Source organism: Protopterus annectens, chromosome 13.part0, assembly GCF_019279795.1.
Source record: "Protopterus annectens isolate FY-2018-M chromosome 13.part0, PAN1.0, whole genome shotgun sequence".
In the NCBI taxonomy this organism is placed as follows: domain Eukaryota; kingdom Metazoa; phylum Chordata; order Ceratodontiformes; family Protopteridae; genus Protopterus; species Protopterus annectens.
The window spans coordinates 262,030,482-262,174,660 of record NC_056747.1 but is presented as its reverse complement, the minus strand read 5'-3'; the positions used below and the strand labels follow the sequence as shown (position 1 = coordinate 262,174,660).

Sequence of the window (144,179 nt, the reverse complement as noted above, 5' to 3'; positions counted from 1 at the left end):
ACAATTAACAAGAAGACTTCCTCCCATTTAAATACCAAAAAAAGGTACCACATTTAAAACATAGATTTAAAGAGCTACACCCTTTTTGGATACAAAGTTGAAAATCACACTAAACACACAGCAACTAATTCAAAGGATATATATACATTATAAAACATAAAAAATCTTAAATAATTGAATAAATGTTGAGAATACATATAAAAAGTTCTCAATAAAATATAAATGTGTAATATGTAATGAAAATAATATAGTCTAACATGATAATTATAGTTTTAAAAGCAATTACCACCCAAGAATCCTACGACAGGCAGTCAGACTTGATTTTCAAATCTGCTTTGATACATATTAAGTCATTTATACCCGGCGGAGCAGTTGCATTTAGTAATATTTGCCAATAAAATTCTCTTTTTATGACAAGTGTTTCCCAATCACCACCGCTTTCTGGGTTCTCAACTATCTCTAAAATAGTAAATCAAATTTTTTTAAATCTTTGCATACCAGAGAATGTTTGTAAAGGACATTGCAAGAATTTGTTCTGCCAGTTGCACAATTATGCTGTTAAATTCTTGCCTGCAGGGGGCTGATAGTCTTTCCAACATAAAATGCTGGACAAAATGAACAAAAAACAATGTACACAACCCCTTTGGTGTTGCAATCAAACCTGTCCTTAACCATAATTAAGCTGGGAAAACCTTGCACAGAAAAGCTGGTTCCTTCAAGAATAATTCTGAATTGTTTATATGCTCCACATCATTTCACGCACAAAACTTTGGTGGATAACCCTTCATGACTCTTTCCTAATTCTAAAATTTTTTCAAAGTTTTTGTTGTTCTTAAAAACAAATCTTGGTTGCGAACCTAATCGATTAGTTAATCCAAGACTTCTGAAAATGGTACTCCAATGGGTATTGATTGAGTTTTTTCAGAGAATGAATGTTCATGTTGTATTGCAGGACTAATACCTGTGAAGGATTTCCTGAACTTTTACCACTGTTTACACCCGTCACAGAATTAAAATGCTGTAATAGAAGGCCATATCTGATATTTCTGTGTTCTACAACAAATCCACTGGTGTTAGTCAACAATTCCTGTGGGTAACCTCTGTTTCTGAACAAGTTGCAAAGTTTAATGACCTCAACTTTAAACGTCATGTCATCAGATACTAATCTGCTGGGCCTGATCGAGTGTCCTCTGACCAAGTTCTTCTTGTGCCATGCAGGATGCTGGCTATCAAAATGCACATAAGCATCTGAAAAAGTACTCTTCCTAAAAATGTCGGATTCATATCTGTGATCCCGCAAGTTCTTGTATAGAGGAATGTCCATAAAATCTATTGACTGTTCCACTAATGGGTGAATTCAAGAAAATCAGTGGAAAGGTTTAAGAAGTCCATAAAGGACTTCAACTACTCTAAATTGCCCTTACACAGAATAAAGATGTCATCCAGGTACCTTAAATAAACTTCAAGAATGGAAGAGAAAGGTGAACTTAAAACAAGAAGAGAGAAATTTATTGGCAAATAGCATTGTCGCCTCACAGCAAGAGGTTCTCCGGTTCGATTCTCGGCTGGAGTGGCTTCTGTGCGGAGTCTGCATGTCTTCCCACAGTTGAATGAATGTTAAAGACATGCAGGAAGGTGCATGGGTGTGTGAGTGCTCCTTCTTTGAAGGTTGGGCATTGGGCTGGCAACTCGACACCGTAAAAATCCACTGTCAATCATTAGCTGACCGGTGATCCACTGTGGCAACTCCTAACCGGGAAAAGCCTTAAGACTAAATGCAACTGCTCCACCAGGTATAAATGACTTATATTTATCAAACTGGTTTTGAAAATCAAGTCCAACTGCCTGTCATAGAATCCTTTGGTGATTATTGTTTTTTAAACTATAATTATCACATTATTTGACTATATTGTTTTCATTACATATTAAGCATTTATATTTTACTGAACATTTTTCATTGAGCACTTTTTATATATTCTGAACATTTATTCAATTTAAGAGTTTTTACTGCTTTATGGTGTGTGTGTGTGTGTGTGTGTGTGTGTGTGTGTGTGTGTGTGTGTGTGCATGTATGTATGTATGTATGTATATATATATATATATATATATATATATATGTATGTATGTATATATATATATATATATATATATATATATATATATATATATATATATATATCTCTTTATATATATATATATATTTATATATATATATATATATATATATGTATGGATTAACTTTATAATTTCGAAATACTGAAATACCGAATTTCAATATTTCAAAATCATAAAGTTGAGCGTTCATAATGCCAAAAACACACGATCGTAAAACACACAATCAAGAACACATACACACCATATACCACAGAACACATACATCGTCCAACCCACACTACAACAAACAAAACACACACAAACACAAAAACACAAACAAACTTACACTACATGTAAGCAGGGGGGCAAGGACCCCTGCACCCCCATGTGAGGGGGGGGCTGCCCCCCCACACTTATATATCCTAACTCCAAGATCGCACAGACACAAAAAGGAGACACACACCCACACATTTCACAGTCCCTTGCACACACATCCAGCACACATTTAGACACACTCAAACTCCCACACAAAACCCTTACAAAACACTCATTTACTTTCAATTGCACCTACATCCATACACAACACAAACCACGATAGACTCCCAATACCACACACCATGTACCGTAAGCCTTACCTGCAAATTTGAGATATTCAAATTCGCGATTATGCACTTTCGCGATTTTGAGTCTTCGACTTTATGATTTTGAAATACTGAAATTCGGTATTTCAGTATTTCGAAATTATAAAGTGAACCAATACATATATATCTTGAATTAGTTGCAGTATTTCTTTCAGTGTGTTTAGTGGGATTTTAACTTCATATGCTAAAAGGGTGTAGCTCTTTAAATCTATGTTTTAAACATAGGTTCATAGGTTCATAGGTTCATACTAGGCTATCTGCCCAAGGGCATTTATAAGCCTAGCCCATAGTTATGTGGCTTTCGCCACCCCTTTAGTTTGAATAAAAACTATGCCTATCATTTTTCTGTGCCTCTGTCAAGCAGTGACACTGAAGTAATCCCTGGGGTATATCTGCGATCTCCCATCCATTGGTCAAGATTCCTCTTGAACAAGGCCAGCGAGGTGCTCTGCCTCACATGTACCGGGATTTTGTTCCACAGCATAGGGAGTCTCTGGGTGATGAATCTGTCCCTCCAGCACGTTCTATTTATAACCGTGTCAAGGTTTAAGTCTCCCGCCCTTGTGGTTCTGAGGGATCTAGATTTTTTGAGGTGAAGCATATTCATCAAATCTGGGTTTGACATGGCCTTATATGTCAGGCACAGGTCACCTCTGAGCAAGCGGTATGAGACTGAATAAAGCTGGAGTTCTTTCAGTCGGGCAGCATAAGACATATTTTTGAGACCCTTTATCCTTTTGGTGAGGAACTTTTGGGGCCTTTCAAAGCTGCATCAGGTGTCTGGTCAGATACATTCCGAACGGGGCATTGTACTCAATCATAGGTCTAATGAGTGATGACCTCCCTTGATCTAGATGTGAATCCCTTCATGATCAGGTGGGCCTTTTTTAGTATTTAAATGGGAGGAAGTCTTCTTGTTAATTGATTCTGATGAAGTTGCTTTTAATGTGGAATGAAAGTGCTTAAACAAAGTTAAATTAAAGATTCTGGTTGGACATCCATGCAGCGTTTTTATTTTCTTGATGCTACTTCTGCAAACCTTCTGTCTACATGCTATAAGTAACGTTTTCAAAAGATGGTGACCAATGGAGTACAATAAGGACCAGTGTTCAATGACTTTATTAGTGATCTAACAGACAGCCAAAAAAGGGAACATTTGACTGTTGATTCACATTTATGCCACACGATTAGCACAAAAGAAAATTTAAAAGAGGTGCAAAAAACACTTGGCCAGAAAACTACAGCAGTTTAGTTCAACAAAAATTTAAAAAATAGTGCATTTGAAAAGAAGAAGATGGCTTGGAAAGTGGAATATGATTGAGTATAGGGAGCGGCACACCAACAAGAGAGGATAATGGCAGAACAGTGTCATATCAGATGACCTAAAAGACAAGGAAAACAAGCAGCAATGAAAGACAATGGAATACTGGAATCTATAGGAAGCTCTAGAACCAGCAGGAAAAAAGAGAATATTCTCCCGATACACAGAGAGGTTCTAAGATAGCATCTCATCTATAGTAATACATACACTCACTCGTAAAGAATTAATCAGAATACTGACAGAGACATAATAGAGACGGTTCAGAGATATCAACCAAGATCATGCATAATCTGTTTCACAAGTCATATAAAGAGATATTAAACAATTTTACCATTTATAATCTAGAAGAAAGAAGCTTAGGAGGCAAGACAGAAACATTTAAGCACCTTAAAAGGATCCATACCGACAAATTGTACTGCAGTTAAAAAAATCTCTAAGAGAAAAAGTGGAGAGATGCAAGGAAGAAGTGCTTCCCAGAAACTCCATGCATTGAACAGCCTTTCAGAAAAGACAATATTGTCAAAAGCACTGAAAGAATTTAAAAATGCATGGGAAAGGAATAAGGCTATCTCTTTGAAGACTTGAGGAGGAAGGGCAACATTTTAAATAAAAAGAATGGCCGTGTATTGAATGAATAATTAATGTAGACAAGGTGGATCACAGGACATATAATCCTTACCCACAAAATATATGCTTTTGTATTCCCTACTTCTGTAAAGTAGTAGAAAAAGTGAAAGAGAGAGTAACCTGTTTAGAAAACACTTCTATTTGAGTGTGGCCTAATGGTTAAGGGGTTTGCCTTACAAACACAAGGTGCAGTGTTTGAGTCTCACAAGGGATAATTGGCTAGGCTTAAAAAGACTTGCAAGGGCAATTAGCTTAGTACTAATCTATGAACAGGGAAGGTGGCACACAGATATGCATTTATATCCCAGACATTCTGCATTGCAGCATACCTTCATTTTACACCTATATGCGCACACCCTCTCTGCTATATGAAGTGATAGCATTTCACCTGGTTCAAATGATTAGTAAATGTCTGACAGCTATTTCCATTTTTTTAATGATCACTGCATTCTTTGGAAACAGAGCTGGGAAATTAGTTAAATAAGTAATTCAAGTTCACATTTTGGGATTGTAAAACATTTACAATTATGGCATTGATCAATAAGGCTGTAAAACATTTATAGCATTGATCATTTTCTTTATAAGTAAAAGGGAAAAACTGGGAACCATTGGGAAAAAAAATAAACAAAAAACTTAGTTAAAACCATATAGCAACATTTCAAATGTCCAGTCTTAATCAAAATGCAAAGGCAAATGTTAAGTTCCCATCTGATATACAATATCCTACATATGAAGTTCAGTTTATCAATTCTTAGTTAAATAATTGCTTCCCTTATTATTCTTTGATGACAAACATTATTTCAGATACTGATACATTATGAAATTTGTGTGTTCTGTCTTTTTATCAGTTTATAACGTTTGAGACTGGATGGCACCACTCCCCACACAGTCAGTCATGTGGTCAGGCTGCTGTAGTGTGTGTGTGTGTGTGTGGAAACACTCCATATAATTAAACCTTTGTAATCTCAAGTGTATTTAACACCAGCAGAAGTGATAAACTAATTTGATTACTTCTGCCCTTACAAGCCTAGCCAAGAATTTATCCCCAAAAAAGAAACCTCAGTTAGCACCTGTCACCCCTGTCAGTGACGGAAAAAGGTGGAACCCCTGGGATACATTTGTGATTTTCCATCCACTCATCAAGGTTGCACTTGACAAGGGTCAGCAAGGTACTCTGTTTGACATGTATGGGAAGTCTATTCCAGAGATGGGGCAGCCTCTGGGAGAGAAACCTGCCTCTCCAGCAGGTTTTGTTGATGTCACATATTAGATTTAGGCCTATCGAGCGGGTAATGCGCAAGGAGTTAGACTTACGGATATGGAGCATCTCTAGTAGGGCATCTCTAGTATCTGTATTGAATTATCACTTATGACATAGACAATCAATACATTTATATAAAAGAAAAAAATCCATACCGACATATTTTCAGTTCCAAACATAAGACGTCAGATATAATCTTCTATACAGCCATTGTCAATCAAACATTACAAAGCTCATTTACTTCTTGCCTCCCCCTTAAACCTCCTTCCTCCTCCAACACATTATTCTGCATGTTCATAGGTTCATAGATTAGTACTAGGCTAACTGCCCTTTTGGGCCATTTGAAGCCTAGCCATTTACCCCATGTGAGAATCAAACCCTGCACTTTGTGTCTTTAAGGTAAACACCTTAACCATTATGTCATCCTCCCACCCTTGTTGTCACAGTTTCTATGTAATTTGCTCCTACCCTTTACTAAAGATCCCATGTCCATTTCTTTTATCTCTGGTAATATATTCACTACCTCTAATATGGTTGCTTTAGACTTTGATTTCCATTTCCCAGTAATTGCCTTTTTGGCAGCCACCAAAAAGCTCAGCAAGACCTTACTGCATCTAGGCAATTCTGATGTTCCTTAGTTATACTAATTTGCTCACCCAGTATTTCTGATAGAGTAGTCTGCAGAAAACTTTTAAAGTCTGCCAGCTCATTACATTCCAAAAAGATATGTTCCCAATTTCCTCTTGCTTCTTCATCAGACTTCCAATATTTGCAATCGACCTGAGAAGGAAAAATTCTTTGCAGTCTGCTTGGGGTATAAAAATGCCTATGCAAACACTTCCAAGCAAAAATTCAAAACCTTCTAGAGCCATATATATATATATATATATATATATATATATATATATATATATATATATATATATATATATATATACACACTGTCATTGTTTCTTTGTGAATTGCTTATCCAATCTCTCTTCCCAGTCCTTTTCAACTTCCTCTGATTGCACCCTATAGTTATTATACAGCATTTTATATGCCTTGATTATCCCTTTTTTAGCAGTAGCTTCTCTTCCAGATTCAACAAAAAGAAATCTACTAGTGCTATTCTTTCACTTAGGATCTCCTCTATTCATTTCTCTTTGCCTGTACTCTGATAATAAATCCTTGATAGGGAAGGCAGTCTCTGGCCTGCAGTCCAAATGTATTTGTGGCCTCTTCCTATTCTATTACCTTTCCCTCTCTTATTATTTGCTCCCAATACATGGTTCCTTTGCCAGATTTCTCCAGTAAATTCCAGTCCCCATTTTCCTATTCTCTGTACCTTTAATGGTAGTCATCCCTATCAGAAGAATCTCTTTTCTCCATTCCCATGTTGGCTTAGTTTTTAGAATACCTACTACTTTATAAATAAAATAGTATGCATGGCTAGTTTATTCTCCGTAAGGATCTAAATCCAAAATCTCACCCTCTCCTTATTTCTTGACCCTCCTCCCCATTTCATCACCATGCTTTCTACTTTTAATTATAGCTTTCTGCTTGTGCTATGTATAGAAGTCTTAACAGTGTAGCTCTATGAAATATCCATTCAAATTAGATAATCCCAAACCACTTTGTTTTCTTGGAAGAATCAACTCATCCCACTTGAATCTTGCCCTCTTCCCCTCCAAGATAAAATCTTTCAGCTCTTTATTAATTGATATCCACAACTTCTCCTCTGGTTGATAAAAATATGCCTGACATATGTACAAAACTAAAGGGACTAAAAACATTTTCACTGTTGTGTCTTGCTATTCATCCCACAGAGTTTCCAGTTTCTCAGTTTTTGTATTAGCTTTTGTTTAGTCTCTTCTCACATATCCTTAGCTACCATAGCAGAATGCTTTTTTAACCTATACTCCTAAGTACTTCATGTTATCATGTCCCCATAAATATGGGTGTTGCTGAACCAATTTGTATATGCTGCTACATAGTTTACAGTTATTGTCTTTGTTATATCATTAACTTTGTATCCCAAAAATATTTCAAACTATCAAATAAGGTTCACAACACTGTAATGTTCTAGTCTGGTTTAATCAGGTGCACAATAATATCATCTGCAAATAAAGCCATCTTTTCTTGAATACCATACCAATTATATCCTTGATTTTCTGAGTCCCTTATTTTCTCTGCCAGTGGTTCTAAACATAATGCAGGTAAAGTGGAATGTCCACAATACTGCCTGGTTCCTCTGCTCAAAAAGAACTTATCAGAGGGAAAGTCCATAGTTTAATTTTCACCTTTGATCCTTCATATATCCTTCTAATTAATGTTATTATTCTATCAGGGTACTGAATTGCTTCCATTGCCCTACTCATATAACCCCAGTTCACTTGTTGATTGCTTTCTCTACATCAAGACCCGCCACCAACAGTGGTATTTTCTTACATTTTACTTCTCTGTGGATCATCATTGTTCTATTAATATTGCCAAATGTAATCCTCCCCTCCTCGAAATCACATTGACCCATATCTATCAGTTTTGGTCACACCTTAGCCATTATAGACATGAACACTTTATAATCATGGTTTAGTATTGAAATGGGCCTGTATGAAGCTGGATCTAATGAATCATTACCCTGTTTAGGTATTATAGCCACCACTGATTTCTTCCAGGATGTTGGTGCTTCTCCTCCTTTTAAAATACTATTAAACAAAACTTCCAGATCTTTATCACTTTCTTTCTTCCTAGCTTCCAAACTTCCACATGAATACCATCCACTCGTGGAGACCTTCCTGTAAATTGGTTATACATCACCATTTTTATGTCATTTCCTCCTGACAGTTAATAATTGAGGCTCATCTACCTCTAACCTTGGCATACTTAATTCTTCCTTAAATGTTTCCTTTTGTAGATTTTCCTTGACTTCTAAATTTCTGTGATTTATACAGATTTTCATAAACTTTCCAAAATATTTCTAATACTTCCACAGGATCTCTGGTTATTTTCCTTGTTATAGGCTCCCTAAGCTTGTCAACAACCCTTTCTAACCTTCTGTTGCCTGGGCTGTTGTGCTAAAAGTTCTGGAGTTATTATCCAAAAACATTGCTTAACAGCAATCTTTCTAAACTCATGCATATTATCCCAGTAGTCCCAGATTTTCACTTTTGCATTCTGCAGTTGCGACGCTTCTTGTTCTGTTAGATTCCCCTTATTTCTGCAATACTTTAATGTTTTTAAATCCCTCTAAATAATTCTTATTTCTTAACCACATCTCTTTTACCCATATTTTTAAAATCCACTTTCATTTTATCACACTTCCTAGCTATACTTTCTAAACAAATTTCTATCTTCCTTAGTAACTCCCAAATAATTTCCACTACTCATTCCTTAACTTCCTGGTGTGGAAGCTCCAGTGTCTCATTTTTTTTTCATTACTGCACATTTTCATTTTAGTTATTACTGGAGCATGATTTGAAATATTTATTGGATGCGTATCAAAACTTTCAATTAGATGTACATGTTTCTGTGAAATATAATTTCTGTCTAGCCTTTTCAAGTTTTTGTACTTTGAGGAATAATATGTAAATTCTCTCCAAGCTCCTACTAATGAATTCACATCTTCCATACCAAATATTTTTATAAGTCTCTCCAATTCATTATATTTTCCATATCTAGGCTCCCCAGATACATCCTCACTGTTGCAAATCAAATTCAGGTCCCACCTATAAGTAATATTCCCTGTTGAAAGCTGATTATTTCTCTCAGAAATTTCCTAAGCTTCATTATAACATTATTAGGTGGAATATCAGTACATGCCAGTGTAATCCTCCTCCCTTACCAGTAGTCGCTCACTACTACAAATCTATTATTATTATTATGTTTTTTGTTTTTCTGTTCTACCACTATTGGAACACTTATGACAATTAATATAAGTATTCCCCTTTTCCTTGTCCCAGATAGTCTGCAGAATAAGCATCATGAAATCCTTTCTTCATCAAATTCACATGCTCAGTTCTTTCCAAATGAGTCTCCTGTATCATAGCTATTTGCACACTGAATTTGCTAATATAATACATTACTCTTTCTTTTTTGCATACACCTGCAAGACCGATTAAAATTAAATGCAACAGAAAAAAAATGAAAGCTCATGTGACTAAATTTAACTTTTATTAAAAAAAAATAAAAACGTAACAACCTTTCAGAAATCACTTATTTCACTGAGCTCAAGTAGTTTATGGAGTCAAAAACTCCCTGCTTAAGGATTCCCAGGAGTAAATTCCAACATAGTGAAATGGATACACGTTTAGAGGAACAACTCACTTTTTTTCTACCTCAAAAAGTGCATAGTTAAATTGGGTACTTCATCTTGTAGTTTAATTTAAAAACGTGTGTGCAGCCCAGCATCCTTTTATAATGAAGAGAAATGTCATGATCAAAGGTAAAAGAAAAAAAAAAAAAAACAAGACATTCAAGGTAAGCGACATTTGCAAGTTCTGTTTGTTACTTAGCTTACTGGAAAGGATACAGCTGTTTACTAGATAACGGAATAGCTTTTAAAACAGGTTCATTTGAACAGGCACTTAAGGATATGAGCACACAACCAGTACAGACAGTTAATTTAGCATTTTCGTTCCAAATCGTATAGAACTTCATCAGAGTTACATGCAAACATCTGGATGTTCCTTAAATATTAAAACCACCACTTCCCATTACAAATCAGAGTCCCAGAATACTTGAAAATATAAAGTTAAAGATATATGTACAACACTAAAATAAAATACAATAGAAACAGATAAGTGTAGCAGTCGAGCAGGATATATATCTTGTCCCACTACAATAATCCAAGAAATTTAATTTATAAAATACAACTATTTGATAGCACTCCATTAAGACCTGGAGCCATACCTGCATTCAACCTAAGTTGCCAGAAGAGCTCCCAGACCTTCAAATATAGATAGTTTGCCCCACCTCTCTGATTATGGGCAGGTTTTTCTATCCCACAAAATAAAAAACACTGACCAGGAAATTCTTCAACATGTTTTAATGCATTATTCAAGTTACCTTTTGTTATACTATGCATATGTTCATAAATCCGTTTCTTAAAGGAACTGATGATTTTCCCGATGTAAAATCCAACGCATTGTTGACATAATGCAATGTACACCAGACCCTTTGTTTCACAGTTCACACATGCATTAGTCTTAATCAGAACTTTATTAATAACAATCCTATTTCCTCACAAATATATTTACAATAATTTTTAAGCATTCTGGGACTATGAAGTATAATGCTGAACCTCAGGCTTATGTATGCTTAGAGACAATGACAGATACATTTCCTGAAGTCCACAGACACCATCTGGGGGCACTGAGCATAAATCTGATTATGGTGAATGACCTTCATTTTTGATTCACCATCTTTCTTTACACCAAGCAGCTTATATCCCTTAAGGATAAGCATAAGGGTGTTTGAATCTAGCCCTATGTAGAATGCGGATAAAGTTAAAGGTACCACAAAACGTTTAAGGACACTTTTTAAACTACACTACACTGCAGCTCAGATAACATCATTCATAATTATGATTTACAATATAAATATCCAGGTTTATAAATATGCACATTCTATATAAATTGGCATATGTGCATATTTAAATACATCTCATACATATCCACACATACACACGCACACACACACACACACACACACACACACACACACACACACACACACACACACACACATATATATATATATATAAAAATATCTGCACAGGCATTTAGAAAACACCACTTCTTTCAGTCTTCCATGTGTGACAATAAATGATTAGACAACGGTCACAAACTAATAATTTCACAATGTCAGTTTCCATGATTTGTATGCCATTCACGTGAAGAAAAGCATGCATTATACATATGTTATTACAAATGATCATATATATATATAAAACGACATTCATTAATTAAGTTCTTTGTACAGAAAAATTAATTCACAGTCAGAGTTTTGCAGGGCAATGGGTTGAATTGCAATTATTAACGCACATTTCACTTTTAAAAATAAGCAGGCAAATGACCAGGGCTAACTATAAAGTCTGCCCCAAGATTCCAAAAACTCCATCATAATTGTTAACTTCATAAAGAGCCCATTTGATCCACCAGCACCTATATTTTATATGTTTACTGGCTACAACACATATAATTTACTAGCACTAAACACTCATTACGGCCTTCCTGATATGCCTGCTCCCTTTTCACTGGAGCATTCTCCTGTCCACCTGGTGAATCTGGGCATACTGGGGCAATGCAGCAATTGCCTCATGTACACAGACAACCCTTTCCTCCTACCACCCAACACTACAACCTGTGAGAGATGCACTTACATAGCCAAACTGGAAGCAAAGCTTTCTCCACCCAAGATTGTGCTAGACAGTCAAGAGGAGAAGGTTAACACCTGCACTGCACCTCAAGCAACACATAGCCCTTCTAAACTCACACCACTAACACCCACACATAGCAACACTAAATCAACATATGTAGAGGCCCTTAACTGTAACCTGCCCAAGCAACAAGGCCTCCGAAGCTGAAATGCAAACAAACACCAATCACAACCAAAGTGTCACATAGCTCACAACAACAGTGTGCCACCCAGCAACAGCCCCTAAGGCAAGACAACGTAGCTAACACTTTAGTCATAGGTGACTCTATAGTCAGACACACTGATGTCCCACTCACCAGGCTGAACAAGGAGAAAATTACAGTGAGCTGCCTGTCGGGTGCCAGGATCCACCACATAACTCATGCACTCAAGTCACTCCACAACAAGTACAAATATGACTCTGTCATTGTCCATGTTGGAGTGAATAACTTGAGATGTACCTCCCTGGACTACATGAAAAGAGACATGGAAGAGCTCTCAGATCATGTGGCCCAGGCAGGTATGACTCTAGCCCTGAGTAGCATCCTGCCTTCAACAAGAATGATACCACAATATAAGGACAAAATGATTGACTTCAACAATTGGCTAAGCTTCTGGTGTCATTCAAAGGGGATCCAGTATCTGTCTGCCTGGGACGACATGATCGACAGACCACGATGCTTTGCCAGAGATGGTCTGTACCTGTCGCCCCTAGGATTCAGGTTACTGGCAAAGGCTCTTGCCACCCCTATAGTGACTTTTTTAGGCAAAGTTCAAAGGACAAAACCACCACCGTAACAGGTACAAGCATGCAGAATCTGAAGGTAATGATACTCAATGCTAGAAGTCTAAACCTCAAAATGCACTCTCTCGAGGCACTCCTAAAAATGGAGAACATCGATATCCGTGCAATAACTAAGACCTGGTACAAGGCTCCAGAGACCACCACTGCAATACCAGGCTACAACTCTTACCACACTTTTGGCCACCAAACCAGGATCGAAACACTAAAGATGGAGGAGTGTCCATATTCACCAAGGATATTCAAACCACCAGGTTAGCTGCCCAACACAATGCGTCTGAAATTCTCTAGGTGCAACTAACACTAGGTAAGACTGCAATCCAAATTGTAGCTTGCTACAGATCCCCCACCATACCCTAAGATTCTCACTACACCTTTCTAAACATACTAGAAAATATTAATATACAACCAAACACCCTAATACTGGGTGATTTCAACTACCCTGCCATTAACTGGGAAAACTACTCGTGTACCAACACCTTTGCCCAACGGTTCTTGGAATTCATAAATTCTAATGCCCTGGATCAACTAATCCATAGTCCCACCAGGGGCTCCAATATCCTAGACCTGGTCATTACCAACATGGGAAATCAATGCTCCACACCTATGGTCACCCCCTTGTTGGTCAAATCAGACCATAAGCTAATCACCCTTAACATCCACATCCCACCCCCACCCCCCAAGTAAGGAAACCTCCATAAAAAAATTCTCCAAAGCCAACTTCATGCTACTCAAGTCAGAAGTTGCAAACTTCATGACACCAATGCAGACAGGAACTGAAAGTTCGACTGCTGAGTCCTACACTAAGGCACTGTACAAGCACATACACTCATGCATGAATTGTGCCATCCCAAATAGAACCAAGATGCTCTCCTCTAAAAAAAGGAAGCCAATCTGGTGGTCCCCTGCCATAAACAAACTTTACAACAAAAGAAAGAAACTGTTGCAGAAAAGAGGAAAATCCCAGAATGCAAAAAACTCCCTTACCAGCCGCAGTAAGAAGCTGAGATCCCTCATAAAATCCTCCAAAGCTAGTTACGAAAATAAAATTGCCAAAGATTCCAAAGACAACCACAAGGCATTCTATAATTATGTCAAGAATCTCAATGGCAATGCTCAGATCTGCTCTGAGCTACAACAGAATGGCATTAAATATACTGATCCTAAGGATATTGCTAATATCCTGGCAGATCAATTCATTGCCAACTTCACCCCACTCTCGCCCCCTAAATGGCCCAGCTCAATACCGGAAGATTGCCAAATTCCGGTAATAATGGCCACACAGGTAAAAAACACACTCTCCAAAGCTAAGAATACAGCATCCATGGGACCAGATGACATCCCGGGCTGTGTACTACATGAACTCCAAAATGAACTGGCACCTCACCTAAGTGTCATGTTTAATCATACCCTCACCTCAGGCTTCATGCCCACTGAGTGGCGCACAGCTACAGTTATCCCACTCCACAAGGGGGGGGGATCTACCTTGGATCCCGGGAACTACCGCCCCATCAGTCTGACGAGCCTGATCTGCAAGGCCATGGAACTTATTATCATGGAACTTATAAACAAAGACATTGGCAACCTTAAAACACTGGTCCTCACCCAGTTTGGGTTCGTGAAGGGACGATCTTGTCTCCTGAACCTGACTGACTTCTTCGAATCAGTCTTCAGAGCTGTGGATGAGGGTAAGGCAGTCCACGCAGCCTATCTGGACCTCGCCAAGGCCTTTGACACCATCCCCCACTCTGGAATCATAGATAAACTTACTAAGCTCTGCATTAATCCCTACGTCACTCGATGGGTTGCCAACTGGCTTATTGACAGAACCCACACTGTAAAAGTAGCTGACTCCAAATCCAGCTCCAGACAAGTGGAGTACCTCAGGGTTCAGTCCTGGGACCTCTCTTGTTTGGCATCTACTTCTCTGAAGTACAGGCCAACACTAAGGGGCTCTGGCTAACAAAGTTCGCAGATGACTGCAAAATGGGAGGCATTACTGAATCCCCAAATGATGTTGATACTCTACAAAAGGGCCTTACAGAAACAGATGCTTGGTGCCAGAGCTATAGGCTCAAGCTCAATGCCAAGAAATATATAGTTATCCCCTTTGGGAAAAAACATGTACCCGTGAATTACCACATAGGTGGCAGTACACTAAACACTGAAAGTGTGATAAGAGTCTTAGGGACACAGGTGGACAGTGGTCTCGCCTTCAATAACCAAATCACCACAAAAGTCAGGAAATCCTTCTATGTGGCACACCTCATCACTAAGGGCTTTTCATCCAGAAAAAAGAGGTCATTGTCCCACTGCATTCATCCTTCATTAGACCCATTATAGAATACAATGCCCCATTTGGTATGTACCTCTCAAGACATCTGCAACAACTGGAAAGGCCGCAGAAATACCTCACTAAAAGAATCACAGGCCTAAAGCAGATGCCCTATGCTGATCGCCTTAAAAAACTCCAGCTATACTCTGTCGCATATCGTCTACTCCGAGGCGATCTCTGCTTAACATACAAGGCCATGTCAAACCCAGAGCTGTTGGACATGCTACACTTAAAGAAATCCCAATCCCTCAAAGCTAAATGCTCCAGGGATCTAAACCTTGTCATCACAATGAACAAAACATGCTGGAGGGATAGGTTCCTAACTGAGAGACTCCCCAGACTCTGGAATATACTGCCCATACATGTCAAGCAGAGCACCTCATTGGCCATCTTCAAAAGGAACGTTGATGATTGGATGGGAGAAAGGAAATTCACCCCAGGGGATCACGTCAGTCGCCCTGCTAGACAGGGGTCCAGGGAAGTAAATAGTGTGGGAAGAAATAGCCAGGGAATTGTTTTGGCTAGGCTTGTATAGGCCCTAGGGCCGATGGCCTAGTACCAACCTGTGAACCTAAGCAGATGTAGGTATTATCTAACTTTTGTTCTGTTAATCTGCACACTTCAGTTTGTAAACAAGAGTCTTCATCCCCTTTATTCTTGTTTGCCTTTTGCTGATAAGTAGGAAACACTGATATAATTTACACTGCTGTATAAGAAAACTAGATGAGTCATCGTTTTGCTTTACAATAACTTAAAAAAAATGAATGCAGCAATATTTAGTCATAGAACCACTTTTATTCAGTTTGCTAATGTCACAAACTAGTCCTGCAAGTACAAACGAGAATCTTCATTTTGCCACAGTATGATGCAACCAAATGAACAGTATAATTTAAATCTTATATCAAACATCCAGAACATAAAACAAGACAGTGTCAGTTAAGACAAATTAAATTGCATAGTATCAAATAATATGTGAAGAAAGATGGAATGATCATAATATGTGTACCTCACAAAAGAGTAAACAAATTCCTGAGATCCTGCTTCTGTCTCTAGGGAAGTCTAAAACAAAGCACATGTGCGAGAACTACATGAAATGATTCTCAAGTACTAAGACATTATGCTTGCTGCCCACCCCAAGATTGTGCTGGAAGTACTGCATTCATATACAGAAGAGAAATAAGCATCCACTGTACTGCATGCATTGCTTCATTCCCTTATCTGTATTTCTGTGTGGAGAACAGATGTTCTGTTTTGTGTAATGCCTCAACCCTCATGTAGTGTAAGCCTTATAGATCACGTATAAGAGTGTCATTACCCATTATTGTCATATTCACCTACCACTTATACTATTCATTACCTGATAAACACACTTTTTAATCTCTCTCACAAAATGCCTTGTTGGATAGTCCCTGAGTCATACAAAGTAAATATTTCCAACTCCCTGGCATGCAGTCCCCAGCTCACCGATATTAAAGAATTCCCTGCGCCTTCAGATCAGTCTACATGATAACAGGTCCATAAGTCAGTGTCAGTGGCTCACTAGGCAGCACACTTGCCTTTGGTGTTAGACGTTCAGAAGGCTATGGGTTCTATTCTCGCATCAGGGGTGTGGATTAATCTTCCAGTACAGACATTCCAGTGCAGAATAAGGAGGTGCTCCACTTCTGAGTGTGACATCCTTCCAGTGAGATATTAAACAGAGGTCCCATCTGCCTAGGTTAGTTGTAGCTCTGGTGGATGTAAAAGATCCTATGCAACTTATTGAAAAAAAGAGTAGGGGAAGTTCCTGATGCCTCTGGCCAAATTTCCCCTAATCTGTATGAATACAGTCTCAGGTCACACCTGAAAAGTGGACACTTGCCTAGTGGGATTAACCCAGTCAACAAATAAATATATAAAATATACCCCTCTCACCTTCCACTTGCAATTTCCATTACACCAGGTATTTCAATAATATCCTTTTACCATTTCTGACCTTGCAGATTATTGCTTGAAACAAACTCACTGCAATAATTCCACACCCCTTGTACTTTTTAGACCATAACACAAAAACAGCATTTACACTCTCTCACCTTACAGTACCCCATTTATAGGCATAGCACAAAAGGCACCATGCTCATTCATTAAAGAGTAGTTTATGACTATTTTCTGACATACTTGCAATTTAAATATTGGAACCCGAGTACTATAGGATCGATTTTCACTATAAGTTGTGGATAACCCATCACCTGTCCTGTAATATTACCTAATTTGCAGAAATAACAGAGGTGCATTGCAGCTACCACACCATTTGCCTGGGGCATGACGGTTCCTGCCACATCATCTTATCATACTGACAGAGCTGCATACCTCTCCCGAGTGTGCCATCCTTTGGATGAGACATTAAATCACAGCCCCATCTACACAAGATGGTGGTATCCTAGATGGATCTAAAACATCCCACAACACCTATTGTGAAGAATGAGAAAGTTCCCCGATCTCCTGACCAAATGTCCAGTAGTAGTATAAATACTACCTTAGGTTTCCCCAGAAAGGTGGCCACTAGCCTCGGGGGATTAACACAATCAGTAAAAGATAAATAATTTAAAAAATAAATAAAACTGGTCATCCAGCATTGCAAAAGTTTGCGTTATAACTTCCTTTAGTAAGATATACCGAACAGTTCAAACTGATGCAGTAGTGACAGTTTCCTTAAAGAAGTAAGGACTCCTCATCCAAAAGAGCTAAAGTAAAAAAAAAAAAAAAGTTTATCCATTTACTGAGAGTCTATCATAAAATCTATTTCATTTCACCACAAAGTCCTGTGAAGCACTCTTGTCTTTCTTTCTATTATCCATTCAATGCCTTCATCACCCTTCCAGTTACATTTTAGGAGTCTGACATCTCCATCTCTGTCTCCTTCTGAAACTCCTACAGTTTTAACTTAGAGGGATTTAAAGTAAGTTTGATTTGCAATAATCAAAACATGTCATCTAATTAATCCATGTATTTTGACTAACTTTAATTTATAAACAGGCCTCCTTTCCTTTCTAGGCTTGTACTTTGTGTCCACTACAAAATCATTACATTTCGCAAATATCAAATAAGTATTTGTTTTTTGTCCTCCCCTAAACAGATTGAGATTAGTATTAATGAAGCTATTTATAATTTGGAATGATGGTAGCCTTTTCCTCATCTAGTAAAGTAATTAATCCTGAGGCAAGTACAGGATCCATATCTGCAGTGTCTTGCCATGCCTGGGAATGCTGATTGTCTTTTGCAGATGGCATTAAAGTTAATTTCTAGCTGAGGAAGTACATTTGTTTGGATTAATGAAATTTGTTATTGAGTAGCATTTGTTGTGAAACAACAATGATTACACAACCGCCCACTGTATACTATCTTCACATGTGCGTGTAACTTATGAAAGAAAAAATATCTGTTTCATCTCTAAAGCATCTGGATATAGCTTAGATAACAGGGTGCCCAGTGCATCATTTTAACACATTTAGCTGAATAAAATCTGGAATGTGTATCAATTCAAAACAGTGACCTTCTGACATTAGTAGTTTGCAATATTAAATGACAACCTTTTTGGTCATGATCCACAATTAATTTGTTCTGCAATACACCTCTCAGGGCACATTTTGTACCTGTTGAAACCACAAGAGCAACATTCATTCAAATAAAGCTATATTTGTCATTTTACTGCAAGGATGTTGTCAGTGCTGAGCCATTATATAATACCAGCTGCACCCCTTTATTTAATAGTCGCCTGAGTAGGATGTGACGTCTATTAATGTGCAATAGGTTTATTTCTGTAATAAATGCTAAAAAAGCACACACATGGCTATCTATTTAGCTATATCTATCTATATATTATATATGGTTTACTATCAAAATGTGGAACGGCACTTATGCGAAACTGGGATAGTCAAATGTGTGTTTTCCAATTTACGTGATGCTGATCTGGAAATGTTTGAATCTTCATTAGTGAATGGTTGTGATAACAGATTGCACTATAGTGGGGATCGGGAAAGTTACCCTTTTCCTCACTGTAGTGCAATCTTGGAGTTGGAATATATAATATGCAGAGAGTGAGGGGGCACAGCCCCCCAAAAGAGGGGTGCAGGGGGTGCTTGTCTCCCCTGCAAAAACAGAATTTCGACATTGGAACTTTATGTGTTTGAATGTCGATTCTGTGGTTATTTCCAACATTTTGATAATTCTATTTTGCCAAATTCGGACAATGAATTTGATCAAAAATTGGAAAATTATTTTGATTTTCCACATTTTGATAGTAAGCCTATACATACACACACAAATATATATATATATATATCTCAACACACACACACACACACACACACACACACACACACACACACACACACACACACACACACACACACACACACACACACATATGATTATATCATGGAGTTTTCATTCAGTTTTTACTGATTTGTTTTTCAGTGTGACCCTCTCACTCATTGTTTTAATGTGTGGTTGACATGTTCACTGATTGACCTACAAATATCAACAAAAACCTGTTGACCATTCATAATATCGACAACACATTATTGAAACTTAGTACATCAAAAAAGCGAACAAACTTCATTTTCTGATGTACTAAGCATAAAAGTCTTTTGGCTTTTCCCGCTTAGGGGTCACCACAGCAGAATTACAGTCCACTAATGATTGTCAGTGGATTTTACGGTGCTGAGTTGCCAGCCCGACGCCCAGCCTTCAAAGAAGGCACACCCATTCACATATGCACCTACCTGCATGTCTTTAAATGTCATACGACCATGGGGAGGACATGCAGACTCCACACAGAAGGCGCTCCACCCGAGAATCGAATGGGAGAACCTTTTGCCGTGAGGCGACAACGCTAACCGCTGCACCACCATGGCCCAGGTAAAAGGTGTCAACCGAGCCAGGCAGGAGTTGAACTTACAGTCTTCCGATCTGTAATCAGACGCGTTATCCATTGCTCCACTGGCCCCAGTGCATAACCCTACCAAAAGTCATCTCAAATTTGTCTGAATAGTGGTAGTGTTACAGAAACTTTTTTTGTGGGGGGGGGGGCAGGGCTAACAGTTAGTGCACATTACTAAAGTGGAGCAAATAAATACAAAAGTATGGTTGCAACCCAAAAGGTTGAATACTCATTTGATTGGAAAGTTTTTCTGGGTGTAAAAGGAGACAGAATGCACAAATGAGTGAATCACATATTGTTGGATTTAATTGTATATTGTGCAGGTAAGTAGTTGGGTAAAAAGGGCTCTGCTGAAAAATTAATGTTTTAATGAAAATATGATGGTCGAGAAGATGTGCAAAACTATGTTATAGCGGTTTGTGTGTATGTGCAAGTGTTTATGGGTAGGGTAAAAGTAAGGATTAATGAAGGGGGTGGATTTAGTATTGTGCATGTTTGGTGTTGTGTGTGCTCTGTCCTTTTGTCTTGTGTAGTGGTTCTTTTAAGGAAAGGGCTTTTTTTCACACAATGTGTAGAGTATGAGTTGGGGCAAGGAGAAAGATTAGGGCTCCTGGTAGGGTTAGTACACATAAGTAAGGTGATGCAGGGATGTGAAGTTGTGCAGAGATCTGATCTTGATACACATGGCTCATCTTCTGTCTCTCTTTTTCCTGCTATTACTGTACCTCTAGCTATTAGTCAGTGCAAGTCCCTGAACTAATTACCAGCTGTAAGACAGCATGTCTAGCTACACAGGCAATAGTCCATCTCAAACTGTTACCTTAACATCCCAGCTTTTAATATTAGTAACTACCTAAAACTTATCTTTGCTGCTATCTCACATTCTAACTGGAAGAATGCCCTCCCATCCCTTTTTACAGTGCAACAAATATTTGCTTCACTCTGATACTGCCCACACCTCGCTATTTAGTAACCATGTTGTTGGGTCACAGAAAATGTACTTTTCCCCAAAATGCAGCAATTTTCTAGTACATTTAAGTAGCAGAGGTGTGGGGGTGCCTGCAAAAAATCACTTGGGACAATAACAGTGAAGTATTGCTTTTCAGTTCTCAGTTTCACTGTCAGTTCAGATCTTAAAGACTGAACCTCTGCATGCTGATCACTGATGTACAGATGTTTAATTCACCCCCAGAAATATTCATTCACAAGTGGGAAGTATAGGAATAAAAATCATGGTAAGGGTATTTTAAACATCTGATGGGATAACATGGCTAGTCTTGAAATCGCCCTTTAGGGCAGTTATCCTAATATTCACCTATGAACTTATCAGCTATAATCTTTGAGCCCCTTCAGATGGGCTGAGCATCTGCACTACAACCTGTCTTTGAACTTGCTTAAACATTCCAACTTGACTCATATGACAAAAGCAAGTAACCGTAACCCTGTGATTCCCCCTGACTATGTACTTGCATGTTAATTTCTAGATAGAATCCCGTCACTCATGCCCAGTAATAGCCAGACTAGTACCATTCACAAAACACTCACAGACTGTTGCTAAATGACAAAAGTGAATTTTAGTTTCCCTTTTCTGTAGCTCCAATTTCTGCAAGTTTACTTCTCCTTTTGTGTGGCTTTGACAGTAAACACACATAGGCAGGGAACAACCACAAACGTCTACCTGTTCTCCCAACACCTGCCCATCCCATGGTTGATCACATGTTCATTTTCACCCAAAGTTGCACAACCACTTTCTTACATCCAGACTAACCAGCCATTTATTTTCTTTTCATTAACACATTCTCAAACACATACGTATTGTCTCAACAGTAGCGGGCTCACATTCATGAACAAGGTAAATATGATCCCAAACTAAATCACCATATGTCTGTTACTACTGTTATCCGTCTACATGGTCATTATCATCATGGCCTTATCTTGGGGCTTCACCATACTCAGCTACTGCATCCCTTCATTAACTACTGACCTAAAACTGTAGAACTTCATGTTTTACTACTAGGAAAATCATCTGTATAACCAGTATGTACTAGTAACCCTGCAAACTGAATTATCCCACTCTACATAATCAGTTATATTGACCCAAGTAAGCTTAAGGCAGCCATACTTATACTCATAACTATGCATGTGCAGTAACTAAAGTCTGCAAATAAAATCAAAATATCTGTTTTAGGCCTCCCCAGTCTTGACCACCCAATCTTCTCCTTCTCTCAATGACAATTTTGTTCATTAGATTTACATTATCTGAGAATCCTATATTCTCTAGGAAGTGGGGGACTCCTTTTCCATGGAATATCTGACACAATTAAGCCCTCATCCTTGTTGACCTGCAGTGGATCACAACTGGAAGCCTACAGGTCATTATTCATGGCTGGAAAATGTTACTTGCTTTGGCCATAGCTTCTGTACTCTCGGGAGGATAGCCAGCACACTACTGAGAAAGGGCATGCAGTACTGGGACATGGAAGCATGCAGTACTGGGACATGGAAGCATGCAGTACTGGGACATGGAAGCATGCAATGCTGGAGCATGGAAGGATGCAGTGCTGAGGCATGAAAGGATGCAGTGCTGGGGCATGGCAGCATGCAGTGCTGGGACATGACACCATGCAGTGCTGGGACATGGAAGCATGCAGTGTTGGGACATGGAAGCATGCAATGCTGGAGCATGGAAGGATGCAGTGCTGAGGCATGAAAGGATGCAGTGCTGGGGCATGGCAGCATGCAGTGCTGGGACATGACACCATGCAGTGCTGGGACATGGCACCGTGCAGTGCTGGAACACAGCAGGATGCTTCCATATGCACATCCCTGACTATATTGTTGTGTAATGCTTTGTAGGCTAAAGTGTTGTTGCTGGTGGTGGACTACTCTCAATTCAGTGACAGTCCCTCACTCAAGTGACATCTGAGCATCAGGAGCTGGTTATCTCCCTCCTCCTAAGTTGGGTTGATCCAGTGTCAGGCACTCAATTCCACACAGTCATGGCCCTCTACCTCAGTACCTAACCCATTAGCTAAACCTGAGTCATAGGGACTGCAGGTACAGCTTCATCTCTCTGTGCCACAAAGTCAGATAGAACCAAAATAAAATAACTTTAAGAATCAGATGCCTGGTTGGAGCTCTATACCCAAAGTGATGCCCTTCCAGAATTTCTACTGAACTTGTTTCTATATTCTTTCCAAGTGATGTAACTTGGGCAGAAAACAAAGAGTCAAAATACTTAACTGTAATGCCCAAAGTATTAACAATAGCATAGCAGAAATCCAATCCCTCATACCTTCTTACAGCTCAGATATGTGCTATATCAAACCCTGGTAAAAATCTAACAGTGTGTGCCAGGAGAGAAAATGGCCAGATATAAAATAATTAGAAGAAAAAAATGTAAAACTAAATGATGAGGTATTTTTATATGTAAAAACAAATTTCCCTGGATACCAGAGTCCTTCCTATTCAGTAAAGCTGTATCAACCATTTCCATATTATAGGAAGGTATTTTATTATGAAGTAAAATTTGGCAGTGGTGTGTAATTTTCCTTTCCTGCTGCTTTTAAGAGTAGGACATGTGCTGGCCTTAGTGAGAAGTAATTCCATGACTATTGGATTGTAATGCTAATGAGACGGTCTACTATATCCATGTTGTTTTTATGATGTCTGTGATTCTGTTTTATATAGGTTCATAGATAGGTACTAAGCTGTCGGCCCAAGGGCCTAAGTAAGCCTAGCCAACAAGGTTCCCTGGTTTACGCCACCCAAGAAAGTTAATTTCCTTTGCCCCTGTCGAGCAGAGCCACAGAAGTGATCCCTGGGGTGCATTTCCTATTTCCCATCTACTCATCAAGATTTTTCTTGAAGAGTGCTAATGAGGAACTTTGCTTGACATAGATGGGTAGCTTGTTTCAGAGTATAGGAAGTCTCTGGGACAGGAATCTATTCATCCAGCATGTCCTGTTTATTGTGGTGACAAGGTTTAGGTCCCTAGAGTGTGTAGCTCGGTTGGATTTGGATTTCTTTAGGTGTAGCATGTCCAACAGCTCTGGGTTTAACATAGCTTTATATGTTAGGCAGAGATCTCCATGGAGTATGCAATATGCTACAGAGTAAAGCTGGAGTTTTTTGAGACGGTCAGTGTAGGGCATCTGTTTGAGGCCAGTAATCCTCTTTGTGATGTACTTCTGTGGTCTTTCCAGCTGCTGCAGATGTCTTGAGGTACATTCCAAAAGGGGCATTGTACTCTGTAATGGGTCTAATGAGTGTCGAGTAGAGTGGAACAATGAACCTTTTTGTGATGAGGTGTGCCACATAGACGGATTTCCTGACTACTGTTGCTGTGCGCCATTCAGTGGGTACAAAGCCTGACGTGAGACTATGACTGAACATGGTGCTTAGGTGGGGAGCCAGTTCATTCTGAAGTTCATGTAAAACACAGCCTGGGATGTTGCCCAGTCCCATGGATGCTTTGGTTTTGGTTTTAGAGAGTGCAGCTTTTACCTGCATAGATGTGATTACAAGGACTCTGCATTCTTCCTGTATAGATATGGGCCCTTTAGGGGGTGAGGGGGTAAAGTTAGCACTGAACATATCTGCCAGGATGTTGGCAATATCAGTTGGCTCTGTAATTTTCATGCCATTGTGCTGTAGCTCAGAGCAGATTTGAGTATTGCCATTGAGATTCTTGACATAGCTATAGAATGCTTTCTGGTTGCCCTTAGAATCAGTGGCGATTTTGTTTTCGTAGCTAGCTTTGGAGGATCTTATAAGGGATCTCAGCTTCTTACTGAGGCTGACCAGGGAGCTCCTCCACTCATGGGATTTTACTCTGTTTTGCAACAGTTTCTTCCTTCTGTTGTAGAGTTTGTTTATGGCAGGGGACCACCAGATTGGCTTCCTTTTTTGGAGGATAGCTTCTTGGTTCTGTTTGAGATAGCAAGATCCATGCACTCATGTAAGTGCTTATAGAGTGCATTTGTGTAGGATTCCACAGTCGTAACTGTATTGTCCATCTGTATGGGTGTCATGAAGTTCACCACTTCTGTCTTAAGAAGCATGAAGTTGGCTTTGGAGAAATTTTTTACCGTAGTTTCCTTAATGGTGGGGTCAGGATGCAAATATCTAGGGTGATTAGCTTATGGTCTGACCTGACCAACGAGGAGTTGACTTCAGGTGTAGAACACTGGTCACTTATGTTGGTAAAGACTAGGTCTGGGATATTGTTGCCCCTGGTGGGGGTGTGAATAAGTTGATCCAGGGAATTGGAATTTATGAATTCCAGAAAGCGTTGAGTGAAGGAGTCGGCACATTAGTAGTTTTCCCAGTTAGTGGTGGGGTAGTTGAAATCGCCCATTATTAGGGTGTTTGGTTTAACCCTAATATTTTCCAGTATATCAAGAAGAAAAGTGGGAATTCTGGAGCATGATGGGGGATCTGTAGCAAGCTACAGTTTGGATTGCAGTTTTGCCCAGAGTTAGTTGCACTTGGATAATCTCGGATGTATTATGCTGAGCAACTAGCCTGGAGATGTGGATATCCTTAATGAATATGGACACACTTCTGTCTTTGGTGTTTTGGTTCAGGTTAGATGGCCGAAAAGTGTGGTATGAGTTATAGCCTGGTAATGCAGGGGTGCTCTCTAGAGCCTTGAACCAGGTCTCAGTCACTGCCCAGATATCGATGTTCTCCATTTTAAGGAGTGCCTCAAGTGAGTGCATTGTGAGATTTAGAGTTCTGGCAGTGAGTAGCATTACCCTCAATTTTTGCTTGTCTGTTCCTGTTACAGTGGTGAATGTGTCATTTGAACTTTGCCTAAGAAAGGTACTATAGGGGCAGCAAGACCCTTAGCCAGTATCCGGAAACTCAGGGGTGACAGGTGCAGGCCATCTCTGGCAAAGCAGCGTGGTCTGTCAACCATGTCGTCCCAGGCAGACTGATACTGGATCCCCTTAGAATGACACCAGAAGCTTAGCCAATTCCATATAGGCTTGGCTATGCCAGAGGGCATAGTGAATGAGTTAGATGTAACAAGGATATTACTATGGTGGGTTAGGGATATAAGGAAAAATATGGGAGGACTACAGTGCTAATCTGTAGTGCTTTACTATTTATGAGACAGTGTACACTGTTTTTTGTGGAGTGTTAAATGCAACTTTACAGTTGCACTACTAATAAGAACTGTGCATTTAAAAAAAAACATTAACATGGCATTCTTTGGAAGTTAGTGTATTTTCCAGGAGTAGGAGCTGTGTGTAATAAGAACCAAACTTTTCACATACCAGAGGATGCAAGAGTAGTATGCTTGGGGTATTTAATGAGGCCATTGTCATAATTTCATTAAGTACCTCTTCATGATACAATGCTGAGATATATGGTAAGAAAGGCGGGCTGCTTGGATGCCATTTTCAGATTATCACCAAATCATGAAAGCATTTTTCAGTGTTAGGTGTTCAGTGCACATGATAAGATGCATAGAATTGTAACCAATCTGGGAATAATAGGAAGGTGGAATGCTGCCGTAACTGATTCCCAACATGATATGACAGATTGTAAATCACTTCCCCAGCTTGTGTGCTCTCAATGAAATGTTTTGGGAGTACATAATATTTAGGTTGCATTTACTTGAAGTGATTTTCTTTGGGACATGCAGCAACTTGCTTTTGATGCCTGAAAGGTAATAAAAAATTACTGTTACCAGCCTTTGTTTCTTTTTATTTTATTTATTTTTGATACACAATAGACTGAAGAGAAATGTTATACACCAACGTCTTACCCCAAAAAATGCTCTCAAGTCTCAGTAGTTCTAAAAACAAATGTAGCACAGCTGTTATTTAATGTTGCTCTGTCCACCTCTACAGTAAATAATTTTACTCTTGGCAGATGATGCAATGAATTCATTGATAAATACGGTATAACATTTTGCATGTTGTGTTACTTAAAAGTTCTTCTCCTAGACCTGACATGTTGATGGCATGCCCTCCTATTGGCTACATAGGTACAGGTGACCACAGGCTTTCAATTACAATTAATTCAGTCAGATTCTGTTCTTTCCTTGAAAATCTATTTTAAACTCATCAACTCCATATTCTGTAGCTGTATAGTCTAGTCATTTCTTGACTTTTCATTTATTCTTTAACTTAGAAAATTTCTATTTATTCCTACCTACACAAATATTACGGAAGGTTGTAACTATTTTTTTCCAGTTTCATAGCACTCAAATAGGGTTGAATAATGTTTATTGATGTGCTTGCTGCTATATCAATGCCTCCTTATTTTTATAAATACAAACCACTTTTTTAATAAAGAACCCTGTTTTTCCCCTGCTAGCACTAATAGTTCATATCTAAAAGTAACGTTTTCAAAGTACAAGTACCTTGCAAGCATCCTTTTTACTTGTGGTCGCCTTCACCTTCACAGATCTGTTGCAAGCAGCATGGGCTACAAGTAATCCACTGGTGCACCTTGGGAACTTTTTCAAAATTTCAAACCATCTGTCTGGAAAAAGAAAGAATACTTTATTCTGTCTTCTGTCAAGACCTAGTTCTACATACAGCAGTCAACATGCTTTTAAGCTAAATAAGAATTTTCAAGTATCATTTATTTATTTTAGTTTGTTTAGCGGGGTGGTACACTGATCACTATTGACCATTTGCAGGCACAGCCTTGGTGAAGAAATTTAAAAAAAAAAAAAATAGAACAAATTCACAAACACAATGTAATCACAGAAGGTAGATAATCCCATAGACAATTGATGCAATAGGTTATCTATACACTGTACAGCTTTTTCAGCAGAAAGCTGCAGTGTGTATTTTCATTTACTTTTTTACCTTTTTAATGTTTGTGTTCCATGAACTCTCTCTCACAAGATGTCTCTGTTTTTGAGGTCTTTCAGTATTTTTAATGGCTATGATGAGATTAAGGCAGCACAGGGCATCATCATGTTTTGGCGCAGGGGTTGTTCAAAGAACACTGACTCAGTAAAATGAGCGTCAAAAACATTTCCCATCAAGGAGTCCAGCATAGAGTTTAAATTTGTAGCCATTCTAACAGTATGCGGTAGCCAGTTTCATAATCTTGGTACAATATGAGTAACATATTTAGTACACAAGGAACTTCTACAAAACTTAATTTGGAAATTAATATCTGCATGCTTGTGAGATAAAGAGTTATCATAATTTTCAATATGTAATAATACTTTAAGAAAGTTGTCTTTTTTTAATAACAGTCTTTCTAAAATAAAAGGCCTGACACTTGTTGGTACTGAATGTAAGTCCATTATTATTTGCCCACTTTAATAAATTATTTAGAAATTTATGCCACTGAAACATTTATCTGATGATATTATTAAGCCAATTTTGCAATCATCAACATATTTATCACATGAGTAAACGGTTCCCATTCAGAAGCCTGAAACATCATAAGCCTGAAAATCAAAATCCTGAAACCAAAAGCCTGAAAATTCAGAATCCTGAAAACTCAAAATCCTGAAAGCCCAAAATCCTGAAAGACCAAAATCCTGAAAACACAAATAATGCTAATATGTCACTATAAAGACACTAATATCTACCAACTGACCCTGACCCTAACCCTAACCCTAAGGTCCGTCACTATCGCACACTCACCTGACCAGCGCCCTAAACCTAACTCACTTAAACCGCCTAACCCCAATATTTGTCACTATTGCATACATGCCTAACCTGCGCCTAACCCTAACTCACTTAAACCGCCCCTAACCCTAAAATAAAACCAACCGCACACTTACCTGACCCCAACGCATGACCTAACACCACAGGGCTAACAATAGCAAAGCCACAATGACATCAGTATGTCTATTTTGTGTTTTCAGGATTTTGAGTTTCAGGATTTTGGTCTTTCAGGATTTTGGGCTTTCAGGATTTTGAGTTTTCAGGATTCTGAATTTTCAGGCTTTTGGTTTCAGGATTTTGATTTTCAGGCTTATGATGTTTCAGGCTTCTGAATGGGAACCGAGTAAACACTGCACACAAGTCTGATGGAAAATACCCAAATTAAAAAAAATGGAATTAAAACAGACCCCTGAGGTACCCCACACTTATAGGGAACAACTCAGATTATTTCCCCATAACAACACATTCTCTTCTTGCAGGTTACCAATTCATAATCCAGTTAGTCATATTAACGGTTGTACTCATATTCAACCAAGGCATTATATACTGCACAATTAAACAGAGTATCAAATGTCTTAGCAAGATCCAACAATACAACTCCCACAGATAAGCCCTCATCGATAGCTAGCATGATCTGATCATCAAATTATATTATGATTCATTAATATTGATCTACCAAGGATAAAACCATGTTGACCTAGATCAACAGTACTTTTTCTGCTTACAGGGTCAGAGAGAAGTTGAATGACATATATTTCAAAACTTAACTAATAAGGAGATTAAACTAATGGGTTTGCAGTTTTTAGCATTAAACTTATCTCCTTTCTTTAGAACAAGAGTCACAAAAGATATGTTCTATGATTCAGGAACTGTAACTTGTAATTACAGTCCATTAAAAAATGTATGCAATATATAAATAAATGTTTCTTGTAAATTTACTATTTAAACTCCTTGGATTTTATCAGTTCCTATCAATGTACTGGCCTCTCCCTTTACTTAATTAAAACTTGGTCTGTCAGAGTTATAGTTGGTCATATGCTTGTCAGTGGAATTACAAAAGTCTTATTATCCCATTCCCCCATAGTAGATGAAAACATAATGTCATTAAAACATTGACAGGATAATTTTGCAATTATTTTCCTTGGTGAACTACAGATGAAATAGGATTACAAGTGTTGGTATATTAATATATCTAAAATATAATGTCTTCTTATAAATATCACCTGCCAAATTCCTTTCATAACTAATATTTTCCTATTTTAAACTCAGCATAAATTGTTTACACATTTTATTGAGAAGAGCTATTATGTGTCATTGGATATCTTTTACAGTTTTTAAATGACTTTTTTCCTTTTATATTGTTTCACTAAGTGCTTGTTCCACCAAAAATGATAACATTGCATTTGCTTGTTATAAAGTCTCTCTTTTCTATCTAAATGTGCAATAATATTTTCAAATTTTAAATATTCCACATTGCTTGCATAGTAATCACATGTGGTCTGATCATACTTGGTCAGATTACTAATTATTCCTTCATGATTTGTACAGATGCTTGTGTTAAAAATGTACTTGTAAAGTTGCTTGTATTAAAAATGTATCAACTGTGGGTCCTGTTGGACAGAAAAGAAATATACATGTATGTCGACTGAATTGTTGTAACTGATAAAATGTATATACTTTAACAGAGGATACTGGAAAGGAAGGGGTTAAGCTCAGCTCAGCTAACCTTAACAAAAATAGCCTGAAATTAAATGACTTGGTTTAGACCATAACAATTTTATCTCACAGGTCTGAATGCTGCCACAGAATAGCTTGATAGTTTCTGCAGGAAGGGTGAAAGTGTTGGAATTGTTTCACAGTTTCCAGATGTTGCAACAAACCTTAGCTAAAGTTTGGTGTGTGTCCTGTGACACATCAGTGCATACCTCTCAACCTCTTATGCTATAAATCTGTACAAAGCATGAAAACATGGGAAGACACGGGGCCAAAAATAGGGACATATTTTAAATATTGCTGTTATAAACATAGAAAGTTGCTGGAATAACAGGATTTGTGTTAACATGCATTTTCTGAAGGATTTGAAGTCTGAAAATGAAATGTATGTCATCATTTAGTAACACCAATCCTCAGATCCTCACAGTGACTTACAGAAAATCACAAATTTTATGAGGAACAGTCCAAAATATGAGGCAAAAATATGAACATTCTGCAAAAATCTGGACAATTGAGAGGTATGCATCAGTGCCAGATCCTGATTCAGTTTCTAGTGAGGGGGTGGTGTCAGAAGAACAGAGTCAGGTGACCAGATATGATGTCATTCTGTAGCCAGCACTGAAATTGTATTTGAATATTAGTGAGAGATGTGAGGTGTGCACTCTGTTTTTGGACCTGACAAGACACTCATCTACGTTCATCTTGCATTGCTTTAGTAAGTAACTAGGGAACAGTAATTCTTCAGTCAGTTAGAAAAATATAGTGAAATTAGCTAAATGCAGTCTTTTTCTGCATCTGTCTGAGTCTTTCCATCTGTCTTGTTTTATTTATTTATTTTTATATATATATATTTCCTGTGATTGAATCTCTGGTGTTTATTGTAAATAAATATTCAGTATTTTCATGGGGTGTTTTTTATTATTTATTATTAAATATATCTAAACCTTTCATCATGGCTGGTCTTTTAGAAAATATTTAACATTTGAAAGTACTTGCATTTATTTAGTAGCATTGTGTCTTCACATTCCTGAACATCTTGCTACTTGGTTGAACACTACCATTTGTACAAGTATCAATTTTAATAAGCATAATTGGGTACCCTGGTAAGAGCCTTAAAGTAGCTCTCGTTGGGTGTTCTGGTGGCAGTACATCTACCTTATACTCTGGGTGGGGGTGGCAGAGTGGGTAAGCTGTGCCAGTCTCTCCAAGATATATGTGTGTGTGTGTGTGTGTGTGTGTGTGTGTGTGTGTGTGTGTGTGTGTGTGTGTGTGAAAATCAAATCTCAAAGAGAATGTGTGTGACAGCTACTTTGAACAGGGACACTGACAACACTGATTTCATAGAGAGGGTGGTGGAAGACTTGGCTTAGAACACCCAGCTAAGGACTCAGCTCTATAGTGGGCAGTCTTATTTGGGGCCTGGAGAGAAAGCCCAACCCCAGGACTGGAGTGTGCGTTCCCTGTGTGCTCTTAATGGAAACTCTACTTGGTGCAAAATGCTGCATCTGGAAATACTGTGTATGTCTATTTTTTTCATAGTGAACATTTCCCACTGGTGTCAGTGATGAGGATTGAGGCTTCTTGATCACTGGCCTAGAGGAGGAATGTCACAGCTCAATACAGAAATTATACCTTTTATAAGACACAGATTACTTAGTCCCTAAATACTAAACCTCAAAGATCAATGAGTAATGATGTGTTGTTCCAGGTGGCACAGAAATGTTATCATTATTAACCTTTTCAGGGCAATTAATGACAAGTATATGCTGCAATCCCTTGTTAGTATTCTTACTAAATGTGACAAACCATGACCTAGAATGATGCCTAAAATTCATAATCGGAAGCAAAGGTGCTAGTATAATTGACCCAATCTATCTTTGAGTAATTCAGGTCACCAATTAGAATCCTATTATTAAAGTCTAAATATTTCACTGTAAATAAATTTTGTGCGATATCTTGTCCAGCAATGGTTTCCTATACAAGACTATGAACCTGATATCTTCCCTATCTGTCCTACCTTTCAAACCTACAACCAATATTTCATTTGTAATTTCCTTTAACATTAAGTCAGTGGCCACAGTATTATCAACAGCAAGAACACCACCTCCACCATTCCTAGCTTCTTTGGGACATTCATCATTTGTATAACCTGGGAGAAATAATTTACAGCAATCCCATACTTCATCTATTGCATCAACACAGATTTTTTTCTACATTTACTATACTTTTTAATTAATGTGCTTTACTGTGAAGACATCTTGCTTTGCAGAAGTATACTTTTATAGAAGCATTAAGTCCATCAACGACTGATTTTGCTTTGCTTCTAAAAGCTTTATTTAGCCGCTATGATGACAAACCCTGCACCATGTGGACATAAGTGAAATTCATCTTTGTCAAACATTCTGCAATAATTTTTAGATTTCTCCAAAGAAGTTATTAACTATAGAAAATATATTGTACATAGTTGCCTGTGTCAAGTGTTAAATTGCAATGCTTTTGTAAATTAGTCATCATTCAATGAAGGTGATGATAAAATTTCACTTGGAGAGTATATTTGCATTGTAAGTTTGTCATTGCCATTATATAGAGTACCTGTCTTTTCATATACTTTTATAGACTTGTATAAGTCATTTACTCCAAAATGAACTAATACATGCTTTTGGGCTGGATTTTTTATTTTTTTTTTGCTTAGCTGACTTAGCATGTTCAAAATATCTCCATGTTTTAACTTAGATAATGCTGAAGATGTCATATTTATTTTATCCAAATCATTTAAAGTTTATCTTAAGCATATAAACATAGAGTCTGACAAAAATGAAATACAATTGCGCATGTCTTTAAGCTTAGGTAATTTATTATCATTTAGAGTATGTCTCTTGGATTCACAGTCTAATAAATTACTTCCAGTACAGCAGTTAAGTATGGAGGAGCTTGGAGCATAAGACAAGCCTCCAAACACCTTTCTTTTTAACTTTGAATTTTTTGTACTAGTTTCCCATTCTAACATTTCCTGATGATTAACAAAGATACTATTAATAATTCCAACTTCAGTATACAAAGTGAGTTTATTTCTGTATTAAACATACAGTTGGCTGTCTTATTAAGATCTTCACTCCTCACTTTAATAGTTAAAAAAACAATCTTTAGAGGTCCCCAAAGAATCACTGACATCTGATTCAACAACCTCTATAAGGCTATGTTTGTCTGACATAGTCTTTACTTTTAGTTGTCTTTGTTGTTTCATTCGGAAAACATCCTTTTACCAGCCTTAACTGTGGGTAATAAACACTTTGTTGTCACTTTCTTTTTCTATTTCTTCATGTTAATACACATGGTTTCTTTTCCCATTGCTTCCTTAGAGTCTCTTGAACCTTGGATCTGTATAAAATCTATATTATTGCATAAATCTATGTCTTCATGAACTATTTCTTGTTTATCTGCATTGCTATTAATATCACCGCCATATTAAGACTATTACTGTGAAAAACAGACAGGTCATCCTTACAAAATTACATAAGGTTAGCAATTGGTTGAAGTAATATGCTATTTCTGTATAGTCTGATTCATATTCAGAGACTTTGCAATATACAGTATTGTAGAATTGCTTGAAATTTATACTTTCATGACCCGTATTGGCTTTTTTCATAAAGATTTTACATAATTTACATTCTGTTAGAAACATGTAGCTGTTTAATGTATCAGTTGTGTATTAATTTAACTTAGATGTGATCTCAAAGGTAGCAATATAATAAAAATTTAGATAAGTCTGTAATAAAATAAATCCCAATACTATTTTTAAAAAAGAGTAAAATAAGTACTTTAATAAAATAATATCACCTTGTGTAAAAAATAACAGCTATTGATTATCATTCAGCCAAGTAATAAATCCACCATCTTTCTAATCTCTCTTCATTGCAGATTCTACCAACAGTATTCAGTGTTAAGATTCTCTCTTTCAAAAAGCTTTGCTGCCTGCAAGGGGTTTAATTAAATACTCTCCCTCCCTGAAAGAACACACCCTTTTCTTCCTCCTTATAACGTAGTGAACTTGTTTGTTAAGAAAATAAAGTAAAACAAGTATTTTAATAAAATAAGTACTACAGTCTGTTATAAAAGCAAGCAGTTATTGATAAGATAATATAGTAAATAAATGTGACAAGCAATGATAATCTCAATTTGGTTTGCAATTGACAGCATCCATTCCTTTGGCTAAATCCTAAACAAAGTTATTTAAACTACCTACTGTTTAATTGTAAATGTTGCCCACCCCACCAGCTGTAACTATATGCAATTGTTAACAAGTCTATAAACCTACACTAAATCTAAATAAAATGGGCTTAGAATCAGGTTTCATCTTTTCTGCAGTCCTATTTCTAGATGATGTAATGGCTGCCAAACAAAGGATTATGTATAATCCACAGTGAAAAAATAACTGCTTCTATTATGCAATTTCTGACGCCGTCAATAATTACAACTCTAATCTGTTTAAGGCTCCTCCTCTACATTAACCCATACAGCTATACCACAGATCATCACAAACTAAGCAGCATAATCGTCTTATCCATGATGAAAATAAGACTGACTTAGATTGTCATTATCTGTTAATTTCACCCTAAGAAAGTGAACAGATCAAGTAATAATATATATTAATAAATTATTACTGCTTCATACTTTACATTGTCTGTCTAGTATAACATCTACATCTCTATTCTCAACAGTAACCCAAGAAAAAAACAATATACAATAGTAACCGACTATATTTAATAGGAAGCATGTGGAGAAATGGAAAGGAAAAAGAAAAGTGTAATTTTACTAAGAAATCTAAGATTATATACATTCATTATATTACTTGTGAGAGACATCTAAATTATGCAGTGGCACTTGGATAAGCCTTTTTTTCTGGAAGAATGTGCCTCTTTGCCCCCTTTGGCCATAAGGTGCTATTAGTCCAGAGGATGCCTGAATGTACTTTGCTTTTGGAATGAGTTGCTAGATAAACAGAAATGAGAAATTGTATTTATTTATTTATCTATCATTTTTGTTCACAAACCTTATCCATGAAGAAACAACTGGCCTGGAATGTGTCAGGAAGGCTAAAGACTCCCTTCAGGTACCTTATTCGGTGGAGATAAAAGCTTTTTTCTAATCACAAATAAAGGTCACCATGGATGATTTTTGTATTTTAACTCCCTGTTTAGGATGATCACACAATACACATTTACACAAAATCTGCAAAAGGTCTGTCCTTGAAAAAGCCAGCATATGATTTCATTTAAATATAATCAATGTTTGATATCTTTTGCTTAGGAAATGGGAACGTACCATATATATTAAAGTGTCTGATGAGATGTGAGAAAACTGGCCTAAAATTAGCTGAGAAGCATGACCATGTACTCAGCCTGGGTAGGGGTTTTGCTAATGAGTACATCACAGAAAACAACACAAGCCTCACCTGGGTAATTTACTACATTCATTTTAACAGTGGTTCAAAAAGCATGATTAAAGACAGCTTCTAAAAGTCTAAAAGTCTAAAAGTATTTTGACCTTACTCAGGGGCTACCAGACAAGAACAACTTCATAACAGAACTGAGCTCATCACAAAAATGCTGATTTTTATCAAACCACTTTTGCCCTTTTTAACACATTCCAGGCCATTTGTTTCTTCACGGATAAGGTTTGTGAACATGAATACATTATTGATAAATTATTTCATAAAACAGATCATTTTATATTGTTCTGCCTTTTCATTCCCTGCCTTATGTGATTTCTTATACCATTTGGTCTCTCTCCCTTGCTGCACTGATGTTATTATATTCCAGATGTCTTATGTTAGCCTTCTCCACTGCAAAAGTTATTAACATTATGTTCTGCATGTAAGACTGATCCTTGACTTTAATCCTTTCAACATGAGGAGCTACTCCAGGTGTTTACCTAGAATTTACTGAGTGGACATCTATATGGCTGCTGTAATATGCTTAGTCATCCACCTGCTACCTAACGGTGTTAAACATTTAAATGGTCAGATCTGGAGCAGGCACCAAAAACACCAATTTAAAATTTAGAACATGCATCCCTTGTTTTATAGAATGTGATTTCCAATCACTTCATCCCTTTTTATAGAGATGACATATAGCAACAATTAAAAATCAGTGTATTGTTCACGTATGTCACAACTATTTTATAATAAGACAGCTTTTACAACTTACTTTGTTACATTTCCAACTGCAATAATTACTGGCTGACATTCAGAACTGATATAAATGCTTTACTGCAAAGATCTTATTTAATTTATTTATTGGCATCTGTTTACTGGGAAAGTCCAACTGGGCACATATGCCCATTTTCAGTGGAGGCCGGGAGAAAAATTCCAATTAACACATTTAATACAGCCAATACTTACAATAGCAAATTTTATAATGCAGTTTCAGTGAATACATAGCATAACATAGTATTCTATCCATCCACAACCTCTTTTTCACATTTCTGCACATGGGGTGGGGTGTCACTTCAACAGCGGCAATCATCTAGAGCCAAGTATAGTAAATGTAGCATAGTAATCAGTATAATAACATTTGCATTGATATTCACAAACGTTAATAAACAAGCATCATGTTGAGAATTTACAGATAGAAGAGTGGTATATGAGATAGGTAGGAGTAATTTAACCTATACATTAAAGCGGGGTATTAGAGGGGATAAGCAATTTAAGCATTGATAGAGAAGTACTGATGGAATGGAAATGTGGTTGTTGTAATTAGTAGTAGGTATAGTAGTTTAAGTACTACAATAAGCTGAAATATTAGAAGGGGATAAGCAGGTTCAATGATTTAGTGCTTTAAAGGGATATATAAAAAGGTGATGAAGGATGTAAGGAGAAGCTATGACCTGGATGAGGAGCAGGAACAAACCCAGGAGGCATACAGGAGATCTTTCAGTAATGGTTTGAAAAGATGAAGGTGTGAGATAGACCTGATGAGAGAGAACTTTTATTCTATGTTCTAGCTATATTATTGAAATAGAGACTGATCACTGTGATATTAGACTCTGGTTAAGTCAATATGAAAATGAAGTATATTTTCATATTTATAAATAAAGTAATATACAACCTATGGGATGTTATCAGCTTAGCTCTTTGCACAGTACTAAATTATAGCCTTTGATACCTGAAAACTTTAATTGGAGAGATACTAAGTCCTGAAAATTCTTAGACAAACCAATGTTTCTAAACTTTGCTGCAAATAAATATTAATATGTCACAAACTATATGTGGAACTGGAAAAGGTAAATTAGCTAAGCTATGGGAGTTTTTTCAGAATTCTACCATTATAGCTGAAAGTTAATCAAACTTTTGATTTTTTTGAAATGGGAATTGTCAGCTTGTTTGGTTAATTTTCATTTTGCACCATCAGTAGTTTTGCATAAGACTGGCAAACAGTAAGGTTAAAGAAATTTCTCCACTGTCCAGTAGTTATGCAATGTCAGAGATGGTATAGTTAGGCTGTAGGGAATGCAAAGGCACTGCCTCTTACATGGCGGGTTAGGAGAGGCTTGTCCCCTGTAAAAACACATTGGTGTGTTTATCTTGTTTTTTGACTAAACATTCTGAAACACTCCAAGTTTAGGTATTTTCTTAACTGTTTTCTGTATCATTTGTTTTCTACTTTACAACATTGACATTTCAGAATGCAGAACTTCATATGGTTGAGACCATATGACTGATGCTCTGAAACAATGAAAAATGCAGAAGTACCAAAAACTCTATTTGTGAAGAGGGCAAGCCTCCCTGAAGCACTCATACCCCCTGCTAGCAATATATACTACCGCCGATATCACACTACATTGGGGAAAATGATAAATCACCCGATCCCCAATTTACTGAAATTTCAGTACAAACAATTTGATGATTTGGAGCACCAGTCATATGGTTTTGACCATATTTAGTTCATTGTTTTGAAATAGTGATAAACTGAAGGGGACTCGTATATATGTATGAGTGTGTTACCTTTCGATAAATGCACAATTGGTTTAAATTACAAAACACTGAATAAAATTCAATGAACACGCATTTCTCTGACAATGCATTTCATAGCATCACACTTCATAGAAAATGCCAACTACAGGGCATACTCTTTCAAAACTTGATTTTTGCAGGGGCAAGCCCCCTTCAAGCTCCCTACAACCCCTTTTTTTAAATATACTAGCTCCAAGGTTGCATAACCACAAAGAAAATATAAATCAAAGTAAATCACTGCTGATGCACAGACTCAAATATGTGAATATGACATGATGGTGGGCATTTGCAATAAATAAATAATGCTCTGATTGACATTAACTTGTAACTCCAGCTGTCTCAAGATTGTAAACTGCTTTATTCAACCATATGAGATTCAACCAAATGCGTATTAGATAAAACAAATCGAAACACTATATTATTGTAAGGTCATATTATGTGCTTATTTATTTTTATGTGAGAGATAATATTCAAGTTTTTTTTCCTAACTGCAACTATAAGTCAGGCTGACACAGAACTGTTTTGTAATACGTTTAACATCCTTGAATAATTCTGATACTTAAATATGAAGACAAACCTGTCCACAAGAAGACAGTAGTAGCTAGTACAAGTGCTGAAAGATGAAATGCACAACAGTACATCTCAGTACATTCCTGAGATAATTTAATATGTTGCAATTACATCTTTCCTGGCAGCAGTAAATAAACAAGACCTCTTCCTTGTTATTATGGGCTAGCATGACCAAACTTCCCTGATTTGTTTTATAATATAAATATGTGTAAATGCATCATAAAGTAGGTTGAGTTTACAACAAAATTAAAAGGCACTGCAATCTTGCTTTTGAAATGAAGAACTATACCATCTAGTCTCCTGTAAAAGCTATGTAACAAAGTTCAACATGGAAAACATCTCATCTACAATAAACTAACAATGATCTGAAATTGAAGAATGTTGTCCTCACTTGTGTATCACTTAAGTCTTAATATCTAAGATTCTCTCTCTCTCTCTCTATATATATATATATACACACACACACACACACACACACACACACTTATGCACACACATGCATTTATATATTGTTAGCTCTCAGTCAGTAATCTTATCTGCTAGACCCACAGTATCAACAGTAAAATTGTTCAGCCAGTTGCACATTTTTCAGCTTTCCAAAGAAGCCCAGCAATTCACCTTTACACACGTTACTTTGAATATATTTACAGAAATACGGAACTTTTGTTTATGTATTTAATAATATTTGGAAATAATGCTCTGCATCTCTCAGACCTTAGCAGTCAGATGCCAATGATCTGATCTGTATCACTGTTTAACAATTACACCAACTCCTTAACATCAGTGGGGACACTCTGAGGAGGTCTATGAAGTACTGACCTGTATTACTGTCTAACAATTACATCACCTCCTTAACATCACTGGGACAATCCCTGGTAGGGCTTTTTAGTATAAGACTCCAGAGGGCTTTGAGCAAGTAAGCCTGCCTCTTTACTGTTTACCAAAGATCTTATTTACATTTCATTTTTAAGAGTTCCAGATGTATCCCAATTCCTTAACTCAACTCATCCAACTTTGCTGTAAACAGAAGGATACAAATGACTGTAGCTTCTATCTCTTTGTATAGACCTTGCCCAAATAGTTTTAACAAGGTCACTTTGTATCTTGTGAATTGAAAACTGTCTCTATCATCAAACTTAAGGTGATGTGATAAAGTTCATGCACTGCAAGTAAGTATCTCTAGTAATGAGTTGGCTCACTGATAACCTTCAATAATTTTAAACAGGCTATCCTGTCAAACACCCTGAATGAGTTACTACATCACAGTCTGAAATGTTACCACTTAAGTTTGATTTACATTTCATCAAGGTACAGAGCACCATGTAAGCTGGTAAGTTGGGTTTGTTCTGTTAATATGCACTTACCAGTGCCAATGTGTTAGCCTTTCGCACAGTCCTCTTGATTTCTTGAGTTACAAATTAATGGTAGAGTTATACAATTTAATCTAATGCAGAGTGGAGCAGTGGATGTGATTTCAGTGATCCCGACTATTCTTGTAAATAAAAGAAATGTCAATGTAATTACTTTAGCTTGTGGATGTGCTTTTTGGAGGGGGGTGGTTTTACTTTTGTTGTATTGGAGTTTCTTTCCATTCAGCTAACTGGAGTCAAAAGGACCAGGTATGGAGGTGAGGCTAGCTGTTTTGAGTTCATTGTCATTACTGGAATTATGGGATCTCTGTCTTATGTTAAGTGAGGTTTCATTGCCCTGCTAAGACTACATAGGCATCAATGTCTTATCATGCCATTTAATGCTAAGCATTTTCCATCAAACAGGCAAGTCAGGTAGACACCACATATTAGGTCTTTTACTTCTAAAAACCTGTAGTATATTACAATGATGTCTGAACTAATTATATCATTTTGGAGCCTGCCTGGGTGTACAGGTGACCTCTAATAAAACATTGTTTTGGCATTTACTTTATAATACAGATATGAATATACGTTTCATATAAGAAACACACACACACACACACACACACACACACACATATATATATATATATATATATATATATATATATATACTTTCTGGTTTTGTATTTACTGGAAAAAATGGAAACTACATATACATTTGTTTTGTGTAATTCAGCTAACAAATGCAATGTGTCTGTTTTAAATAAAAATATTTTAAATTTAAGACATTGTAAGTAAAGTATGACATGGAAGAGAGATTTGTTACCACTGAGTGTTCTAGTCCATTTTCGGTTCATCTTATTATGACAGTCTAAATGCATGTGCTATGTTTGTGTACAGCAAGCTCCTTTAGGAACTTTTTCAGATCTTATTTACATTCAATAATTGTTACTTCATTTTTAGGGGACCTGGATTCAACTTTGAGTTCACCTTTTTATAGCAGGAATTACTTATGCCTAGCAACATAAGAGATGCACAATTATTGCATAATTTTATGGAAACTCATGATCTTGTTGACTGTTAAAATAGTATATACTCCTCTGACAAAGATTTAATATTTTTTTTCTTTCAACACACTGATCTTGGTCAAGAATCTTTTTTTTCTTTCTGAGTATTTTAAAAAATCAATATTACATATAATTAAGAATTAGGGTCATTATCAAGCCACTTATTAATTCACAGAAATATAATTTCTTACCAAAGGCAGAACCCCAAGCTGAAGACTTAATCCATAACCTATCAAAAGCAAGGATATTGAAGAACAAGTGTTATCATTAATCCAGTCCCAGAACACACAGCTTCAAGACAGTAACATTCCATTCAACGTTAGCTGGGCTTCTCTTAAATCTGCAGTCGGAGGTATTCTTATCAGTAAAGCAACATACCTCAAAAATGCATGTGGGAAAAGTTCCACTCTTGAACATCATATCTGATAACATAATACTGAATTTTGACTTTTCTTTGACTCGGCTAAAATTAGTTGTCTAGTACCTATAGGACTAAATTGAAAATACTTGCTAAAATTGCAGAATGAGTAGCCATCCCATTGAAACTGCTATTTAACTTAGTCATAATTGAAACAATATGTCATCAATTACAGATACTGGCAGTGTCAGCTTTTCATAGTACTTATGGACTAATTCACATAATGACACCGTTGATATACCATCAGATCACGTTAGCACCGCATTAAATTCTGGCACGTCTCTTAGAGAAATTCAAGCTGCAATCTCAGGATTTATACCTGACAAAGCTCCAGGAATGGATGGCTACGAAGCTTCATTCTAGAAGTTTAAATGTCATCTACTCTAAGTTCTCCTAAATTTTTATGCAGGAAAACAGTGTTAGGGATACATACTTAAACCAGTCAAAACAGTTTTTATTCTGAAACCTAATCTGGATCCCCTTCTTAATTAATAATATTATCTAATTTTACTAGCAAATCTAGATATTAAAATATATTTTACTGTCTTAGCTAAATGAGCTTGTATAGTTGCTGACCAAGTTATTTGTTTTATAAACCAAAAAAAAGCATATTATTTAAATCTACTTTTAAATAATGTAGTCCTAATAGTCTTTTTGCTTACTGGTGTGATCGCTGAAGTACTTGTTTATATTTGTGGTAATAAGGCCTTCTGTACATTTGAAGAACAGTGAGCTTGCTCACAAGTCTTTCCTTTTACATTTAAGGAAATCAATCTCGCTCTCTTTCTCTCTCTCTCTCTCTCTCTTTTTTATGTCATTTTTAATCTTCTAGTAAGAGGTTTCAGCAAGAAGAAAAACGTATCTTCTGTATCTGGTATCTAAAATTAATTAGATGTGAACTGATTGCTTCTAAAAATACATGCACTTTTTGCTGTTCCTAAGTAAAAATAATTAAGTTGGTCATTCAACTGGAATTTACTACCAGATTACACTGAGGTACATGTAAGTTACGAAAAGCCTCCAAATTAGTTAAATACTTAAAATATACCTCTGCACAAATTAAAAAAGGTACTTAAAATATATTTCTATAAAAATAAAAATAATTAAAAGGGGAGACTATAATTCATAGATAAGGTTCGTAAGTGACAAGGGTACTGCATGTAGTGGAAGTTTATTTAAAAAATGAGAGAAGCGCTGTAAAATTAATCTATCATGTTACTGGAGATTTAGTTATTCTATATGGTATTTAAGGAACCATTTATTTTTGAAAGACACAGGAGATCAAGAAGGGTAGGGACTTTCATGGCACAAAAGAATTTTTTTTTTAAATTCTCTCCCTGCCCTGGTCGTTACTGTAGCATGTGTTCTCTGCTCGCTCTGGTCCTGATTGTGCCTCAGATCTCCTCTGTCTCCCATTTCTCAGCTCTACCCACATCATTCACCCTACGGGCTCACTCTGCTCCCCTACCCTGCCCCCAAAAGCCACCCGCCCCAGCACATCGACACTTATACCTTTCTGACCACTCCCACACTTACATTACCCTATTACAATCAACCCCACCCACCCACATCACTGTTTCTCCCTCCTCCATCTTATCCAATTACCTCCCCTCCCTCTGCTACACCCACCTCATCCCTCTCTAACATGACACACCCCCCTGTACTATCTGCTTTCCTTCTTTCATCTACCCCTCTCCCCATATATTCTCCCATACATCCCCCCATGTAATACATCTTAATTTCAAACATGCAAATAAAATCTTCACATGCTCTACCCTCTATATTCCAATCACTACTTCTCCTCTACCTACTTCACCTCACCACTCTCCCCCAATTCTCTTACTCACCCGTCTTCATGCAACCTCTATATATCTCAAAAAAGAATTAACCTCCACAACCTATATCTCTCCCCACCACTACTTCCATAATGATTCTCTGCTCTTTACCAGAAAACTCTTCCCTGTTATCTGTAATTCAGTTCCCATACCCATTAACCCAACTACTTCAAGCTCAGCTATCCCATCTCCTAACCCCAAAGAATACAAACACCCATCCATTTTCCTCTCTCAACTAATCTCCCTCCTCCTTTCTGGTGACATACACCCAAATCTTGGTCCCTCATATAATCACTCCTCCACCCCAAATGTGACTCATACAAACCATCCCCATAAATCTCTACTCTTTGCCACAATTAATGCCCCGAGCCTATGTAATAAAATCCCTGATTTCCATACCTGGATCTCCCATAACAACCCAGACATTCTGTCTATCTCAGAAACATGGCTGAAACCGCACATAAAAGACACAGAAATAACCCCACCCAACTATAGACTAAGAAATGATAGATCACAAAAGAAAGGAGGCAGAGTGGCCTTACTCTTCTCCTCTTCCTTAACAGTCACACCCTATACCAAACCCATACCCCAAGTTGCTTCTGCTGAGATAACTTTAGCCATCCCAAAAGTTAATAACCATAAAAGTTTATACATAGCTACCCTTTACTTACATCCAGTTAACAATATCCCTATTCTGGAGGACATCCTCTCATGGTTCACCACCAACATAAATAACAAAACAATAATCCTAGGTGACGTCAATATTAACTGGTATTCCATAAACTCACTTACACTCTCTTTGAGTATTAATCTATACAATTTCACCCAACTTATCAACACTCCCACTAGGTTAAACATGGATGGCACCATAGGCAGTATTCTGGATTGGATACTAGTCTCTCACCCTAACATTATTTCTGACAGTGGTACACTTCAAGACTCACTCAGTGATCATCTTCCTGCTTTTGTATACCGTTCTCCTTCTCCTCTCAACCTACAGCACAAATACATCTTAACCCGTACATTAAAATATTTCAACCCTCAAACCTTCTCTTACTCTTTAAAGCAGACTAACTGGACCCCTCTAAAAAACCTTCCCCTGGATGCTGCTGTCTCTTACTTCAACACAGTATTCACTAGTCTACTTAACTGCTTTGCCCCATCCAGAACTAAAAGAGTCAAATCCAAAACTGTCCCTTGGTTAACCAAAGAGACCAAAACCCTTATGCATCACTGAGACAAATCATGGAAACACTACTAAAAATTCAAATCGTCTGACTCCCAGACTGAATACACACACCTTCGTAATCAGGTAAAAAAAACAAATAGCTAATGACCGAAAATCCTACTATTACAAACTTCAAAATAACCATAAATCCTATCCCCAAAAATTCTAGAGTAGTATCTCCTCAGTCCTCTGCCCTGGCAAAAAAGATAACCTCTGCCCAGACCCTAACTCTCCTAACCATGTCCTAGTTACTCAATTCAATTTATTTTTCATTGACTCTATAGCCAAACTTACCTCATCTTTCCCAAACAATACCTCATCCAACTCTCTCAATCCTGCCCCCTCAAGTTCCAATAATACTCATCTCCCTCCTTTTACTCTCAAGCCCATTCCTTCACATACCATAAAAAACTCCTACTAAAATTAAAACCATGTTCTAATGCCCCTGACAACATTCCATCTAAGTTCCTCAAGCTTGCTGTCGATGGCATAGCCCTACCCACCTGCATCCTAATAAATCACTCCATTCAAGAGTCCTATGTACCCATCCTCTGGTAAAAAGCCTTCACCATTCCGCTCCACAAAGGGGGTAGCAATTTTGCAATCTCCAATTTTCAACCAATAGCTATCCTGTCCCCTACTCTAAAATTCTAGAAAAATGTATCCACCTACAACTTTTACCCTATCTGCTTGACAATCAACTACTGACCCCTACACAACATGATTTCAGACCTGAACACAGTACCACTACTGCCCTGCTCTCCTTTCTCAAAATCATTAACTCTGCTTGCTATTCTGACAATATAGTATGTACCCTCCTCGACTTATCTCAGGCCTTCGATACTGTATCCCACAATCTCCTCCTGTCCAAGCTCTCTCTTCATAACCTTTCCTCTTCTTCCATCAACTGGTTCACCAGCTACCTCTCTGACAGGGAACAATTCGTAAAGTGGGACAACTGTGTATATCTTCCTTCCTCCATATTCCAACAGGTGTTCCACAAGGCTCTATATTGGGCCCCTTACTATTCAACATTTTTATTAATGACTTCCATCAAAATATCCCTAATGCTAGACTCGTCCAATACGTTGACGGCTCCACCATTATCTGCTCCACCAAATCTCTTTCCAGACTTATTAACTTAACTCAAGAAGCTTTCTCCTGTCTTGGATGTTAGATAACCATCTAGCTCTCAATGCATCAAAATCAGAAATTATGATATTCACCCTATCTAGGCACACCAACATTGACAAAGCATCCTTCTCCATTTTCAGCCATAATAAGACCTCTAAAATAGTTCCCTATACAAAACTGCTGGGTGTCCTTATTGATGATCAGTTAAAATTTGACATACATCTACAAACTAATATTAAAAAAAAAATCAAAAGCTTGGAATGCTATACCGTCACAGCCGCTACCTTATTCCCTCTACCAAACAACTCCTATCTACCACTTATCTCATTCCCTCTCTCCTATATGGAGCCTGTCTCCTTACTAATCTTCAATCAACCCTCAAATCAAAACTATGTTCCTGCTATAATAAAATCTCCAAGTTTGCCACCAGCTCCAAATCCTCTACTCATCAATGTATCTCACTCCATTCCCTAAACTGGTTGGAACTCCCAAACTATCTGACTTACATTCAGCTGATAACAGCACATAAGCTCATTTTCAAACCATCTAACTGTCCTTCCCTCTCCTCCTCCCTAAATATGCATCAGCCTCATAGAATACTCAGATCCAATAATCAAAATCTCCAAAAACTATACAAACCCACAAACAGTCCCGGGCAACTCTTACCATCTTTCTCACTTGCCAGATCATAGAATTCACTTCCCTCACACATTAGAACTACCCATAATCTATCCACCTTTAAGACCTCACTCCACTCTTATCCCTCCTCTCTTTGGGAATGCTCCTGCTTTAACCCCACCTGATGGACAATATGTATCTCCACTTTAATTGCTCATTTATATGTCTTCATATATTGTGTATTACTTGACTTGTATTGTTACTTTTGATTATTATAAAAATTGAAAATTTTGTATTTTGGAACTTTATTGTAGATAATGAATATACTGTATTTTGGAGCTTTTCTCCCCGGTTCTCCATTGTAAATGGACTCATCTTGGCCAATGGACTTTCCCGGTTAACAAACTGCAAATAAATAAATAAAATAAAATGCAAGTAGCCACTAAGGAGTCTATAAGAGATATGATACAAGAAGAGGACTGACAGTCTATCAAGATGCCTGTGGGTCTTGACAGCAGTGATGTTTTTAAGGAATCACTGAGGTATCCTGAGTTGGGTAGTGTGTATAGTCAAATACATATCAAAGTGGGCATCATACTCAATGACAGGTCTAATGAGAGATGAGAACATAAAAAGTTTGATTTTGTTGGATCTATACGAGAAGCGTGTAGAAATTAGTGGGGCTGATGCCACTGCTTTAATAACCTTGTTTGATGAAGTTAACAAGGTTAAGAAGGCAGGACTTTCCAGTGACATGGACAAATTGTGAGGATCATTGGGCTAAGAGGTTTCAATGTCTAAAGTGATGAGATTAGAAAGGATATACAACACAGCTCTGTATTTAAGGTTAGTATGGCTAATTATGTAGTTACCACAGTCAGAGGTTGGGGCACATTTTTGTAGGGGCATTACAGTGGTTGCTTTTTGAGCTTCAGGAATGTAACCCATGGAAAGGCTTAGGCCAAAGAGCTTATGAAGGGGTATAGATGGTCCATAGTTGGAATTAATAGACAGGCATTCTGGTATGTCATTTGGTTCTATGTACATTATGTTATTAGCTTTACAGAGGGCTTAGATAACTTGTTCCATAATAATTATAGGCGGTGGCAGGGACTGAAGAATCCGCGGAAGTTTTAACTGTGCATTAAAACTGGCACTAAATTGTTTAGTTGGGTCAACAGTAGTTTTATAAGATTGTTTTTTGTAAAATCTCTTAACACACATGTATCAACAAGGGAATTGTAACTAATTTTAACGGAAAAGATTGCTGATTTATGAATTGCTTGACAAGGGGCAATGATGCAGAGGCAAGCATGTAGGAAGAGGCCATATTAATGAGGACTGAGGATCTTGCAGCTTATGATAGGAGATTACCTTTGTGTTCAATGAAGTTAGCATTTATAAATTCAAGGGAGCATTATGCATGGGTTCCCTTTGCAGTGCAGGTTAGCCAGTTTAGTAAAACAAATACCCGAAAAGGCTCCACGAAGGTTGAACGTTTTAATTGATACACAGCAACATGAAAACAAATGCACAAATAAATGTAAAATCACTTAGCGCTTTCACCCATTCACTATGTTGGGCATCATCAGAGTAAATATTACTCCTTATCACACGTAATTTATATTATTTAGAGACCACCCCCTATTACAAAGACCAATCAAAATGTTAAATCAATAGAATATGCAAATACAGAATGCATCTAATAAATATATGTGTACTCTAAAATTTGCTTAAAATATACTTGATAAAAACCCAAAGATACATTAAAATTGTAAAGATTATAAACATGTAAATGCAAATGTTAAAATATTTAAAATTTACTTATGAAAGGTAGTCAGATACAGTAAGATTTGTATTTTAATATACTAGAAAGTGAAATGTGTTCATGGAGCCTTTTCGGTTATTTGTTTTACTAGTTTGGTTGCTGGTTTTGATGTTCCTTAATTGGTTTATGTTTCTTTCCAATTGAGCTCTGAGTTTGTTCTCTGTTTTACTGATCTAGCATCATGGAGCAGTTAATAGTGCAATACATGGATATCACACAACGACTGTTGCGTTTTATGCAAGAAAAAGTTTCACCTGTTAACAAGGACAATGCTTCAATAACCAATACACAGGTTGAATTGTTAACTTTACATATACCCCCTGGAACAAGTAACAATGGGATGTTAGCCAGCAATAGTTCAAGGTCTGGTAACACTAAGAACACTGGAGATATCAATCAAACTGGTCCATCCAATCAGAAGCGTGGGAATTTCGATACGTGGTTAGCTCTTCCTACAATGAGCACCAGGCCGGCTTCTGTGAACAATGCTGGAGTGAGTTCCCTGAACATACAGTTGCAGGAATTCAAAAAAATGCTGAAACGTTTCAAATCACTTCAGATGGACAATGTTTTTTTGGAGAGATCGATCGAATTGAACCAAGTGCCGAAGGGATTGAGAGTGTTTAAATTACCACTGGGAATTCTGGGAATTGAAGAAGGCTACAAGGCTTTTCAGGACCTTATCACGCTGTTTGAACGCACAGGTATGGATTTAGTACTCATCATTTTGCATAACAACACTGTTAAATTAGTCAGCCTCAAAGAGCAAATAGTGTCCCTTAATAGTATTACTAAAAACTTGCTATTTGATTTTAATAAGGTTCGGTATGACAACATTTTAAATGACATGGACGCTTTTGCGAAAAGTGGGCTTGAAATTAAGCAAAACAAGTTAACTAGGGACAATAAAGAATACGCTGAAAATAGAGCTTATACTCATTTTAAAGCCTACAAAAATAAATATTCCAGAAGCGTTAATACTGTTGAGGGGTCTAACTATGATAGAACTTATGTGGGGCCTGTAAATCATTGTCGAAGGATAGACGATGAGATGGCTACTGATAGAGACAACAATGAGCGGTTTTTAAAGCATCAACCCCTGAAATGCTCAGACCGGATATGCGAACGACACCAGGCCCAACAGCAGCAGGACTATAGTGAGGGGAGAGGACAGATATATAACACAAACTGGAGGTGGTCGCAGGGGCACAGCAGATTTCATTAAATTCCTGTCACTACCCTGTTTTAAACTTTTTTGAGGGCTCTTTGTTTCAGGTTGGTGATGAACTGGAGGCCTCTGACACAGAGCAAGATTTTGACATGGACTTGATTTACAATACCCATTTATCCTATGAAAAGGATAAAGGCAATGTTGATTGTGTTTTGAACACTTTTTATTTTGATAATTCTGACACAGACATGAGTAATGCAAATACTGATTTTTTGAATGTACGGATGTTAGATACAGTGGATACTCAGGAGGATGGTCACAATACTGATCCTATGTGTAAGTTAATTAGGGAACATAGCTCTTGTATATACAACTTTACCAGTTTGGAACTCTCACATGACCATTCTGCCTTGTTTAAAAAGGGCTTTTCCTATGTCCCTATTTTTAGGTATGAGATTGGTAAGATATTAATTAATTTAAGGTTATATACTAGACAACTGAATCTTAAAATGTATTTTGCAAACAACCCTAGCCCCTGGTCAGGTAACAGGTTCACACTAAAGAGATCAAGTACTTTTGTTCCTCCTACAAACCCCATGGTACATGTCTTTGAGCAGATATGTGAGTCACAAATAAGTAGATTAGTAAAGAACACAAGAAGTATCAAAGACAACTTGACCATGAGTGAGAGATTTTGTCTCCGAGAGTTAATCTCCACAAATTTATATTGGGTTATGAAACCGGATAAAGGGGGTGGGGTTGTGATTATGACTAACACTGATTACTCAATTAGGATGGTAGAATTGTTGAACGACATTAGGATGGTAGAATTGTTGAACGACAAGACAACATATGCTAGGGTCTCTAGATATGAGGTTAGTAGAGCTTATACAAAGATTGATTGGCAGCTGCATGAGTTGTTAATGGAAGGAGTGCTTGGTAAGGATGAGTATGATTATTTAATGGTGGAATTACCAATCTTTCTTTCCATTTTTGGGATTCCTAAAATCCACAAAAATATTACTGAGCCACCCTTCCGGCCGATTGTATCTGCTAAGGGTTCAAAGACAGAAGCAGTGGCATCTTTTGTGGATTTTCACTGTAAACACATATTACAAAAACTACCACATGTACTGAGGGACTCTTGGCATTGCCTTGATGTGATTAGGGAAACACCACTGAGTGGGCAATTTGTAATGGTCACTATTGATGTGATAAATCTATTTTCCATCATACCTCATGATTTGGGACTTGAAATGTTTGAAAATTGTCTCCAGAAACACGGGGACTTTCATACTGTAAGACGTAGGTTAATGGTAGAGTTTACTGAAATGGTCTTATTAAACAACTTTATCATATTTGAAGGAGAATATTTCAAGGAGAACACTGGCGTGGCTATGGGTGCCAGGTGTGCACCCATTTACACCAATTTGATTTTAGCAGAATGGGAAGCACAGTGGGTGTTTACCTCTATGTACATGCAAAAAATGGCATTGTACCTGCAGTTTTTGGATGACATAGTGATTTTTTGGAAGGGGACTATTGATGAAGTTCATGAATTTGTTAATTAGTTAGGGACAACAACATCGTTTCTGAAATTTACAAGCAAGATTCATGACGAAAAATGTGAATTTCTAGACATATTATTATATAATGAAAATGGTAGTATGAAGTCTAACATATACCGTAAAAAGACATATTCCAACTCGTTCTTACATTTTTAACAGTTGCCACCCATTCTTCCAAAAAAGAATATTATGAAGGGACAGATGGTAAGGTTGTCCAGACTTGTCAGTGGTGATGATGAGCAGTATCAGGTTGAGTTGTTAAAATTGGTGGACATGTTGATTGAAAGAGGGTACCCCCATGATATATTGACAAAAATAAGTATGGAAGTGGGAAAAAAGAATCACAGTGTTTAAGCCAATATTAAGAGGGGGCGTATTGAAAGACACGATACACAATATTAATGAGATTGAAAAAGAGGTGGAAGGTGGTAACAGAATGAGGGCTATGGTCTTCCCTTTTTCAAAGTGTTTTCAACAACGAAATAGCAGGCATTATAGGTAGCACACCTGATTTTACTTACAGTTGAGGCAAAAATTTAAAAGAATTAATGGAAATTGACATTGATTTTAATCTATACAGCATGTCAAAGATGAGCAAATGTGGTCTATGTAGAACATGCAAATTTATTAACGACGGACCGTATGTTGCAGTACACAATTTCGGTAGAACCATTAGATGTCCCGGGTTTTGTACCTGCAACACTAAGATGGTGGTATACATAGTATCCTGTATAAGCTGTCCCACATTTTATGTGGGCAAAACTATTAGGAAGTTAAGGTTAAGGATCTTGGAGCACACAAGGGATATAAGGAACAAAAAGACCACCAATGCCCTTTTTACACATAGTCAGAAATGTATGAACTTTAAAAAGTTTTTATTTTTTGTTGTAGATCGGGTTCCCCACAATGAAAAAGGAGGGGATGAAAAGACCCTCTTAGAAGTAAAAGAGTGTTTGTGGCAGCTTAGACTTGACGCATCTAGGCCACCGGGTATAAATGAACACATTTCACTTTCTAGTATATTAAAATACAAATCGTACTGTATCTGACTTCATTTCATAAGTAAATTTTAAATATTTTAACATTTGCATTTACATGTTTATAAACTTTACAATTTTTATGTATCTTTGGGTTTTTATCAAGTATATTTTAAGCAAATTTTAGAGTACACATATATTTATTAGATGCATTCTGTATTTGCATATTCTATTGATTTAACATTTTGATTGGCCTTTGTAATAGGGGGTGTTCACTAAAGAATATAAATGACATATGATAAGGAGTAATATTTACTCTGATGATGCCCAACATAGTGAATGGGGGAAAGCAGTAAGTGATTTTACATTTATTTGTGTATTTGTGTTTTTGTTTTCATATTGCTGTGTATCAATTAAAACATTCAACCTTCGTGGAGCCTTTTCGTTATTTGTTTTACTAATTCGGTTGCTGGTTTTGATGTTCCTTAATAGGCTAGCCAGTTTATTGCTAAGTAGCTAAAATTACCAAGTAAAAAAGTGTTTTAGTAGGAATTTTGTCTGCAGCAATAAGGTATCTTTGAAAGTCAGTAAGGGACATGGATGGTGATCTATACCTAGCTATAAAGAGATAAGTAATTTTTATGTGTGTAACTTGCAATTTAATTAGTTGAAATTGTGGCACAGAAGGAACCTGTCAAGTGATGAGTAATCCCTGCCAAATATCAAACTACATGCAGTTTACAGTAAGCTTTATATAGAAGCCATGTCTGTGTGACTAAACATATGTGGATGTATCATGTCAGAAGTCCTGATGCAATTAATACTGATGAGGCTGTAAAGTGATGTTTAACAAGTCACCACCAAGAGCAGAGCTTTAGGCTATCATCTTCACAGGCAGCTATCTATCTTCTCTTCTTTTGTCTCCTACCAGTTCTATGGCTACCTGATGACTGTACTTATTAAATGCTCCTACACAGCATCAGAGATGCTCTGATTCCATATGTTTAAATCTCTTGCTGGCCAGTATAAGCTTAGAATTCCTGCAGCACATACTGAAATGGTCTCTTCCAGTTACATTGCCAGACTACATAACAAACATCATTCTCTAATCAGACAAAATTCTTTTTGGTTTGACTTTAAAACCCACCACTAAGAACATCTCAGCATTACATAATTTTGCATCTACAGCACCCCGTGAAACATTTATTTGCTAATGCTTATTACCTTTACCTTTCTGCCTAAGCACTCACACTATTTATTACGCCTTACTAATGTTTCCATTCCCTTCTGTATCTGCTATTAGTTGATTTTCTATTTCCCATCACCTTGCTTCCTTTCTTAATCACATACTATCTGCATCGTCTCTACCCTTATTTCTCTTTATAATTATAAATGTATCCCTTCTTCCTACTTCATTTCCCCTCACCTGCCCCATTTTGTTTTCCTACCAGCTACATCTCATATCATTTTACTACCTCTTTGTCCTGTCACATCAGAACTTCCTTCTAAACTACCTCCCATTATATTAGAGGCATTGAACATGTCACCTTCTGTTGCATTGCTTACTACATTTCCTGTTCACTACTTCTACAAGGTCACTGTCACTTTTATTTACATTAAAAAGAACTTTATGATATTGTCAAAACTTGTAACATTAGCTAAGCCTCCACAAGACTATTTATATTCTGCCATAATGTAAAGTCACTGACTTGCTGTTGTAGCAATGTAAATCTGCTTTAACCTGCTTTAGATATGCATTGAAGATCTAAAACAATGTATTTTTATCATTTATGATTACAAATTCTCTGATGATTTTCTAGCTGTTCCTCCATTGTAAATGGGCAGTGCTCAGCTGAAAATTCCCAGCAGATGACACAGCAGTATGATCAAGATGGTCATAGATGGTTCCTAGACCATCAAGAGCTTTATTTGTTACCTGGATAAGCCCGCTGGAGAAAAATGTCCCTTTTCAGGAGAAACCAGGAAACGCTGGTTAAGTGAGTAGCTCAGAGTCACACAGTAGGGAAATGGAAGCTGTGGGATTCAGATCCTGGACTACAAGAAGCAGCTGGTTAACAGCTAATAGACCTAATCCTCTTTGCTAACTGCCAGGTGTGCTGTCGGGCTGTTACACTTTTTTAATCTTTTTTTTCTCTTTAAAATCTGCCAGAGTCATTTTTGAGGCTTGTTGTTCTGAAGGTAGAAGCCTTGCTGAAGGTGAGGATCCTGCAGCTGTGAATTGTTTTATGAGTATTTTATGGTTAAGCAATGTGTGTCTGTGTGTGTGGTCTTTTGTGGATGACAGACATTGAAGAAAGTTGAAAGATGCTGCATCTGGAGGTCCTGTTCTTATGGAACTGTTTTACAAATGCCTGTTTTGCCACACTGACCTTTAGTAATGTGGCTGGAGTATGTGGATACAAGATGCTGTTTTAGCACTTATGCTTTGAAGTCCGGTCTACTCATCCTGGCTGTGATCAGCTGAATAAATTAACCTAGAGAACTGCAGCAGTTTCTAGTTGTGACTACAACATTTTCATGAAAATGTCACAACTCAGGATTAGAATATCTACAACTAATTGTTAAATGTGACTATAAGACTTTTATGAAAATAGTCAGGATTAACATGTCTACAGTGATACTTGTAGGTAAACATAGACAAAGAAACGAATATTGGAGAATGTTTGATTTTGATCAAAGAAATTGTTGATAGCATTATTAGAGAATACAAAATATTGACGTTGGCATTATGTGACATAAAAAACTCATGATAATGTTTATCATCCACAAACATGAAACAGTATAACCTGGGTATAAAAGTACTGGGAGTATTGATATAGAACAATGCCTGCTTAGTGCAAATGGTCAATTTATATTTAGGAATAAGCATATTGGTAGCACTAGCATCTCCACTAACATCACTGCTGTTTGAATTACTAATGGGGACACAATTATATAAATTTCAATACAAGGTAAAAATCATCAGTTCTGGTCATGTGACTATACTGGTTTATATGCATTACATAGATGATATTACAGTAACCCAGCCACTGGGGATGCACAAGCCAGTGCATTTCTTTGTGCCAGTCCCAAGCCTGGATAAATGGGGAGGGTAGCATCAGGAAGGGCATCCGGCGTAAAACCTCTGCCAAATTACTGATGCGGAGAACATTTCATAATTACATACCAGATCGGTCGAGGCCCGGGTTAACAATGACCACCACCAGTACTGTTAGCCAACAGGGTCTTGTGGAAATTGGGCTACTGTTGGCCAAAGAAGAAGAGGAGGGGAAAGGCATGCCCGAAGGCAGGAAGAGAGGAGGAAGGTTAGGAGTGTAGTACTGAGGGTAGGAACTTTGAATGTTGGCAGTATGACTGGTATAGGGAAAGAGCTAGCTGATATGATGGAGAGAAGGAAGGTTGATATATTGTGCGTGCAAGAGACCAGATGGAAGGGAAGTAAGGCCAAGTGTATAGGAGGTGGGTTGAAATTATTCTATCATGGTGTGGATGGCAGAGGAAATGGGGTAGTGGTTATCATAATGGAACAGTATGCCAAGAGTGTTTTGAAGGTGAAGAGAGTGTCTGATAGAGTGATGTTTATGAAGCTTGAAATTGATGGTGTAATGATGAATGTTGTTAGTGCATATGCTCCACAAGTTGGGTGTGCGATGGATGAGAAAGAAAAATTTTGGAGTGAGTTGGATGAAGTGGTGGTGAGTGTACCTAAGGGTGAGAGACTACTGATTGGAGCGGACTTCAGTGGGCATGTTGGTGAAGTGAACAGAGGGGATGAGGAAGTGATGGGTAGGTATGGTGTTAAGGAGAGGAATGCAGAAGGTCAGATGATTGTGGATTTTGCGAAAAGGATGGACATGGCTGTGGTGAATATGTATTTTAAGAAGAGGGAGGAGCATAGGATGATGTACAAGAGTGGAGGAAGATGCACACAGGTGCATTATATCCTAGGTAGGTGGGCCAGTCTGAAGGAGATTGGAGACTGTAAAGTGGTGACTGGGGAAAGTTTAGTTAAGCAGCATAGAATGGTGATCTGCAGGATGATGTTGGTGATCAAGAAACGGAGGAGGAGTGTGAAAGTAGTGCCAAGGATTAAATGGTGGAAGTTAAAAAAGGGTGATTGTGAGGTGGAGTTCAGGGAAGAGTTAAGACAGGCACTGGGAGGCAATGAAGAGTTACCAAATAACTGGGTAACTACAGCAGAGCTAGTAAGGGAGACTGCTAGGAAGGTGCTTGGTGTGACATCTGGACAGAGGAAAGAGGACAAGAAGACATGGTGGTGGAATGAGGAAGTACAGGAGAGTATACAGAGGAAGAGTCTGGCGAAGAAGAAGTGGGATTGTCAAAGAGATGAAGAAAGTAGACATGAGTATAAGGAGATGAGGTGCATGGCAAAGAGAGAGTTGGTGAAGGCAAATCATAAGGCATATAGAGAGTTGTATGAGAGATTGGACACTAAAGAGAGAGAAAAGGACCTGTACCAATTGGCTAGACAGAGGGACAGAGCGGGAAAAGATGTGCAGCAGGTAAGGGTGATAAAGGACAGTGAGGGAAACGTACTCACAAGTGAGGAGAGTGTGTTGAGTAGATGGAAAGAGTACTTTGAAGGGCTGATGAATGAAGAGAATGAGAGAGAGAAGGTTGGATGATGTTGGGATAGTGAATCAGGAAGTGAAGCAGATTAGCAAGGAGGAAGTAAGGACAGCTATGAAGAGGATGAAGAATGGAAAGGCTGTTGGCCCAGATGACATACCAGTGGAAGCATGGAGGTGCTTAGGAGAAATGGCAGTGCAATTTTTAACCAGATTGTTTAATGAAATTCTGGAAAGTCAGAGGATGCCTGAGGAGTGGAGGAAAAAGTGTTTTGGTACCTATTTTTAAGAATAAGGGAGATGTGCAGAGCTGCAGTAACTACTGAGGGATAAAATTGATCAGTCACAGCTTGAAGTTATGGGAAAGAGTAGTGGAAGCTAGGTTAAGAAGGGAGGTGATGATTAGTGATCAGCAGTATGGTTTCATGCCAGGAAAGAGCACTACAGATGCAATATTTGCTCTGAGAGTGTTGTTGGAGAAATACAGAGAAGGTCAGAAGGAGTTGCATTGTGTCTTTGTGGACTTAGAGAAAGCATATGACAGGGTGCCTAAAGAGGAGTTGTGGTATTGTATGAGGAAGTCGGGAGTGGCAGAGAAGTATGTAAGAGTGGTACAGGATATGTACAAGGGTAGTGTGACATTGGTGAGGACTGCAGTGGGAGTGACAGATACATTTAAGGTGGAGGTGGGATTACATCAAGGATCAGCTCTGAGCCCTTTCTTATTTGCAGTGGTGATGAACAGGTTGACAGATGAGATTAGACAGGAGGCCCCATGGACTATGATGTTTGCAGATGACATTGTGATATGTAGTGAGAGTAGGGACCAGGTTGAGGAGACCCTGGAGAGGCGGAGATATGCTTTAGAGAGGAGAGGAATGAAGGTCAGCATGGCTAAAACAGAATATATGTGTGTAAATGAGAGGGAGGGTAGAGGAATGGTGAGTATGCAGGGAGTAGAGTTGATAAAGGTGGATGAGTTTAAGTACTTGGGATCAACAGTTCAGAGTAATTGTGAGTGTGGAAGAGAGGTGAAGAAGAGAGTACAGGCAGGGTGGAATGGGTGGATAAGAGTGTCAGGAGTGATTTGTGACAGATGGGTACCAATAAGAGTGAAAGGGAAGGTCTACAAGAGGGTAGTGAGACCAGCTATGTTATATGGGCTGGAGACGGTAGCACTGACTAAAAGGCAGGAGTCAGAGCTGGATGTGGCAGAGTTAAAGATGTTAAGATTTGCACTGGGTGCGTCTAGGATGGACAGGATTAGAAATCAGTATATTAGAGGGTCAGCCCAGGTTGGACAGTTTGGAGACAAAGCAAGAGAGGCAAGATTGTGTTGGTTTGGACATGTGCTGAGGAGGGATGCTGGGTATATTGGGAAAAGGATGCTAAGGATGGAGCTGCCAGGTAAGAGGAAAAGAGGAAGGCATAAAATAAGGTTTATGGATGTGGTGAGAGCGGACATGCATGTGGTTGATGTGGAAGAGCATGATGCAGAGGACAGGAAGAAATGGAAGCAGGTGATCATAGATGATATTGCAGTAACTGTTAAAGATAAACACTTTTAGGATATGCTAGAGCTCTTATAGAAAATTATTTGAGGGAATTAGGCTTGCAATTAAATTATTAAGCAATAACCCATGACTGGCTGGGAGTAATGCTGGATTTACCCACAGCTGGTGTGGTTTGATCATGAGGGTGAAGCCTGAGTGATCAAACAAATCCGGATAAAATCCAGCATTATCCACTGCCATTCATGGTTTATTGCTATTATATAATGACATTATTTAAGAAAGAAATGACTTACCTTCCTTAAATAATGTCTTTGTATGGTGGTGGTGTAGTGTTCCTCCACCTTGTTTCCCATTCTTCCCTATTTTCTGATGTACTCTGTATGAGTATGTGAGTTATGTTGCCATGCCTGCACAGTACATCAGTGCTGTCCAAGAGAAGCAATGGTGAAAAGAGAATTTCTGTTGCTTTTCTTTTCTGTCCCGCTCCTGCCAGTCCAGTGTTAATGCTAGAAACCTGAACAAAGCACAATATAATGGTGGGGGGACAAGGGTCCAAAAATAGTCACGGATTTTATTGCTGTTATAAACTTGGAAAGCTGCTTGAAGGAGAAGTTTTCTATTAGTGTGCATTTTCTGAAGGATATGATGGCTAAATCTCAAATGTCAGTCATTATTTAATGACTTCAATCCTCAGTGGCTTGCTAGAAAACTATTTTTGTTTTAGTGGAAAAGACCACAACTATGAGACATTAATGTGGACATTTTGCAAAGATCCAGACAGTTGACATGTACAAGAGTCTGCTGGGATTTAAGAAGGGACAGCACAGATGTACAAGGAAAATCAGGTACACTTCTGTTTCTTTACTTTTACAGAACATACCTGATTTTTTTTTTTTTTGTATTTTGCTCCACCCTTCATAGCATATTCCAGTAGAAAGGTCTGGCTGCTCAACGGTACTTTAGCAGTTCTAGACTTTTTTTCTATTGGTATATGCTTGATTTATAATGGACATGCTGGATGGGCTGTCCAATCAGCATGCACGTTTCTGAATAACAATGACCCGTTACTGTATAATGAGAAACATAGAGATACATAACAACAGAACCAAGCAAAATAAGATAATATTGTGGTGAAAAAAGAGATTATCATTTTGAGTACAACTTTTATAAAAAAGGAGGTAATGTATAGACAATGAAAGAGCATTGTGAAGAATATGAAAGTTGTTAAATAGTAAGGTTCTATTTCTTTGTTTTGCAACAAGCAAAAATCTATCTTTAATGAAATCTGTTTTGTTTACCAAAAGCATTTACCTAGCTAAAGTTCTATTTATTACCATAAGTGGTACAAAGCCATTGTTGTTTTTATTTCTATTATATAGGATTCCAGATTAATCCCAGACTGGAAAGAAGTATTACATAAATAAGAACTCAGGAAGGTTGACTGTATGAACGTGGTTCGGCACCAGTCTTTGTCTGAATATTACTACTATCTTTTGTTTTGGCTTTTACATATTATACATTCTAACAATTCTTTTAAGAATGTGGGATTATGGAAAGTTGGATTGCAAAATATTGTTGGTAATAGAAACAAATGGTGTATTGAAATTGTTAGCAAATGGTATGATCCTGTATGATAAAAATGTTAGCCACAAATATGCTGTCTTGTTAAATACAGGATGACATCATCGGCAAAACCAGCTATTTTTCTTGTCTATTGTTTCACTTCACACATTGTATTTTATTTCATTAGCTCTTCTGCTCTGTAGGCTCAAGGTGTAAGGTAAAGTAGTAGGGAGGGTAAGGGACAACACTTTGTCTAGATTCCCTACTTAATCTAATTGGAAGTAATAAATTGCAACTTGAATTAATTCAGCCTCAGCTCCATGCTAGAGAAGAGTTACTGTGGTAATGAATTTTTCAGGAAAACGCATTCTCCTCAAAACCTCCTATAGGTAACCCCAGTGGACCCTATCAAATGCCTTCTCAGCATCTAAACTTATCACTAGCAATGGAGTGTCCATTGCCTCCACCTCCTCGTGGATTGAGTTCTGAAAATGTTGTCACTTTTCTGTCTACCCACTATAAACCCACATTGGCTTGTATTAAGTTTATTGATTAAATTACACATCCCTTTTGCCAAAATACACATGAATAATTTATAGTCATGTTTCAGCACTGAAACTGGTCAGTATGACAAGGCTCTTTCCCTTGCTTCAGTATTGCTGTTAGAACAAAAACTTTGGCCTCTCACCAGACACTTTATTAAATAATTGAAATCTCTATTTTGGCTGTTCCCTTTAGGGGTCGCCACAGCGGATCATCTGTTTCCATTTCTTCCTGTCCTCTGCATATTGCTCTGTCACACCAACCACCTGCATGTCCTCTCTAACCACATCCATAAACCTTATCTTAGCCCTTCCTCTTTTCTGCTTACCTGTCAGCAACATCCTTAGCATCCTTTTCCCAATATACCCAACATCCCTCCTCAGCACATGTTCAAACCAATGCAATTTTGCCTCTCTGACTTTGTCTCCAACCTGTCCAACTTCAGCTGACCCTCTAATATACTGATTCCTAATCCTGTCCATCCTTATCACACCCAGTGCAAATCTTGACATCTTTAATTCTGCCACTTCCAGCTCTGACTCCTGCCTTTTTGTCAATGCCACCGTCTCCAACCCATACAACATAGCTGGTCTCACTACCCTCTTGTAGACCTTCCCTTTCCCTCTAACTGGCACCCATCTGTCTAAAATCACTCCTGACACTCTTCTCCACCCACTCTACCCTGCCTGCACTCTCTTCATCACCTCTCTTCCACACTGACCATTACTCTGAACTGTTGATCCCAAGTACTTAAACTCATCCACCTTCACCAACTCTGCTCCCTGCATCACCATTCCTCTATCCTCCCTCTCATTCACACACATATATTCTGTCTTAGTCCTGTTGACCTTCATTCTTGTCCTCTCTAGAGCACATCTCCACCTCTCCAGGGTCTCCTCAACCTGGTCCATACTCTCACTATAATTGAAATATTTGTACTTAATTTCTAGTAATGCCCCCCCCACTTCCTTCCATATTTCAAGTCAGCATCCCATCCAATACTGCAGACCCCATCCTCACTCCAGAACACTCCCTGGCTGACCATGCAATCGCTCCTTGAGTTCTGATATGGTAACTGTATTTAAGAGTGGCACATTCTCTTGTTCAATAATTTGTGATATATTCAAATCAATCAAAATGTCTCTAGTATATCCTTACAGTGACTTGATAGTTCTTGCTGGCTGTAAAACTTTTAAAAGGAGTTGCCGCTGTTACTTCTAATAGTACCTACAGCTTCATCCTTTGTTTTCAGTGTCCCTCCCTCCTCTACATTATTGTTTTTTTTTTCATTTGCAAGCTAATCCCTTCTGTATTTTGGATGAATTTTCAAAATGGAAGTGTTTAATCAAAATACTTTTCAGTTGGCATAGGTCTGTCATATGGTCACATAGTCTCTTTTTTAAATCTTCCATTTTTAATTTTGTGGTTTTCCTCATTGTTGTTGTGACTCTTTCTCTTTCTGGATTTCCATCTGTTGAATGCCTTGGCTTAGTTCCAGTTTTAGTTTTTCCCACACCAGGATAAGCTGCTAATCCATCCATGCATACACTCACAAATCCTATTTCCATTTTTGCACATGGGGTCAGGATGTCACTTCCAACAGTGACCATCATCAAGAGCCAAGGTTCATACCACCAGGTGGCTAGCCCTGGTGTGGTTGTTCTTCAGTACCACACACTTGCATGCACACTCACACCTATGGCCAATTTAGAATGTCCAGTCCACCTACTGCAGCTTTTGGAATGTGGAAGGAAATCAGAGCACCTGGAGGAAACTCATGAGAACACAGGGAGAACATGCAGACTCTGCGTGGAAGGCATCCCAGCTGAGAATCAATCTGGAGCACCTCTAGCTGTGAGGCGGCAACACTATCCACTGCACCACTGTGCCACCCAATAAGCTGCTCATCATTTGGCCTTATATTCATGAGTAGAGCCGCCAAAAGGGATTTTGTAAAGAGAGCATACTAATCAGAATCTAACTGTATGCAGGAAACCTCCAGTGTCATTCCCTGATAGTGCCCATTCAACCATCCATCCATCCAACCTCAAACCCTTTTCCCATTTTGCATATGGGGTTGGGGTTTCACTTGTTAATGTTCACACCAATAGGTGGTTAACCCTGCTGCACATCTGGGCACATTCTCAGCACTTACTGCAGCATGAACTGGATATGTCTCTTCTTTCTTTATTAAGTATTGATGATCTTCTGTTATGCATGTTCTGTCTATCCTGGCCCTTGCTCCAAGTCCAAGAGAATAATATGCATAATATCTTGCCTGGTTTTGCAGGGGTAATACATCTCTAAGTCTATAAATTTTACAAAATCTTCTTTGTAACTTCCCCTTATGTTTCCTCTGGTCGATATAAACATCCATCCTGTCTAAAACCACATTGCAATCTCCAGCTGTTATCAAAAGGCCCTGGTGAAAGGCCACAATTGCATTCATTATATGACTAATATCCCTTTCACCAGTTTTTGTGGCGAGTAAATGCTCATGAGTGTGAACCTTCCTCCTTGCCAGTACCAAGTGGCTACATACCTACCTTCCATACACTTAATCTCTTCTACAACCATCCCACATGCATTCTGTATTAAAATCCTCAACCCTCTCTTCTAATCCTAGGGTATTCTGCCATATATCCCACCCAAAGCCTTTACTAATGAGCATCCAATGTCCCCCCCCCCCCATTTAAATGAGTCACCTGGAACACACAGATGCATTTGTTTGTTTGTTTTTGTGTGTGTGTGTGTGTGTGTGTGTGTGTGTGTGTGTGTGTGTGTGTGTGTGTGTGTGTGTGTGTGTTTAAAACTAAAAACACATTAATTACAATTTTCAAATAGAAAGCTAAATATTGTTCCAAGAATATTTTCCTGCAAAATCTTACTCTGCAAAAGTGACTGTACAAGCATTTTAAGCGTTTTGCAGAAATAAAGATAACTAAGAATTATATGCAAAAGTTGAACATGCAGTTGTACTCTTATAATATAACCTAAGGACAGTTTACATAAAAAGTCCAACTACAGTACATAAATATTTTCCAGAAAAATACTATACTGCTTTGTAGTTATACCTCTATATAAGTAGAAGCAAAACAGATCAAAATAATCTGCAGTGGCGTTGGTGATAGTGTAGGGTTGTGCATTAAAAAAGACCAGTAGTTAAATGGTTACAACACTTTTACTGCTTATAAAATTCAGTTCCAAGACTGCAGAACAAATGCTTTTAATTGTTCAATTGTGTAATTAGGCTCCATTTACAGAATATGCACAATTTCTACAATTGTACTCGACAATTTCACTGTGCATTCTCCTTGCCTGTGGCATCCTATAGGCTTATAACATCTTTGGATTGCTTTCACTACATTTCTGAGTTATATGTTCTCTGCAGGATGAAGTCAGTACTTTACACGTAGCAGATTAGAAATATTTCTACCTTTGCAAAAATAAGAAATTGCAAGAAATGGAAAGAGCTCTAGTAGTTCTTGTAATTTAGAAAAGTTTACTCTTACTAGTAGACGATCACTGTATTAGCCGAAAACTGGACTGCTAAGCATACCCTGTGAGGATATTATTCACATCCATTGATACTGCATAGTCAGTGCTCCTCACCCTCACAGTACAAGTCTGCTGCCTTGATACGACAAGTCACACAGCTACAAAGAAAAGGAAATGGACATTATGGGGGATTCCATCCTCTGTGGGGGATTTCACCCTCTGTCCTGCCAGAGTGGTGAGTATCCTACAGTTTAGCCACACAGAAGGCACAGCCACAATGGTAACTGGATGACTGTACAAATTCTACAGTGCAGCCACATTGCGTAAGGCACAGCCACCATTTTTTTTTATCCTGTGGTTTATAAGTTGGCCAATAGTGCATTCAAGGGGAGTCCTGATAAGAACAGGGGAGTGTCAGAACAAAAATAAATAAGAAGCCAAACTGTAAGGCTAAAACCATCTCTATGTTACAAAATTCAAAGGTTGTTGTCTTTATATATTAATAGAGCATGGGACATGATAGATAGCAACAACCTAGATGCTGAAATCCTACATAAATATGAGAAAGTCTGGTATAAGATGACAGTGCAAGGACACATTAATTATTTATGTAAGAGACAAAAACTAGTACAACAGATTTAGAGAAAGTGTATAGGAAGTGAATATGAAGTACCTCATGGATCCATCCATACCCCTTTTTCCCATTTCCACACATGGGGTCAGTGTGTCACTTCAACACTGACAATCATCTAAAGCCAAGGTTTACACCACAGGCTGGATAGCCCTCACACCTATGCCCAGTGTAGTCTCCAATGTACTTATTTATTTCTGCATTTGCTCAAATGGATAGATAGAAGTTATGGGACGAAGTAATTAAGACGCTTGGGATTAAACCAAACAAGGGAAGAGCATATTATTTTAATAAAGAGACTTTTTGTGACATTATTTTCAAGACTGGGTGGATAATGGAGAGATTTAGAGAGGAATACAAAAAAGAAAAATTGTTCACAGTGGAACTTAGTTTTCCTAAAGAAGGGCTTGAGTACATACAAGAAAAAAAATAATATTCAGTTCAGAAGTGAAATTGAAAAAAAGACTTTGAAAAAACATTTATTAAATCTATGTAATGATGTATTGAATTTATCCAAAGTGTATGATAACATGGGTTTATGGGATTGCAATGTGATAATGAAACTGGAAACGACTATATTGTGCACATTCCAAGTATTATTAATGTTGATGGAGATAGAGGCTTTGTTAGATATTTGGGACAGCCAAAAACGTATTTTTTTGTGTGGAAAATGGATCATTTAATTAATAAATGTGAGAAACGAAGATGCTTTTCCTGGAGGAGTATAGGACATGATGCAAAAAATTGTGAACCAAATGATTTAAATGTAAAAAAGTGGGACTTGGGGGTGTAAAGAAAGAGGAAATTAAGTAGATTTGGACATAATAGAGGAAGTAGTGAAACAAGGTAAAAAGGAAACGGTCATAGAAAAGGAATTAGAAGCAGCAGACATGGTAAAAAGATAACAGTGTTAGAAATAATACAAAAAGATAAACTGAAGGAAGATTTAATAGAAACCACTCTAAACCCAAAAACATGTTCATTCCCATCTGTTTTTATATAGGTAAGACCAATAGGTCCCTGTAAGAATGAGGGAACATATATACTGTATATATAGATCAGACTAACATAATGCCCTGGCTAAGCATTTTGTAGAATATGGGAATGAACATGTTTTTGGGTTTAGAGTGATTGAGACAGTAAACTGTGACATCAGTGGGGGTGATTTTATAAATTTTACTGAGGAACGTGAGTTGTCATGGATCATCTGTATGCAAGCAGATACGTTTCCTGGCATTAATGGGAGGGCTTCTATTAAACCAGCTTTGAAAGAAAGAGGTCTTTTTAAATGAATAATGATTGTTTTATTGTTTTTAGTGAATGTGTTTTTTTCATTGGATGGGTTATATTGTTAATTGACAGTACTTGTGTTATTTATTCTACCTGATTTTTGTGATACATTGTCTGAAGAAGCATACTGATTGTGTGAAAGCGCTTACTCTGTACTAATATCATTAAAGCTGTTTTTTATGGTTACAGTTGTGCTTTGGTGCTGTTTTGTTTTTGGTTATTTACAAAATTCAGCAAAGCAGCAACTGAGCTGTGATGAGGACTGAAGCCATGTTTGGGTTACGACAGACACTGGTTATGTATTCGATAGCTAAGAAGTTGCATATGGATACATTTTTCTTATATTTGTGATAGGGGAGGTAAAATGACAATTGGTCTATAGACTGAAAGATCTGTATTCCACTCTTGTATAGTGGAATTATGAAGGATTTTTTTCCTTAATGAGGGGACTTTATTTTCTTATATGGCTCAATTTATCAGAATTGAGACTGGATATGCAACAGCCTCAGCTGCTATTTTAAGATATTCGCCAGGTATATTGTCAGCGGCAATTGCAGTATTCTTCAATTTTTGAGGTATTGTTTATGGTATTTGTGGGAACTGGTTGGAAGGAGAAATGTTATTTTAAAAGAGGTTTACTGGATTGAATAGGGACCTCAAGAACTTGGTTAGTCACCTGGCTGGTTAATGACAATACTGTGTGCATAAAGTGGGTACTGAAATTGTTTGCTGTGGTATCATTTTCTGAGTGTGTGTGTTTGGTGTTGGCTGTGGAGCTTGTCCTGGATTTAACAGTTCATTGATTGAGGCCCAGAACAGTTGTGGATTATTGATGTGCATGTGTGTGCTTTGACTGGCTGAGTAATAGGTTTGATTATCTTCGGTGCTAAGTTGTTTTGTTAGGTTTCTTAGTTGTTGATATGCTAGCAAAGTAGGAGCTGACTTATTCTTTGTTCAGAGCTTCCAGGCTTTGTCTCTGTTTCATGAATTTAGTTGCTAAGGATAGCCATGGGGCAAGATTGGCTTTGACTGCTTTTGTTCTGAGGGGGCTAAAGTATTTAGAGTACCTAGGAAGATTTTACTAAACTCAGAGGCAGCACCATCTGTGGGTGTCTTTAGCGACTCCCAGTTAAGGAGATGTTGTGTATTAATAAAAGTGCCTTCATGAAAATTAGTAAATTTTCTTACCAGGCTGTAATAATGAGTTTTGGGGCTCACGCTTTGGTGTTTTAATGTGTAGATTGGCAAGTGATCACTTAGGCTGTATGACAGAGCTCCACAGGATGACATTGTATTTTGGAGTGGATGTTAAGATCTAGTTGAGAGTTAATAGGTGGTGTGGTTATAAGCTGGCTGAACTTATACAGGTGTGTAATATTCACTGGATTTTCAGATGGTATGGTTTATCAAACTATAGTAACATAATCCAATATTAGAGTTTCTTGAGGGATTTTTGAGGTAGCCCAGCAGAGGACATCTTCCAGTGTTTTAATATTGTTTTCTATATGTATGTGTGTGTGTGTGTGTGTGTGTGTGTGTGTGTGTGTGTGTGTGTGTGTGTGTGTGTGTGTGTGTGTGTGTGTGTGTGTATATATATATATATATATATATATATATATATACACACACACACACATTCATGTGTGTGTGTGTATGTGTGTGTGTTTGTGTGTGTGTGTGTGTGTGTATATCTACATATACATACATATATACACACGCATACATGTGTGCATGTGTGTAAATGTCCATGGTTGCAATTGTCCTATAACTGTTTTGTTTTAGTACAGTTGGTATGATTTCTGAGTTAGAGAAATTTGGCAGACTGTGCGGGAAAAGAGAGGTATCTACTGTATTTCTGTAGAAAATAATGACACCGCCAACTTTTTTGTTTGCTCTAATCTGATAATGTTATAGCCAGAATGGGCAACTTCTTCATTTTGTTTTCCTTATGGATCCTGGTTTCTTTGGCAAAGACGACATCTAGAATGTGTAGTGTTATCTATGCAATAACTTCATGGAGATTGTTATAAATACTTCATAAACTGGTATGGTTCAGATGAAGGCCAGGGTGGGACTGTGGGTGAGGTGGTATTGATAAAGGAGCTGCTGGAGTTATGCTGTTTGGTGCTTCGATATGCTGAGATGGGCCTTGGTACAGAGGGGTGATGGTAGAGGCAGAGGCATTGTTGCACGATTTTATGGTTAATACCCATTTTGTGAGTTAATGGCTGTTGCTTTGGATAATTTTTCCTTCAACAGTACGATAAATATGAGTGCTAATATTGATAGGGTGTGATTGGGAGATGAGGTTCAGGACATTTTGTTCAGAGGGCACAATATAAAAGTTTTGTTGGAATTCTGAGGGTAATGGATGCTAGTGGGATGTTAAATGTACTGGAAGGAGAAGAGGCACAAGTAAGGAGGTGCAGGAGAAACATTTTTGAAATGTAAGAATAAGAGGGGTCTGAAGGATAAGGAATGAGGATAGGAAGTAAGGAGGGTGTATCAAAGGAAGGTAAAAGATGACATTTAGAATAATAGATTGTGAGGAGTCTCTAGACTTATAGGTAATTGTGACATGTGGGTGTTTAAGAACATTGGTGGGGGCATACTGATATAAATGTAGTGCGGGGTCTGCTAGCAGTGCAGAAGAAGTATGGGCAAGGAAGGCAAGTAAAGCAAAAATGATTGATTTAATTGTATATCGAGAGATTGAAGGTAGAGAGATGTAGGCAGTATGGTGAGGTGATGGGAAGGCTGAGAGAAAATACAGAGAAATAGATGAGAGATATATATTAATCTGATTGCAGTATGTAACAAGCGACTGATGGGATGAATGGAGGAGGGAGTTTTGTTAGTGAACCACTTAGAGGTACTGTTGGGGGTGGGTCTAAGTAGGAGGGGATATACTGCAAATCAGTATGGGAGGGGAAGGGTGTTGGAAATGATGCTAAACGTTAGATGGAAGTTGGGAATAGGTGACTAGAAAGAGGAGTGAGTCCATAATCGTTGTAAAGGTCTTTGGGGTGATATAGGGATTGGGTGACAAGGGTGATAGGTGTACATGGCTACTATATGCCAGAGTAACATGGGGGGGTGGGAACTGGGGATAGAGTACAGGATCAGACAAAACCAAGTGTAGTCAGGCTGTGCAGAGTGAGGATTTCAAACTCAAGCCTTTTATTACAAAAAGCAGTCAATACAGAGACAAAAACTAAAACAGGCTTTATTTAATTTACTGAATGCAGACACCTAGAAGCTAGGGATATGAAGTAACAGATTTACATGTCTTATGGTAATGTGAAAGGACACTGATCAGTTTGAAAAGTGGTCCTTTGAGTTTAAGGACTACTCCATTTGGGTGTAGGGTGTCACAGACACATTCCAGCACAGAGCAGGGACTTTTCTGACTGGTTTAAATTAATATACAGCAATGCAATTCATAATAAACTTGCTAACATTGCAAAATGACAATAGTCTCAGTCAGCTTTTGCTCACAGGTGTAGCTTTTGCACAGGGTCAGTTCACAGAGGTGTGACTTGTGGCAGAGCTTCTGCTATGTAAGGAACAGAGGGTCAATTTAATGACCACGGGCTACTGCAGACTGTCAATCTCATTTGCACAAGACTGGTTCACAAAGGTGTGGCTTGTGACGGAGCTCCTGTTATATAAGGGATGCAGGACCAATGTAATGTCCACTGGCTCTGCTCTGTGAAGGATGACAAGAGATTATGTGAAGAAGTACCAAAATACCAGGAACGGCCATTTTATTCCTCTTTCATTTCATTGAGTTCACAAAGGCCTACAATTCTGTGAATCATATCCATTTGCTAAACTCCCTTGCATCCTCCAGGTTTGGTTCATCTACCACTGAGTGATTCAGTAATCATCTGGGTAGCACAACCTTTGTAGCTACATATAACAGTAACATTTCACCATTTCAAAATGTTATCAAGATTCCTCAAGGTTCGGTTCTGGCTTCAGTTCTATACAGAGCATTCGTTAAATCTTTCCTTGCCACCCTCAAGTTATTCAACCTTACCTTATAAGCAGATGACCTAGTATTCTACAAATCTGCCTCTAACCACAAAATAGTTTTAAACAACCTTCAACAAGCTCTCAATAACCTCTACATCTGGTTAATAAACTCACCATTAATAGCTGGACTAAAATGATACTTTTCATCACAACCCAAAAATTCAAACATCTAACTCTTCTTTCAGTTCCACTGACATACAACAATCAGTTCATTGAACACACTCTTAGTCTTAAGTACTTATGACCCACACTGGATCCATGTTTAAATATGGCCTTGCACATTTATTTTAATGGCCTACCTTTATATGCCTACTTCTCCAAGAAAAAAACAAAAACAACAACAAAAGGGCCTACACATTTCCATTTGTCCTTCTCTTACCCACAACTACCACTTCTTCAGTCTTAAACTCGAGAAATGGCTTCTAATAGAACAGAGAGACATCACCCTCCTTAGGCTCATAAATAAGATATAATGACAAACAACCTGACTCTGCTACTGAGCAGGTACAAGGAACACACCGTACCAATTCCATTTCTATGCAAGCAATGCATCTGTCTTATTAAGACCTACATCCACCACTTACCAAACATTCTCACTTCTTGGGACAGACTTATGGGACTCATTTCCAAATGGCATTCATAATTGCCCTCCTATAAAAACATTAAGGGACCTTACCTTATAATGTATAATATATATCAGAGTCACACCTAGTCCTACTTTAAGAAGCCAGCTATTAATCTTTTTAACCATTTGTTTCAACTTCAACCTTTTACCACTCACCTTTTATACTCCCATGATGCTGAGTTGCACACTCCAGTGCAACACACTTTACACTAAAGCCTTTTCCTATCATATTTAATTTCCTGAAAAATCACCATTCTATCCTCGTCACACTTGGGGAACAGGAAACAGAGTAAACAGTGGAGACTATTTAAGAAACAAATTGCTTTGTAACTATACAAAGTGTAGCTATGGAAATAATGTAATTTATTAATAAATTAGGAACTGCTGCTTCTTCTTTCTCTCTCTCTCCCTCTCTCTCTATCTCTCTCTATCTCTCTCTTTCTCTCTCTCTCTCTCTCTCTCTATATATATATATATATATATATATAAAACAGTCTGTAGCATCGACAGGACAACCACGGCAGTAAAATAATATCAAGAACAGTAAAAAATGTATATAGCTGTCCGTATAAAATACTAAAAAGCGTGTAAAAAAGAGCTTGAAACGTCCAGCTGACAAAATGTACGATTTTATTAACAAAAGTAAGCGCTTTCACCACAAGGGCTTCATCAGACATACAAACTTCATCCAAATAGACATTTAAATACCAGATGCTTAATCAAAAACATAACATCACTTCCTTAATTGATCTGTAGATACAAATTAATAAAATGTGTTTCTTAAAGTTTTAAACATGTATAGACATATTTTTTAAAACATGTATAAAGACATTATTAAAAACAAAATAAAATAAGTACCAATAATTAACTTATTAATAAATGTATCAGCTTATAAAAAATATACAAAAAATGTATATCTCTATTATTAAAACCTAGTAAATATAAAGTAAATAAATAAGTGCATGTACATTAAAGAACCCCCAAGTCCTATTGTAGTATAAATACATTTTTACTATAGAATTAAATACATTTCATATAATCATATATAATAAAGTTCAGGAATTTATCAGAAGACTTACAAGAAGAATCTTATAAAAAATATATATATAGCGAAAGCAGTCCTTAGCTAAAAAACCTTAAAGATAGTTTCACCGTGTATTCTGTTGTAAACTCTGGACTGTGGCTAAAATGTGACCATCTGGGATCACTGTGCTATAAATAGACAAAAAAACAAACAAAAAAGTGGTCCTACATATAACCCAAAATGAGCATTCAGTTTAGCTTCTTTGAAATATTAAGAAGAATAGAAAAATAAAAGCAATACCTGTAAAACAAACAGCAGCAGAATTACCTGTTCTGAAGACATAAACCTTGCCTATGATATAAATAGGACCTGCCGGACAGACAGATATGTATACCAGAGACTACCCCTTCTCTGTAGCAGGATCCCCATTCATGTGAAGCAGAGTTCCTCCCTAACACAATTTAAGTGTAATCTGGACAACTGGATCGGGAACTGGAAATTCATCCCTGGTTTGGCACCTATGTCTCTAATGGACACAGGCAACCTGTAAATGGTTCTTCTCCCAAGCCCTTGTTGGTAAATATTTAATCTCCCAAGCCCCTGCTTACACTTACCAAGGGTATCAGAACATGTCAGAGATTTGGGATGCATGACTAGGCTTAAAAAGGCTCTTCTAGTCATTAGCCTAGTACACATCTATGAACCTATTAACCAATAAAAAGTGTCATTTACTTTTCAAAAGCTTCAGGCACCATTTTTAAAATCCCGTTGGCTGGTCCCTCGGCATTGTGTGCTCCAAATTAGCTAGCATCAGTAACTAGCCCCCTGAAAATGCGCCTGTTCCTGGACACTATCGCAGCTTCTTCGACACAACAGAATTCCTGAGCAAAACTCCCCAGCAGACACAGTGCCTGAAAAAGAAAAGCAATTAGCTAGTATCTATAACTAGCCCCCTAAAATTCTGCTGTACTCCTGGACACTATCGTGGCTTTTTGAATGCAACAGAACTACTGAGCAAGACTCCCTGGCAGATGCAGTACCTGAAAAAGAAAAGTAACGTAGGTTAAAAACCTTGAATGTTAGAACTCTACTACAGAGTTTTAGTAGCTATAAGTAGTTAGTGCACCACCAGGACTGTCAGCTGCATGCTTGTTCTATAGGCAGTTAGGTCCCCTTTTATTTTTCTAATTAAATTAAAATTAAAAATATTCCTGTACATAAAATTTAGTGGAAGCATTATGATTGCCTCCCAGTGTCCAAAACTATAACTTGCTCCCCAGTGCTAACTCAAGACTAGTGTAGCCAATTAAATTATAATACAAAAACAAAATACCAATCACTGACACTTTTTCTATTCTTCTAGGGATTAATAGGGACTGCAAACCTACCTTGAAATAAGGATTTCATAAATTTTACTGATAACTTTTTTGGCTTACATCAGTGAAGGCTGGGGTCAACCCGCTCCGTTCCCCTTGCTATGCTCGGGCTCACTCTGCACTCCTACCCTACCCCCATCCCACCCACCACCACTACACTGAAATTTATTTTAACTAAACAACGCCTACCAAATCTCTCTAACTTCTCACAATAAAGTTCTAGTAATTTAAATAAACCCCACCCACACATAATCCTAAATCAACCTCTTAAACAATCTGCCTATCCCCATACTACTCACAAACACACACTATATGATCCCTTAACTAAATGCCAAACACAACAATGTTATCATTACACACAATCAGCCTAATCCTGTTAACTATAGCATTCCACCTTACCACTACACACAACCTCAAAATAATCTGCTTACATTTTCCCACCTACCCATTTCCCTCCCCACCTCTAACTACAAATAATGACATATATATTGGCTCATACCTACTAAAACCCTCTAACATAGAACTATTCCATACAAGTACCTATCTGCTAAATCCAAAAAAGAAAGAAGAATGGCAGGACACTGCTGGATTAACTCCTTCTTTTATTAAAACAACCAAAACATCCAAGGATAAGCGCTTTCGGGTGTGATACCCTTCATCAGATAAAGAGAACAAACATTACCACTGTTTTAAATTAAAAGCCAACCAATCAGCAATCAGTAAATTACCCGCCTTTTTAGTAGGGCGGGTTTCAAATGAACCATGTCATTTAACCCTGGGCTCCTATGAGCCCTCAGCTCCAAGATCCATTCAGATTCAAGGGATTCTGTCATCAACCTTATGTCTCCTCCCCTATTATTTAACCTTACGTTAACCACAGCCCTGAAGCTGAAAGTATGTGTTGAGTGCTGTTCAATGTGCCTATAAAGAGCATTATGCTCATTTTTATTTCTAATATTGGAAAGATGCTGTAAAATTCTGATCTTAAACATATTATTGGTCTTCCCAACATAATATGCTGCGCATTGTTCACATGTAGCCAAATAAACTATGTTACTTGTCCTGCAGGTAGCCCTTGCCTTAAGATGGTATAATCTTCCAGTAACAGGATGTTTAAAAGTTGCATTCTTATTGATAGATGGACAGGCTTTACATAAGCCACAGGGAACACTGCCTGGGCTTTCCTTAAATAAATTGGATGTAGTAAAAGCCCTTTCATTACAAAGGATGTCCTTCAAATTCTTATTTCTCTTGTATCCAAAGCTGGGTCTGGTTCCTAATAGATCCTTTAACTTATTGTCACTTCTTAAGATGTTCCAGTTTTTAAAAATTATATTTTTTATATCTTTGGTATTGCTACTATAGGTGACAAACAACTTAGGTTCCCTTTTTTGTGGAGCTTTGGCCTTGGATTCAACGAGCTCTTGTGTGATCCATGGTTTGTATTTACTATCCCTTTTCTGCCTACTATCATTAATGACTTCACTAATCATCCCCTCTTTGTATCCTCTGTCCAAAAAACATTGCTTCAAGGACTCTATCTCTTTCTCATACTCTGTATCATTCATTGATATCCTAGATATTCTGCCTGCCTGGCCCTGAACTATGTTGGGGAACATATGACGGGGATGCATGCTATCAAAGCATAGCAAACTGTTTTTCCAGCAATCCTTTCTAAATAACTTCGATGAAAAACCATTGCTAGTTTGTGTAATACTGACATCCAAAAAATCTATGCTGGTATCAGAGAAATTCAACTTAAATCTAAGGAAGGATGTAGTGGAATGTAGATAGCTGACAAAATCTATTAACATGTCTGCCTCACCCCTCCAAAAGAAAAAAACATCGTCTACAAAACGTGTATACATATACACATGTTGTTTCCAAACACATACTTTCAGCTTCAGGGCTGTGGTTAACGTAAGGTTAAATAATAGGGGAGGAGACATAAGGTTGATGACAGAATCCCTTGAATCTGAATGGATCTTGGAGCTGAGGGCTCATAGGAGCCCAGGGTTAAATGACATGGTTCCTTTGAAACCCGCCCTACTAAAAAGGCGGGTAATTTACTGATTGCTGATTGGTTGGCTTTTAATTTAAAACAGTGGTAATGTTTGTTCTCTTTATCTGATGAAGGGTGTCACACCCGAAAGCGCTTATCCTTGGATGTTTTGGTTGTTTTAATAAAAGAAGGAGTTAATCCAGCAGTGTCCTGCCATTCTTCTTTCTTTTTTGGATTTTGCTGTTTGCTGTTTGGTGGGACTTTGTCATAGCACAGAACTTTTGGTTTTGGACTAAGTACCTATCTGCTAATAATAATCTACCTGCCTTGCTTAAAAAGTCCAAAAAGTACAGAAACTATTATACTTACCTTCCCAAATAAAATCACAAATACAAATGAGTGGGGACTTCACCCAAACCCTGGCCCAAAATGTATCCAACCTGCTCCCCACAAAACATAACAAATAAATCAAGCCACAGCCCACACTAACAACTCTCTTCTCATAAACTTACCCCAAAATTAATTCAGTTTACTCTTCGTTTACATGAACATCAGAAGCTTACTAACTAAAACAAATGGGTTCCATGTACAACCCTGACAATGTAGCCTTAACTGAAACATGGCTTAAAGCTCACAAAGGCAACAAAGAAATTCTACCCCCTCCCGGATACAACATCCTAAGGCAAGACAGAAATCAAAGGTGAGGTGGCGGAACAACTATACTATATAAAAACTCACTAGCACTAGAACCACTACAAGTAAACCATCCAGACCTAAATAATAACAAACTACTAGCTTCTTGACTAGAAATCAACCACAATAAACACACACAGTCATAATATTGGTATACATCTCACCTGGGAATAAATCTTCTATAATAGAAAATTTACTATCCTGGGCATCCACCACACTATAATAGCAGGCAACTTCAATTTCGATTGACAAACCTGTTCCTCAGACAAACCAACCAACCACATAAGCCTGCATGGATATGCTCAGATGATGCACACACCAACTAGGGTGGATAAACACAGCAACAAGCAGTCTATTCTTGACTGGAACCTAACAAATAAACCCTCACTAATCTACTAAACAGGTTATCTCCCAGAAAGTTTGAGTGACCACCTACCTACCAAATCCTAAGACACCACACCAATACTACCAAAAATACAACTTATAAACAAGTACACAATAAAAGAAACTTTTCTACATTTACTTTCAAGCAACTCCTTCAAAAATGTAGTTGGTCCCCTCTGGAAACACCTCCCTTTAGACTCAGCTGTCGAATACTTCAACAGCAAATTTTTAGAGATTCTCAATAAACTAGCCCCCATCAGAAATGTTAGAACTAAAACTAAGTGCTGCCTTTGGCTCACTAAAGAAAGTAAGTAACTACTGAGGCAAAGGGACAAACTCTGGTCCTAATATCAGTCTGACAAAAATAAAACAAACTACGACAACTATCGCCACCTAAGAAATTTATCTAAAAAACAAATTAAGAATGACAAAAAACTCTACTACACCAAACTTCAACAACTAAATCACAACAACCCACAAAAATTCTGGGGCTGCATTAAACAATTACTACAACCAAGACAAACTCCCACACCCAATATCACAAACTCAAAACAAATTATAGCTACCCAATTTAATTCTTTCTTCACCAAGTCTATCCTCTCACTATTAAATGATAACCATGATATCCCTCTTGTCATCCATCAATAAATATTACCAGTGCTACTCTACTTCTTAAACCTGTCCCGACAGACAAAATAAAAAAGCTTAACTAAACTGAAACCACACTAAAACCAAACATCACTCACAGCTGATTAGCTACCAAATGAATGCATCAAATTGGCAGCCGATGTCATTTGCTACCCAATATCAATATTAATCAATAGATCCATAACAGAACAATACATCCCACAGATCTGGAAACTTTCATATGCAATAACTCTGCACAAAGGTGGATCCTCTCTAGAACTCTCTAATTTTAGATCAATTTCCATACTATCACCTCTTTCAAAAATGTTGAAAAAATGTATCCATGCTCAGTTACTTGATCACCTACTAACAAACAACCTAATATCCAACTCGCAACATGGCTTCCGCCCCAAACACAGCACCACTACTGCACTCCTAAGCTTTACCAACACCATAAACCAACTAAAAAATGAAGGGAAACATGTCTCCACCTTCTTTTTGGACATGTCTAAAGCATATGACACAGCATCCCACCAAAAGCTCTTAAATGAGCTAGCCTCCCTCAACTTATCTCAGAAAGCTCTCTCCCAGTTCCACAGCTATCTCTCTGATCATCAACAGACCATAAAGTGGCAAAAGACCTCTCCACTCTGCTACCAGTCACCACTGGTGTCCCAAAATGTTCTATACTAGGCCCACTTTTTTTTTTCTAGCTTTACAAACAAACTTTACTTGACCAGTAAGCTTGCGACAACCATCCAATATGCAGATAACTCCACTGTCATCTGCTCTGCACCTTCTGTACCTCAGCTACAAGAAACCACCCAAAAATCCTTCTCAGCCATCAGAGCTTACCTACATAGCCTTCAACTCATACTAAATTCCAACAAAACCAAATTAATGATCTTCCAAAACAGCCACAATAAAGCCAACAGGCATAATCAGATTCTTAGAATCACCTTATCCAACAGTAATCGAATCAGTCACAGAAACAAAGCTACTATGAGTTACTATTGATAACTGTCTAAAGTTCAACAAACATCTGAGTCAAGTTATTAAAGCCCACATCAAACTAGGTTTCCTCTACAGAATCAAACCCTACCTTTCCAACCCTTCTAGACAGGCAATCAACAGGACACACCTTCTATCTAGCCTACTATATGCCAACCCAATATTCATGATCCCTAGAAAAACTGACCTAAATAAGCTAGAAATTTACAATGGAAAAAAATGCCAAATTCACCTCAAACATACCTAACAAAACCTATCACTGTGAAGTTCTCCAACAGCTAAAATGACTTGAGCTACCCAACTTCTTGACCTACTACCAAATTACTATAACCCACTCCATAATTTACCAGCATAATAAATGTCTAGCCCTCCAAAACCTAGTACAAAACCAAACTAATAACAAACCCCCAAGATTTTAAACGGACTCCTACTAAAAGTCACCATATCAAGTAACAACTTTGAAGACTTCTTTTATTCAAATCAAATCTCAAAAAAAAGAACTCCATCCCCTAGAATATTCTTACAACGGATAACACCATCTCTTTAAAAAGTTTACTTAAAACACATCTAAATGACAGATGGACATGTTCTTGTACATCTCCAGGGTAACGTACTGTATTCATCTCATACTACTACAATTCCTTTCATCTTAATCCATAACTGCACAATACCAGCTGGAATCTTTGTCAATGTGCTGTTTAATGTAAACTTAATCCAGTAGGTTCCTCTTTAGTCTTATAAGTATTACTGTCATGAAAGTTGTGCCATATGTAACCACTGAATGTTGTAATACAATTATTTTTCTAACAAATGCTTCTTATGTATGCTCTTATACTACTATGCACTCTAAAATGCCTTGGCCCTGTCGTCTTCTTTAAAACTATACACAGAATGTATATGTCTCTGTATTTATACAAAATGTAATGTAATGTATTTTACTTTTTTGTATGTTGAGCTTTTCTCCCCGGGCCTCCGCTGAAAATGGGCTACCATGCCCAGTCAGACCTCCCCGGTAAACAAATTTCAAATAAAATAAATAAATTAAATGTACTATTACTCTGTATTAAAGTATTCACATTACTGTCCTTCTAGAAGCAGTCAGAACACACAGATACCCCACTTCACCACAAGCATTTTTTTTTATTGGAAGATCCATAAATTTGCAATCCCTTTTCTTTACTAAACAGTCCAAAATAAGCCGAGCAGACAGGAAATCAGATATGAAGCCAGACTATAACATTTTTCATTACTGTCAGTGACACTAAGTGTTGAAGTAGTAGACATTCTGAATGCCTACCGCTGTTTTGTTTTTTCTTCTTTTAAATGTTTTGATACAGCAACAAACAAAAGATAGATATTTTAAACAATATGTCCACTTCTTGAGCATAATCTGCCTTATCCAAACAGCTGTTCCTGGAATATTAAAACACAGTTCCTCTACAACACATCAACACCAACCCACTGAATGCTAACAACTGATCCTAACAGATCAAAACCATATCTCCAAATCACAAAATCCCACAAAAGAATCATCATTTTCTCAAAGGTGTAAGTGTGCACTACCGAAGTGGGAACTTCTATATATACATATATATATATATATATATATATATATATATATATATATATATATGTATATATATACACACACACACACACATATACACACACACACACACATATATATATATATATATATATATATATATATATATATATATATATATATCATATATCATACGGGTCGACTTCAAAACATTGAGATGAAAACATCGAAATTCCAAAACACGGAAAACTCAAAACAATGAAAACTCAGAACATTGAAACTGTACTTCATAACACTGAAAACTACAACGGACATGTAAATAACCCCTTCACCTATAACACCTAACAAACACACTTTCTACTACATTTTTGCAAGCCCCCCTGCACCCCACCATGTGGGGGCTCTGCCCCCAACATTCCCCCCCATAAATTAAACATACCAACTCCAAGTTTACTCTACAGTGGAAAAAAGTTAATTTCCTAACCTCACTGTATCACAATCACCATACACTGAGGTTAGAAAATTAACTTTTTTCCACTGTAGTGCAATCTTGGAGTTGGTATATTTAATTTACAGTGAGGTTAGGAAATTAACTATTTCCACTGTAGTGCAGTCTTAGGTTCATAGGTAGGTACTAGGCTATTGGCCCTAGGGCCTATATAAGCCTAGCCAAAAAATGTACTCTGGCTTTCGCCACCCAAGAAAATTATTTTCCTGTGCCCCCGTCGAGCAGAGCCACAGAAGTGATCCCTGGGGTGAATTTCCCATTTCCCATCCAATCATCAAGATTTTTCTTGAAGAGTGCTAATGAGGAGCTCTGTTTGACATAGATAGGTAGACTGTTCCAGAGTATGGGAAGTCTCTGGGACAGGAATCTATCCCTCCAGCATGTTCTGTTTATTGTGGTGACAAGGTTTAGGTCCCTAGAGCGTGTAGCTTGGAGGGATTGGGATTTCTTTAAGTGGAGCATGTCCAACAGCTCTGGGTTTGACATAGCTTTGTATGTTAGGCAGAAATCGCCCCTGAGTAGGCGATATGGGATGGAGTAAAGCTGTAGTTTTTTTGAGACAGTCTGCGTAGGACATCTGTTTGAGGCCAGTAATCCTCTTTGTAGATGTCTTGTGAGGTACATACCAAAAGGGGAGTTGTACTCTATAATGGGTCTAATGAGTAATGAGTAGAGGGGAACAATGACCTCTTTTTTTCTGGATGAGAATCCTTCTGTGATGAGATGAGCCACGTAGAAGGATTTCCTGACCACTGTGGCGATGTGATTATCAAAGGAGAGACTACTGTCCACCTGTGTCAAAAGATCTCATCACATTTTCGGCATTAAGTAGACTACCAGCTATGTGGTAGTTCATGGGTACAGAGTTTTTACCAAAGGGGATGACAATACACTTTTTGGCATTGAGCTTCAGGCCATGGCTTTGACACCAGGTATCTGTCTCAGTGAGGCCTTTTTGTAGTTTGTCCACATTGTTAGGAGTTTCGATTATGGCTCCTAGTTTGCAGTCATCTGGAGTTGGTATATTTAATTTACGGGGGGGTGGGGGGCAGAACCCCCCCACATGGGGGGTAAAAATGTAGTAGAAAGTGCGTTTGTTAGTTAGGTGTTGTTATAGCTGGAGGGGATGCTAATTACATGTGCGATGTAGTTTTCAATGTTATGCAGCTAAGTTTCAATGTTTTGAACTTTCATCGTTTTGGGTTTTCAGTGTTATGAATTTTCGATGTTATTGTCTCAGTGTTATGAATTTCAATGTTATGAGATTTCAATGTTTTGAAGTAGACCCATTATATACATATATAATATATATATATATATATATATATATATATATATATATATATATATATATATATATATATACACATCATGGACAAAACAGAAACATCTTGCATAGCGAAAACACTGCTGTGATCTTGTGAGGAAAAAATAAAATCAAGGAAATCCGGCAGAGGAGATAATATCCCACTATTTTTAAAGGAGAACTGCATCCAAAAACTGAAAAAACATGTTTTTTCAGAAAATCTTGACCTTTTCTGCATTGCTAATGCCACTGTATCAAAGTAAATGGTTACTGTCATTTCTAATTTATTATACCCTGAAATGATCTGAAGGAGGCTGTCATGGCTTGCATTATTTTGTTTTACAGTCCTGTTATATTAGAAGGACAGAAAGAAATCCTTAACATGAGGGATCGTACTATAGTTTTCTCTCTCATCAGTGCACAACATTATATATAAATATATATAATGCCCCCATGTCCCCCACATGGGGAATGGGTAAGGATTATTACTCTACAATTTTTTTTGTAGTGGTAGTTTTGTGTTACTTCTTGCAATCTAAAACAATAGTGAAACAACTCAAACTACAGGAATTCAAATTAATGTAGGTAAGCCTAGTTCTGAGCACAAGGTGACAGGCTGTAGTGGGATGACAGAATTTTGACTTACTTCTACTTTTTATCTTACTGTAGTAAGACATTGCCTGTAAGATTAAAGACTATTTCTTTTAATGTCTTTCATATTTTTGATACATCAGAGTCCATGTTCATTTGTTTGTCTTCAGTCCTACTAAATGTATTTATTACATCGTTCACTCTTTTAGTTACACATTCAGGTGTTCTTTAACAGCAGTTAGGTTTAGCCTGAATTTTACAATATGAAACATTAATTGGAGATACTGTTTTTATAAATTTCTTCCAGAAAACTGAATGTGTATTTGCTGTAAACTTCATGATTTTACAAACTCCCATGTCAAAGATACTTGAAACCTGAGACCCCAAAGAAGTTTTGCTGGTGTTGATATCTGCTGAGACTTTCAAACAGGAATACTTCTCTGAAGTCTTTATTATTGTAGAACTTTAACATTTCAGCAGTAGCAGTAGGAAAATAGTTCTATTCCTGCAGAGGATTATATTTTATGTTCTTTGCTTGCCCTTTTTTTGCATTAAATGTGCAAGAGATAATGTCCACCCTTTATGGAACGAACAGTATAAAGATCTCTTAATGAAGCAGAGTCCTTTCATTTTAAATGTTGTAGTCAAAGGTGTATGGAGAAAAAAGAATTTCATGAAGATGAAGCACAACACAGGGCTGTTTATTCAACAGCTGGCACATTGTAATCTAATCGCTGTCCTTTCATGCAAGACCATATCCACCAACCATACCTCAGTACATTGTAGGTGACAGCAGTATACATCTAACAGGGTCTCTTTTCTCGACAGCTCAACCCATATGCTCAGAACATAACCGCATGCAAACTCTAAAAGTGTTTTTTTTCAGGAGGCAAGTTCTCCTGTACCTCCCATACCCCCTGCAATTAATTAAATATACTAACTCTGAAAGAGCACAATTCCTGAGGATGGAGTACATTCCCCACCCCCAGGGGTTGTTGATCTTGCACACCTGCCAACGATCTGTTTTGATGACAAATGTGTGTCAACAAAACAGATGTTGACATAAACCATACTCGAAAAAATGAGTGTGAACATATATAGATTATATATATATATATATATATATATATATATATATATATGTATGTGTGTGTGGCTCTACAGAAATTAATGAAAACTTCAGTGGAGTGATGCTACAATGTTGACCACAAAAGGTAGAAAAAAACATCGACACCCTAATATGCATGTTCGAAGACACAACAAAGGACTATGCAAAATACATCTACTGTTTTTATTCAGGGAGGGCAGGCCCCCCTGCATACCACCTGCTAAATTTATATACTAACTCTGAGACTGCACATTCCCTGGGAAGCGGCAAATTCCTCATCCCCTGGGGATTGTCATTCTCACATACCTGTTGGCGATCTGTTTTGTCAATTAAAGTGCGTCAACAAAACAGACCAACATTTGGGAGTTTCACTGATTAAAAGCACACACGTGTGTGTGTGTGTGTGTGTGTGTGTGTGTGTGTGTGTGTGTGTGTGTGTGTATATATATATATGTATATATATATATATATATATATATATATAATATGTGTGTGTGTGTGTGTGTACTTTATCTGTTGAAATTTTAAGCTGGCATGGTGACATTATTTTTTCTCTGTTTTGTTACACAGTCATCACATTTAGAGAGGGTCATCACATTTAGAGAGGGCAGTGTGTAACAAAACAATGCTGCGGTGGTGGTGCTGCGGTAGCATTGTCGCCTCACAGTAAGATGTTGTCCTGTTCGATTCTCAGCTAAAGCATCTTTTGTGTGGAGACATGTGTGAATGGGCGTACCTTCGTCGAAGGTTGTGCGTCGGGGCTGGCAACTCGGTACGTAAAAATCTACTGCCAATCATTAGCGGACCAGAGTTTCGCTGTTGCAACCCCTAACCGGGAAAAGCCGAAAGATACAACAACAACAAAAGTGTGTAACAAAACAGAAGATGAGAGAGAGAATAGAATTAGGGTATGTGTGTCTGTGTTACCAGAGAAATACAGAGTTTCACTACCTTTGCATTGCAGGAAATTAAGCACTTCTACAGTGCTGTTATATAAATACAGCAATGCCAAGCAGAATAAAGCCTTCCCCGACTCTCACCCAACACAATGTCAATGGTAGCATGTAAATACTGTACTTCAGACAGTGTCTCACCATGTGTACACTGCTTAGTTGCAGAACCTTCATAAAGAATAAAAAAGAGATGTGACAAAAGGAGCATAGAAAAAACAGTGTGTGTGTGTAAATAATAATAATAAATACCCTTATATATATATATATATATATATATATATATATAATATATATCTTGAACAAACAGTCCAAAAGCATAACAGAAGCCTCCAGTTCTATGCATTACTAATGATGGCACACGATTAGCACATCTTAACTTGAGTCTGATCTGCAGAGAACAGAAGCAGAAAATGTGTGCATGTGTGTGTGTGTGTGTGTGTGTGTGTGTGTGTGTGTGTGTGTGTGCGTGTGTGTGCGTGCATTTGGAGCAGAGAGAAGGGTTATAAAATCTGCTTAACAAGAAATTAACAAAATATCAAGGCTCTTGATTGCATTGCATGGATTGAAGGCAGGGCACAAAATATTTCCTAACCATTGTGCAACACTGCGATTCCACAATGGTAGCAACAGGCTCACATAGACTATGTACATATGTATGCATGTACGTACGTATGTATGCATCTTTTGTTACGTTGACAGAGCTACTTATGCAACAGATGGCATCTTATAATCCAATCAATGTCCTTTGGGACAACATGGTGACCTCTTTCTACTTCAGCACACTGTAGGTCATATCACACAAATAGTACACATCTAGAAGAATCTGTCTCTATTTTGTTAAATTGCCTTCAAATTTAAAGGGAAAAGTGTAAAACAAAACAGAAGATGAGAGAGACTACAAAAGAAATATAAAGTTTTGCTACCTTTTTATTATGTGGTACTAAGCATGTCTCCAGTGTTGTTACTTAAACATAGTAATATCTAGCAGAACAAAACCTTCCCTGACTCTCACCTCCAGGCAATGTCAATGCTATTGTGTAAACACTGTATCTCAGGCAGTGAGTGTCTCACCTTGTGCAAAAACTACATAAATAATCAAAAAAGAGAAGAGACAGAAGAAGCACAAGAAGTCCATGTTATGTGTTAATAAAAAATGTATTTTATTTTGTGAGTGGAGAATACTGACAAATGTTGCACCATAAGGACCCTTACATGAAGAAACATCAAAAAGCAAGGCAAAGGCTGTTGCTCGTCTTGTATATCTGAATTAGACGATGAGGCTTGGGTGATCATTTAAGTACTTGACTGCATACAGACACATCAGGATGGATAGCAGGAACATTAAACTTAAATTAACTAACTGAACTGACTACTACATACATGCATGTTCTCACTCTGGCTGGTTACTCAAAATGGCACTCATGCATGTGCTCAGTACTTATATGCACGTGCCTGCTGACTGGAAAGCTTCTTAAAGGTGTATCACACACTCTGATCTACATCCTCCAGCTTTACTGAGTTGTCTTGCAATGATAATGACATTTGAATAGGCATGCAAATTATACAGACAATCATGAACAAAACATTCACATCCAGGTTGCCGTGTATCTGGAACTAGGTCTGGAAATGTGACCTGATCTTGTAATGTAATAGTTAGGACTGGGTTTAGCAATGAGGACAGTCACTGGTGAATGTTCTGCTTTAGGACTCTCTGGGATATTCGCAGGCACCGGGATATCTGCTGGAATGTCCTCTGGTACTGGAACACTGGATAAGTCACTCTGAGAACTAGTCTTTATTACAGACAAGGTGTTGTAACACTGGCTTGGACACCGGTGATAAATGTTTCTGATTCCACCTAAATTCTATTCCCTGCAATTCCACAATGTACGATCTCAGCTCTTGACACAAACTTTTCACAAATCCGATCTGATCAAAACCTTTTGCTGTTTGTATCCTCGCTATCTCCCCTTCTTGTAATGGACTGAGCGGTTTGCTCGTTTATCATAATAAGATTTCTGGGACAAATTATTTTTTTAGGAGTTGAGCTTTCACTGATTTGTTGTTCTTCGCACATGGAACCAACAAATTGCTCCTGATTGGTAGTATGGTTCTGGTTTGTCTCAACATATGTCTCTGGGCAGGTGACCCAAGATGATAATTGCAAGGAATGTTTCTGAGATTCAGGAGATTTGCTGTTTTGCACTTTGAACTACACGTTCCACCAAGCCATTTGACTGCAGGTATTCAGGACTACTCATAATATGAACAAAGTCCCACATTTCAGCAAATCTCTTGAACTACTGACTTGTAAATTGTGCACCATTGTCAGAAATGACTGTGCGGACTTCCATGGACAGAAAAAATTTTCTTTAACTTAGTAAAGACAGTATTGGAATTTAAGTTAGGAAGTTGGTTAATCTCAAACCAATTTGAATGAGTCTACTGACACCAAGTAATGTTGATCATCCCACTTGAAAATATCAGTGGCTACTGTTGAACAAGGTAGTTCCAGAATCTAGCTTAACTGAAGTGGTCCTTGTTGTTGATGTGGTTTAGTACTATTACAAACAGAACAAGTTGAGAGTTCTTTTGCAATATATTTGACATAGAAGGCCAAAATACTAGTCCTCTCTCCTTTCTTTTGTTAGAATCAGTTCCTGGGTGGCCACGAAGCAAGATCATAATGTACTCTTATTGCAAGGATTTTGGAACAATCACTTTTGGACCTTTGATCAGTAGTATGGTTTCATGCCAGGAAAGAGCACTACAGATGCAATATTTGCTCTGAGAGTGTTGTTGGAGAAATACAGAGAAGGTCAGAAGGAGTTGCATTGTCTCTTTGTGGACTTAGAGAAAGCATATGACGGGGTGCCTAGAGAGGAGTTGTGGTATTGTATGAGGAAGTCGGGAGTGGCAGAGAAGTATGCAAGAGTGGGACAGGATATGTACGAGGGTAGTGTGACATTGGTGAGGACTGTGGTGGGAGTGACAGATATGTTTAAGGTGGAGGTGGGATTACATCAAGGATCAGCTCTGAGCCCTTTCTTATTTGCAGTGGTGATGGACAGGTTGACAGATGAGATCAGACAGGAGGCCCCGTGGACTATGATGTTTGCAGATGACATTGTGATATGTAGGGACCAGGTTGAGGAGACCCTGGAGAGGTGCAGATATGCTTTAGAGAGGAGAGGAATGAAGGTCAGCAGGGCTAAAACAGAATATATGTGTGTAAATGTGAGGGAGGGTAGAGGAATGGTGAGGATGCAGGGAGTAGAGTTGGTAAAGGTGGATGAGTTTAAGTACTTGGGATCAACAGTTCAGAGTAATGGTGAGTGTGGAAGAGAGGTGAAGAAGAGAGTACAGGCAGGGTGGAATGGGTGGAGAAGAGTGTCAGGAGTGATTTGTGACAGACAGGTAACAGTAAGAGTGCAAGGGAAGGTCTACAAGAGGGTAGTGAGACCAGCTATGTTATATGGGTTGGAGACGGTGGCACTGATGAAAAGGCAGGAGTCAGAGCTGGATGTGGCAGAGTTAAAGATGTTAAGATTTGCACTGGGTGTGACTAGGATGGACAGGATTAGGTATCAGTATATTAGAGGGTCAGCTCAGGTTGGACAGTTTGGAGACAAAGCAACAGAGGCGAGATTGCGTTGGTCTGAACATGTGCTGAGGAGGGATGCTGGGTATATTGGGAAAAGGATGCTAAGGATGGAGCTGCCAGATAAGAGGAAAAGAGGAAGGCCTAAGATAAGGTTTATGGATGTGGTGAGAGAGGACATGCAGGTGGTTGGTGTGAAAGAGCATGATGCAGAGGACAGGAAGAAATGGAAACAGATGATCCGCTGTGGTGACCCCTAACGGGAACAGCTGAAAGAAGGTGATGATGATGACTTTTGGACCTTTCATGATGATATCATTGTCAGACAAAATCTTTTCTCTGTAAGGAAAATACTGTTGCACGTCAACTAGTAAACAAGATTGTGTTGATGGCCATCCATGACTGATGAAGTGGTTGAGTTTCTGGAGAACTGGATCTGAAGCTGTGTGAGTTCTAAGCTCATCAAGATGTGTGGAAGAAAAATTTCTCACTTCCATGACTTCAAAATCAGGTTTCTCATTTTCATTCTGTTCAGTGTTTTTTTCTGGGCAATCTGGATAAAGTATCTGCAAGATAAAGAAGTTTGCCTTTTGTTAAATTGTAATTTTGCAATCTGAGCATCATGCTTTGCAATCTAGCAGGAGCTGTGTGCATTGGCTTTCTCACAATAGTGACTAGAGGTTGATGGTCAAGTCTTGATTTGAATATGTCGGCCATAAATTTAATCATTGAACTTCAAACATGCAAACACAATTGCAAAGAGAGTTTTCTCTATCTGAGCATACTGCATCTTGGTTTGGGTTAGAGTTCTCGATGCATAGGCTACTGGTCAACCCTCTTGAAGAGTGACTGCACCAAGACCACACTTTGAAGCATCACAAGAAAGAGTTACTGGTTTGTGAACTTCATAGTATCTTAAAGTAGGTGGACTGGCAATTCTCTGTTTCAGGACATCAAATGCTCTATGGTGTTCTTCTGATGAAGACCAGGATACACCTTTGCATGTCAGCTCTCTGAGCAGTGCTGAAAGTTGGCTCAAATCTGGAATAAACTTGCCAAAATACTTGACCATGCCAAGAAAACATTGTTGGGCTTGGACACTGTCTGGAGCTGGCATCTCAAGAATTGCTGTTTGCTTGGAAGGATCTGGTCATAAGCCTGAACTGGTAAAAAATAATGACCAACATAAGTAACTTCTCATAGCTTGAATTTACATTTCTGAGAATTCAGCTTAAGATTGACTTCACTAGATGTGTCTAAAACTGTCTTGAGGTTTCTATCATGTTTGAATTCACCATTGCCTCCTACAAGAATATCAACCACTATAATAGTACATAGATAGCCCAAACAAATTGCACCATCCCACACTGAAAGACTTCACTGGCAGAGTTTATTCCAAATGGCATTCTCAGAAATCTGTACCTTCCACATGGTGTACTGAATGTGGTTAGCAATGAGGACTTACAGTCAAGCAAGATTCGCCAAAATTAACTTTTTGCATCTAAGACAGAAAAAAACAGTGCCATTTGGCATAAGAGCAGCAACTTCTTCGACTGTATGCATTGGATGATGAGGTCGCTTTAGTGCTTTATTTAAGTCTCTTGTGTCAATACATAATCTAATATAATCTGAGCTTTTCTTACAAGCTACCACTATGGAGGATACCCATTGAGTTGGTTCTTCTACTGGACAAATTACTCCTTGCTGCACCATTCTGTCTAGCTCAGCTTTGACTCTATTCTGCATAGCTACTGGAACTTTCCATGTTGGTCTGATGACTGGGATTACTTCAGTCTAGCTTCATGGAGTGCACAACTGAGACTGTGCCTAGTTTGCTTCGAAAAGATCAGCATAGTCAGAAAAAATAGTCTGGGCAAAATTGGAGCTGTTATCCTTCAGGCTTACATGGTGAACTTCTTTATTAAATGAAAGCAGTCCCATTTTAAAACCATCTCTGAGGCCTAACAGTGACTGCACATGTCCCTTGACTATGTAAAATTGCAAATCATAGCTGTTCCCAGCAGAGTAACATGAAAGCACTATTGAGTCTTTGGTTTGAATTTCTTCACTACCATAAGCAACAAGCTTTGCATGCTTTGCCAAATCAAGATTCTCACCAGCTTTTACTCTAGCAAATGTTTCTGCTGACATAACATTGCACTTTGAACCAATATCAACTTTGAGCTCTGTGGGTCTCCCATTAATCCAAACAGTACAAAATACTTAATTCTTTCCCCATAAATCTATTGCATTGACTGTTTTACCAAGCACAGACACACCATCAACATAAAAAGTAGGGTCACAGCTTTTTAACTGATCAACTTGCCTCTTTGAATGCTCTCTTTTAATGAAAGAATGAGCCTCTTTTGATTTACAGAACCTTCTGAAATGGTTCCACTTTTTACATTTGTGGCACTGCTGACAAAAAGCTAAGCACTTTTCTCTTTTAGATTCATGATTACCACCACAATTAAAACAGTTGACTATGAGGCTAGGTGGGAACACGTTCTTTGATTTAGCTGACTCACCCTTGTGCTTCACTGACCATGCTCTAGATTTTGCTACAAAGGTTCTGGGTTTCGCTGAAGCTGCCCCACCCTTAGCCCTGTACATTTTAGCCACATGATGCATATTATCTACATTAGCAGTGGGAGAAGCCACGTGTGTGCTTTTCTCATTTGTAAGCATACTTGTGTGCTTTTCTGTGAGCTCATATATCTGACAAATCTCTATGGCCTTATTCAAAGTTAAATCATTGTCTTGAAGCAAAATTTTTCTCACTGCATTATCTTTAATACCACACACAAGCCTGTCTTTTATCAATTCCTCTCAAAATCACCAAAGCTGCACGTTTTTGCCTTGTTTCTCAAGTCAGTTATATATGCTGCAAATGTTTCACCAGGCTTTTGATCTCTTGTGTAAAATATGTACCTTTCCATTGTAATACTTGTTTGGGAGTTACACATTTCTCTGAATTTATGTTTTAAGCTCTCAGGGACTTCCCACGCTTCAGCCGGTTCCACTATATGGTGGTTTTCCCCCTCCCCTGCATACATAGCAGGTGCATACACAAATTAACGTTCTCTTTCAATGGCTTCTGACCCAGTTAAATTAAGCAGAATAAATGCCTTTGCACGTGGGGCTTTGTCAGAAAAAGCAGCCTGTATGAAAATATCATACACTTGCTCAAATACTCTCTAGTGGTCTGCAATATTGTTATCAAACACAAGTGGACTTGGTCTGTGAAATCCTTCTGCCATGCCAACAAATTATGTTTAAACACAATGCAAATATGGCCCTTGTAATTATGTACAGACATGCGCACACACCAGGTACTTGTAATAACATTCAAATGTACAATAAACACTTTGAAATAGTGTACTTTGTGAAATATTATTTGAAATGGCTATACTTTGAGAAATAACTATGCTGTAATACTGCACGCACTTACCAACACTTTGCACACTTCGGATACTTCAAATAGCTTTAGTTCATGTGAAAAGTAGCACACACTGAAAAATACAGTAATTTTCCCTTTTGTACACACATTATGCGATTCAGATATTGTTTCAAACTTTTTCATAATTATTTTGAATATTTTTATCAATGTTACAGTTTTGGACATTTTGTTTAATTAGAAATTCAATCTGAGCATTCTGAGTGCTTGTTTTATATTTGTTGAGTAAAAAATCATTTAAGCAAGTTTTAGTACCTGGAATTTGTTTCTGACCTGTTTGGAAGCCGTTTGAGCAGTGGGGATGATCCACTCCTGTATATTCCACCAACTTTAACTGTGTGCCTCATGGTTTTGATGCTGGAACCCATTCTGACACCATGTCACTCATCTTGTGCATCTGAATAAGAGGATGAGGCTTAGGTGTTTAAGTATTGTATTACATACAAACATCAGAATGAATAGCAGGAATATTAAACTTAAATGAACTAACTGACTAACTACTACACAACATGCATGCTCTCTCTCTGGTTGCTCACTCAAAATGGCACTTTTGCTTGCATGTGTACAGTACTTATATACACATGCCTGCAAACTGGAAAGCTTCTTAAAAGTATATCTCCCACACAGATTTACAAAGGACTCCAGTTTCATGCATTATTAGAGGTGTCACATGATTAGCACATCATAAGTAGGGTTTCAACTTATACAGAGAACAGACTCAGGGTGTGTGTGTCTGTCAGTCAGTCAGTCAGAAGATTGTTATTAATACTAGGGGCACTGTGTGGATAAGGGACTTAGAAACACACTGTAGGCAAATGGAAGAAAAAAGAATCAAACCCTCCATCCTTGGATGCAGTGATCAGTTCATTAAGAGCCTAGAGCCATAAACTACAACTGCCAGACATTCACATACTTTTGTCATTTTCTGATACATCACTGAAGGTTAGATTTAACTGAGGTTTACAGTCAATCAATAGTGCTACTTATTAGAGTTTCATAGTTTTGTGGTTTACAAAATGACTTCTGATGCAAAATCTGCTGTTCTATTAATTTTATAAGTGAATTAGAGTAACCTGCTCTGATCTGTCTCTGATTTCTCAGATCATCTTGGATTTGGCCTTATATATATATATATATATATATATATATATATATATATATATATATACTGACCCTCGTTAACTTATTTTTATTTTTGGGGGGGGTTAAATTGCTGAGATTGCAGTCAGTAATGCCAATCATTACAGTTTCATTGTTTCTGTTGTTCGGAAAATGCATAAACATGCAATATTTATTGTTCTGTTAATGGTTTATGAGACCTGGAATTTTCTATGTAATATTAATGCACTGCTTCCTATAGTCAAAAGTACAGCGTTTGAACTTTTTCGCCTCCATTTGCCTACTGTGGGACTTTTAGCACGCTGTAATTTATGGTCACATCTATATGTCTATATATAAATACTTGTTTCCTGTATCCCACTATTCCAGTCATAACTTATGAATTAGCATAGACAGTTAGTGTTGCTGCTTCCTTTGTCAAGAGTGTGGGATTTGAATCATTTGCTTCCCTCTTTACTTTCATCTTGCAGTCAGTGCAGAGGCTTAAAGCTATGAACTATAGTTTCTTTAGTTGAGGATTTGATTCCTTCAGCCCTCATTTGCTTACTGTATGACCTTGGGAAAGTCACTTAACCACACAGTATTTTGGGATATCTGGAAATTTAGACTAGGCTCCTCAGTGGTCCCCATGGACTGCAAGCCTAGTAATTACCTAAGATCCAGTGTAGTTATGCTGTAAAGGAAGGACAATGATTGGTTTCTTTGTTTTGTTGAATGCTGACAGTGTGCTTATTATTTCGCTGTGAATAAACTGGACAGAATGAAGTCTATGAGGTTAATGTTAATATTTTAATTTAGCTCATTTTTTGCAGGCACACAGATGTGAAATGCTCTGTGTTTGGGTTACAACAGTTTGTCTAGTGTTTAGTGCAGATGAGTAAGGCTATGAGCTGTTAATGTTCTTCCTCCTGTAATACAGGCTTTGATTCTCTTAGCCTTTGTGTGTCTTTTGTATGACTCTTACCATGTTGCTTCACCGTCTTTGGGTGCTCCTGAAAAGGAACACTCATGATGAAGATACACAAGGGACAGTGCAAGATGCACCCATATTAGTAAGGACAAGATCCAAAATGTTATTACCCCTAGTAGGTACTCTGACTAATTGTTCCAAGGGATTTGTATTAACAAAGTCCAAGAATCTCTGTGCATGTGCACTTGTGGTGGTGTAAGTTTCCCAGTCTATAGTTGCATAGTTTAGGTCACCTAAGAAAATAGTATTGAGTTTAATATTTAGTGACTCGAGATCCTGCAGATAGGCATTATGGCTTCTTTTGTCATAGAGGGAGTCCTATAGCTAATTAACATATGGTATGGGACCTTTCTGATGGTTATTTGGACATGAAGAAGCTCTAGTGCATTGTGCTACTTTACTGGCCTAGATGTACTTCACTTCTGGATGTAGACCTATTCCTGCACAGTAGCTGGTCTAAACATGAGGAGGATGTTATAACCCTGCACACCTGGAGTACTCACTGCTATTTTAAACCATGTCTCAGTCACTGCACAGATAACAATGTCCTTCCTTCAGGGTGAGAAGGGCTTGTAGGGAGTAGAGTTGCTTGTTTAGGCTCCAAGCATTGATCAGTAACACTTTCATATTTTCCTTTGATTGTTTCGTTATGTTGATAGATTTATTAGGTTGCAATGGCCTAGAAAAGACACTGTGGGTGTGGACAATGTATTTGCCAATTGACAAAACCCTAGACAGGACAGATCTAGGCCGTCCTTAGCCAAGCAACTTTGTGTATTGATCATATCCTCCCAGGCTGACAAGCAGTGGGCCCCCTTTGAATAACACCAGAAACTAATCCAATTATTGAAGTCAATTATTTTTTGCTCATATCGCAGCATTATCCTTAGTTAGTTAATTTATTAAGTAATCTTCAGCAATGGCTATAAGATAATTGCAGAAATGCATAACCAACCATAAGCCTACTGACTGACTGGGTCAGCAGCTGTGGTCTCTATGTAGAAAAGTGGCAAGAAAAGTCCAGTTTAACTGCTAAATGTGGAACATCTGAAAATGTGTCCTAGACAAATATGTGAAAATTTCCAGCTGATGCACAGTAATGTGAAAGCAAGATCACGAAAGTACAAATGCTGCAAAATGTTATTTCATGCAATGAGCAAGCCTTATACACCCCCGTTGAAACATACTCCAAATAATATAATTAATTGCAAAGTGGACATTACTCAGAAACAAATCAAATATATTTTTGCCTTTTTCTCTTTAGAGCCATAATTGTTTTTTTTTTTTTTTTTTTTTTTTTATTGTTTCATTTTTGGTTTGGTTTGGTTTGTTTTTGTTAGAAAAACCTACTCAGATTAGTCTGATTCAAGTACTAAAATGTTATTTGAACTGGTTGGCCTTCTTAGAGACTGGGAATGCAATGTTCAGTAGGGAACCACCTAGTGAATCAGTAGTTCTGCTGGGAGACTTTAGCACTCACTTGGGGAATCATGGAGATGCCTAGATGGACATGAATGTTAAGAAAAGCATGCCTACTTGGTACCTGAGTGGTGAATTGCTTTTGGACATCTGTACCATTCATCAATAATCCACAGCAAACACAAATTTGAACACAATCAGGCTCACAAGTGTACTTGGACCAAAGGCCCCAATAAACTCTGTACTCATATCATCAGACCTGAAGCCATATGTTCTGGCCACTCAGTTTGATAGAGGTGCTAAACTGTCAACTGATCACTGTTTGGTGATGCACTGCATTAGACAGCCAGGACAGTACCTGAGCTGACCAAGGTGTCTTGGGAATATCTTACCAATATTTCTGTGCGGGAGGAGTTCAACATCTTCCTCCAGAACACCCTCTCCAATATCCAAAATGCCTAGGGAGATCAGGGATGTTAAGTCAAAATGGATCCTGATCAAAACCTAAATAGATTAGATGGCAAGCAAGGAGTTGTGGCTAAAAGGTGGTCAGTACTTAACATGGCAGTAACTGAAGGAGTTGCTGGCTCATGTAATCCAACTGTTAGGGAAGTCATGATTAAAAAAAAAATAGGCCTGCTATGTAATATTAGTAGGAAAGAAGGGTCTCCAGATTTGACCGTCAGCTGCTGACAAGCCAGAAAAGTAACAGCAACAGCAGTTCAATAAGAAAAGGCCTGGATGTGGGAAGACTTTAGCAAGGCCATGGAGAAAGACTGTGAGATGGCCTCAGAGAGACTTTACAAACCATCCGGAGCTCAGTGCGGGCAAGTAAGAGTATGTCTGGGCTGCTCTCAGCAAAGGTGGGCAAATGTTGACCTTGATGGGGACACTGTTTACAGATGTAACATTATGAAGAACTGAATCCAGTGCATGTACTGATGTAGTATCCAAGGCAGCAGGTGAGATTTAATCCATTTCAATAGATAAGGTCACTTTAGAGAGTAACCAGATGAATTCTGCAGGACTGCAAGAGATCTGTATAGAAATACTATAATACTGGACATTAAGTCACTGTGTATAAAATGCATTTTTGTGTTGCATGAAAAGATAAGACAGACAAACTGCAGTAGTGGCCCCCTATATTCAAAAATGGGACAGGAAGATGTACTTCAGTTACAAAGGGATCACACCTCTCTGCCCCCCAGGAGAAAACCTATACTAAGGCATTGGAAAAGACAATTTATCTACCAGACAAATGATTCAGAAGAAGCAACACATTTTCCTCCTCGCCCATTGAATGCTGGGTCAAATCTTCATCTTTGCACAGATATTGAGGGGCATGTCATATGTGTTTGCCAGTACTGTCTACATACGTTTGGTAGATCTGGGAAGGCATATCACAAAATGCTCTGTAGTGATCTTTAGGTGGTGCTACAACAATAACAGGTCCCAGGGCTGCTGATACCACATACCATTCAGTCCATGGATTTGAGAAATAAAGAGTTATGCTCACATTCTCAGAGTTAGGTCACGTATATTCATGTGGTCACAGGATTTATGAAGGCTGTATCTTTCCTGTCATCCTGCGTGTGATATTAATGAACCAGGTATCAAAGTACAGTCAAGTTCTAGACAGTATCCACTTTGGGGACGCAGAGTTTTTATTTTTGTTGTTTGAAGATAATGCCACTTGCTAAACCTCCAGTGACTGTGACCTCTAGAGTGCACAGAAGTGATTTGGAGATGAAAGAATGTCAGTAGCACAACAGGTATCACACCCATCTTTGGTGCTGGAACAGCAGAAAGCAATAGGTTCTTTACCAGTCCAGGTGACTAGATTGCTGACACTGCAGTGCAGCACGGGGGGGGGGGGGGTTGTTCTCCTTTGTGTGTTGTCCTTCAAATGACATATTAAACCAATGTCATATCTTCCTGAGATGGTGGTACCTCAGGTGCAGTAGTATAGCTTGAGCAGGACAAGAGTACCAACTGCCCTGGGTGCAAACTGCTGGCGAGGGAGGGGGGGTGCGATGAGCCAATCCAGATCTCTAATGCAATACTAGCTTTTAAAAATGTTTTATATATATCTATATATCTATATATATATATATATATATATATATATATATATATATATATATTTATCATGTATTTATACATCCAGCTACTAAGTATAGATATAACAATTATGCGTATTCAGATTGTAACACTATGAATTTAGTATATATTTCTATCTGTAACTCGTCTGGCTTTTTATGTTGGCAAGACAGAAAGTTGAAAGAAAGGATTTATGATCACTTGTCAAAATACAGAGAAAACTGAATAGTAATGCAAATGATACAGATGATACATACTGTTTTAGATTTATGGTACTTCAACAAATACCTCATAATTGCAGGTGAGGTAATTTGATATTAAAAACAGAATGATTGGAATATTGATGGATAAATAAATTAAGGGCTGACATAAGCCCTGGACTGAATGTTACAAATGAGACATTTTAGATAATTAATGATTTTAATTGGATGTTTTATTGGCTAATTGTATAATTGTTGGTTGTAAAGTACTTAAAGTTGATTTTTGCCTGTGTAACATTTTACAACTTGAAAAAGCATTTTGCGAAATCCCAAGTGCGTATTGTTTTATAACAAAGTATTCTGCATGATTCCTTGAGACAGTTTTTGTTGGGATTTGAGGAAAAACTTACATCCTAGAGTCTTCTTGGCCCCTCCACTACCTGCATAATTTGCTCTGTTGTCATGCATCATTTGTTCTTTTTCCACTAAACCCTATCATCCATACAAAATGGCCAAGATTTATTGATGATTAACACATTGTGCAGTGCAAATCAGTTTGGGTAGCGACATCACACAGGGTGTGGGTGATTCAGAAACACAGCACAGTCACACAAGGGATATAATGTATGCTAACGAGTGCAAAGTGACATGAAAACAAGGAACTCTATGCAAATAAGCCAGATGGAGCTTGCAAATGATAACACCCAAAAACAGTGGCCCAATTCAGAAATGTATAACGTGTACACTTTTACAGTGAAAACTGCGATATACATAAGAGAAGTAATGCTTGGATTAGCAGCAACTATAACTGCACAGCATGTGCTAATGGCTGCCAGTGCAGCTAGTACAACACAGTTGTGCGCTAGTCCATCTACCTCTATAGAGAAGGTACAGAGAGAGCCTGGTATACCACCTGACAAGTGACCGCCAGACTGTGCACCATTTCCATCTGGACAGGAAGAGACTGCAAAGACCCTTGTCAAACTGTTTGTTCACAAGCAGAGTCTAGGGGAAATATGATATGCCTGTTACTGTGGCTACTAAGGCATGTGTTGGTTTAGCTATCTTAGCTACAGCGGCCCTTCAGTGATGTACTGGGGATGCGTTAGAGATGTCATAGGCATGAGCTTCCCTGAACCATTACCTTAGCATTATGCTGCAGCATGTTGGGGAGTATGTCTGGTTCACTAGGAATGCTGAGAACAGAACCAGAACCATGTGGGCATTTTACAGCACTGTTCATTTCCCTGAGGTCCTTGGAGCAAAACTTGCACAAACATTACCATCAAGGTCCCCCACATAGTCCAGGGAGACTGCAATACATCAACAGAAAGAGGTTCTACTTCCCTTAAGCCTCAAGTGTCAGGCTGCCTGTAATGCACAGGACATTTTTAACATGTCTGTGTGCAAGCCATGCAGTTCTTGTGATTTTCACATTTGGCTCAAATCCAACCTATACCTAAGGTCCTTGTAAGGTGATTTCTACATGGTAATCTAGTTGGAGAGCTAGATAGAAAGGTCCACAAAGAGAGGTACCATACAAATAGGGAGCAGGCCACATGGGGTCTATATTAGAACACCGAACATTTGAAATGTCGGGTGTTCTAATATCGACCTGTTTTCAGCGAACGCTGAAAATATCGAAGTAACAGGAAACCGAATTCTTTCCTAGGAAAATAATTTGTTTATCCGTTTCTGTTGCTTTGGTAGTTTCAGCGCTCTGGTGGAAAATTACAGGTCGGGTTCAGGTAAGTGTGTGACTGTGTGGACATGTGGGTTAGGGCGTGGGTCATGTAAGTGTGCGATTGTGTGGACGTGTGGGTTAGGGCGGGTTAGGTGAGTTAGGGTTAGGGCGCGGGTGAGGTGACTGTGTGATAGTGACAGACCTTAGGGTTAGGGTTTGGGTTACGGTAAGTGGATAGTTAGTGGTGTATTTATAGTTTAGTGTAGGGTTAGGTGTACAAGTTTAGGTGTATGTGTGTGGATTGCTGTTTGTGTGGTGTGCTTGCGTTGTGTGTATGTGTTTTGGAACAGCAATTTTTTTCCCTAGGAAAAAATTTGTTGTTCCAAATGTTCGATGTTTTTTTTTTCGATTGTTAGGGTTCGATATTAGAACACTCGACATTTTGAATGTTCGGTGTTCTAATATAGACCCGGCCACATGGAATATGTTATTTGCTTTGTGTTGCCAGTAATGCTTGAGGTGCCTTACAGCCCTGATTTAAGACTTTATTCTGCAACCTCCAAAACCATATTAGAAATGGCCTATGATACGGCACATGCTGAAGCGCATAATATAATGGAGTGGGTATTTGGCTTATACAAGGGATGCTTCTAATGTCTAGATACATCAGGGGGGACACTGCAATACAGTTGTAAACTCTGCAGAAAGATCTTTGTTGTGTGTGTCATACTGCATAATATGGCACTGGATAGTCACAGTAGCAGCTGAACATCTTGGCAGGAGTTTCCCTCCCGGTATTACCAGTAATGGAAAGGCAGGATAGAGATTCGCTGAAGAACACACAGCAGTAATCCACAGTTAGAGCAACTGCAACACTGACAAAATTGTTGCATCTGGTTAACAACAATGGGCCATTATGTAGACAACACAGAATATAATGATACAAGCATTTCACACCCAAGTTGTGCATAACAGTGCATGGACTGGGTGTGCTGGCTACACATTAATAAATAAGCAGGGCAAAGTCAATTTATCACTTGCACAGGTGGGAAACAGTGACAGGTGACTGCAAAAGAAGACTATGAGATAGGGTAGTTTTATGGCAGGAGAACACAGCAGCAACATTCACCCCCATAAGTCATACCATGTTCTGATTCTGATGAACATTAATGCTTACAAAGTGATTATTGACCACAAGTGTGGGTAGCAGGCTGTGTGTCCATAGGCAACAGGGAACAGGTAAAACTATTAGAACATCCATGTACTGCCTGATGAGAAATCCAAGTTACAGAGCTGAAGGAGTGCCATTGGCCATGACATGAATGAAACCCACGACTGTGCATGGTAGGCTGTGTGTTCACAGGTGACAGTGGTGCTGTCTTTCACGCGATCTGCTAATCTGGCTTGGGACAGTCCGATCTCCCTGCATCGTGATCCTTACAAGAACCTGGAAGGCATGGCCTATGTAGGCAGAGCAGAGGATGGCTGCAAATTTTCATATGAAGCAATGACGGAGACAACATTTGCCACCAGTGACCTCAAATGTACTGACTGCTCCCTGTCACGATACTTCATGCCATTGTACAGCTGTTGCACATTGCCCCAAAATCCACTGAGTACAGTCATGTCCTCAGTGCTCTAAGTACTTAAATTATGATTTAACAGACAACCCAGCTGACAGCAATGCCAATGTGTTCTTATTTTGGCCAAATCAAAAAGCTACTTGGTATCATTGTTGCTCTTTATATTTTTCTCTCCAGTTAGAATCTTGTGGATATTTTTGTATTTAATCTATAAGCTAAATCTTATTGTTTTGTTCACTGAATTTGTTTTACTTTTTTAATGCAATCCATTTCTCTCAACTGTACAGATTTTCATAGAATGTCCTGATTTTTGGCTAATATTTTGGTCAGTTCCTCATATAATTTGTAGTTTTCTGACAACTCATTGATGATTGAACTTGTTAAATAATTTGAGTTTCAGACTTCATGTCCTTCAGAAAAATGCATGCTAACAAACCCAGTTATTCTAGCAACTTTCTAAGTTTATAATAGCAATAATTAAAATCTGTCCCCATTTCATAGTTCATAGATTCATAGTTATGTACTAGGTTAATGACCACTAGGGCATTTATACTCCTAACCATACAATAAAATCCAATTGCATCCCTATGTATCGTGGACATTTATTAGGAGGGGGGGGGTATGTTAGTTAGGAATGTTCTGGACGTTATGTGGTGGGGGTGTTAGACAGAGGCAGACAATAATGCTCAAACTATCACAGACAAAGGGTTCAGACCCAGGGTGAATTTCTGATTTCCCATGCATTGGTCAATGTTATGCTTAAATAAGGTAATGGATGGACTCTGCTTCATATGGATGGGTAGCCTGTTCCAAAGCATGGGAATGCTCTGAAGCACATATCTGCCTTGACAAAATGTCTTACTTATGTCACAAGCAAAATTTAAATCCTTAGAGCTAGTGGTTCTGGTGCTGTTCATTTGACGATATGCAAAAGGTTCATCAAAGCTGGATCCAAGGATGCCTTGTATGCCAGGTACAAATCACCTGTCAGTAACCTGTAGGAGGACAGAGTATACATATTAAGGTGATCCGTATAGGGCAATGTGTTTTTACCTGGATTCTCCTGGTTATGAACCTGTGCGGATATTCCAGCTGTTGCATATGTTTGGTCAGGTACATGCAGAAGGGGGCATTATACCCAATGATGGGTTTGAAAAGGGTTGAATAAAATGGCACTATGACTTCCTTGGACCTGGATGCCATACCTTTACTTATAGGTTGGGCAACATAGAATGACTTTCCTACTACCTTGGTCACATGTTGGTCAAAGGCCAGATCACCGTCTACGTATGCTCCCAGATCTCTGACTACTGGGTCAATTCTTAGCAGTGTCTTATCAATTAAGTAATTAGCCTGTGTGGCAGTTTTCCCAAAATGCACTATAATGGATTTCTTGGCATTGAGATTTAGTCCATGACTTTGGTAACAATCATTTGTCTGTGTAGACCTTCTTGTAGGATGTTTTCTGTCATGGAGGTATCTATGACAGCTCCCAATTTTTAGTCATCTGTGAACTTGGTCAGCCAGTGGCCCTTGAAAATAGCCTTTACCTCCAAGAAATAGCTGCCAAATAGGAGCGGTTCCACCACACAGTCCTGAGGTATCCCACTAGTGACCAGACTCTTAGTGGAGGTGGTATTACCAGCCCTGACTTCCTGGGTCCTGCAATCCAGTGGATTATATGGGGGTTTATGCCCAGTTTGGTGGGTTTGTCAACTACACCTTAGTGGGGTATTGTACTGAGTGCTTTAGCCAGGTTCAGGTAGGCAGTATGCACCATTTTCTCCTCATCCATTGCCTTGCTGACCTTCTCAGAGAAGTCCACCAAGTTTATTAAGCATGATCTTTCCTTGACAAAGCCAGTCTGTGTTGGGTCCAGTGCCTGAAGCTGGCCTACATATTTGTGGATCATTTGCATGACAATTTGTTCCATGATTTTGCATATTAGACAAGTCAGACTAAAGTCTGTAGTTTCTGGAGTTGGTTGATGGTCCACCCTTGTGAAATGGGATAACTGTTACAGTTCTCCATTCTCATGGTACAAACTAGTTTTGAGGCTATAGTTGAAAAGTGACTCCAGTGGTCCTAAAAGGTCATGTTTCCAGCTATTTAGGAGGCATCCTGGGATATTGTTAGGGCCCACTGCTGCTGTGTATTGGGCCTTAGTAAGTGCTGCCAGGCTCTTCTCCCTGTTAATAGTTGGGGGGGGGGTTATACTAGTAGGTATTTCATGGAGGGAGGCAGGGAGAAGTGGGAAGGTGAAGTCTGAGCTAAATTTGTCAGCCTGCAGATTCGCTATGTTGCTCTGCTTAGTGAAGATGGCACCACTGACCACCAGATCAGCACACTGGTGGTGCTGCCTTTGAGGTTTTGGACATAACTGTGGAAGGCCTTGTGGTTGTCTTTAGCCTGTGAAGCTATCTTGACTGTTGGACTTAATTAGTCTTCTTAGTTTCCTGTTAAGTTTAATTAGACAGCTGCTATCACTATGGAAATTGATCTTCCTAATTTTATTCATGACTTTTTCCCTTTTATAGGTTCATAGGTAGGTACTAGGCTATCGGCCCAAGGGCCTACATAAGCCTAGTCAGCAAAGTACCATAGCTTATACCACCCAAGAAAGTTATTTTCCTGTGCCACTGTCCAGCAGAGACACAGAAGTGATCCCCGGAGTGTATTTCCTATTTCCCATCCACTCATCAAGATTTTTCTTGAAGAGTGCTAATGAAGAACTTTGCTTGACATAGATGGGTAGCATGTTCCAGAGTATAGGAAGTCTCTGGGACAGGAATGTATCCCTCCAGCGTGTCCTGTTTATTGTGGTGACAAGGTTTAGGTCCCTAGAGCGTGTAGCTTGGAGGGATTGGGATTTCTTTAGGTGTAGCATGTCCAACAGCTCTGGGTTTTACATAGCTTTATATGTTAGGCAGAGATGACCTCGGAGTAGGAGATATGCTATGGAGTAAAGCTGGAGTTTTTTGAGGCGGTCAGTGTAGGGCATTTGTTTGAGGCCAGTAATCCTCTTTGTGAGGTACTTCTGTGGCCTTTCCAGCTGCTGCAGATGTCTTGTGAGGTATATTCTAAAAGGGGCGTTATACTCTATAATGGGTCTAATGAGTGACGAGTAGAGGGGAACAATGACCTCTGTTTTCCTGGATGAGAACCCTTTTATGATGAGGTGTGCCACGTAGAAGGACTTCCTGACTACTGTGGAGATGTGACTATCAAAGGAGAGACTACTGTCCACCTGGGTCCCAAGGTCTCTTATCACGCATTCAGTGTTAAGTAGATTGCTGTCTATGTGGTAGTTCATGGGTACAGAGTTTTTACCAAAGGGGATGACACTGCACTTTTTGGCATTGAGCTTGAGGCCATGGCTTTGACACCAGGCATCTGTCTCGGTGAGGCCCTTCTGTAGGATGTCCACATCATTTGGGGACTTGACTATGACTCCTAGTTTGCAGTCATCTGCGAACTTCGTTAGCCAGAGGCCTTCTGTGTTAGCCTGTACTTTAGAGAAGTAGATACCAAACGGAGAGGTCCCAGGACGGAACCCTGTGGCACTCCACTTGTCACTGCCTTGAGGTCAGATTTGGAGTCTGCAACTTTTACAGTGTGGGTTCTGTCAGTGAGCCAGTTGGCAACCCATCTTGTGACGTAGGGATTTATACCTAGTTTAGTGAGTTTAGCTATAATTCCAGAATGGGGGATGGTGTCGAAAGCCCTGGCAAGGTCAAGATAGGCTGTGTGAACCACCTTACCCTCATCCACAGCTTTGGTGACTGGCTCAAAGAAGTCGATCAGGTTCAAGAGGCATGATCTGCCTTTCAAAAATCCGAACTGGGTGGGATCCAGAGGTTGGAGGTTACCATTGTCTTTGTTTATGAGTTCCATGATGATACGTTCCATGGCCTTGCAGACCAGGCTCATCAGGCTAATAGGTCAATGGTTCCCGGGATCAGTGGTGGCTCCCCCTTTGTGGAGTGGGATAACTGTTGCTGTGCATCATTCAGTGGGCACAAAGCCTGATGCGAGGCTATTATTGAACATGGTGCTTAAGTGGGGAGCCAGTTCGTTCTGAAGTTCGTGTAAAACGCAGCCTGGGATGTTGCCCGGTCCCATGGATGCTGTGTTTTTGGCTTTGCAGAGTGCAGCTTTTACCTGCGTAGCTGTGATTACAGGGACTCTGCATTCTTCCTGTATAGATATAGGCCCTTTAGGGGGTGAGAGGGGGGTAAAGTTAGCACTGATCCGATCAGAGTGCATTTGTGTAGGATTCAGCAGTTGTAACTGTATTGTCCATCTGCATGGGTGTCATGAAGTTCACCACTTCTGTCTTAAGAAGCATGAAGTTGGCTTTGGAGAAATTTTTTACTGTGATTTCCTTAATGGGGGGTGGGGGCGGGATGTGGATATCAAGGGTGATAAGCTTATGGTCAGATCGGACCATCGAGGAGTTGACTTCAGGTGTGGAACACTGGTCACTCATGTTGGTAATGACTAGGTCTAGGATATTGTTGCCCCTGGTGGGGGTGTGGATAAGTTGATGTAGGGCACTGGAGTTTATGAATTCCAGAAAGCGTTGAGCTAAGGAGTTGGTACATGAGTAGTTTTCCCAGTTAATGGTGGGGTAGTTTGGTTGAACCCTAATATTTTCCAGTACATCAAGAAAAGAGGAGTGGGAATCCTGGGGCATGGTGGGGGGTCTGTAGCAAGCTACAATTTGGATTGCAGTTTTGCCCAGAGTTAATTGCACTTGTATAACCTCGGATGCATTATGCTGAGCAACTAGCCTGGAGGTGTGGATATCCTTAATGAATATAGACACACCTCCGCCTTTGGTGTTTCGGTCCAGGTTACATGGCCGAAAAGTGTGGTATGAGTTATAGCCTGGTAGCGCAGGGGTTCTCTCTGGAGCCTTGAACCAGGCCTCAGTCACTGCACAGATATTGATGTTCTCCATTTTAAGGAGTGCCTCGAGTGAGTGCATTTTGAGATTTAGACTTCTAGCATTGAGTAGCATCACCTTCAGTTTTTATTGTATATCCTGTTAAGCTTAGGATTTTATCAGTGTGGTGTGTTTTGGGCTCACTTCTAGTAGGTACAGCAACCTCTATACAACCATTTACATGGTTGTACAGGGTCTCTGTGAACAATTCCACATAGGTTGTTGTGAACTTGGGGATGGGTAAGGCATTGAATTTTGATGAACTATTGCTTAATAGGGTGTAGTCTTCTTTGGAATAGTTCCTAACTGTTACATGGTTTGCTGGGGTTACCAAGTTGATTTTTATTTCAATGAAGAAGGGTTTATGATCCAACTTCACCACTGAGGATGTCAGACTGGGGGGGGGGGGGCAGTGCTGTCACATATTGGTGAGTAATAGATCCAGTATGTTAGAACCTCTGCTGGGTGTTCATACTACCTGGTCAAGGGAATTTGTGTTAAAGTCCAGGAATCAATGTGTTTGTAAGAATGAGACAGAACATGTTTCCCACTCTATAAAGGGGTAGTTAGTCTCCCATGAATATGATATTTGTTTTAATGGTGTCTCCAGTAGGTCTATGTACAAGCTATGGGGTTCTAGGAATATAGACGGTGACCTATAGCTTGCTAGGATATGGTAGGGGACTTTGTCTGTGGTGATTTGCACATGGATAAATTACAGGGCATCATCCTGTTTAACCAACGCAGAGCTATGCTTATTGCTAATAGAGAACAAGAGTCCTCCAACTTTTGTCTCTGTCTGTGCAGCTGATGGTCTGTGTGTGACACCAGAAGCTAAACCAGTTATTGAAGTCCATTATCTTTTGCCCATATTGTGGCATTATCCTTATTCAGGGCAGAATGCTACTCAGTGCAAGGCACGTACCTGCCTGAGACAAACATTCAGAGAGATCATTGATGCTTTTCTTCATATAGTCCAGGGAGGTATATCTCCGGTAGGTAACACCAACATGGACTATGACAGAGTTATAATGGTACCTGTGGTGTAATGACTTGAGTGCATATAGTCCAGGGAGGTATATCTCCGGTAGGTAACACCAACATGGACTATGACAGAGTCATAATGGTACCTGTGGTGTAATGACTTGAGTGCATATAGTCCAGGGAGGTATATCTCCGGTAGGTAACACCAACATGGACTATGGCAGAGTCATAATTGTACCTGTGGTGTAATTACTTGAGTGCATATAGTCCAGGGAGGTATATCTCTGGTAGGTAACACCAACATGGACTATGACAGAGTCATAATGGTACCTGTGGTGTAATGACTTGAGTGCATATAGTCCAGGGAGGTATATCTCTGGTAGGTAACACCAACATGGACTATGACAGAGTCATAATGGTACCTGTGGTGTAATGACTTGAGTGCATATAGTCCAGGGAGGTATATCTCTGGTAGGTAACACCAACATGGACTATGACAGAGTCATAATGGTACCTGTGGTGTAATGACTTGAGTGCATATAGTCCAGGGAGGTATATCTCTGGTAGGTAACACCAACATGGACTATGACAGAGTCATAATTGTACCTGTGGTGTAATGACTTGAGTGCATATAGTCCAGGGAGGTATATCTCCGGTAGGTAACACCAACATGGACTATGACAGAGTCATAATTGTACCTGTGGTGTAATGACTAGAGTGCATATTTAATTTGGTGGATCCTGGCTTCAGATAAGCACCTAATCATTATTTTCTCCTTGTTCAGTATGGTAAGTGGAGCATCTGTGTAGATTATGCTAAGATTTGATACTAGAGCTGTTTAATGTGCAAACTAGCTGCCCCAAGCTTGTCTCCACACAATGGCTTTGTTTTAGCTACACTAAGTCTCAGTTTTCAGTTCTAAGGAAGTTTGATAGATAAAATTGACTTTCTTGGTATCTTGTCTCTACAGGGCATTGCTAATCTCTTGATGTAATAACACCAAGAAAGATTGCTAATGCTACAAAAAAAACAAACTACATTGACAAGGCAATTTCAAGTATTAGGGACCTTTAGAATGATTTAAAGGCAAAATCAACAAATAAAGCAAAGATAAAGCAGTAGCACTCTAAACAGTTATTTTATTGTTTTGCATTTTTGTTAACTGTTATATGCAAGGATGGAACAGGGTTAACTCAGGATGTCCTCAGAGTGTGTGTCTAGGGTACCAAACAGATGGGAGTTCTGGGAAATGAGCAGGAGATAATTTGTAGCAGGAGAGGTTTACTCAAGTGCAACACTGGTTTGCTGGATGAGCACTTAGTATTATGGATATATGGAAAACAATGGGCGGGACGATACTTAGGTTACATAACAAACAATAGCAATGAAAGAGGGGAGGGAGGGACTTTGGAAGTCAGATTACCATAAGGACGGAATCCAGAGTCACACCCTTTTAAAACCACAACAAGAAAAGGGTGAGAGTGTCAGGGGAAAAATTCAAATTGGAACTCAAGTTCTGTGGTTAGAATTTCAGAAACTTTTATCTTAATACCTCAGTGTGGGGAGGGGGCAAGGCAGACTCAAAGAACGGGGGGAAACAGTAGGAAGGCAAACAGAAAGGCACTGTGATGCAACTTTAAGCAGGTATATATATATATATATATATAGAGAGAGAGAGAGAAAAAGTAATGAAGCAGAAATTATGGAGCAGAATTCAAAATACTGCTCCTACTGCAAACCACCACAGATTAAGGCACCAGATTACTGGGATACAACTTTAAGAAGGTATATACAGTTATAAAAAGTACTGAAGCACAAAACCAGGTGCAGAATCATAACACTGCCACTAATGCAAACCTACCACATACTAAGGCACTAGACCAAGCAGAAATTTACCAGTAACACTGAAATAAATGACGCTCAAATCTGACAGCAAATCACTGTCCTGACACAAATGTGAAAGAAGACACAAGATTTCACAGACTGTGTTCAAAATACAAAAAAAAAAAAAACAGAAGTGCAGTATAATGTATACACTGCTAAAATATTGTAGTAATATACAATCTGCACACAACTACAAACAAAGCTACAAAACTATGGTCCCAGAACAAACTAAAAATGCAAACAGATTAATGGGCAAAAAAGCATAGAAGTACAAAAAAAGTATCACTTTACAGTCACTATAAATGCAATTTAAAATATTTAAGCAGAACATTAATAAAAGTGTTTTTTTTTTTAATTCTCTTTTGATGAAAGGCATGCATCTCACACCTCTCAGAGTCCTGAACAAAAGGCCTTGGTTGGATGTAGCTCTATGCTAAATATAGCAGACTTGCTAGAGAAGGCTCCAATCAATTAAAGCCAATACTGGAGCTCAGGTTCTGTGGTTAGAGTTTCAGAAACATTTAGCTTAATGCCTCAGTAGGCCTGTGTTTCCCCATTATTTTAGGCTTTGTTCAGATTTCTTGCACTAAGAGGTTGATATTTCACGACTGAAAATAGGTCTTCAATGATCCAGTGCATATATATATATATATATATATATATATATATAGAGAGAGAGAGAGATGCAAAATTAAGTAAAATAAACTTTTGAGAAAAAAAAAGATTAGTCAACCGACAAAACTTTATTTAGTTTGACATATTAAATATACATAAGTCACTTGCATCTCTTTTAACTAAAATATCATATTGTTCCCTCACTCTGTCTGGTTTCAGAAGAAGCTGGTAGATGCTACTTAGTTTTAAGGGTCATCTGTAAAATTGACTTTTACGTCTGTTCAGAAGTGGGTGACACTGTCCCCTATTGCAGACTCCCCTGGGATTTAACACAAACTATTATTAACTGATCATTATTTTAGTATGCAAAGAGATTTAAACTTTTCTTAAGTGGTATTTTAATAAAAGTGTTTAAAAAAAGAGAGTTTTTAACTTTGAAACCTATGGAAGAACTAGAGATGCCCATAACAGAGATTTCTGTCAAGGGCAAATGATGTCTTCCACTCAAGTTTCTTTCCTTTCCTAAATTCTAAATGGGAAAATAACAATTCTTTCCTTCCTGGTGTGATTATTACATTTAGGCTCTATTTTTAATTTAGCCTTTAGTGATTGATTTAGAAGTGAGAATTTATTATCAGTCAGCAGAACAGGTTTCATTGTAGTTCCACTGGTATTTTATCTAGAAATACCTTTCCACAATAATATTCAATGATAAGGTGATCAGAGGTAAACACAAAGCACCTGCTGAATTTTGGCAGATCACCTTCTTTCACTACAGCCTCGAAATTAAAATGGTTGAGTTGGTCCATCCATACAAACTGCTTTACAAATACAAGGTAAAGTGAGAAAATATAGTAAAAGGAAATAATTACAGGTGGTGTGAAAATGTTTTAAAGAGATTATTCCTTGACAAAATAGTGTGTCCTGTTAGATAATGGAAGGACTCACTTAGGGTGGCTGAAGGGGTAAAAATGAGAAAAAAACGTAACTCAGTAACAAAACTAAATGTTCTAAAAATATATTTTATAAAGTGAATTATAATGAAAACAGCTGATTGAAAATTCAAGAAACACAAGTCTTACTTAGAGGAAAGCAGTTATGGACAAGAATTTAGTCTGCAAGTCTGCATAAGAAGTAAAATGTTAATAGCTTGTCTAGACATTATACAGTCCATCATTAAAATATATAAACTGGGCTACATATTGCATAGGAATTTTGGTGAAACAATTTTTGTCATCAATAACACTTTATCTATATTTAAAAAAGTTAATAGGCACGTCCACAGTTTTAATGCTCTAAGCAAGAAGTAATAGCCCAAATCATAGGAACAAGCTAATATTGACTAAATCCCATTAGCAACAGAGCTTACAGGGTGTATCCAAAGTGAATAATCTGGTGGTTAATATGAGCTTGTTAGATAAATATTGTTCTTAAGCACAGGCTAACACTTTTCTAGTTGCCAGGCCAAAACAAAAATACAAGTGTATGTCTCCCAAGGACTGAAGAGTGAACCTAAATCAGGAAGCAAATACTAAGCTCCTGAGGAGATGTGAAAGGAAGAGCAATGTGGCAAAGATGCGACTCTGCAGACTCCAAACACGTTAAAGATTACCTCAGTTGATTCAGTAGTAATTTCTTTATATTCTAAGGTTCCACAGTTTGCCTTTATCTAAGCAGCAACACAGAGATATGCATTTTTATGCCCTGTGTACATGATTGCTGGTTCATTGCCATTTAACAGGCAGGGACTGTGTAAACAAGAATCATGCTGCAGATATTGTCAACAACAATAAGCAAAACTGAGGCCAATAGACAAAGGGCAACTACCTCTCACATAGTTTCAAAAATCAGCAAATAAGAAGCTGATTCGAGTACACCTACATAAACCCACACAACTTAACACAGCTAAGTTGAGTTATGCGGGCATGGAGAGTTGCTGTTGACACAGAAGTAAACTACAGTAATTAAATTAAGCAATAAAGTCATTTTGGCAATCTGAATGAACATTTTCAGCCTCTTGCTATGTACATGTGCATGTTTAAATGGTGTTCTGATTAATGAATTACCAGGGAGAGACAAGTCTCTATTGTTGATACTGTAACCAGTAACAGAGGTCGTTTAAGGCTACAGACAAATGAAAAGTGCTCCCCAGCCAGTTTCAAACTCAACTTCTAAAACCCTTACACGAGGCTTATTGGAAGAAGCCTACCTAGGTGCTCACAGTTTCACATGGGAGAGTAAGGACATGCTGTTACGGAGGGTGGGAACATCACCGTCACAAAAATAAAATTACATGATTATGGAAAATCAAGCAATGAAGCTCATGTATCATTCTTCACAGCAGTAATGAAAACCTTGATATCATTCTACTTACCCTTTATCTGTTCCACTGGTACTCTGATTGCTCTCTTTTTCTTGATCTGTGTAGATACTACAAAACAAATGTATTTGTTTATACAACTGCTTCTCTGACTTTGTTGTTAACTCATTTAACTTCTTTGCCCCCTTTATTGACTTTCTTTGCAAACAGTATTGTTTTAATTAAATTAACACCTATGTTTATTTAACTATTATATAATTAACTATGTGTAATGTCACACCTCTAGTAGCCTACACACATTGTTACATTTCCAAATAATTTTCTGGGAAATCAACTTAAAAACTTAACACACAGAAATGCAAATGTTTTGTAAACAATAAAAGCTATTAAAATAGTACAGATAGCAATGTTATCAACAAAAAGTCTTCTTTGTATTCGTAGCAGTCAGTACAGTCACAGTCTTTATATCAAAGGTATAATATATTATTATAATGAATACAAAACCAGAATACCTTTATCTAATGATTCACAAATTGTCATATCTTGGAAACTGCACACCCTGGGTGTATTTTGTCAACTTACTTTTGTTAGCCAGACATAAGCTTTCACATGACAGCAACATGTCTTTTTTTCCTATGTGTATGCTTACTAAGACATTTACATGAATATGAAGAATTATGTTTATTTATATAATTAACAATATAAATAACCCTAAATATCTCTCAAGATGTGCAACTTAGAGTGCAAATATTAATTGTAGTTTTCTTCATCGTCTGCGATTTCATCTGATGCCAAGCAATAGTTTGTAAGTCACACAGTTTTAGAAATATTAAGTACACATGGAAATATTTCATATTGTCATAATTGCTAGCAAATAACTACCAATATCTCCAGTGCCGCGTACTGTAATTGCACATTGACAATGTACTTTTCATTCTCCCACCAGGTATTTCACACTATGCCCCTCAATAACATGTAGGTTTCTCAGTTATGAAAAACATAGATGCAAATATGAGTAATAAGGGAGAATTGGTCATTAATTACTCCATAGCAGAACATCTCAGATTAACAATTTTAGCATCATTTTCTTAATTACACCTTGCACTTTCTAATACTGCCTGTCATTAGTTTGTAACTCATTTATTTAAGGATGACAGACCCAAAAATGCCTGAATGGCATAAAGAGCTATGGGTGTTAACTGGAAGAATCCAAAAAGGTGCTATAGGCTTGAATGAGTTAACATGTAGACAATAAGCACTTTTTTCATCTCCTATCATCTTGCTGGCCATTCGGAAATCTATTCAGACTCATAACTTCAGCAATAATCAGTTAAGCCTTCAGAGCATGCACTTAGGGCCCTCCCTAGAATTCAAACACACTTGACATATTAGTCATTAAACACACGTTTCAGACTTCTTCCCCAAACTCTAATCTTTTATTTATTTTTTTACAACCACTGGTAGCATCACCTTCCATGAGATGAGTGCATAGTGATAGTGACAGGTCTTCTGTCAGGGGGATGGTGAAAATGTTTAGAAAAGGCTAGGGAATTGTCATTGCTGAAAGTGACTTAGAAATTAATAGATGAATAATGTGTTTATTTTATTGTGTGGACATCTTCCAAGGCACAAAGGCATATCTGCAGTAGTATCAGATGAAAGAAAAGGGTTCCCAGTTCTAGAACATGTGTTTCGGTAAAAATTGTGAATGAGTGGGCCCACAGTGCTAGAGATGGGAGGGGAGATACAAGCTGACACTGGACTGTTTTCTTTATTTCAGGATACTGAATATTAAAAATGGAATAGTTTTCTTTAAGTCAGGGATTTGACAAGGGGGACTGTAGCCATAATAGCAGGACTGCATGGGATAGGTGATTTGGTATCTCCTTTCTCAATATAAAATGTTCTTGTTCTCAGTGTGACAGAATAATACAGTAAAACAAACAAATGCATTTACAGTTCTTTACAAAGGAGAAGGAGAAACAAATGTGACTGATCCTTAGGAAATGGGTCACTGGAAAACTGGGTGAAATGCACAATAGCCAGGTGAATAACTGTGGGGGGGGGGGGGTACTTATGTAACATTTACCAAATGAAACTAACACCTGAGGTTTAACATTCCTGTGAAAGTACTTTTTTATCCTGGGACTAAGAGGTATTACACCACTTAAGTGCTACATTGTCTTACATTTCCTGTCTGTGTACAACAGGGGGAGGTTCAGACAGAGCAAAGTGAGACAGAAGGAGACAGAGAAAGAGAGCAGACAAGTCTTATGATCTTGATTCAGCACATTTAATATTCCACACACATAAAAGCAATGTTTCTGTTACAAGATGTAGTATAAGTTATTGTCTCAATCATGATCTCACCTCAATCCATCTATTGACCAGTAAGAGTGCCCTGAAAGGCCAAAAGTCAATCACCGCAACTAATCTCCAAACAGAATTTAAAGCAATGCTGAAATGCAGGTTTAGGACAGATATGGGAAACCTTTGCACAAGACCATCACTAAATAAAATGCAATACAACTGACATTTATTGCAGTTCATGACTGGCACAGTCCCTTAAGGGGCAGAACATCTGGTGCACTTCTGCTTCCAATAAGTGTGGCTATACTCTTTTCCCTAATTTATGATTTTCTGGACTTGTGTTTGGCTAGTGCAAGTGTGGTTATGTAAGGGGCAGTTAGACAAGCTGAGTTACTGAAACATCATTCCTAAGTTGTTGACAGACCTGGATGATGAATGACAAAGATCACTGCACAACTCTGATGTTATGGAACACCGAGTGAAAGAGTGCATTAGAGTTCATTCATGCCTTCATACATACAATATTAGTAGGTAATGCATTGTGGGGATGGCAGGAAGACTGGAAGACTGTACAGTTTGTCTGATGATCATTAAGGACAGTCTGGTCAATTTCAGTAACAATCAATAATGGGAAGTTGTGTGAAGTTACGCGTTGATGACTGTGACTGTGCACCCAGAGCATTTCAACTGTAGGTACAGACAGCTGCGGGAGTCCGCAGAATTTTTTGCAGGGGGGTGCAAACCCAAAGCCCTGCCCACACAGCCCCAACCCCTCTGCCCACACAGCCCCACCCCCTCTGCCCACATAGTCCCACCCCCTCCACACATGCAGCCCCACCCACGCAGCCATTCCAGTGTCCCATTACTTGGCTATTTCTCCCCATTTGTCATAGACACTGTTCAAATCTCTCAGTGTGCATACTGTTTTATGCTTTACTTCTACAATGATTCCAGATATTTGGATTTTATTTACAACTTTTATTTCAAATTTTATAGCACAAACACTGATAGACATTTACTAAACCTAAACAAAGCAATAGTCTTACAATGAAAACAGACTTAGCATTAAAACTTTACCTTTGAAACCCACATTCACTGAAACAGCATTGAAACCCACATTCAAAGAAAATGCATCTGACCAGTGGCAGGTTAAGTTTACCTTTGGGCTGTTTTCAAATCATAAGCTCCTTGCACACATTTTTAGAACCATGCAAAAGTTCTTTGATTCACCTTCCTGACTGTATTAATTGTACTATATAATAATTGAATTATATCCCTTGTATAATACAGCACCACTTGTTAGAGTGTGTTTTAAATTTATAGTTCTGAACATTTTTCCTTTAAGCAATGAAAAAATCATATGAACCAATAATGACAACCTGCCCAATTCAAAACATTTCAACCATAAAGGGCCACTCAAACTTGTCATACAATCCACCAATATCAATCAATATGCAGGATCTCTGCAGAAGTAAATGTCATCTGAATAATTCCACATTAAAGAGATCTGAAACCAGTGAAGAGGTTGTTGCTAGAAAACTTTATATTTCAGTGTTTCATTTACAAATTCAATGCCTGTTGCCCTTGAAGAATAAATTGCCTGCGCTACATTAAAATAAATGGTAAGTTGGTATATTGCAATAGGGAATGGGTGGCAAGCTGAAAAACAGGTTCATAGTTATTAGGTGCCTCATCCAAAGGAGGACATATTAAGAACTACAGTGCCATACCCCCTTAAAATACAAATGTACATGCTGTATGAATAGAACGTACAGCCCTTTGCATCAAGATGCAAGTATGCTACCTGCTGTGCTAACACTGCTTTAAAATTCTGTACCACAATAATGATACCATTTGCTAAACAAAACAGTTGCACATTTTAAGCAGACTTAGCATGAGCAGCAGTAACCTTTGCTTCCCTTGAAGCTCACAATTCCTTGAAAATGCTCTTGAAAATAAATTCCACCTGTTAGATCTAGCTAGGGCATTTCTCTCTCTCTCTCTCTCTCTGACTCTTACACACACACACACACACACACACCTCAACTTCTTAGTGCAAGAAATACATAAATAGATTTTTTCAAAGTTACAGCAACTGTAAACTCTGTGTGACCATGGTGTTTGTTCGTTTTTGACAGAAAGGTATAAAGGAACTCATGGCTATATATATAGTTGAATCTCTCTGTACTGAAGTACTCCCTACCATGATGCTGCTTTAACAAATAGTGTGTGTGTGCATTCAGAAACTTTTACAGTTTTTATACTGAATTTTATAGTTACATGAATTAGAAAATAACCAATTTCCTTTTCAGAGCCTAAGCTAAAAAGTCCACTCCTTACAAGCACTGCTTCCCCTGGAAAACATCTATATATGCATCATCACAGTGACCTAGTTCAAGACCGATGACAGCACTCATTTAATGCAGGATTTCAATACCTGCCACAAGTTCAGGCCTATCACCCAAGGTGACAAGGTGATGGTGACTACATATTCTTAAAGAACAATTCATCTTCAGACTTGCTAGGTGAGATAATGACGTGGAATTCCTCTGCATCCAACTTAGCATTAACAAAACTCCTTACTATGTCATACCTAACTATAGGTCCCCTCTATGTACCCCATCAGTCCATATCTCCTACCTAACTAATATGGTGTCCCTATGCATTAAGCCAACACCATTATTCTAGGAGACTTCAATCAACTACTCCTCCATTAACTGGGAAACTTGTATATCCATGAGTATGTATTCCCAGACAGTTCTGGATTTCATCCATACAGGATATCTGGATCAGTTAGTCTGTACCCAAACAAGAGAGAGAAAATCCTGGACTTGGTCCTTAACAATATGGGACAACTTTGGTGTCCACCAACTGCCACTTCCTCCTGGTTAAACTGGACCACAAATCAGTCACATTCATTAGAAGACTGAAGCCAAAAGCATCTTCCAATACCTCTGTTTTCAGAGATTATGCTAAGGTTAATCTACTAAAACTAAGCGATGGCCTGAATTATGTGGAATCCTTTACTGTCAAATCCTATGCACATGTAAATAGCTGCATAAACACATCTATCCCCCTCTAAAGTAAATAGAAAGCCACATTTAAGAATAATTTCATTTAGTCGAACCCAAATATAAACAGGCTCTGTAATAAAAAAAAGCATATTGCCTGCAAAAATAAATGTAACTCTCAAGATGCTAAAGACACTCTTGCTAAACTTAATAGGGAGCTTGTTACCCTGATCAAATCAATGAAAGCCAGAGATGATGTAAAAAATAACCAGCTAGTAGATGAAGGGTAACCAGAAAGCCTTCTTTAACTATGTTAGAAACCTCAGAAACAATTTGCAGCACTGCACAGAATAATAGTAAATGATTTTAAATTCCTGGGCATAGGCAATTTACTAGCAGACAAATTTAGTTCAAACTTCAAACATGTATGTGTGTATATATAGCAGAGTGGCCAGTATTCAATATTTTGTGCTCAGATGTCATAAATTTCCCATACACCACCCAGTTAGCTACCACTTAAAAATATACTCAAAAATCTGCCCTTAAAACTTCAAAAAGGGACACTTGTTTAACTATTGCCACTTATAAACCATGAAAATGTTATTTTTAGTGGTGCATCAGGTATGTATATTTTGCACTCTACACAGTTTAGTCAGGTCTAACCATTCTAAACCTTAGAACTATAAAGTTTCTGAGACAATCAGAAAAAATTGAAATTAAAAATTCAAAATTTTGTTTAGTGGCAATCACTAACATTGGGATCAGTCCCTTAACCCAGATACTTAGTATATGACAACGATTTCCTCTCTTTAGAGGTTGTCCTCTGCACCTTTTGATAAGTGTTTTTGTCATCTTCAATGCCCACTCTCCTTTTTCATGAATAATCTATCTGATAGATTTTACAGGCAGAAGGATACGTCTTGACACCCATGCAGATGGACAATATAGTTATGACTGCTGAATCCTACACAAATGCACTCTATAAGCACTTACACAAGTGCATGGATCGTGCTATCCCAAACAGAACCAAGATGCTATCCTCCAAAAAAAGGAAGACAATCTGGTGGTCCCCTGCCATAAACAAACTCTACAACAGAAGCAAGAAACTGTTGCAAAAGAGAGTAAAATCCCATGAGTGGAGGAGTTCCCTGGTCAGCCTCAGTAAGAAGCTGAGATCCCTTATAAGATCCTTCTAAGCTAGCTACAAAACAAAATCGCCGCTTATTCTAGGGACAACCGCAAAGCATTCTATAGCTATGTCAAGAATCTCAATGGCAACACCCAGATCTGCTCTGAGTTACAGCACAACAGCATAAAATTACAGAACCAACTGATATTGCCAACATCCTGGCAGATAGTTTCAGTGCTAACTTTACCCCCCTCTCACCCCCTAAAGGGCCCATATCTGTATAGGAAGAATGCAGAGTCCCCGTAATCACAACTACACAGGTAAAAGCTGCACTTTGTAAAGCCAAAAACACAACATCCATGGGACCGGACACCATCCCAGGCTGTGTTTTACATGAACTTCAGAACGAACTGGCTCCCCACCTAAGCACCATGTTCAATCATAGTCTCACATCAGGCTTTGTGCCCACTGAATGGCACACAGCAACAGTTATCCCACTCCACAAAGGGGGGAGCCACCTCTGATCCCAAGAACTATTGCCCTGTTAGCCTTACGAGCCTGGTCTGTAAGGCCATGGAATGTATCATCATGGAACTCATAAACAAAGACATTGGTAACCTCCAAACTCTGGACCCCACCCAGTTTGAGTTTGTGAAAGACAGATCATACCTCCTGAACCTGATCGACTTCTTTGAGGCAGTCACCAAAGCTGTAAACGAGGGTAAGGTGGTTCACACAGCCTATCTGGACCTTGCCAAGGCTTTCAACACCATCCCCCATTCTGGAATTATAGCTAAACTCACCACGTATAAATCCCTACGTCACAAGATGGGTTGCCAATTGGCTCACTGACAGAACCCACACTGTAAAAGTTGCAGACTCCAAATCTGACTTCAAACCAGTGACAAGTGGAGTACCACAGGGTTCAGTCCTGGGACCTCGCCTGTTTGGTATCTACTTCTCTGAAGTACACAGGCCTTTGGCTAATGAAGTTCGCAGATGACTGCAAACTAGGAGCCATAGTTGAGTCCCCAAATGATGTGGACATCTTACAGAAGGGCCTCACTGAGACAGATGCCTGGTGTCAGAGCCATGGCCTCAAGCTCAATGCCAAAAAGTGCACCGTCATCCCCTTTGTTAAAAACTCTGTACTCATGAGCTACCACATAGGTGGCAGTCTACTTAACGCCGAATGTGTGATGAGACCTGGGGACCCAGGTGGACAATAGCCTCTCCTTTGATAATTACATCACCACAGCAGTTAGGAAATCCTTCTACGTGGCACACCTCATCACAAAAGGGTTCTCATCTAGGAAAAATTAGGTCATTGTTCCCCTCTACTCGACACCCATTAGACCCATTATAGAGTACAATGCCCCTTTTGGAATGTACCTCACAAGACATCTGCAGCAGCTGGAAAGGCCAGTGAAGTACTTCACAAAGAGGATCACTGGCCTCAAGCAGATGCCATACACTGACAGTCTCATAAAACTCCAGCTTTACTCCGTAGCATATCGCCTACTCCAAGGTGATTTCTGCCTAACATATAAAGCTATGTCAGACCCAGAGCTGTTGGACATGCTGCCCTACAGAAATCCCAATCCCTCTGAGCTGCACGCTGTAGGGACCTAAACCTTGTCACCATAATAAACAGGACATGCTGGAGGGATATATTCCTGTCCCAGAGACTTCCCATGCTCTGGAACAAGCTACCCATCTATGTCAAGCAAAGTTCCTCATTAGCATTCTCATTAGCATTCTTCACGAAAAATCTTGATAAGTGGATGGGAAATAGGAAATACACCCTGGGGATCACTTCTGTGGCTCTGCTTGACAGGGGCATAGGAGAATAACTTTCTTGGGTGGTGTAAGCCAGGGAACCTTGTTGGCTAGGCTTGCTTAGGCCCTTGGGCCGATAGCCTAGTACCTACCTATGAACATAATAATTCTACACAATCTGCTTGCAGGAAGTCCATTTAAAGGGGATAATGAGTCTGGCTGGAAATCTCTGAGAACTCTTGATACCCTTATATTTTACCTCTCTCAAAGACTCTTCTTTGTGCGGTTACCTGTATGGAGGAAGCATTATCAAAGTGAATAATTTTGCCTAGGTAAATCATTTTGATTTTATCTCATTTGGCACATAAAACAGTCACCTTGTCTTTGAGTTTAAGAAACAGTAGATTAATAGAACATTGTACAATGATATGTGGGCTCAGTCTAGTACCATGGTAGCTGACTGAAATTCCTAGACAGTGACAGACAGTATTTTATAAAGAAATGAAATATGCCATTGGCTTCTGATTCTATCACATTTCTAAATATTCTAAGGTTATATTTGGAACAATACTCCAGAGGTTCCATTTGGCTCAACAGTTTATTGCTCTGGTGCTGACCCGTGGAACTCCCATAAATATAAGAGACTGAATATCCAAGACAGCTACTTTACTAAATGATTCACTCATGGCAGTCTTTGTCTCAGAAGACTGAGATTCATTAAATTTCTACATAGAAATTAATGTTAACTTAATTTTGAAAATAGCTGATGTTGGTCCAGACAGCTCCATATCTAGTTTCAGCCAAAATGTGCATGCTAAATTAGTAGCAATCTCAAACGTATGAGCAACAGCTTCATTTGTAGTACCAGGTTGAAGTGCAGGCATACATTGTTTCATATAAGTTTTAATTCCAAATGTAAGAAATTTAGAAGTTATAGCCTTTAGGGAAGATTTATCTGGAGACTTAAGAAAACATACCAAGCACTAGCAGGTGTGGAAAAACAAACCAAGTAATAATAAAAACTAGTTTTTAGACCATAGAGAGAAGAAAAGCAAAACAAATCACTGGTCACTACCAGGAGTATGCCTGGAATTCTCTACTATTCATGGGTTCAGCGACGTACCATGAAAAACAGTGATAGGTAGAGAGGGGGACAAACTCTGTACAATGTCAATGCTGAATCCCAGCAGAGAATGGCATGTAACAGCTATCTACTTAAGTTGTTTCAGGATCATAAAACTGAAGTTAGTCATTCTGGGTAAAACCCATGTGGTTTCATTGGAGGTACTTTAATATTAAAGCATCTTCAACCCCCCCCCCAAACAGTTGTTGTCCTTAATAATGTCATACGCTTGGCAGTACCCTTCTTCCTACAAATCGAAATGTCTGAAATTTCTTGTTTGTGTGATTCTGACACAGTCAGCCTAACCCATTACAGTGCATATAAATCTCAGTGGTTTCTTTACTGTATCTAAAAAATATATATATATATATATATATATATATATATATATATATATATATATATATATATATATATATATATATATATATTACCATTTACTGTACCAGTCTGGCAGGTATCCATGTGACATCTTTTCTAGTGCAGAGTAGTCAGCACCTGGAAGGAATATGCATGCTTCAGTAGCTCAATGGCTGTATTTCTGTTATTAGCCATCTACCTTTTTTAAATGAATGGTTTTGCCATTTCATTTATTTGAGTTTTATAGACGTAGACAGCGATTGCCCTATTAACTGCTTCCTAACAATTCCTTTGAATTTCTATGGATTATTTTTTAAACTTTGTTTATGTGATGAAATAACCTGTATGGGGGTGGGCTGTTTCATGTTGACTGCTTTGAGGGCCTGAATTAAATTGTTCTGTATCACTGGGCAAGGTAACTACCTCCAGAAGGCTTTGCTTCCTTATTTTACATTGTTTTTATTTATTTGTTTGTTTGTTTTTTGGTGCAAAGTACCTGCCATTCATTGTCTGGCAGTTTAGATTAGAGGATTAAGGCTATGAGCTGCTAGCAAGTTTCACCTTGTTAGTCCGTGGTTTGATTCCCTCATTCCATGTTGACTACTGTGTCACTGTGACTATGTCACTTTACCTTGATCACCCCCTGAAAAGAGGCTTGTGCTTAGTGTGTTTTCTCCATTAGTAAATAAATAAAAATATGTTTGCCTACCTCTATATATAGTGCATACCCCCCCACACACACACCTTCATTCAGATGCCTTACTCACTCTGAAAAGTGTCCCATCTGTTATCTTCAGTGAAGTCCTCCTCTCAGCTAAAGTAAACCATCACAGCTCCGTTTCAGTGCTCACTGATCTGACTCCATCTTTCCATCTTTAGTCCTCCCCCTCGCAGCTAAAGTAAACCCATCAGAAGCAGCAAAAAACGTTTGTTTCAAATTAATGCAGCAGAAACCGTTCGTTTCAGTTCCCGCTCGCAAACCTGAAAATACGTGCACCGCGTGATGTCAGCATGCCCATGGCACAGATGTGACTGGACTTGAAGGGCATTCTTAAAGAAGAACGCCCTAAAAAAAAAACTTTTTTTTTTTTAAATTAAAAGAAGATTAACTATTCAGCCGATTCTGGGGGGTGCAAGTGCACCCCCTTGCACCTGCCTGCGGGCGCCCTTGAGCACAAGCTCTCTGCATGAGGGCTACTCAGACAAAAATTCTCATATGTAAAGAGAGCTGGCCTGGTTTAATAAACAATATATTTATCTTTTGGGAATGTCACATTGATTGTTATCTAACAGCCTGTTTTTCAGATTTTTGTCTAAACGTCCATTGTGTAACAGTATGACTCACAATATACAACATTAATGTGCTGTTACAGTAGTACAGAGAGATCTTTCCTATCTGTGATGCTGATAGTCTGGGTTTGGCTAGGTGTCCAGGTGGTGAAGAAGCCACCCAGAGAAAATAAGCGGACTACAAATCTCTTTTCTTAGTTAACTGAATAATATTGTATCTCTGAATGTCCCCTGACAATTACTGGGATGCAGGAATGGTAGACAAAAGGAGACACTGGTAAGGGATGTCTGGCAGGTGCTGGTGCAAATGTGCATCTGTCTATTTGGAATAACATATCTAAACATTACACCTCACAGGGACAGCAGATCCCTAAGTACGTTATAATTAAAAAGCCCACATACCTGTAATATAACAGCAATAACTCCTGGATGACCTTGCTGTCAGATACAAAATCTAAGATAAGCAAATTAGTGGGCAAAATAATAGGCATTGCCATTGTGACCTGGGGTCAGCAGGAATGAGGTAAATCAAAAATAAATAAATAAATAAAATATAAATAAATAAAAACATTGTTCACCATGTTTCTGTGGAAGGTGAGGCAGAAATGGAACAAACACGATTTGTGGTGACTAAGACACATAATGATTAATAGGCTGTACTAATCCCGTTGCTTACAGGTAATTAAAAAAAAGCATTTTGTGAAGACAGTATGATATTTGTATACATCATTAAATGAGAAGATATTTTTATGCACATTTTGAAGAGTCTGTTGAGTTTCTATTATGAAAGCATCAGTGTTGTGTTTTTCTAAGTGATTTATTTAATTAAACAAGACAATGTTGGAGTTAAATAAACCACATTTGCTTTTGTTGAAAATTAAATTGTTCTCATACTGAGGCAAGAAATTTACTTGCCAACATCCATAAGATAAATAAAAAAATATTTTCTATAGTGGATGCTGACTCATTATTCACATGCTTGCTGATGTGGGGAATACAACTTCACAGGATTCTAGTAAGCAATTTCCATTTTGTACTCACAAGCTCTTGGTGCTACCGCCCCCCACACACACACCTATCACTTAAAAATGGGCACATCTCTCAAAATGGTGCCCCCCAAGCACTTACTTAATTTAAGTAACATTTTCAACTGCTCCCTCTAAAGCTATTAAAAATAGTGCTTTTAGATTAGCAATATTGTACCTCTTGTTAAATGTATTCACTTAGACCATTGTAGACATAATATGACCTAAAAACATGTTAATGTGATGCTCAGAAAAAATTGTACTCAGTAGAGTACAGTGAGTATGCCTGGCGACCCCCTTGCCCTTCCTCCAGCTTAAATGTTGTCGGCATTTTAATTGTGATCCTAATGAAGAAATACCTGACAGGAGAAGGTGAGAGTCTCAGTTGGAACAATGTCTCCTCCATTCCACAACCACTTGCAAATATTCCTCTTTCAAAGATTCTCCTTCAAACACTAGTAACCTAACAGTTAGTAGCCAATGTCCATTCCATAATTACAAAATAAATAATTAAAAAAAAAAACAATCAAATGAGCGCTTGTATATGCTTGTGCTCGCTCACATTTATGGTTGCTACAATTTCAAATGCCCACAGTGGGGCATGCACAAAATTATGAGATTTTTATAGAACAAATCACACCCAGTTAAAGGCCTGGATTCACTTTATCACCAAATAAAGGCTCAGTGCTGTAGACTTTTAATCATTTCTAGTGTTTCATGTCATATTATTATTGAAACAGAATTCTGCAACAGATCAAGGAAAGGCAAAACATATTTAGAACATTTGACTCAAACTCACAGATAAACGATCCTGTACAAAGGTGGGCATATGAAACATAGTCACATTCTTTCATTTACCACCTGGCTGTTGATCTGAATGAACAACGTTCCTAGTGCTGACATACATTTCCATGTGGATCGTGTTGGTATATTGAAGATAATCAGGGCCGGTGTTAGCATTTTTGGAGCCCCCAGCAGATGTCAAGCTGGGGCCCCCTAGGCACTTCCAGTCTATGTATCACCCTATCGCTGATACCCCGCCTAAGCAACATTTTAGTTCCTGCTGCAAACTGAATGACCTGTAGCTACAATGCTCTTAATTACAACAGACCTGTGTACCACACTATGTTGGCCCATCTCACAAAGGGATATTATTTACAGATACTGGAATTTAGTTGCACCAGTGATACATTGCAGGAACACTATATACAGGTCTGGACTTAGGTGAAATGGTGTTCTAGGCCTACTGTTTCAGCCACCCAGCACACACACACACTATACCCTCCAATCTTCCCCTGGTTGCCCCTCCCCCCACCCTGAGCTTCCCGTGCTATGCACATTACTTTTTTCTTCCTTTTCTCAAATTTTGCTTTACTCTTCAGCTTTTTCAAGAAGCCATATCTTCCTATATGCTCTGAAGTGCATTTTAAAGTTTTTTTTTCTTATTACACAACCTTTTCATCTAATGATGGCTTGAATAGAAATTTTGATTAACGAAAGAAATCGTGTTGCTGTTCAGCTTTAATTTGCCTTCTATCCTTTCAACACACCTTTCCTGACCAAGTAAGTACAGTAATAACCATTTAGGAAATACTCAGTTAAGCCAGAGCCACCAGAAGCACTAGGTTATGCATGTTCTGAAATACATTTAGAGCATTTTCCCAACTTTTTAATCCAGGTTGTACCAAAGGCTTAATGTTCAAAAATGACAAATTTGTGACTTACAGTAAACTAACAAGCCTATTGTTGTCTGGATATACAGGTCCTATTTTGGAAGTGACTTCCTCCCTAACCCCCCAAAAAAGACTGCCTATGCATCCTTCTGGTTTTAGACTGGGATGAAAGCAGAGGTTCAAATTTCTACAGTCATGTATTTCAAATGAATGTTGACATACATATACATAGCACACCTCCTCATTCCTCAAGCTACCTGCATACATGCCTGAAGTGTAACTGTGAGCAAAGTGAAAACAATAACAACTTTGTTGCTCCTAGACAATACACTGCCCCTGCACAAACCATGGTAACCTCTGTACACCTCTGAGGTTTGTCAGAAAAGTAAAAGAAAAAAATGAACACACTGTCCTCAGCCCAAACACAAGGTATAATAACCTCATGTGCACACCTCTAAGGTTTGACTGTGATGGCAATTAAAGAAGTAATAACCACACAATCCAGCCCCCCACACACACATAACCTACAGCAATTTTCAGTACACACACATCTGAGTAGAGCTGGTTTTAGAATGGGTGCAGTTGAGGGCAGAGGCCATTATCAGATTTATCCTAACAGGGTCATGTCAAACCCCTGTTCAGGTTAAAGAGCACAATCAGAAAATTAATGTTTTTCCTCCTCATTTTCCTCAACCAACAACAGGGTTTGCGGGGCCCCCACACAGTCCAGGATGATTAAGGGAGCCCCATGTTTCCATTTATACAGTCTGTGGAGTGGGGGCTCCCAGACTCTTAGAAGATCTAAGTGTCTGAATGTTCTGTGATATATTTTTATTCATTACTTTTGAAATATAATTACTTGTTAGCTACATTTTTAACTGATACCCAGAAGAATAATGTCTGTGTCCTGGCATTACTGGGTGTGTGCACAGATAAAAATCACTGTTATTTTACACACACACACACACACACACACACACACACACACACACACACACACGCACATGCATAAGCCATAGCAATACTAGTTTTGTACTTATTTCAACAAACAGCAATACACTGTGCAACACTGGTACTGTCACATCAGATCAGTGACTGCCATTTATCAGTTGTCAAACAGCAGCAGGGGTAAGTCACTTTTATTTACTTTCCCTGATTTTTCTCATGGCTTTGCTGTATCCTTTGTAAAAAGTTTGATTTGCTTGTAAATCATCCAGGATTACAGACCGTCAATAAATCCAGACATCAGAGTTTTATACTTATTTGACCAAAAAATGAAAGCTGACGAAAAAGGCGCTATACTATTACATTTTAAATTGAATTAGTGTAATATTTGGAACATGTTCATTATTTTGAGCCTCTATTCTGCTATTATAGGTATTGTAATTAATTCTTCTGCAAAGAAGTTGAAAGTTGCAGTAGCTGGTGTTCTGCCAGTGTTTATAAAACTATCTGAAAAAAGAAAATCATCCCTGAAGATCAGAAGTATCAGCTTTTCTTAAAATCCAAGATTTGCACGGAGAACAGTCACTCTGGGCTGCTGATCTCTCTAGTGGTTACCTTGCTTATGTTCATTATCAGCTTTATACTAACGGAGTCATATCACAGACCTGTTCAGGTTAAACAGCATAATCAGGAAATTAATGCATTTTTTTCCTCAATTTTCCCCAACCAGCAGCAGCGTTTGTGGGGCCCCCACACATAGTCAAGGGTGACCAAGGGGGCCCCTTTCCAGCCATGGATATTGCAAGTACCTAAAGTTGGCTATGTTGTTAATTTTAGAAGGTTGAATGTTCACTAGCAGAGTTTAACTAAGCCAGACGTACTATATCAGTGGCAAAATATTTAAGGGAATTGTGAAACCTGTTGCTTGATAAAACACTGTTACTATAACCAGAGATATCTTTGAATTTTAAAGGAGATATAAGTATGACTTATTACTCATCTAGTTTATTAAGTACACAAGACTGTTGTACTAGCTTTTGTTGGTTTGACAGACTTGTTGCAAAATATCAGGGTAAAGCAACCTGTTGTGGTTGGGGCCCCCCCAGGAACAGGGGGCCCCCAGCGACCACAGGGTTCGCTGGTGCCTAAAGCTGGCTATGAAGATAATCACAAATAAACTTCAAGGCATTGCATTGAAACCAGTGAATGCCCGCAAGATGAAAAGTATTTCAAGCAAGCAGCGCTAACAAAAGAACAACATTCCTCTAAAAGAAGCTTCAGCACAAGAATGCACCCCCATTCCGGAACACCTAATCATTTTTACGGGGGCTGGGGGCAGGCCCTCTGCACCTCCCATGGACGGTATACCCCCCTTACATATGCAAACTGTACAGTTGCATAACCAGAGGGAAGTATGAGCAGCGCACAGTTCATGCAGTTACAAATAGGTTAGCGTAATCTGACACAGAGGTAATTTCAGTGCTTCTGTAATGAAGGCTTTTGTTGTAGAATTACTTTGGTGCCTGAAAGTCGGATTAAGCACTTCAGCATCCCCTTCCATATTTCCTCACACCCACATAAAAGGCTTAACCCCCCCCCCACACCAGCAGTAAATCGTCTTACATTGTATTAGCCAAGCTGATACTGGTTTGGTTCTCACACAGTCATTCAGATAATCAAAAACGGTAACAATATGAAATGCCAGGACCTGCTAGAATGAGTTCAGAAATACAGATACTTACTGGCAGGAGGAACGGATTTAGTATAAATCCGAGATCTGCTTCACGGAATATTCTTGCTTATCCCAGATCTCAGACTTCGAAATATAAATTCGGGTGTGTGGGGGGTGCAGAGGGAGAGGGGGCCTGTCCCCCTGCAAAAAAAAGTTTAAAGGATAAAAACGACTTTCAAAATTCGTCCTCTCCTTTCAGTCTTTTTTCCCGGCTTGTCGGCAATCGGCATTTCACGTGCCAACATTTCCATAAGGATAGGGAGCCAATAAAATACATATGGTGTGCAACAAATAGACTCCCTTTCTTACAAAAGTTCAAAATGTCATGACTAATACCCATGCAAAACAAATACCTTTTGAGCTATACTTTTCTATCTGTCTTGTTACAATTTTGATAAGGTGCTGTTTCATATTGCTTTGAATTATTTTATTTATTTATTTATTTTACATTTGTTTACTGGGATAGTCCGACTGGGAACAGGTCCATTTACAGTGGAGGCCTGGGGAGAAAAGCTCCACGGTAAGTAAACATACTTTAACACATGATGATACTAGGTACAACATGTATACAACAATAAAGAACATTAACACAGAATCAGAAAATCCTGGTTAAACATAGAGAAATCTTAAAATTTGAAAACAGCAGTAGAGATTCCTGAGACTGTAGCAGATTAACAGTAGGTCTAATAGTACAGTTAGAGAAGTCTGTAGTGAAAGAAACAGAAGGTTATGTGATGCATGGACATAGCCAGGAATTCATCAGGTGTGCTTTAAGTGAGTTTTTGAACTGTGTAGTTGTACAGGCAGAGGTCAGAGTAGGGGGAAGGTTATTCCATTTTCTAGCTATGTTATGAGAAAATAATGCACAGAATTGCATAGGGCAGTGTGTCACCAGTATGAAACAAGTAAGAAACGTCTATAGAATAATCATGATTCATTTATAGTTCTAGAATACTTTAAGAGAGGTGCTGCTATACATGCAAAAATTTTTATTTAAAATTATCACCTATACAATTAGCATCTAACTGGAAGGATTGCCCATGTTAAAATAATGATACATTCACAATGATCAACCATGCCAAGTCAGGTATCCAATAGGGTTGTGTCTTGAACATTTGCTGTTTTCAACCTTTATAAATATGCCACCTGTCCATTTACCTAATCCCAGTGTGATCCTTTACACAATGTAATTCTACATTCAGGTCAAACCACAAAATTTAAAGATCCCAAAAACATTATTTTTCTGTCGCTGGTATGTGTTGCTGTCCCTTTAAAGAGAACTACCAAAACACTGTGGTGCTTTTTGGTACACCGTAATGACTTCAAAATGCATGTCTTTTCACTCAAACAAAGCACAGGAACTAACCCCCCCACTGTGGCTAAATATAATTATCTTGGGTTACAGCTACAAAGAAGTCTGAGCATCATATACCATACCAACCTAACTTGTAACACAATCACTTCAAATCAAACAATGGCATGCAAAATTACATGATACTGGCAGTGGCTAAAAAAAGCCTTCTCATCCCAAAGCTTGACTATGCCTGACCTTTGCTCATCTCAGCTTCAGACAATGATACTATATTAGATTTCATTAAGTTACACCAATTTGCATCTGCCTGTAGTAGGTGGCTACATCATTTCATACTTTTATGCAAAGCAAAATACCTACCAGTAATAGAAAAATTTTCCTTGCTCCTTCTAACCCTAGTACATAATTACTACTATTCTCCAACTACTGTCCACCCCTAGCACATATGCTCTCCAAGTCCCAACATTCATTCCGACTTCTCACAAGATATTGAAACTCCTGCTAAATAAGGCAGACAATATCTTCTCCCAAACTGCCTCATGAATCTGTCTACAACTTTTAGAGTTATGTTTTTGTCATATCTTACTGCCTTGTAAAGTAATGGCTTCAGCACTCTCTCTCTCTCTTTCTCTTCATATCTTATTTACTGCTTCATACTTAAAGTTCCAACATAACCCATCTCAACTGCTTTCAGGCTTAGGTGAAGGCTACTCTAAACTAAGGCCGCCTCTCTTCCATCTTTGTCTCTTACTATTGTTAGACTAGATGTGTTGTAACAGACTGTTAGATATTTTAACATTATTATTGCATAAACTGCTCTGTATATGCGATTTTTGTATTATTGTACAAAGTGTTTTATAATCCATGTAACATTTTTGTAATGCATCGATATCTCCTGATCTTACTCTATACTTGTGACAATATTCTTACCTATGTATTTGTGTGCCCCTGGCTCAAGAACAGCAGGACAAGGGTGCCCAGACAAGCACACCTGTTAGCAAATGATAAACAAACTGACAATCAACAGCAGCTTATAAAGTAAGAATATATGTGCAGATAATTTTTCAGTTTTAAGACCCATAATTTTGTGTCTCAGACTTAAGACAGCTCATTTTAACTGTGAATAATGAAGTTTGCAGTATGCAAACTGCAAACTTCATGATTGAAATGAGGTGAAATTCTCAGAGATATTGCAACTAAGAACTGGTATATATTATTTTATTATAAAATTAATGATCATGCTATTCCAAGGCTGGCAACCACCACCTTAAAACTTGGTTTTATAAAGATTCACTGAAAATTCAGAGTTTCTCAAATGCTGCATCTTCCTGCATATATACACACAGACATATATACACATATAGATACACACATAGAAACCCTCCAATCCCCCATATAAGAAGATCATCTCTTAACCAAACATACTAACTCCAAAGAAACAACACTGCAGCACAAATTATAAAGGATAGTGCCTGGAATTTTTACTGAGCTGATGAACTTCTGGTTTTCACACAAGTGGTTTCAATAAACTCCACTACAGAGAAAAGAGTTTGATTATACTCAGCTAACATTAGCTTTCAATAATGTCTGTTGTACAATCTGAATGGTTTCCAAAACAGAAGAACCATATTTGTGTCCTTCATATTTCAATAGTATTTGACAAAATATTAAACAAACTAAAAATAATTTCTACAGAAGTGCATGTCACACTGTTAAACACAACTTGATTTAAGTTGCGATTCCTGAGGATGTACTTGGGGCATGGTGGGATCTGGTGGCTTGGTGTCACAGGCCCAACAGTACGTGGCAGGGCATGTTCTACAAGGAGTGAAGGAGAGGGGTCACTACAGATATAGCGGGAGCTGTCATGGTGCTCTAAAATAGCCATCCTGCTGTATACCCTAAGATGTGCTTCTTGCTCACACATCATTATCTACCTTGAGTGCAAGGATAGTCCACGTGTCTGTTTTGGCATAACTTTGGCAGGATTCCACTGCTATGTGTAGGTCTGTGGTAGCACTGCCATGTATGCTAATGAGGCATTCTCTCAAAGCCCTTTGTGCATTCAATTGTCTTAATGTGCTGACTACACAAGACCCACATGGAAAACAGGGAGTAATTCAACAGTATGGATCTAAGAGAGGAACAAACCAGAAAAAAAACAACAATTTCTATTAAATTAAGTTTTAAAGTAAGTGCAGTATACATAGAAAATGTCAGATATGAAACCTTGAGTACTCCTTAGTAATTTTAAATATGCGTAAAACATTCAAAGTTTTACTTTGCAACAATGGGGACAGGACAGAGAAAAAGCAAACTAGTGAATGTGTGCAAAATCATTACCATATTTTGAGTACAGACTACGATATTCCCTGTGTTAACTAAGGGAATGCATTGTGGTGAGTCTAGCTTCCAGTAAATAAAACACATAGCAATTTCAGCAGAGTAACCAAGGATAAATAATGAATTTAATAGCTACAAAGGTTAACAGTTTACAAGGCTATATAAAGAGGGCTTAGAGACTGAAGGATTCCACTAGCAGTAGATATTTTGTGCAAACAATAAATTCTAAGTTGTTAGAGTTGCTAGAGTAGGGTAACCCTATATACACACTGTAAACCATGGTATACAAATTAAGTTTTGAAAGGACAACATTTTATTTAACTCAGTGCTGTTATAAGACTAACCTTCTAACGTTACAGTATATATATTTTTTTACTAATCCGAATAATTTTAACTTTACAATAAAAATGAATACAGCTTTGAACTTTAAGCAGCACATCTGTAGAACCCGAAAAAAAAAACGATACCCCTAAGCCAGTAAGCACTATAACTGATCCTGAAGTGGTGTGTGATTACTTTTTATACTTGCAGCATGAAAATGTTAAAGTTCATCAGAGTACAGAACTTCATAAAAACACATTAAAAAGCAAAACAGCAGTGCCAAATACGTGTGCCTATTTGAAATTGATATCAATTATTAAGAAATACTATTACCCTGATGAGGTATACTCACATTTCTGATCTGAAGAGCACCTCCAAGAAGTTTTGAGTTTTAGATTTAATTTATCTCGCCTTTGCTGGAGTTTTGCCACTTCTTAAAAAGCAGCTGCATCTCTCTCACTTATTACAATAAAATAAAGAAAGAAAATAAGAAATGTGTACTCCTGAAAATAAAATAATAATGCCACCAAATTAAAAACAAAAATAGAAACTTCTGTATGTCCTTTTTTTAAACTCATCAGATATGCCCAGCCAGGTTTTAAAGCTCCTTCTTAGAGTGGGAGATATGAATAATCTGCTTGATCAGTCAGTTAGTGTAAGCAGCAGAGCCAGCCAGCTATTTACAGATGAGGAAAACCAGCATTGCATAGCTTCCTGTATTGACTTAAAACTTGAATTTCTTGTCCTGGTTTGGCAATTCTTTTTCTTCCATTAGTAGGATTTCCCACACAGATTGCATGCTGAAATGGATTGCAAGACTAGAGAGTACTAAATGTACTGAGAGGAGAGATTTTCAGTACACAAAGTCAGAAGCATTTTGCGCGTTGCATTGTTGTATTCCGATTACACAGCATATACTCAGTTTTCCTGTACATTTCTGACAAATAGCTGTAGGTCCCAGCATGTCCTAACTTTATCAACATTCAAAGTTATAAGCATAGTAAAGAAAAGAAATAAAGCATGGTGCTCATATGCTAGTAGGTTGCGACACACTTGCTCATTGACACTTACTCGAAAAAGCAAGTGCTCCAACTACCACCAGACTGATCTTCCATACGCTTGACCATATAAAACCATATAGCCCTACCAGAGCCCTAACTCTTCCACCCAGTTCTCAACCTGAGTCTTCACTCCTTTGCCCTCCATAAATCTAAAACTCCTCTCCTGCTCCCTAAAATTAAAACTCCCTTCCCATTCCGTAACCCTAAAATCCTTTTCCTGCTCCCTTCCCATGGCTGCAGCACCTACCTGACTTGAATTCTAATAATGTGTTCAGGTAAGCTGCAGCGATTGCTTACCGAATTCATATTCAAGTTTGCGCATGAATGGTAGTTTGAATAAACTACAAGATGTTTGAACCCTTGTCTTCGAGACTGGTTTTCAAGTCCTTGGGACTCAAGCACTTGTAGAAGATTCATAAAGCATCCCCAAATCAACTTGTATTCTCACTTCTATGTCATTCTGGTTATTTGATAGTTTATTGTATGATGATAGGACTTGGTACCAAGTTCAAGTATGTGCTTTGTATAGCTACTTATCTTTTGCACACTTAAGTACTTTAGACTTACTAATTAGTATGTTCTTCCTTTAGGGCAGATGTTAACATGTATATATGCAGCTTCAGTGTCAGACAGCCACCATAAGAATGGAAATATATAGTTCATTCATTCACACCTGGTGCATATGGGATGCCGCAGCCTACACCCTGTCTTAGATTCTTGAGAATTTTATGAAAACTCAAGATAAAGAGCATAAGCCAAACAAATTAAATATTACGTGAACAATAAACATTATTAAAAAGGTGCTAACAGCATCGTGTTCAGCAAAAAGTATTCTTTACAATGATAGAAATCAGTCCATTCACAGTAAATACTATAACATAATGCAGAAAAATCAAGAATTATATTTTCTTTAAACATTCACAAACAATTTTTCATATCTTGTAAACTCTACACCTGAACAAATGGTGTCAGCAGCTCTTATTTAGGAGACTTGAACTTTATGATCTCAATTATTTTCTGAGTGTGTGTTTTTATGGAAATATTAAAGTTATGTCTTTCATACAACTAACACTATAAATACCCTATATTTATCTAGCTGTACAACTTGCAGTGAAAAGTAGCAACAACACTGCTCTCCATCATTATGGAAGGTGTCGTCTGATGCTAAGCTACAGCTTGTAAGCCAGTTTGCTTTAGAAATATTAATGTACATATGGAACTATTGCATATCTTCATAATTACTAGGAAACTACTAGGAATATCTTCAGCACAGTGCGTTATCCATGGATAATGATTTTGCATATTCCTGTCTCCTACCATGACATTCCACTTTATACTCTTCAATAACATGCAAGTCATTCAGTTTTGAAAATATGAATATGAATGTGAATAACGAGAAACAGTGGTTGATCCTGCCACTGCAGTATATCTTAATTCAGCAGTTTTAGTGCCATCTTGCATCTTACACCTTGCCTTTCCATATGCTGTCTATTATTACTTGGTGTGAAAATAGGTGAAGGCTGCCAGCCTAGCCAGATAGAATTTTGTAGATAATTCTGTCATTTGTAAATATTAATGTAAGCCACAGGCTTGTTCTCTTAAATGTGAAAAGACTGTATTGGATGTTGAACTGCAAAAATGTAACAATGCACTCTGCTGTAAGAAAGCTGATAAGTCAAGCATTGTAAAATTCTTTGATCTAAAACTCAGAGCCGATATATCTAGAGGGAGGCATTCTGCCTATTGTTTTGAGGCCAGAATTAATGGCTAGAATTTACATGTATAATTTGTTTTATTGCTCTGGCTTCCTGACCAGCTGCAAGATCAAAAGAGCTATTAACCTCTGAGTTTCTGTTAGCATGGGAAACAGAAAGAAATGATGTAATCTGAAATGAATCAGTGGTACTGTGTTATCATTTTAAGGACAGAAAGAATGAGGGCATTTAGCATTTGTCTTGAGAACATCCAACTCACCAGCACTCTGCCTGTGTTCTATATGTAAGCTTATTTTAGAACTGTGTTTTCTCTTAGATGTAGTTAGGAACTAAGAAGATTAGATTAGTTTTTTTCTGTATTGATGTCAGAACTTTCCTACTGCATTATTTTAAGTATTTATCTGTGATCTCTGAACTCTTGACTAGCACTGTGTAGTAAGAAGTATTGTCTTGTGTTTTTATTATTTATTATTAAATATTTTTGAACCTTTCAACTGTGACTGTTTTGTGTAGAGATAATTTAAGCTCTAAGAGTACATTGCATGTATATAATGATACTGGCCAAGCCACTCCAAATAAGCCTTGACTGTTCAGTTGCACTTACCAGTTGGATAATAATATTGCACAGTAAGAATTGGACACCCTTTCATAAGGGCCTTTTAGTAGCTGATAAATATTAGTGGGTGTTGGCAAGTGGTACTACCGTATAGTCTGGGTAAAAGGGGCACAGCTGGAGAACCTGTGCCAGCCTTCCCCAGGAGTGTCTGTGTAGGTGTATATAACTCTTATCTCAAAGTGTGTGTGTGTGTGTCATCTACTTGGGCAGGGACATGAAGCACTGTTTGGACAAAGAGGGTGCTGGCGGTGTTAGCTTGCCCACTAGGCTGAGATCTGGACCCTATACCTGTGCCAGTGGGGAGTCTTATTGGGGATCTGGAGAGAAAGGGAGAAACTAACCCCAGACTGACTGGGATCTTTGTGTGCTCTTAAGGGAAATTGTACTTTACTGTGTGTGTATTTGTTATCCTTTCCCTATATGGATGCCCCTCACTGGTGTTAGTGGTGAGAACTAAGGCTCCTTGATTGCTGGGCCAGTGCACGGGCATCACATATTATTTGTTTGGCAGTGGTGGGATATCCACACCACATATTAATTGGTTGGCAAATACTAATTGGCTTGTAGTGGTGTGGATAGTGAATTCCTGTAGCTTGTGTACAGTGTTCTCTGAAGGTGTTTTTGTACTCTAAATCAGCCACACAGTGAATGCTCAGAGTTCAGATCACAATTGTTTTATTTCTTTTATTAGCTTAGTTAGTCAGGGAGAGCATGCAAGCATGTCAGCAGGAGTATGGAAAGCTGACAAGGAGCCAGCTGGCTGAGATGAGCCAGGCTAGGGGAGTGGTGCATGGAAACATGACTAAGGCAGACATGATTGCAACTTTGTCACAGCTGCATCAGAAAACAGCAACCAGGAGGACGATCAGACTGGCAGTGGAGATGTACCACACTCAGAGAATGAACAGCTCAATCTTGCTACAGAGGACTTAAAGATCCGTTTGGAGCTAAAGAAACTTGAGTTGGAGGCCAAGTATGTGGAAGTAGAAGCGGCAGAGAGACTGAAGCATCTAGAGAGTGAGGACAGTGAGAAACTGCAACGTTTGCAGGCTGAGGAGAATGAGAAACTGCTATGTCTGGAAGCTGAGGAAAAGGAAAGGCAGAGGCAGCATGAAAAGTAGATGCTGACTCTTTGCCAGAGTCATGGAGGTAATGGGGAAGGGAGCAACTGGACCCCAGAAGCAGAAAAGGTCAGTAAATTTATTCCACAGTTTACAGAGGGGGATAATGTTGATAGTTTCATTCATATGTTTGAGAGGGTATGTAAACAGTATGATGCTGACCAAAGGCTCTGGGTACGGTTCCTAACCCCCTTACTCTGTGGTAAAGCTGTAACTGTGTTGTCTAAAATTTCTGATCAGGAATGTTTTGATTATACTACTGTTACGAACTGCTTGTTAGAATTTTTTAAGCTAACACTTGAAATGTATAGGGAAACGTTTTGTGAGCATAGATGCAAGGCAGATGAAAGTCTGTGTGAATATGTTGCTGAACTGAGCACTTATTTTCATAAGTGGGTGAGTGGATGTCAGGTCACCACTTCTGAAGGGCTGGCAGACCTTTTGGTGAGGGAACTAGCCCTTAGCACTTTGCCTGAAGACATGAGGATCTGGTTAGCTGATAGACAATGTGCTACTTCAGATGAGTTGGGGAAGAAGGGAGACCTATACCTAGCAAGCAGGGCATCCCTGCACAGGAAAGGGATCCCCAGTACTGCTCATGGGACTAAAGGAACCAATGGTGAGCAGCCAAGACTGCCCCAACAGAACCTGCCAGTAGCAGCGGAAGCCACTAGTCCAGGTACATGTCCAAGACCTAGGGTTAAATGTTTTGAATGCAACCAGTGCAGCCACGTAGCATACAGATGTCCACGGAGGCAAGGTGTGGAACAAAAAGTGAGAGAGCCAGTAAGTGGGAAAGACAAAATGCCAATAGTAAGTTATCTTGGGACAACAAGAGTACGGAACTACCATCTTGCAGATGTCCTGATAGGGATGGATTTGGATGAGGCAGTACCATGTGCTTATGCAGTTACACGCAGTCAGGCTACAAGACAAGCATGTGGGTCTGGTAGCCTGGGGGAGATGCAGATAGACTGCATACTTGCAGCCAGGACTGGTGAGGTAGTTACTTCAGGGAGGGAGCTACTCTGTATCAGTAAGACTGAATGTGAGCCACAGCCGCTTGTGGGTACTGATGTTCCCTTGGATAGGGTGACTGCAAAGGTAGAGGTGAGTAGTAGTACCCAGGCTGATAGTGAGGCACCACTGTCAGAGGATACCAGACTTCCTGTGGAACGGGAGTTGGGAAGGGTTACAAAGAGAGAGTTGAGACAGGCTCAGCTCTCAGACCCTACATTGCAAGGCCTGAGGCAGGTAGCTAGTGAAGCACCTGATTCTTAAGGGAAGGGGGATTCTGTATACTGGGACAAAGGGTTACTGTTTAAAGAGTGGACCCCTGAGGGAGGGCTAGAAGGTGAGAGAGTACAACAGTTGGTAGTGCCTTGAGCCTACCATCTGGTGCTTCTAGTCATAGCCCATGAAATTCCCTTTATAGGTCATATGTACATAAAACGTACAAAGAGATGTATTATGCAGAACTTTTATTGGCATGGAATTTCCAGAGATGTAACAGGGTACTGCAGGACCTGTGAGCAGTGCCAAAAGGTAGGCAAGGCAGGAGACAAGGTGAGAGCTACTTTGATGCCTTTGCCACAGGGAAAAAGCCTATCCTAGTGGTAGTAGATTATGCTACAAGATACCCTGAGGCACTGGCTTTGTCCTCCATTGAGCCAGAAAAGGTGGCAAATGCTTTGTTAGAGAATTTCAGCAGGGTAGGTTTTTCAAAAAGAAATACTGACAGACAGAGGTGCCAATTTCATGTCAGACCTGCTGGCTTGTCTGGGGAAGTACTGTATGGTGAAGCACCTGAAGACCACTCCCTACCATCCCCAGACTAATGGTCTTGTTGAGAGGTTAAACTTTACACTCAAGTCCATGCTACGGGCATTTGCAGACCAGTTTAAGAGGGAGTGGGACAAATATTTTCCCCAACTGTTGTTTGCTTACAGTGAGGTTCCCCAGGAATCCACAGGGTTTTCACCCTTTGAATTGTTGTATGGACATAGGGTGAGGGGACCTCTAGAATTAATTTGAGATGAGTGGAAAGGTGAGTGTGAATCTCCCAAGGAGTCTGTTGTGGCATATGTTCTAAACCTCAGGACAAGGCTCAGAGAACTCATGGGTTTGGCCCAGGAGAACCTGGCAGAAGTCCAACAACAGAAAAAGGTATGGTGTGACAGGAAGGCTCAAGCTAGCGAGTATGCTGTAGAGCAGCAGGTAATGGTTCTCATTTCTGTCAGACACAACAAGCTGAAAGCAGCTTGGGAGGGACCCTACAAAGTGGTAAGAAAGGTAAGTGATGTTAACTACATGGTATAACTGCTAGGCTGGAGGCAGGGGCACAAATTGTACTATGTTAACATGACGAAATCTTACCATGATAGAGAGGCTCTTGTGCTGAGTATTTGCAGTGGATTGCAGGAGGAGTTTGAGGAAGATCTGGTGACTGATCACTTCAGTGAGGCTGGGACTGACACCTCAGTGGAAGGGGTAGCAATGTCCCAGCAGCTATCTCCTACCCAGGTTAGAGAAATCTGAGCAGTGTTACAGGGGTTTGGGGATATGTTCACTGGGAAACCAGGGTGCAGCCACTTGGTGCAGCACCAGGTGGATACAGGATCCCAAAGGCCTATTAGGCAGGCCCCTTATAGGGTACTTGAGAGAGTCAAACAGACTCCGAGGGAGGAGATACAGGAAATGTTGGAACTAGAGGTAATTCAAGACTCCAACGGTCCCTGGGCCTCCCCAGTGGTGCTGGTGCCAAAGAAGGATGGCAGCACCAGGTTCCGTGTGGACTACAGGAAATTAAATAGTCACACAGAGTCAGATGCTTACATCATGCCTAGGACAGATGAGGCTGTAGAGCAGCTGGGTGGGGCTAAGTATCTTACAACTATTGATCTTACCAAGGGTTACTGGCAGGTGCCCTTGACTCCCAGTCCTAGAGAGAAGTCAGCCTTTGTGACTCCTTTTGGTTTGTACAAGTTCACAAAGATGCCCTTTGGGATGGAAAATGCCCCAGCAACTTTCCAGATGCTGGTGGATCATATCCTAGCAGGAGCAGGAGGGTTTGCCCTTGCTTATCTAGATAATATTGCCATCTACAGCCATTCCTGGCAAGAGCACCTTCAACATGTCAGGGAAGTGCTGAGCAGACTACAAAGGGCATGGTTGACTATTAAGCCACCAAATGTCAGGTGGGTATGGCAGAGGTCTCCTACCTGGGACATAAAGTGGGGTGTGGTAAGATCAGGTCAGAACCTGCCAAAGTAGAAGCCATTCGGGCATGACCTGCACCTGTTACCAAAAAGCAAGTGAGGGCATTCTTAGGAACAGCAGGGTACTACAGAAAGTTTGTCCCCAGTTATAGTACCATAGCTGCTCCCCCTCACATACGTGACAAGGAAAAACAGGCCAGATAAGGTAGTGTGGATCCTGGCATGTGAGCAGGCATTCCAGAAGCTTAAAGAAGCTTTGAGAGGACCCTCTGTGTTAGCCAGTCCAGATTACAGCAAAGAATTTGTTGTACAGGTGGATGCTTCAAACCATGGGCTGGGGGCTGTACTTAGCCAGATTTCTTCAGAGGGAGAAGAGCACCCAGTGGTTTATCTCAGTCGTAGGCACCAACCCAGGGAGGAATGTTATGCAGCTGTAGAAAAGGAATGTCTAGCCATAGTGTGGGCACTGCAGAAACTTTAGCCTTATCTGTATGGAAGGAAATTCACCATAGTGACAGATCACAATCCCCTAACATGGACAAACAGAGCCAGGCTGCAAAATGCCAAGTTGCTAAGATGGAGCCTAGGGTTGAAAGCATATATGTCAGTGCAGCACCACAGTGGGATTAGCAATGCCAATGCAAATGGGCTCTCAAGACAGGGAATGGGGTAAGGTATACTCAGATAAACCTAACCCTCTCAAGCAACGTTTCTCAAGGGTCAATTGAAAAACTAGCTTGAGTTCTCCAGAGGGGGAGATGTGTGAAGATAGGTGAAGGCTGCCAGCCTAGCCAGATAGAATTTTGTAGACAATTCTGCCATTTGTAAATATTAATGTAAGCTGCATGCTTGTTCTCTTACATGTGAAAAGACTGTATTGGATGTTGAACTGCAAAAATATAACAACAGGGCACTCTGCTGTAAGAAAGCTGATAAATCAAGCATTGTGAAATTCTTTGATCTAAAACTTGGAGCTGAGACGTCTAGAGGGAGGCATTCTGCCTATTGTTTTGAAGCCAGAATTAATGGCTAGAATTTACATGTATAATTTATTTTATTGCTCTGGCTTCCTGACCAGCTGCAAGATCAAAAGGGCTATTAACTTCTGAGTTTCTGTTAGCCTGGGAACCAGAAAGAAATGATGTAATCTGAAATGAATCAGTAGTACTGTGTTATCAATTTAAGGACAGAAAGAATGAGGGCATTTAGTATTTGTCTTGAGAGCATCCAACTCACCAGCACTCTGCCTGTGTTCTATGTGTAAGATTATTTTAGAAATGTGTTTCCTCTTAGATAGAGCTAGGAACTAGGAAGATTAGATTATTTTTTTCTGTACAGATGTCAAAACTTTTCTACTGTTTTATTTTAAGTATTTCTCAGTGATCCCTGAACTCTTGACTAGTGCTGTGTAGTAAGAAGTATTGTCTTGTATTTTTATTATTTATTATTAAATATTTTTAAACCTTTCAACTGTGGTTGTTTTGTGTAGAGATAATTTAAGCTCTAAGAGTACATTGCAAGTATATAGTGATACTGGCCATGCCACTCCAAATAAACCTTGACTGTTCAGTTGCACTTACCATTTGGATAATAATATTGCACAGTAATAATTGGACACCCTTTCATAAGGACCTTTTAGTGGCTGATAAATATTAGTGGGTGGTGGCAAGTGGTACTACCGTATAGTCTGGGTAAAAGGGGCACAGCTGGAGAACCTGTGCCAGCCTTCCCCAGGAGTGTCTGTGTGGTTGTATATAACTCTTATCTCAAAGTGTGTGTGTGTCAGCTACTTGGGCAGGGACACGAAGCACTGGTTGGACAGAGAGGGTGCTGGAGGTTTTAGCTTGTCCACTAGGCTGAGATCTGGACCTTATAGCTGTGCCAGTGGGGAGTCTTACTGGGGATCTGGAGAGAAAGGGAGAAACCAGCCTCAGACTGACTGTGATCTCTGTGTGCTCTTAAGTGAAATTGTACTCTACTGTGTGTGTATTTGTTATCCTTTCCCTATATGGACGCCCCTCACTGGTTTTAGTGGTGAGGATTGAGGCTCCTTGATTGCTGGTCCAGTGCACGGATGTCACACTTGATAAGTCCCTTAGTGAAGCAATACAACCCCAAAAGATGTCATGACACCATAAGGAGATGTGGGTGTTTAATAGAAACATACCAAAAGGTGCTGTAGGAGTGAACAAGTGTAGAAGTACTGTTCATACAAAAGTAGAGAGTCCCACTCAGAATACGGGCTAATTAAACTAAAATGTACGGCACTTAAATTCTTGGTGTTGGAATAGTTTTGCTCTGCTGCTGTTGGTGAGAGAAGAAGCTGTAGCTTAATTGTTTCTTATGGACTTGCCTGAGCTTATCTGCTGAAGACATTTCTCATAGTCCACTGCTTGATTTTCACATCTATTAAGAGGACTGTTGCACAGCCAGGCACTCTGTTCCATTACAGATAATTTAGACCTAGGTCATAGGGTCATGAGCTTTTGCCTTGTTATGATGGAATCCCAAACAAATACAGACAACCTCCTACAGTTTCCAGTGGGTCTGAAGGAGTGATGAGCACTAAGCCCATCAATTCCTTTGATGCACCCTCCCACACTGACATTAATGACAAGCTTGCACATCTCGACATAAACCCTTATTTTAGCCTTTGTTTTATCACTAAGGTGCACGTTCCTAAGCCTTAACCAAGAAGGAAGAAGATAGGGATGGAATTCAGGCACAGACCTTCATTTCATATGGGTAAGGACTAGCTACACTAAGCATAGTACTGCAGCACCAGTCGTATATCTGCTGTGCAAAGTCACTAGTCAGACTCATTCCCTTTGCTATACAAAAAAAGATCCAACACTAAAGTTAACTGGAAGAGGTGCCACTTGTGCTACACATCATCTGGTACAGGCACAGATAACTGCAACACCTCCCAGCAGACTTGCACTAAAGTTTGAGGAACTCACATGCAGTAACAGTGGGTATCAGTAACCTTGCTACAGCAGTAAATGCAACTGTAAGGCAAAATACAATGGTCATCATAATAAAAACTGAAATGGAAACAATTAACCACAAAACCAAACAGGATGGGTTTATTGCTACTCACTCCTTCAGACCCACTGGAAGCTGTGAGTTATGCTTAACTAGGTTTGCAGGTGATTGTAAACTAAGAGCATGTGATAGTTCTTCAGTGGCCACTAGGACACTCGAGCAAATGCTTGACTATGCCAATTCCTGATGTACCCACCATGGTCTTTAAATGGTAAGAAATACAGTGTGGTTCTGTTTAGGAAACAGAGATGCCCCAGCTCATAACACATCAATGACTACCTATGCCAGCCTGGGACAGTTATCACAGACCAGGGCACCTAAGTTGACAGTATATTATCACTTAACTGTCATGTCCTCACTGCAGCTCACATATTACTCTACTTAGCCAAGTTAATTTCCAAAGGTATTACATCTAAATCAAAAGAGGTCATAGTGCCTCCCTACTCATTCTGTATCAGATCCACCATATGGTATAATACCCCCCTTCTGCATGTACCTTTCTATACATATTCCCAAATTAAAATACACCCCAAATGTTCTTAACCAAAAAACATCACAAGACTTAAGTTTCCTAGCTTCCCAGACAGATTATCTGCCCTCTTCCTGTACTCAGTCACCTATAAACTCCACAGTGATTTACATCTAGTCTTTTGTACAATGAAAGACCCAGCCTTATTCAACCTCCTTCACCTTCATAAAACCAATGTACCCTCAACTACCTGTATCAAGGACCTTAATCTTTATCAGCAAATAAATAGTCATCAAGAGTGGGACAGGTTTCTAACACAACACAACACATTCCCCACCTTTGGAACAAGTCTCTCCCCAAAGCATCAGACAAAATAGTGTCCTCTCTACTTTCAATGCTAGTCTCAACAACTTGATGGATTTTCATGAATTCATACCCAGGATAGTCTGTGCAACCCTCCTTAAAAAGGCAGTGAGTACAAGTGAAGTATAGCAAATCCAAGGGCAGGGTACATTGACTTATTTGTCGAGGCTCCTATCAGATCTTCTCGACTATTTGCCAAGTTTATACCTATGAAACCACAAAGCTATAAGAGGGGGTACTCCTCCAAGAACAAAGTTGACAAATAACTGAATATACTATAAAGTACAACAGTACCAATGCAAAGAACATAATCAAACATGAGGGGAATAAGTTCAGCAATTACTTATCACCATACAGTTGTAGAAACCATCTTATAACCAAACATCACACCAAGGTTTAATGAAACACATAATGTACAGCATTATTGATTGATATTCATACAGTAGTACATTTTGTGTGCTTTAGCCGAAATTATGATCTCTGTTCCTCCTCAAGCCACAAAAGTGAACACTTATGCCATACTTGGCATTACAAATGTCTCAAAATATCTAGACACTAAGTTCATGTGCCCACAGACCACGTCTGTTGGACTTGCCATGTCACTGGAGCTGCTGCACAAAGGAGCATACATTTGCTGAGCCACAGTTACTCCTGCACCTATACTTTATACCATCAGGTCATTTTTCAATTATTTGCACACAAAGCATCAGCTTAACTCATATTTAAGCAATAACCCATGGCTGGATTTACCCACGGTCGGTGTGGTTTGGTCACGAGGGCAGAAAACAAAGGCAACCATGGGTAAATTCAGCATTGCCCACACCCAGCCTTGGGTTATTGCTATTATACAATGACATTATTTAAGAAAAAAAATACTTACTTTTCTTAAATAATGTCTTTGTATAATGCATCCATGCTGCCTTTCTGCATTTTGAAGATGTCCTGGGGCTTTTTTGATGTACTGTGCTCGTTTTTGAATATTAATGGTCAGTCATTGTATAATTTAAATTAAATAATATTCTGTGAAGCCTGGCTTACATCCTAAAGTAGTGTTGCACGATAGTAATTTAGATTTTCCTGGTAGTTCATTTCACAGAATAAGAAAAACTGAATAGCGAAAACAGCATTAATCTGAACGGATAGTACCAGAAAGACAGCCAGGGAGCTAAAACTGGCTGGATGTGACACAGTCAGGAAATGGCTGGTCAGTCCCTTTTTGTTTCTTTGGGTGTTTACAATCTGTATGATGACAGTCAGATTACACACAATGCCTTTTGCATTATGAACTTTTATTTTATGCTAAACATTAGAACTGGTCTGTTTTAACGTTAACATCAGGTGCACTGAGCAG

At 38.6% G+C, this 144,179-nt stretch overlaps 1 long non-coding RNA gene across 1 annotated transcript; it reads right to left on the bottom strand.

Moving 5' to 3' along the window:
* Window positions 1-88,112: 88,112 nt before the first annotated feature.
* On the bottom strand, window positions 88,113-132,025 carry LOC122787225. Its single transcript, XR_006362555.1, has 3 exons — window positions 131,573-132,025; window positions 110,922-110,978; window positions 88,113-88,150 (listed from the first exon to the last, which is right to left on the bottom strand). It is a non-coding gene; the product is annotated as an uncharacterized LOC122787225 (long non-coding RNA).
* Window positions 132,026-144,179: the final 12,154 nt, after the last annotated feature.